The sequence below is a fragment of the Triturus cristatus genome, chromosome 4_1 (genome assembly GCF_964204655.1).
Source record: "Triturus cristatus chromosome 4_1, aTriCri1.1, whole genome shotgun sequence".
NCBI classification, from domain to species: domain Eukaryota; kingdom Metazoa; phylum Chordata; class Amphibia; order Caudata; family Salamandridae; genus Triturus; species Triturus cristatus.
In genome coordinates, this window is record NC_140585.1 from 911,125,654 (window position 1) to 911,269,832 (window position 144,179).

A 144,179-nucleotide genomic window follows, 5' to 3' on the forward strand; every position below is an offset into this window, starting at 1 on the left:
CACGGTGGGAAATTCGTGCTATCTTTAAAACTGTTCACAGACCAGCGCAATGGTAAGTGTAACAACGAATGATGAAACATTTAATCATTTGCATTTGTGCCAACCCAGACTGCCAAATGTCTAGAAGTCTGCAGCTTAAGATGATCTTAGCTGAGAGCACTCCTTTGACATACATCGCATTGCAATCAATGTAAAATTGTGCATCAAAGTTTTGAAAACAATGGCTGTTTAATGCATTTTATTTAATGAAACATACAGAATGTGCTTGTTTTCACAGTATCCTTTCTATAGATTCATACAGGATCAATTCCTGAACCAGTCAGCAGGCCTTCTTTGATGCAACGGCAGGTAAGACCGTCGTTCCAAGGTTACTGTAGCCAAGCATCGACTCATGGTAAAACTTCTGGCTGTAATCTGGTAGCCACTATGGCTGCTTGCTGATGACCCAGCTAGCCTCCGCAATGATGATTTTACATTGGATGTTTTGAAGACAGCAGCATATGCTGTGTGAACACATACAAAGCAATAGCAAAACTCTCGTTAACATGGGATGTGGGGGCGGGGGGTACGAGGAGAAGGAAGATGCCAAGATAATCCTTTAAACACAGAGATAGTCTAAACATAAAAAGCATCCCAAGAACGTGGAAGAGGCTCTCAAAATACACTAAATACTAAGTGGCAAGACAATGAACAGCTGTGTACTTTGCTTCCAGTTCCCCATTTAAGATCTTTCAGGAACCTATTATTGGTGTAAGCTGTATTGCAACAACTGTGCTGTTTGAAGGTGTTTTAGGCACTATAGAAGCGTGCATCCACCTTCACATTACAAGTACTTTCCTCTTAAGGTCAGCCTACTTGCACATTGGAAGTCTTTGGCTGCCCAGTATATGCATTCAATCAAGGTATCTAGGAAATAAGTAAACATATCATAGTCTACCTGAACAAAGGTCTGAAAATAAATGCTTAATATTAGGAAGTGACAAACCCAACGAATGATGTCACCCTCTACCACTCTAATATGCAGTAAACGGAAGACATGTTTTAAATGCTTCATCTCCATCAACTTGTCATTCAAATTTCAGTAGATATAAGCAATTTCTGCAGTTCAGACAGACTGTGTACAGAAGAGCCAGAACGTAGTGGGAAGCCAGTGCCCCCCACTGTAAGTGTTACGAAACTAAAGAGGTATCTGCAATAGCAAAAGCAGCTACAGTATAACCTGGGCCCAGTTGTGCCACTGTGTCTAGCATGGGCTTCAGTGTAGGAAAAAGGCTGCTAACTTGGTGAAATGGTCAACAGTTATTACTATGTTCAAAGGTTCTGTTCCAGGTGAGGTTCTATAGGTTGTCAAGTTTTCTGAGGTAGACAAATTCAGCACACTTAAAAATATAAGGCATTTCATAGAAATGTGTAAACTGTGATTTGCTGGTGAGGAATGCTCATATGTTCATATGTTCATAAAGCTGGCCCGAAGGCTTATTTAGGTGTCTGTGAGGTGACACCAGGGACACTGGAATTATGCAATCCGGTCTGGTTTTCCGCATAATTATGGATCTGCCCCATGAGCCATCAACTGCTGCATACAGTGCAGATTTCAACATAAAAATGTTTGTAGCTCAAACAGCTCATAAGTTACTTAAAATCTGTGATCTCTCTTGTCACATGGTGGAAGGCCCTTCACAAAGGTTGACTGGTCACCTTTCAGTTGCTTATTACTGAATCTGGGTGTTGAACTTGTACTGATTTAGTGAATCCTTGGCCCAGACAGTATTAACATGTGTAAACATGATACATTAATGAAGTAATACTATCACACAATATACATTATGCTGCATAATTTGCCTTTTCTTGCTGCATAATTTGGTTTTCCACTGTCGCATAAATCCAATGGTCCTGGGTGACACTTTTGTACAGACTAAAGACCTTATTCTTAGATGGATGGAAACAAGTTTCTATGTCAGAATATCATTGATAAAACAATTGTATGTCAAACATTGTGTCCAAAATATCGATTACAAATGGTCATCCCATTCCGTGTAGACTTTCTATTATTAACTCCAATGGACTGATATTTTTGTAGATGATTTTTAGGAAACAACATTCTTATCAGACTATATTTAGTCCAAGATACCCTGCAACCGTATCCAGTTACAGGATTTCAGGAACAAAATTTCCCCCATCCACATGCCACTGCCTCATTTAGGGTGTATGGAAACGGAATTATTACTTACCTGTAAGAATTGTTTTGCAGCCTAGACTCTTCTAGATTCACAAAATTGTGCATATTCTGCCATCTAGTGGTTGGAGTCGGAAAGTGCTTTGTATTTTTTTTTTTTGCTTTGGGAGGTTGTGAAACCTGATCCCTCTGGTGAGGCTACAACCCCCCTCGTGTGTGTGCAGGCTCTCAGATTATTTTTTCCCCTTCTGAATTGCAATTCTGGCTGCTTGTTGAATAAGTATAATATTGATTGCTTATAGGGCTGAGAGTGCAGGGACACTTGTCGATTTGTAAAATACGACATTTATATATATTGATATGTACATACCTCTATATACATGTATATGCACACATAGGTATATATATATATATATATATATATATATATATATATATATAGCTAGGTGTGTCCTCTTCCCAGAGGGGGCATCAGTTGATATAATAGGCGATATGCAGCCTAGTTGCTGCATTTTTTTTTTTTTTAAATATATTACGTATGTAATGTTTAAAAAGAGATTATTAGGCTTAGCTATTTTGTAGCCCTTGGAAGTACTTATGTACTATGCTTATGTAGGGACTATGTTTTGAATTCTCCTTTTATTTACTTTGTTATTTATTTATTTCCTTTTTCCTCCTTCACCGGGGAGGAGGGAGGGTTTTATGTGAATCTAGAAGAGTCTAGGCTGCAAAACAATTCTTACAGGTAAGTAATAATTCCGTTTTGCAGCATAGACGTCTTCTAGATTCACAAAATTGTGCATCGATTGCGTAGCGGTATTTTGTAAGTGTGGAGGAGGGAGTGAAGTGTAGTTGATTCCCCTAGGATACTAAAAAAAACACAAATGGTTTTGAGTACCACCTGTTGTTTTGTGAGAGAACAGGAGTTCTTATGTTGTGTGTACCTAGTAGGTATCCATATGGCTTTCCTTTGAGGAAAGCACCCATATATGTCCTCCCCTGTGTATATATATCTGCCTTTGTTTTTAAAATAGTTTAGCTGTGACCAGGCACAAGCCGAATGGATGTTGTATTGAAAATACTTAAATTTTATCGGCCCATTCATCCTCGTATAGGTTAACACCTGACTTGCTCGCTTTAATCTGCGAGTGCTATTTTTATTATTATTATTATTATTTTTTTATCTGGTTTTTTACCAACCACTAGCTCTTGTTTGTTTATTTATTTATGTTTGATGCAATGGGCTGGTTTTTAATGCCCTATGTAGATCTGGCTTAATGGTTTTTTGGGGTGCCTGGCTGATTTACGCGAGTACGTATTTTTTGTTTGATGCTCACCTTGGTAGCAACAGACAACTGTATGGGTATCCTGTTGACCTGTTGAAATTTGTTATTAACCTTTCGTGGTTATGGTCTTGTAGAACATGGACGTTATTACATGCTTATGCGTCCTGTTTATGTCCTCAGGAGACAATGGAGGGTAGAGGAAAGAAAAGGCCTTACCCTATTTTATGCCTTGTGCCATAAACGCACCTTAAGCTATACCAGCTATATATCTAAAATATATATTTATTTTGCTGTAGAAGCATACATATGCGTGTGCCTAAATTCTCTTCCTGAAGAATACTCCACCCATGTGGTATATACCAAAGCTTGACTTGTAGAGGCAAGATGTTGTCATGGACGTCGTTTGGCCCCTGGTTTTAATGAAGGTTACAGCCCTTGAAGTGCATTGTGCACAGTGGGCCTTCTGGCTAACTACCTGCGAATGGTCTCCTAATTTGTATAAGTCTAACTAATGCCTGCTGTTATTGGTATAGATCTCCCTTGTGATTACGCGGAAGGGAGAGATAGAGTAACATTTGAGTGTGATGTGTGCAGACCTTGTGCAGTTTTTATCATGTAGTCAGGAAGCCTGAAGAACTGCGCCCTGTTTTTTTTTTTTGCCCTTATGAATGGTTAATGGTAGTTGTAACGTAAACACAACCTGGTAAGTTGTGTGTTGCCTTTGCCTTTATATATTGTGATGAATAGGAGGCCCTATCCGGCGTGCCCGATGTGAGGAATGTGTTATTATCCCCGTTAACCTGCCTTGCTATATGGTAGGCATATGTTAGAGGTATTGATTAGTTTGTCTTTTGTGTTAATGTGTGTAGGTGCAGCATGTGGTGGTAGGGTGTTACACCCCCCCTCCACCCCACCATATTTGGCGAATTTTATGGTCGCAGCCAACCTCAGTTTCCGGCCATATGGGATACCTCTGGAAGTCGCGGTCAACTCCTCTAGAAGAGTTGCCGGCTCCCTTACGGTGTCCATAAAAGGTTGCGGTCAACCCCAGTTGCCGGCCTTAGTTTTGGACGTCGCTGTTAACTCCCCTTGAAGAGTTGCCGGCTCCCTTATGGTGCGAAGATCAGTCTCCGTGGTAGGAGAAGACTTCCACCATTTGGAATCGCCACACCCATAGAGTGTGAGTGTGAGTGTGAGTGTGAGTGTGAGTGTGAGTGTGAGTGTGAGTGTGAGTGTGAGTGTGAGTGTGAGTGTGTGTGTGTGTGTGTGTGTGTGTGTGTGTGTGTGTGTGTGAGATGAGTGTGGTTGTGAGCTCACCACACCCATAGTGTGTGTGAGATGAGTGTGGTTGTTGCAAGCCCACCCATATCATGGTGATCAGCCCATTTAGTGAAGCCGACTCACCTTTGTCATTGAAGCAAACAAGATGTTGTGCTGCAAGTACATATTGCATTGGTGAATGAAATGCTGTGTAGCGTGCGTAGGTATGTACTTGTACTTTGGGGCTTGAGTCTTGGTGATTGAGACTTAATTACCCTTAAAAGTAACAGTGCGTTTAAAGTATGTATAGTGTCATATTTGCAGCACTGTATCAGAAAATTATGTATGCTGTATATTTTACACAGGCGCCATGCGTTGAGTGTTACTGGTAAGTGGTGTGTACATGCATGCATGCCTACACATATACCCCTACACGCCCAAGTATATATATATATATATATATATATATATATATACACACACACACCCATATATGAAAACCGTCCACACTCCTACACCTTTATGTACCTTTGTATCTATATATATATTTTTTACCTTTGGAGTGTTTTCCTTCTGGATATATACACACATATATATCTCTATACATTGGAAAACCTATATGTATATATATGCGACAATATGCATAGAATGTATACATACATATATATAGATCCCCTCTTTGATGTGCGTTATTATGTGGGGATGTATTCAAATGTTTGAGATGTTTTAAGGGCTTACTGTATATATTTTGGGTGCATACAAATGCAAACCCTGAATCTTTTTGTTTTACTCTGCCCTTTATGGGTGTAATTTTACAAAGTGGAAGGTGTATGGCTCTATGTATTTGTCTACATGTAGGCCCAGCCCCTGCTATTGGTTCTTGATTAACATAGTCTTGCCATGTTAGAGTTTGTAGAGGCTCTGTAGGTAATGGTGCGAAACTGCACGCATTTGTACCTTGTGGTACCTGGCACCTCTGTGATTTTGCCTGTTGCAATGCTGTGCAGCAAGATTGTAAAATCTTTGGAAGTGGCTGTATTCACTGGTAAATGTTTGCATATTACCCGTGTTATTGAGCTATTTATTGCCCTATGTTTTGTAACTGTGTGTGCTACATGTTATATAGCACAAGTTGTTTTATGGGTGTGCGATAAACCGCATCTGTATTTCCTATAGAGTATCCTGACGATATGTGTTATTTTGGTATAATAGACTTCATGTACAAGGTCCCCTACTATTGCAACTTCTTTGAATGTAATGGCTCAGCAGGTAACACTGCACTTGTGCGCATATTAGTACTTAGTGCTATTTTGCAAGCGCCTGCCTGTTTGCGCATGAATGAGGTTTTCATTTATTGAATGCCCTATGCTTTACCGTGAATTATTTGTTCCTCGTCGCTGTGTTAGGTTATCAGCGGCTTTCTGGTAGTGCAATCTTTGAGGCTTATGTACAGCATAGCTGTGAAGCCTGCGTGAAATGCTTTGTCTTGTACTGCTTGTGCGAAAAAGCTTTGCAGTGGATTATTATAGCCAGGTGATTTAGTAACTGCTAAATGTTGCCATATGGTTGCTATATGTGATACAGCATGGTTTCGGGATTTTCAGTGGAAAAATCCCTTACAATAAATTTTGGCCTTTGGGAAGGTGAGGATGAAAAAACGTAATGAAGTGCTTTAATTTATGTATGCCTTTATTGAGAAACTAAAACCCCCTTCGAGGCCCTGTTTAGCAAGGCCGTTCAGGAATGCGCTTCCCGGAGATAAGGCCCTGATTTATGATGTCTAGGAGGTCGACATGAAGGCCTCGTGTTCGGCGGGAACAGGAGAGTTTTATGGCCTTTACAGTGGAATGCTAGAAGCCTCCTTGATGCTATGTGTATCAGGGAGGGGGGACAGGGCCCGTATTGAGAATAAAAAATTAGCTAGCATTCGCGCCAAGAATTTTCGATTCTATTAAGGACACAGAGGCGAGGATTATGCTTCTCTTTCTATTTATTGCTACTCACAGCAGCCAATGAAAACTTTTCTTATGCAAAAACAAACTACATTTCCCATGATGCATACAGCACATCACTTCCTGCAGAGCCCCATAAGAGCCAGTAACACCGGAACCAGTCCTCTTTCTTTGCTCCGAACAAAAAGTCCAATAAGTATAATAAAGTTCAACAACAGCTTCCAACGTGAAAGAAAACCAGACCAGCTGGGAAGAACGTCAATCTGCAAACAGGATTAGTCCATCTTCTTTTCGGATCCTGAAAAAACAGAGATAAACAACCCGCAATTTCTGTATAATCAGAATATATAAACAAACGGGCGGGCAGAAATTACAATACTGTACTTTTACCGGGTGGGATAATCCTCGCCTCCGTGTCCTTAATGGAATTGAAAATTCTTGGCGCGAATGCTAGCTAATTTTTTATTCTATTACAGGACCGGAGGCTTCGTATTATGCTAGTTTAACGCTGATTAAAAACAAGAGAGGATATATCACCCACCGGTTTATAATAAAACTGTTTAAACGTTCATTCAGACGACCAGTCTGCAGAATGCATAATATCTTGCACAGTAGAACCCAACATGAAATGCGCACCAAAGACCTGAGTATCTACACCTGCTTCCTGCATAACATCTTTAAGCCATCTGGCTATGGTAGCCCCAGACACAGGTTTGTATGGTTTCTGCAGAGCAATCAACAATTGTGCCACCCCATCAGGCCTGGTAGACCTGGTACATTCCTCATAAGCCTTGAGGCATTGAACCACACAAAGTTTAGCATTATCAGGAAAAGCATGATAATCCACACTGCGTGACATTGTTTTAGTTCTAGCCGTAATAGAAAATGAAACTCCCTCTGGAGTAAATACTCTACCTGTGATATCCAGAGCTTTGACATCCGAAGAACGTCTACAAGCCGCTAGGCAAAGCAACATGGCCAACTTGGCCGACAACTGTTTCCTAGACAACCTAATGTTGTCGGGCCATCTATTAAAGAGTGAAAGAACCAGCGAGACATCCCACAAAGAAGAGTACTTTGGTTTGGGTGGATTAGCTACTCTGATACCTTTTAGGAGTTTGCAAACTAAAGGGTGCATTCCGACCGGTTTGCCCTCGACCTGAGAATGGCCTGCCGATATGGCGGAACGGAAATTATTAACAGATCTATACGCCAAACCATCCGACGCTTTTTCCGACAGAAAATTCACAATATAGGGTAATCCTGCCCCCACGGGATCCACATGCTGTCCCATGCACCAACGAACCCAGCATCCCCAGGCTGAAGAATATCGCTTCCTGGTAGAGGGGGCCCACGCTTGATAAAGCTCGAAGCTTGTTCTGAAAAACCTGGCATTTGCCAACGCTGCCTGAAAGTCTCCAGGCCATCAGGGACAGATGCCCCGATAAAACCATCGGGTGCGTCTCCCCCTGAGGGCCCTGGAGCATCGTCGAGGACCATGGGATCCTCCTGGGAAAGTCGCAACTCGCCTCCAATAACAGCGGGAACCATGGTTGCGACTTCCACTAGGGAGTCACTAGTATCACCTCTGCTTTCTGGCGCATCACCTGAGTGAACACTCGATGAATGAGAATGAATGGCGGAAACGCGTAATTCAACTTCTGAGTCCACTCCTGCGCAAAGGCATCCGTCGCCAGTGCCAGAGGGTCCGGTCTCCAGCTGAAAACTTCCGTCATTTGACGGTTCAGCCTGGAGGCAAACAGGTCGATCTCGCAGAACCCCCAAATCTACTGCAACCACCGGACCACCCGTGGTAGAAGTTGCCAGTCGCTGAAGTCCCTGAGGTGGCGCGAGTTCCAATCCGCCACCACATTGGATTGCCCCGGAATGTATTCTGCTAGGACTGAGATTTGATGACTCAGACAGTAGTGCCAAAAGGCCTTCGCTATTTTCACCAGCATGGAGGACCTCGTGCCCCCCAGCTTGTTGATATATCGTACCGCCGATATGTTGTCCATCCGGAGAAGGATGCAACATGAGATCTGTCTGGGAGCTAGTGTCCGAATCGCAAACGATCCCGCGAGGAGTTCCAGACAATTTATGTTAAGATTTAACTCTTCTAGGGACCAACGTCCCCCTGTGGAAATATTTCCGCAGCGCGCACCCCAGCCCCAGCGGCTGGCGTCGGATTCTATGACTACCTCCGGCAGAGACCCGCAAATTGCTCTGCCGTTCCACGCCTCCACATGGGCCAACCACCATTGCATCTCGTCCCTCACCTCCGGGGAAGGAGGGACTACGTCCGTGTAAGAAAGACCTTTCTGCAAGTGCTGGATTTTGAGCCGTTGAAGGGCCCTGTAGTGTAGGGGTCCCGGAAATATCGCCTGAATAGACGACGCAAGAAGATCCACTATCCGGGCAATCCCCCTGAGCGAGACCATCTGTTTGGTCAGGAACGAGCGAAGTTCCTTTTTGATATCTCGAAGCTTGGCATTTGGAAGGCTGAGTTGGGACGTCTGAGAATTTATGACGAACCCCAGAAAATCTATCGTCTGCGTGGGACACAGAACCGATTTTGGCTCGTTGATCACGAACCCAAGGTTCTGCAAAATACGGATGGTCATGCGCAAGTGTTGAACCGCTAACTCCTGAGATTGTGCCATGATGAGCATGTCGTCCAGATAGACAATCATGCGAACCCCTTGTTCCCTGAGGTAGGCTACGACCGGCTTCAGAACCTTGGTGAAGCACCATGGTGCTGAGGAAAGTCCAAAAGGAAGGACCAAATATTCGTACCACCGGTTCCGCCATTGAAATTGAAGGAACCTGCGATGGGGACGATATATGGGGACGGACAGGTAAGCGTCGTTCAGGTCCAGACGGACCAACCAGTCCCCCTGTTTCAGTAAGTCTGCAAGCAGATGGATGCCCTCCATCTTGAAGTGTTTGTAAGTCAGAAAGTGATTGAAATCCTTCAAATTGAGTACCAACCTGTAACCACCGCCTTTCTTCTGCACCAGAAAATATTGCTGCAGAAACCGCGAGGGCCCTCGCTGCACAGAGCTATCGCGCGTTTCTGCAGCAATCCTTCTATGTCTGAATCTATGAAAATCGCACTCTAGTCGGGAAAAAACAAGTTGTCTGGGTCGACGAACCTGATAGGGTGTTTGAAAGAATTCCAGATGGAACCCCTGAACTGTCTGTAAAACCCTGGCGTCCTGAGATACTTGAACCCAATTGTGATAAAACTGCTGAATACGTCCCCCCCAATGGAAGCAGAAATAAATCTGGAGCGCTCACCGGAAGACTCGGTGGCCTGGAATCCTCCCAGATAGGATCCTTTGTTAAAGCGCCTTTTGTTGAAGCGCTGCCTGGTGGGGTAGAAGGTGCCACCGCGGGTGGAGTCCCAGTCTCCTCTGCCGCGTCCGAAATCTCCTCGTTGAGGACCTTGAGAGTATTGACGGCCAAACGAGCGTCCCCGGCCTCGTCCGGCCCTGTTGAAAACCCCTGCGTGGAATACCCTTTTTATTCCAGCCTGCGCCTTGTCTAGGGTTGTGAAGGTGCCCACATATTTCGCCACGTCTTTAACGAATCTGTCTCCGAAGAGGTTGCCATCCGCCAAGGGCCCAGGCTCTGCCGCCGCCAACTCCGTAATATTGGAGTCCATGCGCATCAGAATAGACATCCTGCGCTCTGTAGAGATTGCGCAGTTGGCATTCCCCAATAGCGCATAGCATACAGAAGCGTCGCGTGCACAATCACAGCCTCAAAATGCCAAATATCATCACATTAATCATTAAATTAATCAAAAAGGCGGAGCTCTTAACTGTCTGCGTGAGCAGCAAAGAAAGAGGACTGGTTCCGGTGTTACTGGCTCTTATGGGGCTCTGCAGGAAGTGATGTGCTGTATGCATCATGGGAAATGTAGTTTGTTTTTGCATAAGAAAAGTTTTCATTGGCCGCTGTGAGTAGCAATAAATAGAAAGAGAAGCATAATACGAAGCCTCCGGTCCTGTAATAGAATTGTGCTACGTGCAAACCAAAAGATTTGGCTTTGCCGCTAGTTAAAACTGGGTCTCTGGTGCTTTTTATAAATGTTTGTTACGCCCACTAGCTAGATAGTAGGGAATTAAGCATCCTGCTTTGCTGGCAATCGTTTAAAGAGTTTTACATTTTCTCTTTAAGTAAAACTACGCCCTTTACCTTATAAGTGTAGGTCACGATTGAGCTAAGTTCTAGCTGTGTCTGAAAATGAAGTAAAGACTGGGAAATAATCCCTTCCCATGAAGCCTTTTGATTATTTGTGCGTTTGAAATGCAGTGCCAAAACCCTGCATGCGTACCAACACGGTGCTGTAAATACAGACAGGTTCGACCGACTAGTATATATTCCGAATTATTTATTTATTTATTTTAAATCGGCTTACATTTTTAAAGTCCTGCGCTTGTGCGTGGAGCATTTCATCAGTCATGATGCCATCATACATCCTCGTTTGTGGAGGAAGCATTCGCTCTGTGCAGAGCATCCCATTAACAGTCTGGGGACAGTTTTGTAAAAGACAACGAAAAATGGACTTGCCCTGCGGCATGAGGAATAATGTGAGCAGCGCCAAACAAGCTGCTTTGCTCAAGATTGACCCCTCATGCAACTCTGTTATTACCACCTATCTCCTTGGAGTTTCTGGTGGGCCTCCTCTGTTGCATGCGTCTGCTGCTGTCTTTTCACCGAAGTCTTCGGGGCACCTCTGATCTCCATGGCGGAAAAAATAATCTGAGAGCCTGCACACACACGATGGGGGTTGTAGCCTCACCAGAGGGATCAGGTTTCGCAACCACCCAAAGCAACAAAAAAAAAAGAAAATACAAAGCACTTTCCGACTCCAAACACTAGATGGCGGAATATGCACAATTTTGTGAATCTAGAAGAAGTCTATGCTGCAAAAGGTGATGTTTCCGATGGTGGAGTTGCTACTGGCTTTGCCACCATTTTGGCAGTCCAGGAGGTGACTAGACTGACGACAGATAGGCTGCCCAATTAAGGGCGTTCCATTCAATGTCATTCTGATCAGCAATCATTCTGTCTGGGGCTGCTACTGAAACATGGATGTCCCAGACAGAAGAAAAGAAAAAAAAAAAATCATTGTCCCCCATGCACTGGAAGACAACTCCCAGCATGTGTGAGGGAAGGTGATTTTTATGTCCTGTGGATGGGCCTTTATTTTGGGAGTCTTTCCTTCAGAGAAACAAAGGCGACAGAGGTTTTGCCATGCCACGGTTGCTTCTTAGAATTTCTGCAATCAGTTTTTCCCCTGAAGCAGCTACCACAATACAAACACACACAGGAGCTAACTTGAGGGAGTGACAGGGAAATGCCTCTAGATTTAGCAGCCTCGCTCCCTTTGCCACAATGGACAGGACCACCAGACCATATATCAGGCCCCAATTCTTGTCACGGTATACTTCCTAGCTGGCAAAATCTGTTCCACTGCCCTTACAGGAGACATCTTATGCAAGTGATTTCTTCAAAATGGAGTTTGACCACTCCAGCCTTCAGTAATGGTAAACAAAACACTTACTCTTTGCCTGTAAATGTATTATCTGTAAAAATCAAAATAAATGTGGCTCTTGACCACCCACGAAGACCAACGCATGCTATAGTTTGGATTTCAAAGGGGTGTCTGTCTGCTGCTGCTGGAGGAAGTTGTTCAAAGTGTCCCGGTACTCTTCAGGGTGCCTTCGCAGGTGACCTGCATGCTTGGAATTCTTCCAGCCCTTCCCAACCACCTTGATCCCCCGCTTCCGCCATGCCTCAATGAGCTGCGCAACAAGCACGTGGTCACTCAGAGGGTCATCCTCACAGTAGAAGAGGAGAGCTGGGCAGGTCGGCGGGTCCTGCCAGAACACATTGATGGCATCATTGTAGTAGTCAACAGTGTATCTCTTCAGAAGGCTGAAGTACAGCAGGATGCTGCTCTTGACCACTGGTTGCCAATGCGAGGAGATCATTTTAGCCACACCTACAATATATATATAAAAAAAAAGCTATTAGTGCCACTCCATCAAATAGGTCTTGACATTGGAACAGGGCAGTGTATTGAGCTAGAATACATACAGTCCTAGAGGAGAGAAAGAACAACAAAAAAAAGAGTCTCCTTCTAATGGGCTTTACCTGCTTGTCTGCTAAAGACTGCACCAGAGAGCAGAGCCAAACGGGTTAAGCTGAGGTGATTCAAAGTAAGCACCGCCTTCCCCAATTACACTAACCCGCCCCCTGAAGCAGAAAAGTAAAGAGGGAATAAAGAAGCATATTTTCCGAGCATGGCACCAGCAATACATCCAGCCCCCAAACTACAATTTCTCTACAGCATTCTTCCTGGAGAATGTGCTCTGAAAAATGCTGTCCACTCTCTAGTGCCATCACCCCCATTTTTTATAAGGTCTTTCCTCTAAAAGTGCCTGTTGTAAATCCTCAGGGTCCACCAGACCTAGGGAGAGAGTAAAATGCCCCAATTACCATTAATTGCATTACTTGGAGTCTTGTTCTCTCACTTTAACTCATAATAAAAATATGAACCAATCCTGCCTCTTCAGACCAAACACCATGCAAATTCAAAGATACAAGGTCCTTGCCCTCCCGCCACTTCTTCTGTTTGTTTACAAGCACAAACAACTCAGTTGTCCTGGCTCGAAAAAGGAAATGTGCAAAGAAAGTATGAATTAGACCAAGGGAGACGGACTCCGAGTTATCCAATTACCAGGAAGTAATTAGGACATTACACCCCCTTGCCCCTCCCTCACTTCAAATCAATTATTACAATTATGAGGGTTAGAAATAAGCTATCTAGCTGGCAGTGGTTTGCACCCTGCCCAAGTAGGGACCCCTCACTCTAGTCGGGGGAAGGGAGTCACACAGCTAAGATAACCCCTGCTCAACCCCTTCTTGGCTTAGCATGAGCAGTCAGGCTTATCTAAGAGGCAATGCATAAAGCATTTGTGTATACACACAGACTACAAAAGGAGTCCACACCAGTTTTGAACAATAGCCAACATTTATCTGAATAAAACAAGACCAAAATCTGACAGACACAAGTCAAAATATCACTTTTAAAAGATTAAGCATTTAGTCCATAAAAATCAATGCGTTTGTTTTAGCACAAAGTACATTAGATGCGTCAAAAATCAAAGCTGGTGTGAGGTGCAGGGGAGGCGAGGCGCCGGAAAGCAAAGCGATGCAGCAGTTCATTACTACGCAGGGGGAGGTGATTCATGGGTTCATCAATGTGTAGGCAGGGGAGGTGATGCCTCGGTTCCTTACTGGCAGGGGAGGTGATGCGTCTGTTTCCAGACACACTGCCTCGATTCCCTATTGCGGTGCGGTGTCAATGAAGAATCAGCACCCATGTATGATGAGCTGGGTCAATTCCTCAGCCACGAAGCAGGCACTGCATCCCAGTTGGAGCGAATGTCAAGGAGGTCGTCGACACGGAGCCTTAAAACTCATGCTGCAGCAAATCTTCGGACGACTGCGACGGCGAGCTGGGGCTGTGGTGAAAGCTGTGGGCGATGCATCAAGCAGGATATGCTTCGGGGAGGCAGCAGCGATGCATCGATCTTTTGCAGTGATTCAATTAAAACAGATGCTGGGGGTCGATGCGTGAATTTTCTCATTAAGATTACCAGGTAACATTTGTAAGGGCTCATGAACTTGATTTGGCACCACTTGGCAAGTCAGGACTCTCAGCAGAAGAGCCCATGCCCTGGCAGATGAAGTATTTGATGGCCCTGAGACTTCTAAACAGGAGGCACGCCCAGCTCAAGCCCTTGGAGAACCTTGGAAGCAGGATACAGAAAGCAAAGTCCAGTCCTTTCACTCCCAGAACAGAAGCAGCAAGTAAGCACAACACAGCAACAGGCAGAGTGGCAGTCCCTCCTATAGCATCCAGCTCTTCTTCCTGGCAGCATGTCCTCAGTCTAGAAGTGTTCTGATTTTGAGGTCTCAGAGGTCCAATACGTATACCCCTTTCAGCCTTTGAAGTAGGCAAACTTCAAAGGAAAGTCTATGTAATGCAAAAGACCCTGCCTTTCCCTGCCCTGGCTCCAGACATACTACAGGGGGTGGACATTACTTGGTGTGAGGACAGGCACAACCCTATTCAGGTGTCAGTGACAACTCTTCCCACCACTCTAGCTCAGGAAGGCCCATCAGCCTGGTGAGGGACCATCAGGATGTGCAAGGCACACCTCAGCTCCATTTGTGTGACTGTCTAGAGTGACTGCACAATAGCCCGACTGTCAGCCAACCCAGACGTGTATTCTACAAAAAAGGCACAGAATGGTTATGCAAGAAAATGTCCACTTTACAATTCAAAAAACAACTTCACAAAAGATGTATTTAAAATTGGGAGTTCAGAGACCCCAAACTCCAAATCTCTATTGGCTCCCAATGGGAAATTACACCGAAAAGGTATTCCAAGGCAATACCCAGGTTACTCTATGGGAGAGATAGGTCTTGCAATAGTGAAACATGAAATCAGCGGTATTTCACCATTAGGACATGTAAAACACATCAGATGATGTCCTACCTTTTAAATGCACGGCACCCTGCCCATGTGGCTGTCTGTGGCCTACCATAGGGGTGACTTCTATGTAGTAAAAGTGAAGGTTTGGGCCTGGCAAGTGGGTGCACTTCCAAACACCTCTGAGGGTGGAAACCGCCAGATCATTCTCCCACTTCAAAGAGGGTATCTGGAATAAACAGTGGGTCCTCAGATAAAACTATTCAATATACCTCTGGACCTGTGGAACACTCAGAAGGACTTCTGTGCTGCTCTGAAAGGACAACTGCTACTCTGCTCCCCGAGTGAAAAGGACTGGACCTGCATCTTGAACCCAGGACCACCGGAGTGACTTCAAGGTCTAGTTGGCTGGCCTCCTGATCAGAGCCTCAGGGACAGAAAAGCCTCCAACCACCTTGAACCTAGCACCTGGACTCTGTCTGCTATAGGTCCTACACACCATGTGGTGCTATCCCAGTCCTGGACCCCTGGAAGGGGGCCTGAATGTTCTCTGCCAACCCAGCGGCGATCCTGTGGGCAGAACAGATGCAGCATATATCAGCATCAGATCCGTTAAAGCGCAAATCATCTTGACGCCAGACCTCTCATCGTAGCCCACAGCCTCCTTAAAACCAACAGCTGCTGTGCAATGCATCCTTGATGCAGAACTTTGCAGTGCAAGGCCCTCGTAAATGCATTCTTGCCAAACGATGCAGGATTCTGCATTGTAGCCTCAAATAGTTACACTCCCCTCAACCAGTGACCCATTTTCTAACAGGACATCAGCAGGATCTCTTGTCCACTGGATTCCCCTCCATTGCTCCACATGCATGGAGAGAAAGCTTTCGTCCAAGCTACTGCATTCTTTTTTAAATATAGATGAGTGACTGGAATGTGTTGTGAACTCCGGAAAAAGGTGCTTGGGAAGTGTAGGGTGCCAACAACCTACAAGGAGCATAGCCTGCAACTAAGCCATAGAGGAGGCCATTTCCCAGAGTAGATCGTCCCTGATCTCCTAACCAGGACGCTTGGACAGCTGCTTTATAGGCCAATTATATCAATGATCTAATTCACCTGCTCAAAGAGGATGTAGTTGTTTTCCACCTTTCTAGCTGGACCATAGTAAACAAAAACTGAATCCGCTAGTCTAAAAGTAGCAACTCTTTGCAAATGCATCAGGATAGTCATTATCACATAGAGATTACGGAGTCTGAATTCTTCATCTACAGTAGGTGTAAAACTCAGGGAAGAGTACATCCTGCTCCCTATGAAAAGCCAAATTATTCTTCGGCATGAATTATGATACTGACCTAAGGACAACGCTATCTTGAAAAATCCTGAAAAAAAGAAGATGTATGTATGATAAAGCTCCCAATTCACAGTCTCCTAGCAGACATAATCGCTACCAGAAAGAAGGTTTGTGTGTCAAAGTTTTCAAATCCATCGATTCTAAAGGCTCTAATGGGGAATCCTTAAAGGCCTCCAAAACCATCAAGAGATTACAAGATGGTAAAAACTACGAGGGACTAGAAAAAGTTTACCCAACCTCTTAAAGAAGTGAGACACTAATCCATCCATATCAGCAAGGTTCTGCTACAACCTTTTAAATGCCCTGATCTAATAGCAGCCCACTGGATCTTCAATGGGAATATCCTAAATGGACCTGTTCTGAAGAAACTAACATCTGTAACAGATCCACAGTAATGAGATACAGAACTTCTTACTAACACCATGAACTGAACATACTTCAGTGCATAGTAAGTACCTAAGGTAGATATTCTCACATACGCTTAAACAGTAACAGCTAGTCTATCTGGCAAACCACAGTTTCTCAGACTTATCCTCTCAGTTTCCAAGCCGTTAACCTGAGTTTCCTCAAGGACTCTTGTCTCAAGGTTGGAAATAGGAGAGGAGTTGGATTCATAGGCAATCTTCACTCTTCTGCTTCCGTCAGGATCATAAGAAGAGAAAACAAATTGGAGTGGGGCCAAGCTATCAAGATTCGCTCTCACCATCTCCCTCATCACCAAAGGAGAAACGCTTGAATCAGGGGAAAAGAGGGAAAGGTATAAAGAAGATCCTGAAGTCACCAGCATGAAAGAACTTCCATCACCCAAAGCTTTTTCTTCCTTCTGCCCTGAACTGAAAATCTGAACCTTCGTTATGAAATCTACATCAGACGCCCCACAGCATACTATTTTGGAAAAACACCCTCGGATGTAGGGAGAAGTCAACTGAAAATGAAATCTTTTTGCTTAAGTTGTCCACCACTGAGTTGGAGACTCCTGGGATATGAATGGCTGAAATTGCCAAAATCTTCTAATGGCCAGAGAAAAATGTGAGTCGGTTGGGAGATTTGGTTCCTTCCTGCTTGTTGACATATGCTTTTGTTGTTATATTGTACATCCTGACCAGGACTGATTTTAGCTTTTGTCTGCGATGAAAAGGACTTCAGGAGCTGTTGCAGAACTTACAACTCACTCCAATTGGAAGACCTCTGACTTTGATGAAGGGATCAACATTCTTGGACCTGGTGCACTCCCAACCATGCAATCGACCCAGATAGACTGGCCTCCGTTGAAGTCATTACTGGAGTGGGAGGGGAAAGAGGAATTCCCATTAGAAAATTCTATGAGTTTACTTACCTAGTTAAACCTTGTTTTGTCTGATGAGTCAGTGGGATTCTCCTCTTCAAGTTCTATGAACATGGAGACCGATTTGCCAGGATGAACTTCTTAATCTTTTGGAGATGGAACTGGACCGTGAAACCACAAAGACTGTAGCTGCTAAATCTCCAATGATCCATCACATCTTGTTCGCTAACATCAAAAAACTCCTGAATTATTGTCCCCACTTGCTCCAAAGCCTTGGAAGTTCCACTGCAAGCATTTAGTTAACAAAGGTCCCACAAAGGAACCTAAAAAGTACTAACCAGTATTTAAGTAGCTCAATACATATGGTGCAATGAAATTCACTGCCAGAAGGGTTCGCAGAAAATATGGATTGTCTTTCTCAATGTAGGTATGTTTTTAAAGTCTCCCTAAACAGGTAGGTTAAAGGGTCTGAGGGAAAGTTAACGGACCAGAGTGGACAGGTCCCCCTGCTATATCTGCACAAACAAAAAGTCCACGGGTCCAGGGAAATAGGAGAGATAGTGAAACTATGGAAAACTGTATGAGAATACACAACGGGACCACTGTCTATATAGAAAGTCCTCTTAAAGAGGACCTAATCCCATCACTCACCGAAGTGGCATGCTTCATCATGTGGGATCTCCTCTTAACCGCAACCTAGTGTGATTAAGGAGCTACAACTCCCAGCAACTGTCAAAGGAGGAGCTCGCGGATGTTTTAAGATGTACAAGGAGGACTAGATCTCCTAAAGATCAATGAGGTTAATGATATATGTTATAGTGTCAAAAAAGAGTGAAGTTGAAATTGACTAAGAGGAGAAAAAAATATTTAATAGGAGTCTCCAGGTGCCAACATTTAAACAACAGCAGAAGCACGGTCTGAACAAATTGGCGAACGCGCGAATGGCAAAACAAAAAGCGGTCTACATGTTTCAGCCACCTTAGATCGAAACTATGATCATGGCTTTCTTCAGGACCATCATATATAACTACTGCAGCTAATTTGGGTGACTAGAAAGTGAGTACGTGAAAATCACAAAGGCAGAAAGTGAATAACAGTGGAACGATACAACCAACTGTGTACCTGTGTGTTGTATTGTTTATAAACACTACAGGGATACTGGGCAAACTCCTGTTGGAAAAAGAAAGACAAAAAAGAAACATTGTAATCAAAGTGTATAAACCGAACAATATTCCATCCATATCAAATAACAAAAATTATGAACAAGGCCACACTTGGCCATTCTTACCCGTAACAAATCGGGAATACCACCCACCGCTCCTGGTAATAACTCAGGGCGTGAGGCAACGCTCTGTGAAAATAAGAGAAAACAATGCAAACTAATACACTGTGGGTATCTAGTTGGACAGTCGAAATACTCGACAGAAGTACATCTACTTAAATAAAAACAATGGACCAGGAGGTAGTCACTCAATAGAAATTTCCAGAATAACGGTATGTGGTTACTATCTAAGAGCTGCCCAAGTGCCTCAACAAACATTAATCAATAGTGCCAAAGACACCCAGGGACTAAAACAGAAAGGTCTCGTTATGTCCTTTCTAAATGTACCCAATAGTATGGTGTAGAAAGTGCCATTAGCAGTACTTCAACAAGGTGTATAATGTGTTGAATATAAATCTTGAGACTCGCCATAGAAAAAGCATAGAGAGAGCAGCAACTTGTCTCACCAAGAGGCTCACAACCTAACAGGGAGATTCCTCATACTCATGAGAGTTCTGTAAAGCACCTCATCCTAACTAAGCGGCGAGTGCAATGTATAGCACAAAAATAGTTGCAGGCACAGCGCAGCGACCTACCTGTCCATCGTTACCCCGGGATTCCTTCCTGGTTGCTCCGAACGGTAACCGGATCCTTTGGAATGCGGCATTTTGAATCGGTAGACAGATTGTTTACACCTGTGAGCTGACGCTGCCACGTCGGCACGTGTCGTGTCATGATCAATAGGAATCATTGAAGGCCGTGATGACGCGGCCATCGAGACAATTACTCAACGGCCTCATGGGAAATGTAGTCAGGAAGACCAGACTACTACAAATCAATGAATACGCACGGCAAAATATATATGATGCCTATACCGTATTCCAGATAATGTAAAGAGCAGGTGGTCTAAAAATATACATTAATGGTGAATAAATCAGAAATGATGTTCAATACGAGCTGCAACCACTGTCCCTGCCCTCACATATTTCGGCGCCAAAGTAATTTGAATAGCTATGGCACACCTTTGTATCTGTAAAAAACCAGATATATAAACATATCCGAATCAAACTTTGAAAGTAATTTTGAAATAAATTTGAAGCTTGAAAAAACACAAATATAGAGGTGGTTACAGCTGTGTAGTTTAAGGCTCCAAGTAAAGGATAGTCTGTTCTATCACAGACACCAAGATAACATGGGGATAAAAAAGAGAAAATGGACCAGAAGCTGAGTGGTAAAAAAGGCAAATGGACTGCTGCTCTAGATTAAACTGGTGGTGAAACTAATGTTATGGTGGCAATATTGGAATGAGAATTTATGTATTAATAGTTGTGTGGTGCAGATGATTCAAGGTTGAAAGGGAGTTTATGAATATAAGAGAAAGCTTTATTTTAGCCATAAACCACCCCAGAAGGACTAGTGATTTAATCAATCATATTGTGGTTATGTCTGCCAATAGTTATAAATACAGAGAGAATTTTGTGTAAGGATACTCTGTCCACTTTTATAACCTGGGAGGAAATTGATCAGGCAATGTTATCCTTACCCCGGGGTAAAGCAATGGGTCCAGATATGACCCCCCTGGAGTTTTATATTTCTTTTCAGGCCGAATTGCTGGCTCCCTTATTTTCCCTATTTCAGCAAGCATTTAGCAGCATAGTACCGGACTCATGGTCTAAGACAACTATAATAGTCTTCAAAAAGAAAGGGAAGGATGCGTGCGAACCAGCTTCATATCGTCCAATTACATTAATTAATTCAGACAGCAAGATCTTCTCAAAACTCCTTTAGGAAAGGTTGTAGCACCATTAGTCTCACAGCGTCAGCATGGGTTTGTAGCAGGTAGAGGTACCACGGATCACGTCCGCCGAATAATATCCCTTTTGGACTGGGCCCAGGTTTCTGAAGTTCCAATTGGGGTGGCCCTGTTGGATGCCGAGAAGGCATTCGACAGGGTCTCCTGGGAATTTTTATGGGCAGTCCTCTACTGGAAAGGGTTCCCACCATCTTTTATTAAATCTGTGCAAGCTCTGTACACTTGTCCCGTTGCGACAATTCATATTTCTGGGAAGCATTCGGGGGAATTCAAGATATATAGGGGTACCCGGCAGGGTTGCCCTTGTTCCCCTCTTCTTTTTGCTCTTTACATCGAGCCTTTGTTGATTAAGATCAAACATGATTCAGAGATTATTCAAGTTAAGCCTGTGCGAGAATCCATTAAAGTTCTAGCTTATGCAGACGATGTGGCAGTCGTCACAGTGGATGTAGTCAATATGATGAGACGTATTGAAATTCTGACGTCAGAATTTGGTGCCGTGTCCGTCTACAAACTGAATTTACATAAAACACAAGTTCTTTTCACTGGTTCCGATGCTCTATTAGGTGTTAATACAGTCACAGAAGCCACTTATTTGGGGGTTAAAATTGCCTCGAATGTACAAACTATTGTTAACCTAAACTTTGATCCAATCATAATCACATCTAATAAAATGTTAGAAAACTTAGATTACCTACATTTATCCTTATACGGTAGATGTAATGTTATTAAGATGGTGGTTTTTCAGAAACTCCTCTATTTATTCCGCACGATCCTACTTCTGTTACCTAATTCAATCTTCACAAAGATTGAAAGAATGTGTTCTCATTTTATTTGGGGGTACAAGAGGACAAGGAGAGCCTTTAAAAAACTTAGCTTACCAAGGGCGAAGGGGGGGGGGGGGGGGGGGGGGGGACTGAATATCCCTCAATTTCAGTATTATTATTGGGCGGCCATGCTCCAACATATGGGGATTCTGTTCTTTGGTACTCAGGCATATATAGACCCTGCTGTCTCTCCATCTATATATGAGCTTATTGTGGGTCCCGAAACCAGATATATGTTCTCTAAATTTTTTGAGCCCAGTTACTACAAAAGAACCCGCTTTAAGATTTTGGTGGCCGCTGCTGTAGTTTGGTCTAAAATCTATAAAAGTTTCATTCTAAAGGAATATAATCGTTATATCCCTTTAGGAATACAAGTGAAACTCCCCTCAATTTTCTGTGACTACACTATGCGGAGATGGAATACCCAGGGGATCAGAACCATTGGGGACCTCTTCATAGATAAAAAATTGATGTCATTTTTAGAACTCCAAGAGAGGTTTGGGCTGCAACGGACAGACTTCTTTAAACATCTCCAAATCCAAAGTTTCTTAGATAATCTTGATCTAAGAGGGCAGATCAGCTTGAAAAAGAATTTGATTTTGGAATGTATAAAAGGAAGATGTAAGATCTCTCAACTTTTCAAAATAATAACAGCATCCCAACAGGACGACCTTCTTTATTTTGAGCATCGATGGGAGTGGAGGTTAGGGATAGTAGGTGTTGATTTACAATCAGCACTGAACCTAGCCGACGCTGTTATTTTCTCAGGTAGTCTTAAAAGTCAATATTACATGGCCATTTTTGATTTATATTACTCTCCAGCGAAGATAGCTAAGTGGGGAACAAATCGAGGGGTCCTATGCCCTAGATGCACCCTGAGGGCAGCTGATCTGGTGCATATGTTTTATGACTGTCCTGTGCTTACCCCTTTGCTCAATGAGATACAATGTTTTCTGAATTTAGGCCTTGGGGTTTCTGCTGAAATCACTTCTCAATTAGTGTTATTCGGATTTGAGTTTGGAGTAAACATTAGAAATCGCTCAACCCCCGAGAAGGGGTTTTTGTTTTTATGTATGGCTATTCTCCGTTTATGTATCACCTCCCAATGGTTAAGTCCAGACCCACCGTCTTTTTCCACATGGAAGGCTAAACTACTATCTCTGTATAATCTGGAAACAGCTTTGTACAAACGTAAAGCTAGGGGAAAAAAGAAATGTGGGTTTGCACTATGGGCCCCAATAAGGAATTGGGTTTGATTGACCCTTTTTTTTCCCTTTTTTTTTCTTCTTTCTCTTCTGTTTCTATGTACTGTTTATGCAATGTAACGATTATTGTTTTCTGTATGCAACCATGTTGTTATCATCAATGCTGATTCATCAATAAAAAAAAATAAAAAAAAAAAAGAATTTTGTGTACAGCTCCGTAGAAATAAATTAAATTAGAAGAATATTGTTACCAGTCCATATTACGTATGTGTCCATGGCTATGCTTGGCCCACGTGATCAGGTGAAGAGTAGCATTGAAAGATGTCATAACTTATGTGTATATATGTCTTGTGACTATATAATGGAAGTGAAATGAGTAATGGAGCTGTAGAACGTAAAAAAGTGGCGGCATTCATGATCATTCTCTAAAATTAACTTATGTATAAGACTACAATCATTCTAGACCGTTATATTTTACTCAACAGCTGTATAACAGTGCTTAATCATTCAATGACTAAATACATATAAAGATGCTTGTTGTCCGGAAATTATCCATCTGTTAGGAAGAAGTGAAGTTCTCTATCACGATTGAGGGCATTATCTACTGCTCTCAGTTTAATAATCTTGTTTCCCTCATGTTTTCGTAGTATTACAATTCAATTACCACCTCTTGTGCGAGGTTTCGCCTAGGAAATAGCATCAACCTTGAATTGTTTTGTCCCAATGAGGTTGTGGTGCAATTAATAGTTTTTGGACAGAGAATAGTTAAAATCCCTGTTTCTAATGGACTTGGTGTGTTCTTCTATCCTCTCTTTAAGAGGACGGATAGTACTACCAACATAAATATGATTACTTTGGCATACAATCAGATAAACAACATATTTAGTATTTCAACAGTGAAACACTTTTATTGGTATTGTTCTAGAAGGTGGTGTTTTTGAAGTGTGCGAAGGGGGGTGCATTTCAAAAACCACATTCAGTGCGCAATTTGTAAAAAAAGAAAAAAGAAAAAAAAAAGTGCCAGAGCTCTCGTCAGGAGGCCTGTGCAGCTTGTACCACACATTGCCCATGCCATGCTGCAATTGACAGGACCTATACAACTGCTAACCATCACACTCCTACATGTGTGACAATTCGATCTATCTCAGGCCCCCAAAGCTATAAGAATGGCTTGGGCGGCGTATAACAGTAATTTTTAATGTATATTGAATTAATATTTAACTGTTGTTGTGGTCATCTCTAAATGCGGGAAACAGTGCCAACTTGTGGCAGACTGTCACAAGCGCTGGTGTTAAGAATTATGTGCCGGCGTCGAGCACCGAAAACCACTGGCTCAAATTAAGCACGGACCACATTTGTAAAAAAAAAAAACTTTTAGGTAGTTTTGGTAGCCATTAGTGCATTCGATTGTGTTTTGTTTGTCAAGAAAAATGTGGCATATCATGCTTCGTATGGTTCTGCCTCTGGAGTGTTATTTTCTAACTAGGACCATGAACAACATAAAAATGTATTCCCCAATCACAACCTACAATAACTTCCGCGTAAACATGAGCACTTATTTGCCATGGACGATACTTCCTACCAGGTAGCCCCTAAAGAAACATTAATCTCGCACTAATTGTTTTCTCTTAACGAGCATAAATGTGGATAACATGATTCCGACCAGGATTTAATTGATACAACTATGGAAAAACTCTTCAAATCGTAATTCCATTTGATTGCAGCTTTGAAAAAGCCCATAGGACTAAACATGTTAAAACAACTACATATCTTCAACTATAATTTCCATTACGACTTAATTGCTTAATCTGAACTTATCCACATGAGCCTTGAAAAAGTCCATAGCACGAAACATAAGATACACAGGTTTTTACACACTTACTTGATGAAATAGGCCATTTCAACATTAAACCCGATATTCATTGTCTCACAATTCCCAAGGTTGTGCCCATTTGATGAGGCCGATAAAAATGCAGACTCCACATTGAAGAACAGCTGAGAATGTAGCTCTCAAGGCAACCACCTTTTCGGAGTACGTGGCTCAGTCAGAGACTTTCATAAATTGGAAGTTTGTTCGTATACTTGTGGACTACTTGACCACAGCGCTAACTGATCTGAGCGCTTCAATATACTTTGTTTCTCATTGTTCTGGCCAGAAACTATATTTTTACCCTTAACTAGCAGGGTACGTGATATCATGGTAGCATCTGTTCATGGATTAGTGTCTGTTGTAAGAGGGACTAACCCAGTACTGTTGTTTTGATGTGCAGTGAATGCTAAGCCACTGCTACCTTGATCTTAATTTTCAGGATTAATCGAGGTTCTACCTAAAAAAAGCGTCAATGCCATTCCCCTAGGGATAAATATTTTATCTTCCAACAGCCCAAGTAAAAGGGAATGGGCAGAGTTCCTAATAATTTCTTATGTGAAACAAACTCTGCCATCTCATCTTTTCTGATAGATTTCCCTGCTGATATCATTGGGATCTGTGACATAGAAGGAGAAATAATCCGGAGGAGAATCAGTAACAGGTGTCTTAGAACCCTTGGCCAACCTGGGCTTAAGCTTGGATTTAATCAGCCATTGTTTTAGCCACAGTGGACTCAATCAATTCCTGCACCTCCGCATCAGAGCAAGAAGGTTCCCTGAGGGTCCTCTGATTTGCTTCTCCGAGCCGGAATAAGGCCTTCATCCTTGAAAGGATGAAGGCATAGGGCTCCTTTTAGGTCTTTTGCATTCAATCATCACATCCACAATGAATACATTTGCGCCCCGGGTTAAAAACAAGATGTCAGTTCTGGGAAGACCAAACACATATTCGCCCCAATGGCAACTCACACCAACCCTGAAATAAGGATCTCCCAACAATCCATCAGCACACTTAGGCCTTCTACTTTTAAAAATAACAAGGAGTAACATGAGCCTTAAAGGGCCACTTACCCACCTTTATACCGGCCACACAAAGCGAGAGCCCCGCTCTCCCTGTGGAAAATGTGCTGTTGCTAGCAAATCGCGGCTGCTCGCTCACCTCAGAAAGGCACTCCCAACCAAAAAGACCTTAACAGACACTGACACAACCGCCCTTACGTCGTCAGGGATCAGTCGGCTTGCAGTAATTAACACCCGGCTGCCAACTGAGAGGATTACTGCCCTACAGCTCCTCACAGGATTCCTGACGAAGTATGCAGCAGTATCTGACAAGCCACCACAGCACTGCTAGCAGCCACACCCTGGTCCAAAATGAGCAGGAGTGGCGGGTGGGTGGTCTAGTAAATTTTATTTTTGGATTTGGGTGGTGATGGATCTCAAGACAGATTTCCCCCACTGTACACAATAAGGCCTTGTACTTATGGGGACACAGGTTAAGAATTTGGTGCACGCGAGGTGATCCAGACTCAAACGAAACGGTCTCTGGTAACGAGTCAAGTGAATATGTTGCAAATAAACACTTACCTATCGCCATCCTCTCAACACTCCCGATGACCAGGCTGTCGTAAACTTGTCCCTTTATCCTCAGCATGGTCCCCCTGTACTGTTGGCTGTGCTGCCCCATATGCAACAGCATCATGGTGAACGTGTAGGCCCCAATAGAGAAAGCATGCACGTAAAGTGGACGAGAAGAGAATGCCTTCTCATTCTTCAGGAGCTCCACAATCTCTGCAGCATAGGCCATTCCATGACGAGGCCACAGGAAATGCATCACGCTGCTCTCTACCACCAGCACATCAAATCCAGGCTCAAGGTACAGCTGGCAATAGCGAATGATGGCGCTCGACTTAGACCCCAGCCAAGGAAGGAGGAGGAGAAGAGGCCGGGTGGTTTCACTATGTCTGGGAGGTTCTGCTCCCACACTGCTCTTGCTGTAGAGGCTGATGGTGCTGGAAATCTTTTTTACGTCTATGCTTCCGGCAAGAGGCAATGAAGCATCTGTAGTGTACTTCATTTGAAGAAAATGTGGCTGAAATACATTAAGAGAAATATGTGAAGTCACTGAAGTGGAGCGTTCTTCTAGCATATATACACACAGATGAACGTGTTGGGCCCCAGAGTCATGCATGCAGCACATACCAACCTAACCAGTACAATGTTAGTAAGAATTCATTTTACTCATACACTAAATCTATACTCTTTCAGTGTCAAGGTTGCCAATAAACATTTCAAAGTATTTTATATAGAGGTACAGAAATATGTTGACTATCAAAAGGAGACCTCAGTTCAACATACCGGAAACTATTTTAAAGCCGTCCCTATATTAAATCATGCATCATTTTTTGACTGGTAGAATCAGTCTATTCTGGATCAAAGATAACTAACAACTGGCACTTTCCATCTATAAAACTGTTATCAGTTACACCTTCTGCCATTAAGACCAACAGTACAACATTAATAATCCTATTGACAAAGTAAACACCATATGTTGATGGAGTGTCAGCTTGTCCACGATTTATTCTCAGCCTACTATTGAGGACACAATGGTAACTTAAATTAACATTGTGCAAGGACTACTGTTGACCCTCGTGCGATCATTCCTGTCGCTAGGCCCGGGCACACAAGTAGGGTAGCGTTTTTATCAGGACAAGGGGTGGAGGGGCGGGGGAACGCTGGGCTATAGGAAATTTGTGCCTGCCGGATGATCCCATAATGTTCTCACATAGAAATGTGATAAATAATTTTGATATCTCCACAATACGTTTTGGGCCCTTCCCTGTCACGGGCAAGTGCCCATCCACAAACGTGAGGTAGAATTTTTAATCGGGAGACCTGGGAAACAATAGGTGGTAGGACATTTGTGCTGGCCCGGTGATTCCACAACTTTGCCACAGAAAAATATGAGGAAAATAAAACTTTTTAGCTACATTCGAGGTTTGCAGAGGATGCTAGTTAAGAAAAACAATAGCGGATCTATGCATGCCACACATTTCTTGACTCCCCCTGGTGTCTAGTTTTCAGAAATGTCAGGCTTTGGTAGGTTTCCTTAGATGGCCGCCAAGCCCCAGACCAAAAACGCAGGAGCGCCCCTTGCAAAACCAGGTCATTTTGTGATAGACAATTTTGATGTCTCCACAATACGTTTTGGTACCTTCCAGGTTGCCGGCACTTGACCCACACACACACACACACACACAAGTGAGGCATGGTTCTTCTCTGGAGACTTGGGGGATCACTAGGTGGTAGGAAACGTGTGGCTGCCTGCAGATTCCAGGACTTTTCCCCTCACAGAAATTCAAGGAAAATGTGTTTTTAGGCAACATTTGAGTTTTGGGGGAGATTCTGGGTAAACAAACCTGGCGAGAGTCACGCCAGTCACCCTACCCTGGACTCCCCTGGGTATCTAGCTTTCAAAAATGTGCTGGTTAGGTAGGTTTCCTTAGGTCTCGGCTGAGTTAGGCCCAAAATCCAGAGCTACTGACATTACAAAAAACACATTTTTTTGTGGGAAAATGTGATGTGTCTCACAGAAATGCATGGAAAATGTGTTTGATGCAAACCTTGAGCTTTGCAGGGGATTCTGGGTAAAAAAAACCTGGTGAGGGTAATGCAAATCACCCCACCCTAGGCACCCTGGATATCTAGTTTCCAAAAAATGGTTAGGTAGGTTTTGTACCGGCTAAGCAAGGGCCCAAAAACCACAGCTAACCACCATACAAACAAACATGCATTCTCCTGGATGAAATATGATGTTGCCAAGTCACGGTAAGGGGTGTTCTGTTCAGACATAAGGTCCTGCCACACAAGTGGGGTACCATTTTTCTTGGGAGACATGTGGGAATACAGAATAGTAGAACGTTTGTTATTTCCAATTACATCTCAACCTTTGTGCCCTTATGTAACACAGAAGACATTTTACAAAAAGCCCTCTGAAACAATGCCAGTACGGGTACCCATACATTCAGAGATAAATAAACAGCCACTGCTTCTAAACTCAGAAGCTGGTGTACATTTCTGAAATACAGAGGTTATTCTTCATTCCCTTTTTCCATTGTTTATAATTTATCATATGATTTGCTGTAAAGCCGGTACAAAATAAAAACAAGCGTTTTCAACAATAGGTCTCGCAATTGCAAGAGTTTAAGCTATTGGCATTGTAATTTATTGGGTTTGAAAATTAACAAATAAATAAAAGGCAGTGTCATTTAAAATGCCAATAGCTCAAACTCATTAATGCAAGACCAACTGCATTGCAAAGAAGCAGCCGCCATTGTCCCGGGCGGCTGTTAAGTATAAGTGCGCATGGCGTGCTGAATTTTACGGGAAAGCACGTCATGCCTCCAGTAGGACAAAACTCATTAAAGAAAATAATGCTTACAGACTAAATAAAGCACCCAGTGTAACAACAGAATTAAAAGGGCCAGTCCTCATGGGAAGTAACAAATGAAGACAAGGCGGTACTAAGTAGTGACTAACAAGCCTATTAACGAATCAGAAGCCTGCTTTTACAAAGGACAATGACACAAGCCAATGAAAAATATGGGCGGAGATTGGGCGGGGCTTCAAGTCCATACTCGAATACAGCATGCCTCGCAGAGCCACGCACGCGCTGCCCAGCCCAGGCTCGACCTAAAAACACTGCAAGGAGCAGCTCGGTTGTTGGCTCTGGGTAACTTGAATTCTAGAAGAACCTACAACCCCTATATAACCCCACAACCAGAAGGGTCCAGCGGACATAATGTTATATTGATTTTGAAAATCTGCCACAGTAAGAAGTTACAGAAGAAAACAGACACAAATGGTTGTTTTTTCAGCTCTATTTCAATATTTGTTTATTTCAACTGTTACGTTCTATGAGAAAACCTTGAAGGATCTACACAAATGACCACTTGCTAAATTCAGAATTGAGTATAGTCTTCAGAAATGTAAAGGCTTCCGGGATCCACCATGGGTTTCACACCAGTTTCCACCACAAACTGGAAGGAGTTTGAAAGCAGGAAAATAGGAAAAATGGTCTGCCGCCTAGTAAAATGTCAAGACTGTGTTAAAACAAGCATTTGCAATGCAATAGGTCTCGCATTGACGCAAGTTTGAGCTATTGACATTGCAAATCACAATGCCTTTTATTTTTGTTTTCTTTTTAGAAACATAAATAAAAGGCATTGTTATTCACAATGCCAATAGCTTAAACTCGCGTAACTGCGAGACCTTTTGCATTGGAAATGCTTGTTTACAATAGCAGCTACTACGTACTCTGGTCTTCTATGTGGTAGATTTGAAGAGCTGAAACAACCAGAGTCTTCAGTCAGTATGGAGGCAGTAGTTATTGTGCTGTAGTGCCAGGTTTTCACTACTACCCCCAAGGCACTTCACAGTGGCTGATCAATGAGTAATAGTAAACAACGAGCCTTGTCCTCTTTCTGAAATTGCCGACCAATGGCCTTGAGATTGTGGGTCATATGTTGGTACATATTGAATCCTACGAAAGTCTCGTAGACTAAAACACTTACAGCGCTGTTAAGCGTCCTGGAGTGCTACTTCAACAAATAACTACACACTTACACCAGCTTGCGAGTAAAACCTTTTATAAAGCAATCAGTTTTGTTGTTTGTTTTGTCACAGTTGGTTTCCAGTGGGGGTGGCATCCGACTCCCAGAGTCCTCACTAAAAGCGGACAGAATATGCTCTTGATTTTTGCAGGCACAAAGCAGGTAAAACGTTGGGGGAGGGGAGGGGATGTGAGAGAGTTGTACTTGTTTTGTTTAGTTTGAATGGAATGTTTCCCACGGCGGAGGAGGTATTAGTCAAGAACAAGAATGAAAAAGAATGTTGTATTGTCTCACAATCTTCTCCAAGAATCTCTTTGGAATTATCACCGCAGAGTCAGCGCGTGGATGCAACTTTTACATGGCAACACGCGGCGACAGTCTGTCACGCTGAAGCAGCGCGTGCATGTATTGAGATAGCGCGTGTGTGCAACTTTTGAATAACGGCAAGGCAACGCATGCTGACAGCCAGTAACGCCAAAGCAGTGCTTGTATGCAGCTCCTGAAAGCACAAGGTGACAAAGATGCACAGAAACAAAATTATCACCTTTAAGCTGCAAGTGCCCGAGGCACAACCAAACCATGCGCAGTCAAAACACCATGGGTTAAAAGAAATAACGTGGCAAAAGGGTTAAGTGAGGGGAGTGGGTGTCAGGGCATGCCCAGCAAATAAAACCAGCCAAATAGAAAGCAGCTCCACATACTGGCCGGGGAGGAGACCTGGGAGGGCGAGGGCTGCCCGCGCATTCACGGTACATGTAACTTTCACGTGCTCAGTGACGGCGCGTGCGGCCAGTGCAGGCAGCGCCTGTCCCCTTCCGAGGCTCCCGCGGTAAAGGAGCCCCGGCGCCAGAGAGGAAGTGCGGGAGCTGAAGTCGCGGGTCCCAGAAGGGGGCCTGGTGAAGAACGGCAAATAGCAGTGCGGGGCTCCCATGAATAAGGAGAGAGCCCCACGTCGTGCTGCCGGAAGTATAGCGGAGCAGGAGTGCTCCGGAAGCGCGCCGCAGCCAGCCGCCGTTCAGGAGGATACCCCCCCCCCGCAGACCGGGTGAGTGGGGGATTCTCCATTTGTCCAGTGGTTGTGCCAATGAAGGCACAGTGGCAATATTTATTTCCTGAGCGGACCCGCTGTTGCGGGCCGCTCCAACGATGGGGCGAGGTTTAAAAAAAGTGAACGTGAAACTGCATGCTGGCTTGCGAGGACGTAAGGGGGACAGGAGATGTGCAAGCCACGTGGCTGTAAGCACGTACATAGGCTCCGATCCACCAAAAGCCTGCGCGTGCCCATCTCCTATCCCACTTCCGAGGCAAGTCAGCAACAATAGATCTCGCTGGCGACAGCGCTTCGCACTGCGTTCGCCAGGCGAGACCTAAAAATGTGTGTTTGTTTGATTCAAGCCTGCCTGTTCCTGAAAGCTGGGAAGATGGTGATTTTAGCACCGCAAACCCTTGTTTGATACCATATGCAGGGGAAAAAAACAAACCCTTTCTTCTGGAGCACTTTTTTCCCCCCATTGTTCATCCCCAACCACCCCAAAAAATGTAGCTATATTTTGGCTAATTTCTCAGTCCCCTCCAGGGAAATTTAAAAACCATTTAGACTCCCCGGGATGTTGGAAAAAAAGGACCAAATTGGGTGGGATAGCCTATGTGGCCAAAAAGTTATGAAGTCGTAAGTGCAAGCTACCCCAAATTGCCACAAAAAAGCTTTAGCACTGGGAGGGAAAAGCCCTGCAGCGAAGGGGTTAAAGTACTGTGCTGCAAAGCACACAAGCCTGCAGCCCCTAAAAAGTATGCATGCAAAGGGCAGCCTACAAGACGCACCCATTTGCAGTCTGTGCTGAGGCAGGGTTGGGGGACCTGTGCTCCTACAAGGAAATACAAGCACAAGACATACCTAGGCTGTAGCCCCAGTCTTCATGGTAAGCTGCCCCCTTCTGTTGTATTTTACAAGCATCTACATAGTGCTGATCTGAAATCAAATGCTTCACACAACTTGAACCTGCCCCTTCATCTGTGCGCTTTTCCAACGCTGTTCTCTTGAATTGATCTTTTCTAGTGGCAATTTACACACTATACAGCGCTGAATCCATAAAGGAACGATTCATTTTGAAAAACATGCAACGGCAAAGCCAATAGGTCTCGCTCATGCAAAATGCCAATGTCTTTTAGCCATGTTGTGCAGCAACGTGCCTGTGCAGCAACGTGCCTGTGCAGCACGCATACAAGTTATGTTTTTTTTTTTTTTAAAGGACTAAGTCACAGCCAGCTCTGTCTCCATCATAGTGCTTTTTTTATTATTAAGTTGGCATCAGTCGGTACTACTTGATCATTGCTTAGTGCATAATTCCCAAAAGAAAAACCCATATTGGATTATCAAAGATTTTTAAGACCTCAAATTCTGTTATAAGTCCACTGGGTGTCAGCAGTTCATAGCACAAACAGCAGTTCTGACTTAGTGGGCCATGTTTACGCAGGTCCTTTGCACACATAAATGCACCAAGGAGCAGGGCATTGCATCTTTCCTCTGACATACAAGTCGCAATGTAAACAAGCATTGGCATAGCCAATAGGTCTCGCCTTTGGGACCTTATAAGTGTTTAGAGTTATGTATCAATGGGGTAACCCGGTAGACCACTGGACTCGGGTATATGTAGGTACACAGAAATGTAGTCACAGTGGAAACATTTTAAAGGAATAAAAGGCACACATTTGTTAGCAATTCGTACTAATTTGGGACACCACCTATTGTATGCATGTATGACATTGATTTAATCGATTAGGCAAAAATTCAGTCAAAAGGAAGATCAGCAATTCAAATAGACCAAATACATCTCGATGTCAACATATTTAAATATATACAGGTGTAAGAAACGTGATAAGTGCAAGATATTTGGGATAAGTGCAGGACGTTGTGAGGGAGGAAGGTTGTGTATAATAGGAACATCCACAGTTTGTTTAAGAGCCTAACCTGCCATTTAATGGCAACAAAACTTAAATATAACAACACATATATAGAAGGCAGTTGTACAATCACTGACAATCTCCTGTGTTGATCGAAGACAGAAACAAGTCGACGTTTCGACCCCTATTAGAACCAGCGAATTGGTTTGCTTGGAGTCGGGGTCTTCATCAGGACTGAGGGAAGGGAGTGGGCTTACACCTAAGGACAAGGATCAAAATTGTAATATAATAAGGTGTGTCTAAATTAAGCCAATTGTATAGGAAAGCAAAAATTGATTGAAAATTACCAGCGTCAGCAGAATAAATCAGGCTGGAAAAATGGAGGGAGGGCCAAGGAGTGCTCCTGGAGGAAAGAAAGGGAAAGAGACGAGGAGTACTACGGAATTGGAAGTTAAAATCACAGTACGCAACCATGGAACCGAGGTGAAGAATATATACTCACCAAAGGGTGTAGTATTCAAAACCTCGGTGGGTGAAACGGAGGACGGCTGAATTGATCAGCGTGAGCAAAGATACATTTGTGACCAAAGCTGGAAAACAAAGAGAATGTATCTCTATCACTCGGATCAAAATCTAAAACATGACCAAGAACAGCGCATGTTTAACTCAATAGGATTACGTTAATCAGAAATGGCAACATGCGGGAAAACGGACTTCTCCAATTACAAGGAGCATTAAATAATTAAAATCAAACGGAAAGGAAAGTGCGGGCGAGACACCGAAAAGCGGTCTCGAGAGAAAGGATTTCAGCCAGCCAAACATGCTGTAGCGAAGGTGAAGGGAGAAAACCACTCAAGGGCAGCATGGTGTGACATACCTCAAGGGCCGCGTCGGACAGTCTGACAGCTAACCCTGGGCTTTGTCACATGACCACTTAAATACCAAACAGACGCGCGCGCACAAACGGAAGGTCCTTTAAAGTAAGCACTTTAAAGGACCCCATCATGAACCTGTCGAATCATACACTGACCGATGATGAACATCGGATTCTCAGCAAAGGTTTATCATATGTTCCTACGACATACCCCAATAAATTCAATCTTCAAACTGAGCTACACCGTTTTTTTCGGAAAATACGGTTACGTTATTTCTTCTGTCAGTCCCCAATGAGTCCTATTACATCTTGCACTGGCTTACAAACTCCTTCCTCATTTACACCAACTTCTCAAATGGTCTCACATCGGATACTGACTTATGAAAGCACTGTGCTCAAGGAGGCACTGAGAATCTGCTCCATAAGGAAGTATGTTAAACACAATGTCACCTCTGCGGAACGAAAAGCCTTGGATGATTTGAGGAATAACCACTCCATTGTTATCAAACCCGCTGACAAGGGTGGAGCCATTGTACTACAGAATGTGGAAAACTATAAGGAAGAACTCTATTCTCAATTGAATGATGGTATCAGCTATACCAGACTCAATCTAAACCCCACTAAAAGGATTAGTACCATGATCCTTCGAGTAACTCAGGATGGCCTTGCCCAAGGATTCCTCTCAAATCTGGAGTTCCACTTCCTGAATCAGCCGCAACGTCGCATTCCGACCATCTACACCTTACCTAAAGTTCATAAAAACCAGGAAAGGCCACCTGGCCGCCCCATAGTTTCGGGGTGTGGCTCAATTCTTGAGCCTCTTTGCAAATATGTTGATTTTTTCCTGAAACCTTTGGCTGAAAACACTGGTTCATACTTGCGGGACACCATGCAAGTTATCAATCTGGTCGATGGGATGCCCTTTAACCCAGCCACCCAAATTTTAGTGACACTGGACATCGTGTCATTATACACTAGTATTCCTCAACAACACGCTTTGGAGGTGATTTTGAAATATTTGGACACAAGAACACAACCGATGCATGTTCCCTCTGATTTCATCATCCAATTACTTCAAATAGCGATGACACAGAATTTCTTTTTCTTTCAAAATGACTACTTTATGCAAACTAGGCGTCGCTATGGGTGCCAGCTTTGCTCCAGACCTGGCCATTTTGTATATGGATGACTTTGAGCAAACCTTTGTCAGTAACATCTCAAATCCCTTCAGTCAACGGGTCACCTATTGGAAACGTTATATTGATGACGTCCTGATGGTCTGGACAGGCAATGACCAGGAACTCAATGATTTTTTCTGTTGGTTGAATGGAAGATCTGTGGATATTCAGTTCACTATGAATAAGGACAAGTCCACTACTGACTTCCTTGATATCACCATCAAGGCTTTGGATGATTGTCTCTACACGACCCTGTACCGTAAACCTACGGAAAGAAATACCTTATTGAGGTATGGAAGCCATCATCCCAGAGGATTACGCGATAACCTCCCTTTCGGCCAGTTCCTCAGGATCAGGAGGAACAGTACACGGAAAGAGGATTTCTTCACGGAATCAGATAACATCATCTGCAGATTGATTGAACGCGGCTACCCTAGAAGGCTTGTTAAGAGGGCCCGTAAAAGAGCCTGGTACAACCACAGAGACCTCCTTCTTACTCCAAAAATCCGGGCTGATGACCCCAATAGACTGATATGTGTCACTACATTTAACACAAGGAGTAATGATATCCGCCATATTGTCAATAAACATTGGCATTTGGTGTCAGCAGAATTACAGCTTCCTGAACCCCCAATGCATTCCTTCAAGAAAGGCAAAAATGTACGCGATCATGTGGTCAAGTCCCTCTTGGAAACATCTACTAGACCGACCATTGATTCGCTCTGGCAACTTCCCGCTCCTGTGGGCCATGTCAAATGTGGACAGTGCAAAGCTTGCAATCTGACTATTGAAACAAAGACGTTCCAACATAACTGCACGGTGGATTTAAAAACACTCACTAATTGCAACACAAAGAACGTCATTTATGCTATAGTCTGTCCCTGCAATAAGATTTATATAGGCCAGACTACCCAAAAAGTGAAATGCCGGATACTTCAACACTGCAGCAGAATAAGGTGTACCACTTCTGGAGCACCCATGGTCGAACATTTCAAAACATTCAACCATCCCCCTGAATCGATGAAATGGCTGGTAATTGAAGCCATTACACTGGGCGTTAGGGGTGGTGACCTGGGTTCAATCCTCAACATTAGGGAATGTAAATGGATGGACCGTTTTGAATCCGTCCTAAATGGCCTTAATGAACTTGATGCAACGTACGCCCAACTATCCTTACTAAATAATACCTAAGTTTTGAAGTAAGCACAGGATTCACATCAGGTGGATTCCAGGTAGATTTATTACCATCAGAGAAGACAACTTATACAACCACACAGGACAGACTCTAACTGCTAATGAGCTCTCAACACATCATGGAACCTAGAACCCTAGTGATACAATAACACTCCATAATAGAACATGACCACAGATAACATGGACACTACACACCTTCCCCCCCAAAAAAAACACAAAAAAAAAAACTAAAACATAACAAAATCATTCATTTTAACAGGTGGTTTTCTCACCCGAGAACTTTTCCTTGGAACAGATGGAATAGACACTTCAACAGGAGAACTAACAAGTTGGTTCTCAACAGGGACCACATTAGATGTTGCAGAGGAACATTGAGTCAAACAAGGTTCAGCAGCATTCCCAACATTATCCAAAATGTCAATATTTGAAGAAGGAAACACCCCTTCAAACTCAGAATTAGAACCATTCAATGTATCCAGAAAATTTTGAAAGTCCCCATTCTCCTCAGTGTCCAAAGACTCCTTTACTGGAGAAACAGGTGAATGATCACAAAAATCTTTGGATCTAAATATGGATATCCGTCTGAAATTCCATATTTTGCCACCATGTACCCTAACAGCTCTGCTGAAAACCTCAATTACTTTCACCGGGTCCGACCATCTAGACCATCTTTTGTCAATACCACCCAATTTAACACGAACTAAATCACCCACTTTGATTTTACAAACTTTTGAAGAGTTGTTGTTCTTCGTGTTTTGCATCCTATCTTGATATCTTTGAATCCGCTCTCTAAGTATTTTGAAATCCACCATGGGATCAGGACACTTGTTTTTCCTCAACCAACATGGCATAAGCTTTGAGGACGGTTTTCTTCCTCTTAACATCTCAAATGGAGAACAACCTGTAACAGAATGAGGAGACATCCGATATGTGTGCAAAGTGGCCCGTAAAGCCTTCCTCCAATCAATATTACTTTTAATAGCTAGCTGTATAGATTCTTTCACAACCCTATTGAAACGCTCAACCTGGCCATTAGCCATTGGGTTATAGTTAGAAACTCTTTTATGCGTGACCCCGCATTTGTTTAGAAACATTTCAAATTCATGACTGATAAATTGTGGCCCATTATCAGAAACCAATTCAGATGGAACACCTTCTCTACTAAAAATGTTGTCTAAAAATTCTATCACGTGGTTAGAGGTTACTTTATCCACCACCTTGACTTCTGGCCATTTTGAAAAATAATCCACTAAAACCACCGCAAAGACCTGTTTAGCAGAAGGAAAATTCAAAGGCCCGATAATATCAATCCCTAATTTACTCCAGGGACACAGGGAATACTCAATAGGTGAAATCCCCACAGATAAAGGTTTGACCGATTTGTCACTCTTATAACATTGAATACAATCTCTAACCCACCTGTCCACCATGCCATCCATGCTTGGCCACCAATAGAACTCTCTCAAACGACGTTTGGTGGAGGACATTCCCAAATGTCCTTCATGTGACAACTTTACTAACTGTTCTCTGACACTTTGAGGTGGAACAATCTTATCGCCTCTAATTACGAACCCATGCAAAAACATAAGTTCATCATTAACTTTCCAAAACGAACTCAACTCACCACTCAACTTCCTTTCTTCCGGCCATTCTCCTTGTAAATACTTTACAACATTCTGTAAAATGTCATCTTCCGACATTGCCTTAAACCAAGTCTCCTCCGAGATGGCACCCGAACTTACACTTTCCTTCACATCTTCCATAGTATAAGCTACGTCACATTCCTCAGAGGTAATACTTACACCAGAACACTCATCTAAAGACAATCGGGACATGCAATCCGCATGAACATTCAAACGGCCAGGAATATACACAACTGAGCACTGGTATTCCTGCAATTTAGCAGCTAACCTGGCTAACCGAGCAGTCAAAGTTCTACCACCACCAGCCGCTAACATGTTTATCAGAGGTTTATGGTCAGTCCTTAATTGAAACTTTGTCCCCCATAAAAATTGCCTAAAATGCTGAGCAGCCCAGGTACACGCAAGTAATTCCTTTTCAATAGTGGAGTAATTAACCTCCGCTCCTCTTAAAGTTCTTGAGGCATACGAAACAACATACTCCTCCCCAAATTTCTTTTGTAAAAGCACAGCGCCTAAACCACTGTTGCTAGCGTCTACCGCTACCATACATTCCCCACCAATAGTAAAAGGTCTCAAAAACGGAGCCACAGAAATCTCGTTTTTAAGTGTTTCAAAAGCTAACTTTTGCTCACTTCCCCAGATAAATTTAGCGTTTTTCTTCAGTAGATTGCGCAACGGAAACACTTTCGAGGCATAGTTCTTGACAAACTTACTGTAAAATTCCGTTAAACCTAAGAATGACAACAATTGATCTTTAGAAGTAGGAGACGGAGCCTTAGTAATACTAGCTACATGATCCATTTTTGGTTTAATACCCTCTCTTGAAATCTCGTGGCCTAAATATTCCACATTATCTTTTCTGAATTTGCATTTGGAAAGTTTAAGCGTTAAGCCTTTACACTGTATGTTATTCAACACCTTTTTTAGGTTACTAGCATGGTCTTCAAAGTCTTTCCCAAAAATCAGAATATCATCCTGAAAGGCTATGGCACCAGGGAAACCTTCCAGGACATCCTTCATGATTCTCTGAAAGACCGAAGCGGCACTAGCCAAACCAAATGGCATCCTCTTATATTGATACATGCCCTCCGGAGTAATGAAAGCTGTCAAGCATTTGGATTGTTCATGTAACAATCTGGTGGTATGCACTTGCCAAATCAACTGTGGAAAACACACACGCACCAGATAAAGTTGATATCAATTCATGAATGTTGGGTAAAGGATGCCTATCAATCCAAATCTCCATATTTAAGCTACGGAGATCAACACACAACCTAAGATCTCCGTTGCCTTTAAGGGAAAGAACCACCGGAGAAACCCATGGGGATGATTCTAGAGGTTCGATAATATTCCTTGAAACCAGATCCTCCAACATGTTTTTCAAATTATCACGATATGCTAAGGGAACATTACGAACCCTATGTCTTACAGGAATAGCAGAGTCCTTTAATATTATTTTGTGTTTAAAGTTTGCATATTCCCCAAGCTGATCACTGAATACTTTAGGAAACATTTTTTTAATGTCATCCACGCAATCCCCACTGAAAATACTGTATACTGGTGGAGACGCATTGGGATCTAATTTTATGCCCAATTCTTGTTGATGGGGCCACCCAAGTATAGATACCCCTTTGGTTGCTACGTATAATTTCCCTTTAGTTGACTTCCCTTTGAAAGACAGATCTGTCCAAAAATAACCTTCCAATGCAATTTTGTGCCCTGAGTAACTACCAGGTTTAATGTCCGGAGGTAATAATTCTCTGTTCTCCCATAGTTTTATGAATAGATCCTTACCTATAATGGAGTACCACGCACACGAATCTATCATCATCATGACTTCTTTTCCATCTATTAATATGGAACCAGATGGAAACCCTTTACAATTGTTTTCAGAAACACAAGCAATGCAATTAAATTCATTAAACTCTGTTGCAATCTCCTCTTCATCACAGGTAATACAATTGACTTTTTGTTGAGATCTGCATATTTTTCCAAAATGACCTGGCTTTTTACATTTAATACAAATTTTAGTCCATGCTGGGCATCTCTTATAGTTTCCAACATGTTCAAAACTGCCACACCTATAGCAGATCACAGGATTTCTCCTGTTGCTAAATTTATTGTCCTTGAAACTTGGATCTCTTCTAATAAAAACAGAAGGAGTCTTCTTTTGAAAAACCTGAGGCTTCACTACTGAAACTTCAGCTACAGGGTCTTGTGCTTTAACATTGACAATTGAAGGTTGACCTCTGATCTCACTTACAAACTTTTCTGATTGTTCTATGCCTTTAGCGATATTGACCACAGCATTCAAAGAAGATTCAGTACCCAACCATAACCTCTCTTGTATCTTTTTACTTTTGGTTTTCATCATTATTTGGTCTCTAAGCACTTGCTCGTAATTGATGGTATCAAACGCACAAGAACCGGCAAGAGAACGTAAAGCTGACACATAGTTTTCAATGGATTCGTCCTCTTTTTGAGCACGGGAATAAAATTTAAATCTTTCCATCACAATGTTTATTTTCTTCCCGAATCTGGTGCTCATCTTTTTAACTGCTACCTCAAACACATTTACGCCTTCAGTGCTCTCGAGAGGAGGCAAATTATCAAATTCTTTGATCCCTTGACCACCTAAACAATGTCTTAACAAATCCAATTTCCTTTTTGGGGAACAACCTTCCTCCTCTAAAACCTCAACATAGGCTAGAAACATGGGATACCATAAATCCCATTCCATTTTAGGTTCTCCAGCTGTAGGCAAAAAATGTGGTGGTGCCGAAATGTTAGACATTTTAATAAAAACTTTTAGTTGCCTTTACAAAAAAAAAAAAATATATAGGCGTAATTAAACTGAGTAAAACACAGATACCACCATAGTTATTGCTTAGAGTCCTGTTTTTTTTTTTTAAGAATATAATTTGATTGATTGAAGAGGAAAAAGAAGAAAGAAAAAAAAAAAAAATGAAAAATAGAAATGTGAATGAAAATGAGTAACGTGACTTCTCTTTTTTTTTCCTTAAATTAAGCAAAATTGTATAAGTCAGGTAATACTGTTTGCCATACGAGTAAAGTTGCCAATATTAACCACTGTATCCGAAACTAGACCAATCCAAAATGGCGGCTAAAACGCGTGACATCATCACGCTCCCAGCATGCTTTGCTGACTTGGGATCTTCTGTGAGAAGGGAAGCGCGTAAACAAGAGAATGCTGAAGATGGTTCCTGACAAGAACGCTGCATACAGCTCGAGCGGGTGAGTGTGGTTTTTTCAAAATATAACCACGTAACCGCTACGATCTCCCCAGCATACGCACGCCAGTATTTCCATACGCTGAAACTTTCCGATTTTGGTGAAACACTCAGCCGCAGGCGCAATCAAAGCGCAAGACGGTTTCACACACTGCCGCAGGCGCGATCAAAGCGCAAGACGGTTTCACATACTGCCGCAGGCGCGATCAAAGCGCAGACCTCTAAAAAAGTGTCATAGGCACAAGTATCGACCGCTCCAAAACGCCACTTCAATAAACGATTGAACAGCAGTATCAAACAGCCGCAGGTGCAATCAGAAGCACATACCATTTAAACAGCCGCATGTGCATTCATGCACAACCAGAAAAAAAAATACCTTGAACGCGTCTTCACTAGTGAACGCTGTCCTCCTCTGACTCCCAGTCGTCGCCAGTGTGAAGTAAGCACAGGATTCACATCAGGTGGATTCCAGGTAGATTTATTACCATCAGAGAAGACAACTTATACAACCACACAGGACAGACTCTAACTGCTAATGAGCTCTCAACACATCATGGAACCTAGAACCCTAGTGATACAATAACACTCCATAATAGAACATGACCACAGATAACATGGACACTACAAGTTTCATGATGCTGAGTGGTGTACACTCCACACTGTCCTCCTCACATCACAGGCCTCTGCGTTAAGCTCTACTGGTTTTATGAAACTACTTTGTATTATATTCTAACTTTAATTAGTAATGTGATCAATGTGTTTTTTTAAGCCTAATATGTACCAAGTAGGCTTTGTTATATGCCAAATAATACTCCGTATGGTGGTTGATTGGCAACAAATATTTCCCACCAATCTGTACTTATTGCCAAAATTATGCTCGATTGTATGCCTGTTTCATAATTGAGGTTGTCGCCGGACCGCAATCATTTAGAAACCAATCACGGGTATTTTTACCCTTTTTCATTTCCATTGTACGTTCTCTCTTAGAGTTAATCAATGCTGTGAAAATATGATCATCTGTATCGTGGTTATGTACTTAGAACCAGCAACGGGTCCCTGCTTCGAGTTCGCATTTATTTATTTACTTTCGATCTCTTCGAGCCCTTGGCCATACACACCCCTGAGTCTCCACCAATCAGGGCGCAATCCTTCCGTTTGTGCGCGCGCGTCTGTTTGGTATTTAAGTGGTCATGTGACAAAGCCCAGGGTTAGCTGTCAGACTGTCCGATGCGGCCCTTGAGGTATGTCACACCATGCTGCCCTTGAGTGGTTTTCTCCCTTCACCTTCGCTACAGCATGTTTGGCTGGCTGAAATCCTCTCTCGAGAGAACGCTTTTCGGTGTCTCGCCCGCACTTTCCTTTCCGTTTGATTTTAATAATTTAATGCTCCTTGTAATTGGATAAGTCCGTTTTCCCGCATGTTGCCATTTCTGATTAACGTAATCCTATTGAGTTAAACATGCGCTGTTCTTGGTCATGTTTTAGATTTTGATCCGAGTGATAGAGATACATTCTCTTTTTTTTTCCAGCTTTGGTCACAAATGGATCTTTTCTCACGCTGATCAATTCAGCCGTCCTCAGTTTCACCCACCGAGGTTTTGAATACTACACCCTTTGGTGAGTATATATTCTTCACCTCGGTTCCATGGTTGCGTACTGTGATTTTAACTTCCAATTCCGTAGTACTCCTCGTCTCTTTCCCTTTCTTTCCTCCAGGAGCACTCCTTGGCCCTCCCTCCATTTTTCCAGCCTGATTTATTCTGCTGACGCTGGTAATTTTCAATCAATTTTTGCTTTCCTATACAATTGGCTTAATTTAGACACACCTTATTATATTACAATTTTGATCCTTGTCCTTAGGTGTAAGCCCACTCCCTTCCCTCGGTCCTGATGAAGACCCCGACTCCAAGCAAACCAATTCGCTGGTTCTAATATGGGTCGAAACGTCGACTTGTTTCTGTCTTCGATCAACACAGGAGATTGTCAGTGATTGTACAACTGCCTTCTATATATGTGTTGGTATATTTAAGTTTTGTTGCCATTAAATGGAAGGTTAGGCTCTTAAACAAACTGTGGATGTTCCTATTATACACAACCTTCCTCCCTCACAACGTCCTGCACTTATCCCAAATATCTTGCACTTATCACGTTTCTTACACCTGTATCAGGGGTGGGGGAATCATATCGCCCGAACCAAGTTGTTTTTAACGGTGGGCAAGAAGATTTAATGTCTATTTTGTCCCACGGACAAGTAGACATTAAATCACGTAAATGAAACAGTCTGTGGGCACTCTGGGGCTCACAGCCAATCAGAGAAGCATGCCGGGAGCATTTGGAGGCTTCTGATTGGCTAGCAGCCCATACCTGGGCTCTGAACCGTGATTGGCTGAGGGAGTGAAACGTCACTCAGTCTCAGCAAGCAGGAGTTTGTGGCCGCCGCGAGGCAATACATTAAGGTAAAATAAGCACTACCATAATGCCCGCCATAGCACTTGTAGAGTGTTCAAAAGAGTTATATTTTGCTCAGCTTGCAGATCGCTCCGTAATTAGAATAGAACTGGTGCGCCTGCTGTGAGAGACCGTGTGTAACCTTGTGGTTCCAGAAAGCGCGGGCTCTCATCCCTGCTATTGGAGCGTGAGACTGAGCATAAATCGTGGGGGCGCTGAAGTAGAGGGCACAGTAAAGTGGCGCCGCAGTACCGGGGGATCCGAAAAAAGAGGAAACTCGACCCGGCCTGGCCAAGGACCTGTGGGCCTGGGAGAGACTGCCGATCGATCGAGCCGGAGACAACAGAGTATTGGAAACAAGCTGCAGACCGAATTCACTGTCCTTTACCACAGCCACGCTAACTTCAACTTACTCCGCATACTGTGGCACTATCAAGCGCCCCTAACCATCCAAGGGATCAGCAAATAAGATGACATTCTGCCCCCACTTGTTTACACGAGGCCCCCGTTATGCCGCAGGACCCTGCCGCCACCTCTACCTAGTCCTCCTGTCTCATGGGCACCCAGAGATCACTCCTGCCGCTGGCTTCCTATCCTCGTTGCTTCGGGGTTGAGTGAGCGAAAGCAGACTGCGGGGTTTTGGAGGGGCTGTGGCCGAGGCGCTAGCAGACCACTATAAACTTAAGTGGTTTCCACTTACAGAGAAGCCCGCCAAAGAAGCCGGATAACGCTGCATTTGCATCAACCACGGTAAGGTGGGGAGTCGGATCGGCCTTACCAGCCAACAGCTCTTCACGCTGCTGCCCCCGTCTTATTGGTTCAGGTAGGACGGTTACATCTGTGTGCTTTGAGTCTGCAGTCCTACCCCCTGTCCCCCCAACCCCCTCTTCCACCTACCTTCCCGTTACTGACCTGTAAGAAGATGATGATGTGGCGCACGAGCCTGTCCGAAAGCTACATGTTGACTGCAGCTACCTAACGCCTCCATGCTTGTGTGCACGCCAGGGGGTGGGGTGGGGCCGTCACCTATATTCTAAAGAGCATGTCACTGGAATAGAGCAACAACACCCAAAAGGAAGTGAGGACGGGGGAGTGTGGGGGGGGGGGGAAGGAGTGTGTCTAGCTTGAAGCTAAATTAACCTGATGCCTTTGGTTAATGTAAGGGAAGAGGGCGAAGTAGCAGGGTGGATATTGCACTTGAAAGATTATCGGGTTTCAAGCCTGGCCTGACCATGAACCCACTGAGTCCCTATTATTGGGGCCCAGTCACTGCCTGATTATTACGGCTTGTGACCTTTTACCAAATCCTCCCAGCACTACGCTGCCTCTGTTTGTAGGGTTAATATATAGCTGAGCAGCACTTTCGGCCTTGCATTTCAACTTCACTGTGCCCCGGTCCACCCCGCCCCCCCATCTCCCCCCCCCCCGTTTTGTTCTGTTGACAACATATCAGGAACGAGTGTCTTTGTTGCCCATGCTGTTCGGCGTCAGTGCCCTAGCTCCAGGAACCCCAGAATTCAGTTAATTCCACACCTGAAGTACCAACAGATGTGACCAACCGCCGCTATTGTAGCCGTGCTGTAAGTCGTGCCAACTGCGCCCGTTTCCATTGCTATGCAGAGAGCTGATTAGAACTCCCTTTCACACCAGATGTTTGACACAGAATTGCAATACTGGACAATTTCCCTCACAAATGGGCGATATCTTTCCCATTTGTGTGAGAAAATGTTCAATTGGCCGGTGCCTAGTATTTTAGTGTGTATAATTAAGCCCGTTGTACGCTTTTCTTTTAAGCTGCCGCGGCGCTGCAGTTTCTTTCTTGAGCTGCCACTGCCATGCTTGCTTAATTGCTAACTTTAACTGTAAAAGGACACTGGATAATTAATAGGTAAAGAGGTTGTCCAGATTATACCACATTGGTAAAGCGGGGACGTGAGCTTGGATTAGAAGGCGCATTTTGGGACTCTACAACCAAATGTCCCTCTGCATAACATTTGATTTACAGTGCAGCTGCGCCATGTGGAACAGTCCTTGTGTAAATGTAACTGGCGCTCATGTAAAGCGCTCCAATACCTTCAGGTCGAGTTGGCGCTATATAAACCCGCAAACCCGCAAAAAAAAAATGCCATTCTTTATTAGCACTCAAGGTCTTATGCAAGTGTATTCAGGCCATATTAAAATTCACATTGATCCATAGGGTGAAGAAAAAGAATGTCCTGCATTTTTTATTTAAGCACCAAACGCCACTTTAAAGTGCGTGCGCATGACCTACAGTGCAAGTGGCTGTGGGCACATGCCATCTGCTCGGAGCATGGATACCCCTTGAGAAGCAAGACATTCTTTCCCTCCTTTATTGTGCCCCAAGGTGAGAGAACCGCACAGGGGGTCTGCATGAGGGACAATTCTGCAAGCCTCACCGCCCACGGGTTTTTCCACAATATCTGCACACAGCAGCAGAAAAGGCAAAACTTGACCAGGGCGAGAACAGACAGCGCAATGGCTCTATTTCCATTTCAAAAGGTTGAAGCTGTGTTTTTCCTCACCTTCTTATCTGTAACTCAGTGGTGTGGTGAACCTTCCCCCACCCCCTCGCTCTGTCAGCTGGAAGAGGGAGTGAGGGCTGCTACTGGGCCCCACTTAGCCTGTCAACCTCAAAATAAAGAGCAATGAATTCTACAGTGTGTGAAGTGGAGTGAAGTGCTTGTGTGCCCCAAATAAATGAAATGTTAGGGGGGCCAAAGTTAGCTTCTAAGGGTAGAGCAGAACTACATAGTGGAGCAGGAACTCACTGCTACTTGTTTGCAACTTCTCACTCTAGCCGAGATCTGACTTGCTGCCTTGAGGCATTCTCATTGTTCAGACATCTTTGACTTGTGTTTGATTAAAAATAATCATTAAAACTGCTTTATTCATCAGAATAACGTATCCCTGTCCAGTAGACTAGTCAAGTCTTAAAATGACTTGACTAGTGAAATGGTGGTGAGGAAGATATGAAGGGTGCCATTAAAGAAGAAGAGAAAATGCTGATTTCACTTAGCAGCAGTACAACAATCTGGTGGTTTGTTCAGTTGGTATTGTATGCTAGTTTATACACATATGCAGAGCTCTGCCAATGAACACAACTAGATCACTCTGACTGTGCTTGTGTGAAACAGGGGGGCCTCCATTTAATACTCATAGTTTGTGAAAGAGAACCTGGCTAGTTAAAAATGGGCTTCCATGCTTAAATTGTGTGATCTTAGGCAAATATTTTATTTCACCAAAACTTAAACTTTCTTTTCATAATCAAGAGAAGCACTTTGAAATGCATGCGTTCAGTAAACGAGCTGTACAAAAACCTGTTTTTGAATTAATATAGACTACAATGTTGCTCTATATTCTGGTCACATACAGTGTTCACATCTGCCGTGCCTCTTGGTTCACTAATGGGCACTGTCATCAGTGCGGTAAATCGCCCATTCTTCAAGAATGTCAAGACTGATGGCACGGGCAAATCGATCACGAGGGTTCCGTTGTCTCCTTCTACAGACAGATACATACTTTAGTGAGATTCTAGATCCTTGACAGGGCATGAAACATGCTTCTGTCTGTCTGTAGGCAAGCCAAAGCGTGTTCATTTTTAATCATTAAATACATATTTTCAAAACATTTACCCCCTCATTCCGTAGGTGCATGCAATTATGGCGATGCATACACTTGCACACATCCTCATACATTGTGTGAGCCTAGGAAATGGGTCCAGTCATCATTATGGCCGTTTGCTTTTCCTCTTATTTTCACGATGCTACACGGCATCAGCCAAAAGCTTTTTGCGCATGATGCACTGCATGGGCAAAAGCACTGGCAAAACCAATAGGTCAGAAAAGCAAGATCTTTCTTGGATCAGTAAATTAAAAAAACATGGCACTGGAGTCATTCTGCTCGTATGCTTTCTGATGCATGAACATGATCATCACGCATGCATGTGTAAGTGGTGTGAGTGACATGCGATTGCGTCATCACTGCATTTTAGGTCTGGCTTTAGCCAAGACCTTTTGATTTTATCTAAAATAATATATATAATATTACTTAAAGGGCTTTCGGCCACCTCTTTTCACCCATTGGTCTGCTGTTGTCATTCCCATTTTGCTTCCGGCCACAACAGCATATAGCACGGGGCAATGGATCAGCATAATTAAAGCCTCTGGTTAAAGTCGCTTTGTGTGGCTGCAGTGCATTTTTCTCTTTCACAAGGTGCCCAGATCTGCACACAAGGAGTTCCCTTAGTACCAATGTTGGCCGATGTGATCGTAGGACACATTAGACGTGAGCCCATGGCATATTTCAGTTTTATCAGTTCCTATCTTCTTACAACGCTGTTGTAAATTCCGTTTGAAGTAGACTGATGCTATTTCAAGGTTTGGATAAATGGGATAATATTGCTTGTCAAGTTTTTCTTAGCATTATTATTGCAAAGCATTTAATGGTTTACCAATATTAATAAAACAAAAATATATTACGTTTCTCTGTCAGCCCTTACGTTTGATGTGTGGACAGGAGTAGGTGGGACAAGTGGATTTTACAGGACATGTAGATCTCAGTGGCATTTTGTCCCTTGGACAAGTAGATTATTTTGAAAATTCCACACCCCTGCTGTATATATTTAAATATGTTGACATCGAGATGTATTTGGTCTATTTGAATTGCTGATCTTCCTTTTGACTGAATTTTTGCCTAATCGATTAAATCAATGTCATACATGCATACAATAGGTGGTGTCCCAAATTTGTACGAATTGCTAACAAATGTGTGCCTTTTATTCCTTTAAAATGTTTCCACTGTGACTACATTTCTGTGTACCTTATAAGTGTTTAGCCATGCAACAGCTGCGTAACTAAATACTTATAAGGTCCCTAAAGCGAGACCTATTGGCTATGCAAAGCAGCCGTGCGGCCGAGAAAGTGATCGCGATCAAACATCAAAGCGGCCGTGTGGCCGAAAGTGAAAGTAATCGCGGTAAACGCGGCGCGCGCTCCCGCGCACATGCACTGTAGCTCTAGGCTGGCCTGGTAGCACTTTTTGGAGCCCTCTCAATAAGTCTCGCCAGACCAGCGCATGCGCTGGGTCAGGCGAGACCTAAAAAGTACAGTGAACTTCAGTATTTGCATTGCAGTTTAGTATGTCACATAGCATTTCTCTAGACGGCAGAGCAAAATCAAAATCCATAAAAAAAATTTAAAAAAATAAGCTTCTCCTCTCCTTGAAAAATCCTCAAGAGGTCCTCCATGTCTTTTTTCTACGACTGGAAAAAACAATTTCACAGAGAAAGGACCTATGTTGAATCAGTGCCCATTTACTAGCAGGAATGAATGCGCTTTGGGGATCTCTGGTCCTGAAGCAGGCTACTTGAAAACAAGGTCTAAACCAGATGCACTGTGTCTACAACATGACTGAACTGGATTACAAAACGTCAGGATTATAAATTAAATCATGAATGCATAATATTCATGAAAGTGAACAGGTAGCCACAGATACGAAAGATGTTTGTCAAATGACAAGAACATTTTAAAGTAAAAAGGAGGGTCGTTAGATGATAAATTAAATAGATTTTTAAATATTTTGTATTCTCAAAATAATCATGTGTAATAACCAGAAAAAGTAATTTTTCAGTTAACTTGTTTTTACAGAATTTTTAAATTGATCAAACATACATTGTTCATCAGCATACCAGGGGTCTCTCAAGCAAGATGGGTTGAGGAATATATAAGAGAACAGTTCTGTTAATGCTCAATGTGCAAAAATGAATTGTTCCAGTTAAGATCTGAACTGGATGATGGTTGCGGTTCTTCTAGGACGCATACTGATTGGTGGATGGGTGGGTAAGTAGGTGCATAATAGAAACAAAAGTGTTTCACAAGTGCGTGTATCAGGTCAATTTCAGCCAGCTTATGTTCAGTTCTATGTCTCAGGCATCAGCGGTGGCTCTTCTGCTAAGGCGGAGGAGAGTCGCCCCACTGAGTTCAAAGGAAAAATAAAGTATTAACGCAACGTTAATACGTTAAGTTATTATCATTTTATTTTTTGTATGTAGCCAGAGCAAGGTTAGGGCTAGTTGAGGCTTGGCTGTCCTTGCAGCGAGGAGGAGTGGTTCCTGCTCCATAACCATAAGTGTACATGACGGTTTGGCCGGCTGTCTTGGGCCAGCCAAACCATCATGCACACTTAGCCTGTTCTCCACCTGGCCGTATTGCAAGGTAGGGTGGGGAACATACACAGGCTCCCACTCCCTGTCTGAGCATCAAATCAGGGCACTCAGACCAATTGCTGCTGTCATGCTAGTGACAGCAGTATCATGATTGGCTAGGGGAGGCATGTGTGCTTCCTGGAGACTACAGAAGAGGACGGAGGAGAGGCGGTGACCGGCAGATAAGTGAGCTTTTCTTTATTTTTTTGCAAGGTAAGCTTTTCTTTATTTTTTTGTAAGGCCATTTTTTTACATCGTAGGTAAATCGTTTGAAATGGAATGGCACCATGTCAGACATGACTCAACATCCCACACCAGAATAGACACTATGATTGAATAGCAGATAGGACACCACGAATTGTCTCCCTCAGGAAGAACAGCAGCACAACCAAGAACATAAAAGAACACAAGAAATAGGACACCTAATGGCCAAATCAAAAGAACACAACTTATTTGACTTTTAATACAAAAATAAAACTTAAGAAGAAATGAACGTAAAATAGAAACTTATGAACCACACACAGGTACAGTACAAAAAACAAGCTCAAAACTAAAACACCACCATGCACAACTTCACTTAGGGCAAATGGCAACACACACACCACTTGACACAAGGAACTCAACTGCACATCCACGCAGGGTACACACAACAAAAAAGAACCTTAGTACCAATAATCTGCATGGGTATCACACTCAGTTGATTATGCACTCTCCAAGCAAACTGCACACAGGAGTACAACCCAGAGGAGTACGCACGCTCAATGCATGGGCCTTCAACCCAGTGAAGTATTTACTCTCCACACAGATAGGGCATGGGATTAAAATCCAGTGAAGTATGCACACTCCATGCAAAAGCACACGGCCAGTGGGCTATACATCCTCTCCACAGACTGCACACAGGACCTCCAGCTCCCCACCTTTAAGATCAACACCAATGTTGTAATGGAAGTGTTCCAGCCGGGGCAAACATCTACTGAACCACTCCCACCCTTCAATAAGGCACTGACAGATGCCCTGTTGGGGGCTTGAGTCAAACCTTGCTCTTTGCCCTCAAATCCCACTTCCTACCCCCAAGATTGCGAGACGGTACTGCCCTGCCCTGGGCAATCCTGCATTTTTAGGTCTCGCCTGCGAATGCAGCGCATGCGCTGCTTCGCCTCAGCGAGATCTATTGTCGTTGCTTCTGTGTCTGGGGCCTGTGGAAGCGGGGTTGGTGTCCGCCCTGTCGGCATTAGGACCCGGCCACCCGGACTGGAGATTTTGCTCGCGCACGGCGTCTCTAGTAAGGTCTCCCCTCCACCAGTGTTAACTCATAGCTATGCGCGAGTGCATATATGTATTGTACTTACAATCCAGAAAGCCATCATCCGTGTCTCGCAGCTGTGCACCTCGGTTTTAACAGAAATTCCTCTTTCACACTCCCACTCTGTTGCATACCTTGTAGCTGGAAATTTCACGTCATTTACTGCAGCAGCACTGCAGGTTTCCAAAGCACAGGTTCTCATGCTGAATCAGTTATGGTCATTGTGCTATTCTTCACTTTTTACAACAATGAACCTCCTAGTGGCTATTTTAACTGAAGGCACACAGACAAACTACCGTGGCCTTTTTTTTTTTTTTTTTAACTATGCTGAATTAACTAAGGGGGATTAACCAATTCTGTTTTTGTTAAAGACACAAGGATATCAAATTGGTCGAAACCGCAAGTAGAAAAAAAAATATCAGGATGTTTTTCAATAACATTACAAACTTTACATTTGCCGTTTCTAGGCGCTGTAAAAACACTGGTCATTGTTATCCAATTAGCAGGACTTATTACACAATCCCTGTTATTTCTGAAGCAACACAATGAAACCCTCTCGGAGGCCCACACACCGTCATCCATTTTTACCGGCCGGAAAGCTGGCTAACCCAGTGCAAGCGTAGGAGCCAACACAAGCGCTCACGCCACTTGCACCAGCGCAACCATTTATCCACGCATGTCCTGTGCGTAAGCGCCGCTCACCTCCCATGCTGCACGCGGTGCAGTCTTTAAGAAACAAATGCAAAAACAACAGTTGATGGACAGAATGCAGAACAATGTCATACATTCACCCCAGTACAGAGATCTGGGCCTAAATCCATAGTTTTTTTGCTCACCGTGCCAGTTTGAACCCAGCCATATGCAAATCAGTCTTGACCCTTTCCTCATGGGAACATTCCAGCCCCAACTGCCAAGCCAGGTCCTCCCTGGACTGGAACCAAGCCTCCTAGGACCGGTTTCGGGGTTTCACCCCTCTTCAGCCAGGATAGCTTGATTCCAGTGGCATGGAGAGCACGGGACTCACGTCTGAGCATTCCCGTCCCACTCGGGGTGACAAATGCAAAAACAACAGTTGATGGTCCTAGAATGCTTGTTTCCAGTCCAGGGAGGACCTGGCTTGGCAGTTCGGGCTGGACTGTTCACATGAGGCACAGGGTCAAGACTGATTTGCATATGGTCAGGTCTAAACTGGGGTGGCATGGTGAGCAAAAGAATGATGGATTTAACCCAGATCTCTTGACTGGGGGAGAATGTTTTGATTTGTTCTGCATTCCGTCCATCAATTGTGTGTCTTTTGTCTTTAAGAAACATTCACTGCTAATGGAAACGCTACAAAATCATTTAACGTAAAGCGTGATTCACCTCTCTTCACCACTGTCAGGTCATGCGGAGTAGAGTGCCGCATAACGCGACACTAAAATCAGTTTAATGGCACCCATAGAGTGCTTGAAGGCGGCCTGAAGGTCTGCTGGAAACGCCCGCAGCCGGCTCGATGAATGCAATTTCAAGTCCTTGCAGGACTAGGGACCCGGGCGACGCGATGAGTGGAATGAATATGAGAAAAGTAGAAGTATTTAATTCTAGCTTAGGTAAAATGTTTGAGGGCAAGGAGCAGCAGTCTGAAGAAGCTCAACATGTGAGGGCTGGGAGGAGTTATGTCTTTAATATCGGGTGAAAGAGATTATAGCATGGCAAGGCCCAAGACACCCCTATTAATACATTTTAAAAAGCCCTCCTGATTTAAATTTCGTGTGTTTTATTTACCTGTTCCCTTTTGCTGAACTAATACCGCAATAACCTAAACGCGCAGGGATCCCGCCCTTGCACACAATTTTCCTTCCTACGCACAGCGGCTAGCCTGGCCTTCGCGCTTGCGTATCACCCACCCCTACGATATATATTTTTAACCCGTGTGTCATTTTCAAATCCATCAGTCTGAACACAGCCATAGGAAACAGAAACAGAGCCGGGGCGTTCCCTTTCGTGAATTCTTTCTCTGCTCCCATTGGTGATCTGTTGCCTTCTTATGTTATTCAGTACTACAGCCTGCCTTGGGATAAGCCCGCCCCCTGGTTTAACCATGCATGGTCTGTGCCGAGGAAACAAACAAGCATTTGCAATGCAATAAGTCTTGCAGTTACAGGAGTCTGAGCTATTGACACTGCAAATAACAATGCCTTTAATTTTTGTTTTCGGTTTAAAAACATAAATAAAAGGCATTGTCATTTACAATGCCAATAGCTTAAACTTGCCTAACTGCGAGACCAATTGCATTGCAAATGCTTGTTCTCTCAGCATTGATCCGCTAAAAGATTGGTGGTTTCAGCGCTTCACACCAAAACGTCCTGTCGGGTGAGAACAGCAGGGGGCAGCATCTATATTCACGAAATACCGATTGAAGGTGCACTCACTCAGCAATAACATACACACTAAACAGCTGCTTTTCCAGTAGGCCACCAAAAAAAATTTTAAAGAAAAATTCCACGGGCCCACACTTAACACTGAAAATGTACCTCAAAGTACTGCCCAGCTGTCATTTTGTGAGGACACCGCACCATACTTTTCTTTCAGTTCATCAGTCGCTTCACTGTACACAACCACATAAGCTCCCTATACCACAGTGCCGCTCACCTTAACCACACGGTATGGACGACACTTATGATCCTAGAAGGAAATGGGCCGGGCCTTCCAAATCCAAAACTAACATCTGCTGCAACTTCTCAGCTCTCCTGGATCAGGACTCCTATCGCAGCCTGGGGACCTCCAGCTCTGAATTAGAAGCCCTTCCTGTAGCACTCAGTTGTTGACCAAGTATCTGGGATACCTTTCTTAATGAGCACTTCGCCCTAACGGTTACTACTGCTACACGCCCATCATACAGCTGCTCCGCTCTTCTTTGGGGTTCTGGATTTTGTGGAACTGGAGGAGTTCCTTCGTCAGCTTGGCCATTTGTGGATCTTCACTTTGGTGTACTTTAATCACCTTTAGTTTTAGCTTCTCACTGCTGCATTGTTAAGATGCACGCTGGTAGGAAGACCCGAGAGGCAGGTAGGTAGAGGAACAGGTACTTTATTCAGGAACCGGTTACAAATAAGGGAGTCCCAAAAGGAGTTAGGATGTAACCAGCTCAGTCCCCAGACAGAAAATCCAACTGACCAGGAGAGAACACTCACACTAATGATATCACACATTCCACATGACTAACAACTTGCCACGCCAGGCTACAACAAAAGACAGGATGCCATAGTTTCCTGGTCATCTGAGCTTTGACATAGGAATAAAAAAAAGGACAGTATCAGAGGCAAACGTGGCTTCAACATAGACTGCCTTTCGTTGCATGTCGCATATTAAACCCACACTTATTGGCTTGGCCATTGCTTGTTTAAGGACAAGAGGCATCCTAGCTGGCACTGGGCATCTCAGGCCATTTACTGGCCTGGTCTTCACTCCCTCACAGTCTTATCATTGGCCAGGAGATAGGAAGTGGTATAGATGACTCAGCATTGTGGCGAGAAGGAGAAGAGCCACCTTCACAGTGTGGGCAGACCAGTCTCAGAAGAACCAAAAACATGCTCAGTGGAGAAGGGGGGAAACACGAGAGAGATAAAGAAAGAGAGAAAAGGAGAGGGAAAGATTCGCCATGACACTTCATAAATCTGAGTTTGCAAGGAAATACTAGAAGAACCACGGAAGTGCGGAGTACACCCACCTTAAGCTCTTGAGACGTACATGAAAAGACCACAGACTGCAGAAACTGCAACCCTTTGGGGTTCTCAGATACAGTTCCAGGTACCCTCACCCATACATATTGGTGGTTCGTGTAATGTGCCTTAAAAAACATAATAAAAAATACCCAAGTTGCACCTTACTCAAACCCAGCAGGCTTTCTTTCTTGGTATGCCTGGAGTGTGCGCCCTTTTGAATGAAGAAAAACAGCAGATTTAACTCGAATGGACTGATGAGGTCTGATGAAAGGGTTGCGTTTGTGCACCAGGGTTATCTTGGAAAGTCTACCTAAGAACTACGGGAGTACTACATATGTCCTCATCTCACCATTCACTTCCACCATGTCAGGTATAGTATCTTACATATACTTATGATCTTTTTCGATTGATTTCTATATAGGCTTCAGTGCGGGAAGTGGGAAGAGAGTTAGCCATCTCCAAGTTCCTTTTGGAGAATGTGACTGCACTGCAGGGCTGCGCTTCACTAGTTTCTGTGCAGAGGCTGTATCTGCATGCAAGGCTGTGCTTAACGGCGGTGAAGTAATAATAGTAGTAAGAATAAGCATAAGAATTGGAATGTATTTTTATATAGTGCTTCATGCAGCACTTCTGCCATTTCCAACAGTTGTGAATAATTAATACCCAAGTTGTGGTAGAGGAACAGTGTTACTATACCCCAGACCGGGCTGTTTATCACCCCTGTTAAGTGCAGAGGTGCTGTTTTCCAACAGTGTGTAGGTTTTTTACCTCCCTATGGTTCAGAGGAGATTTTCGTTAGGTCACAACCAAAAGTTGAAGTTGGTGGGATCTACTGAAAATTACTTTCCCACACTATTCTAAATGAGGTAGTAAGCACTATATAAATAAAAACAGCAAAAAAATTCATTGTTTTTGTTTAAAAAATAAAAAAAAGTTCCTGAATGGTGAATATTGCTGTTGAACTACCTCAGTCTGAAAGGATAGGAGGGGGGCACCTAATATGAACAAGCATTGGCATAGCCAATAGGTCTCGCCTTTGGGACCTTAAAAGTGTTTAGCCATGCAACAGTTGCATAACTAAATACTTAAAAGGTCCCAAAAGCGAGACCTATTGGCTATGCAAAGCGGGCGTGCGGCCGCGAAAGTAAAAGTGATCGCGTAGTTCCAGGCTGGCCTGGTAGCACTTTTTGGAGCCCTCTCAATAAGTCTCGCCACACCAGCGCATGCGCTGGGTCAGGCGAGACCTAAAAAGGACAGAGAGCTAGAGAAGAGGAAAAGTTCTCTGCATGATGGGCCAGATGTATCAAGCTGTTTTCCGGTCGCAAAAAGGCCCGATTCACAGAATCGGGCAGTTTGTCACCGGAAAAATGCATTTTTGTTTGTACGATTCCCAAATTGCAATTTGGTAACATGTTAGCGAATTCGCAATTTGGAATTGTGAATGCATACCGATTCGGTATTGGGAAGGGGCTTATTTAGGGCATCCTTTCCTAATACCGAATCGCAGTGGTATGCAAGTATGTTGAGCGACCGAAATGTGGTCTCTAAACATTCACATTGTACCACCTATTTCAAGTAGGTGGTAACCCATTTGGAAATGTGAAGGAGTCCCCAAAGGACCCCTTCCCCTTAGTGAATGTTCGTAAAAACACTTTAAGAGCCGGCAGTGGTACCATGTACTACTGCCTGCTCTTAAAAAATGAAAAGAAAACTTCATTTTTCTTTTTTAAAAGCATCCCATTTTCCATTATGAAAAACAGGCTGAATTTGTTTTAAAAAGATTGCTTTATTCAAAAGCAATCTCAAACATGGTGGTCTGGTGATCCCCAGCAGGCCACCATCACTGTGATTTCACAGATTCCTAATGGGTCGTAAAAATGCGACCTTCAGGTAGGTCGATATGCAACCCACTAGGAATCGCTAAATGAAACTCCGAGTTTCCTACATCACAGAGAATCGCAATTAGGTAATGATATTCTCAATGTTGATACATCTGGCTCGATGCCTGCTACCTGAAAAATGTAAATGTATGCATTTGGTTTATCAGCAATTCTAAAGGCTGCTTGGGAGCCAGTAGGCTTAAATGATTGCATCATTAGAAACTTCACGGTAAGGGGGATGTATCTATTTGAGAGATATTGAAATGTGTTACCAGTTCAGGAATGAAGAGCCATAAAAAAAAAAAAAGTTTACACTGTGTACACTTTGATGGCAAATAACAAAAAATAACTGAAAGCTCTGTAAGCACTTAACATCGAATATTTTTGCACATTTTGTAGCAGCCTACTTTACACAGTGCGATTTAGATATTTTAAAATAATTTACAAATTCACAGTGCATACTTCGCCGCCTCAGACCATATAGCACCAAAAATATACGTTACTAATAACCAGTGCACCAACTAGAATTCAAATCAGTGACCCTTTGATTACACCCACAAACATCTTAAGTGACTGCATTAACAAACTGAGCCTACTGGAATAATGCATTTCCCAAAAAATTAGTTTAACTTGCATTTTTTAATTTAAGGAATATGGATTATCTTTTACATGCAGGTGAAAGGCCAACAAAATAGTTAGAGATTTTATTTTTCATCTCACCTCTGACCTCGCCCTCACTGACAGCGCCCCCACTGGTCTCAGGATCACAGTTGTCAAACATTTTTTATGGACTTCTACCAGGGCCGGCCTTGGATGGTTTGACTGGTGTCACTGCACTGGGCAATGACCTCAGGGGGATGCTGTGTTTAGCAATAAATTACAATTTAAAATCACCTTCTGCAGAGTTCCTTATGTGCCCAGCTTACAGGCAGCAATACAAATGTGAACTCCTGTGACTAATTTTCCTGGTAGAGGGAGAGGTTGGAGTTTTGTCTAGTGGCAGTTTTGTCTTGGCATAAAAGTAGCACAGAGGGATAATATGCCTTCTGGAAAGAACATATCTGTATTTTATGTGGATAGCGGATTGGATTAGTAAAGCCAGCCTTTACCAGCGCTTTAAAACCAATGGAATGTATTTAAGAGAAGGGTTATTGAGGGATGAGGGGCCCTTTTGCCAGGTGGTAGTGAGGGATTCAGAGGACGAGGTCATAGCGGGGGCGCCCAAAAAGATTATCGCACAGCCCGAACTTCTACTGCTGGTCATTGCACTACAGTGCTTACATGGAGCGGTTGTTTCCAGTGCTGGCCACATGCGCTTAATTGTCAACACCAGCATCTTTGATAGTCTTTCACATGCTGCCACTGTTTGTCTAAATTAAAGATGAACACAACAACATTTGTTTACTAATTCAGTATACATTACAAATTACAAATACCTGCCGCCCAAGTTATGCTTATATATTTGGGTGCCTGGAATAGTCTGAATTATCAGTCTTGTAGGGTGTGATGGTTAGTAGTTGTGTTGGTTCTGTCATTGGCGGCACTGGCAGGGGGTGGTGCAAGCTGGAGTGGCCGCCTGACAAGGGCCGTGGCCCATAGTATTTTACAGATTAATCTGGTGTACTGAAGTCAAGTTGGTTTCACCTCAGGGTAATGCAGATATGGTGGGACTGCACTCGGCTCAATCACACCATATATGGTGTATTGTGCAACTCCTATGTAGCTGCAAAGGGATCTACCCTTTGGCGCAATAATCATCCAGAGCAGTTTCCACTCCTACCACTGGTCAAAGTCTGGATTTCTCTAAAACGGTGAAACGCCGAGGTCAGAGGGTTTCTTGCAGCAATAACCTATCCAGGAAGCTGTCCCAAGGTCACTGAGAGCCCTTTATTTCTTATAACATCACTTCCATGTGTTGGCGGACACATAGAAAGCACACCTCATCTGTTCACGGCTTGCTGGAGCTTTAATCATTAACTTTTATGGTCATGTTTGGGTTGACTGCGGAATTATCACTACAAACCAGAAAATGAATTGTTTGAAATAGGTACCTCTATTTTCAGTGCTGTAAAATTCAGTTCCACTTACCCCATTGATAACTTAGATTGGAATATAAAGGCTAAACCCCTTTTAAGGCCAAGCCTGGGCAGCGCATGTGCTGCTCTGCGAGGCATGCTGTATTGAAGTATGGATTTGAAACCCCGCCCACTCTCCGCCCATATTTGTCATTGGCTTGTGTCATTCTCATTCGTAAATGCTGGCTTCAGATTAGTTTATAAACTTGTTTTAGTACCGCCTTGTCTTAATTTGTAACCTCCCATGAGGACTGGCCCTTTTGCTACACGGTACATCTTATTTAGTCTGTAAGCACAATTTTCTTTAATGTGTTTCTCCAACTGCAGGCACTATATGCTTTCCTGCAACGTTCAGCGCGCCATGCACGCTTTCATGGGGCGCTTTTACAACAAAAAAAAGTTCTGGGGTAAAAGCGCCACAGACGGCGCTTTCACTTTAATAGCGACCACGGACCTTTCTTTAGACACTGCTCGTCTAAAGAAAGTGGCTTGGCCTCTATCAACAGGATTGCGTATATTAACGCAATTGCCTATTGCATTGCAAATGCTTGTCCCACACCTGGCTTGTGCAAGAGACTTCGCCCAGTGGCTCATTTTCAGGGTTTGGTTCCTGGAGAACTCACTTCTAGTCCTCATTAAACCAAACTCTGTGTCTGGGCTTACAGCTTCAGTGATCACACAAAAAAGGGGGGGGGGGGACTAGGAGCAAAGTTGGAAAGCATGAGGTCCAGTACCCATGCTCCTCTAGAGTTAAATGTACAAACTGGGGGGTAGCTGTTCCTAAAAAAATGGGAAGTGGAGGAGAGAGAGAGAAAAGCCAGTAATGGGTAACTGAGACCACCCAATTCAAAGTCAATATGGGAGGTCAAAAAAGGGGGAATTACTCCTTAAGTATTTAGTGCCCTCACACACCCTTGCAGGTGTCATGCTTCATCATGAGGCGTAGCTCCTCGTGGGGGTGGCGCTGCAGTCCCTCACGGGCCCTGCAAGAGGGTCTTTAGCAGAGATCTTTTAGGAGTCGCCGCAGTTGTGCATGGGGGTGTGTGGGCCTAAACAGGTGAGGTAAGTGAATGTTAAAATGACTAAATGGAACCCTGAAACTGAGTTTTATTAACGGGTCCAGATAGACGGTTAAAAACGTAGTGAATCCTGGAGCTCCTCTTTGGAAAAAATGTAGAGGGCAGACGTGTAACTCACCGCTGCTCTCAGGATGGGTGCTGTGGTGTCAACGAAGTACATCTAGAACATGTTTCGTGCTCAGTGGTGGTCCATAAGGGATCCTATAGCGCTTTGTCAGGACTGATTAAGGAGATAAGAGTGTAGTGATGTCAGAAAAAGATAACTAATTGAAAAGAGCTGACCGAGCTGGGGAGTCTTCACGTACAAGTGCCTGGCCAAGTCAGTAGTTAGTGATGCTAACAGCCTCCAGTGTCGCTCACTACCAAACAGGACCTAAGAATTCACATTCTCCTCTTCCACTTCTATTAATGTACATTTGTCGGAACAGATGCATATATTTCCGCTCAGTTCCATGGATGCTGGTCCAAGAAATACATGTGCTTTTCACTTCTTTAGTTAACAACTGTACAGTACATTATTTTTAGTTTGTATCCGAGCATCCATTTGCAATGGCTTCTTTAGTGCTGTGCATATCACGTTTTCGGTATACTCACCAAATAGGATTTAGTTCTAGGCGCCAACAAATTGGAAATACATGCAGATATCGTTCAAACATTTCAAGAAAACACCTGGTTCATGAATCACTGCAAAATATGGTTTCCTCTTCTCCTATGAATCATGACCCACAGAAAGGGATAGGCCGGCTCTGAGTGTGGAGGAGAGGTGTGATTCAGAAATCAGGGAACAAGACCAACTCTGTGTCTCTACTGGAAACAGAGATATTTTTCAGGGAACAAAAAAGTATTGGTGCACCAGCGACTTAAAAAGTGAGCTCCAAAGGAAATCCCAGATCAGCACCGACCCGGGCTATAGGACCTATAGGGGGCAAGAAAAAGAGCATAAGACGTCTGCGATTCTCAGAAGCAACATCTATGAGTAAATGAGAAAGAGCGAGAGAGACAAGAGGAACTGGACCCCGGCCACATGTGAGTCTTCCGTGAGTGCAAGCAAAGAGGAGTAGCAAGCACAAGAAAAATAGAATCAGAAGATAAACCTCTTCAGAGCCAGACTTCTCTAAAAAAAAAAAAAAAAACACCTATTCCATGTACAAGATTATGGAATTGGCTACCGTTTCACCAAGACTTTATCTCTGAAAGAACCACAAGACATTAAATGAAATAAAGTTGAAGGTCAAAACGCCACGCTACAAATACTCACGTGCACCTATCTGTATCACACGGAAATGCAACAATTCACTCAGTTTTACTGAGGTCTGTCTGGACTCATAAATCTGGGTCTATCACTATTCTAACTGACCATATGGAGGACAGGCAGAGGACTGCAAGGTGCGCCCCCACTGTGGAACACCACTCAAAGACAACTCGGGACATACACCATATTTTCATTACCTAACCCAACAGATCGCAAGATGTATCCATTCTAATACTCTCCCCATCGAAGGTAGCCCCACCGCGGGGACAAACATCGAAATCACATCCTGGCAAGCCTCTGGGCCTCAGGAATTCCACATGCCTGGTATTCAATCCCTATATAGGGACCCCCCTTAGGTGAACCCACCACCATCGGCCAGCCAGAAAAATCACTAAGAAGCTACGTAGTTGAAGATCCTGTGCTGTACAAACATCTAAAATAACAAAACCTACTTAGATGTTAAATATGCGAATGATGTTTACAGAGCAGGTTTTTCAAGAATATGACCCATTTCAGGAGACGCGCCTCAACAACATAATGCTCTGGATTGTCAGGCACCACCTTTTACTAATTACCTAAAAAATAAAAATCGTGAGACTCAGAAAAACAACAAGGGAGTTGGTACGTTTAGATTTCTCATCGGTCTTGGTTTTCACCTCCTTCTCAGCAGTGACATAAAACACCCGGCTTAGACGGGATCTCCAGTGGCTGACCGAGGAATCTTGCTCGTTCAGTTCTGGGTTGAAGAATGTTAGACCCAGCAACCTCTTCAGCCATCCGCCACCCCCACCCCAGTCCAAGCTCATCATATTACACACGCACATGGGCCATTTTTAGAAAGTCAGATTAGTCGGGAAAACAGAAAAGCCACCAGACACTGAAAACAATCTCTTTGCACAGTTGTCATAATTAGCAAAGCTTCACAGCAGTGGTGTCCAATGTCAGGCACGGGAAGGGCCGGATCCAGGAGCAGGTTTTCAGTATAACCACGATGCAAATGAAAGTCACCAAGATCACTGAATGTTAATGAATTTAATGTGGCTATCCTGAAAACCTGGCACGGTTCTGGGCTTTTAGGACCTAAAATGGACACCCCTGCTTAGCTGTGTTTAATGCTGCTAACCAAACGACTGCCGTTTAATGAGAACCTTTCACACACTAACCGCATGACTCACAACGTTTGTTTTCGGTGACTCGAACTCAACAAGCATAAATGATGTTCTATCTTTGTTCAGAGACATACTTTGACATATTTGAAGCGATGGCCTCTTGTGCAAAAGACACTAATCTGCTGATACGGAAAGTTGAACTCACACGTTATATGATGCAACCAAACAGAAATGATTCAACATGGATCAAAACTTCTTGAATAGGACAATGGTCTGAGGCCGTTCACCTCTAATGCAATGAGCAATTTGTATACTCACTCCCTTTTCAAACGGTTGCTAGAATTGTTGCCTACGATTATGAATTTGGTGACTATTTGTACCATTGCAGTGTCCCTTCACTTCCTTCTTTCCTGATGATGACCTTTCATTGACTTACAAGGTCGAAACGCCATTGACATGTGCAGGCAAATTTGCCATTAGCTACAATATTCCACTTGCTGCTTGGAACTAGCAATTCCTTTTTCCATCTGATCCTTGTAGCTGGTGTTTTTTATGCACACTTTCTTGTATAAATGAATTTGGTGTTTTTTTCCAACACACGTCATTGTGTGTTTACTTTGAGCACTGTACTATTGCTGCGTTTGTAATAAATGTATTCACACATGTATAAATAGGTTGTGATGTTTGGATATAGTATTATTCATAAATTCTTATATGAAGGAGTCCTTAGTGAACCATTTTTTTCCAATACCAATATTTCTTTATTTCGGTATTTCACCATAAAAGAACAAGCCACAAATAGATACCAGCAGATAAAAATTTAAGAGGAATAAAAACAATTCAAAGATATTACACTGTTAAAAAAAGACAATAAAATCAGGCACAATCAAATCCATGATCTTGCATCTTGAGGAAGTTTCTCCTGACCCACCACATGGAGCTTAAAAAACGTGAAACTGCAAAGACTATATAAGAATCTGTGTTATATTTTAAGATTCTAAATGCTTCCCTGCAATGTGTAGTGCCCAGGTTTTTGCACAGCTGAAGCAGCCATCTACGTCTTGCTGTTTGATAGCCCGGGCAAAAAAAGAAGACGTGGACTTCGGTCTCATCACACAAATTACATGCCGGACACCCACTTGTACTTCCATTTTTTTCCTAGATATGATTTACCCAGAGTTAACTGGGCATAACGGATTACTCTTGCATTATCCAAGCCTTAATATGTTATAACGTTTTTTAAAAATACATTGTGTGTGTCGTCCTTTTGGGAAAAGGGCTCCTGAACTCACTAATAATTAACATCTTACAGTGTCTGACAGCAATGGTCGCTATTGATTATCTTCAATCAAGTCGTGGGAGATGCATCCCTCACAGTTTTTTTTCCTGCTGATTCTGGTAAGTTGCTTTGAACATGTGCTCGCCATTTGGGGTGGGGGTGGAAACTTGTGGATGTCGAATAGCGTCACATTTACAGCGTCAACCTGCTACCAGGGTCTGCAGCCTTCTGTTTTAAAGGGACTGAATTTCTGCCCGGTTGCCAGTGTCTGGGACCTCAGTTTTAATGACAGTGTGGTTGCAGTCTGTTCAGGTGTTCGGAACTCTGGCAAAGAAGTGCGAAGGTGGAACCCCATGAGGCGGCCAGATCCGGTACCATAGTAATAACAGGGATGTGTGTTGTATTCCTGCTTCTGTGAAGTAACAGATAGGAAGGTAAGCAGGGGGCAGTTCACTACTAAGTGTCCAATAGACTATATGAAAGAAAATAAGCAATGCACACACCTCAAGCGGAGTATCTCTGCAAATGTGGACCAGAGTTTTGACCATTTCCACGGTCTCGAATCAATGTTGTGCAATTCAATGAGCACTTACCAGTCACAGTTTTCTTTCTCAGATTGCAGGGGAAGTTGAAGGTGAAGCAGGAATGGAGCATGGCTGCCTAGGTTTTAGATTGCTGTGTGACATTTTCATAATTTCAGTGTAATTATTTCAACGACAGTGACATTACAACGACTAGGAGTTACACTTTCTCGCAAGCAAAATCAGGCTATTAAGAGGAGGGAAGCAAATAAATATCAGAAATTACACCCATTCCAGCAAGGCGAAACTCTTATAAGATCTTAAAATTACTGCAAAGCACCAAAACTGGAAGTGCACTAACCTAGTACTTGCAAGCCGCCGCAGACAGCATCATGGGCATTGGCAAGGCTCAGGTGTGTGAGGCGCACACATTACAGTCAGGTAGGATGCTGTTTATTTCAAAGACAGTACTGCTTAATCAACCCTAATAAAAATGATTACGGAGGAGTGTAGCTGAGTGGTGTCCGCCCCCAGTTGGCATGCCACTACCAGCCCACCCCGCAGCACCAGATCATACCAGCAGGCTGCAGCTGTCACAGAGCTACTACAAACACCACGCTCTTAAGTGGCATAGCTGCCGTCCATGCTGAAATTGGACCGGCATGATTACCGCTGCCCTCATCACCAGAACCACGTATTAAGTTGGGCCGGGCTCGCTCTGCTAGGCAGGCACGAGGAGAGGTTCTGGGGAGGCTGTATCCACTGGTGACTGTTTCCCAGGGCTCAGCTTCCAGCTTGTGTATGTGTAGGCCGCACTAACCTGCGGTAGCCCTGTGTGCAGGGGGTGTTTCCAAGCATGGAAGCGGGGGTTAGAGTGTAGGGTATTCTCTGCTGTGGGGGAAAGATTCCAGGTGTGGACATTTGTGCGTCACAGCGGGTCCCTTACTTCCAGTGTCACTGCAGATCACTGCTGTTTATCTTCTGTGAAGCGCCGTCGGGGCAGCATGCCACTTGCGGGGTTAGGTGTTTAGAGTAGACACCCTTATCCCCTGAGGCACCCATTACCTGACTGCTTGCAGGGTGGCTTGTGGATAATCCCCAACTTGTTCTCCTGGCCTGCTCTGTGGGGATACAAGCCCAAACCGCACAGGCCCGCCAATGTGTGAAGAGAGTGAGGCTCTCGATATTAGCCATTGACCATATTTTCAACACTGACTGCGATGTGCCATCACGTAATGAGTGTCACACTGAGTCACATAGTGAACCTGAATGCATTGCCGGTGTCGGGGGAAGTGAATAAACTTTGCTACATTGTAGCCGCCCTCTGCTCCAAGCCTGCCTTAGCCAGCTGGCAGCCACCCCCAAGCCTACGCAAGCAGTGCGGACCGCACGCTGCAACCTGGCTTTCAGTTTCTAACAGTGCACTTATCAGCGCTCTGGCTTGATACTAAGGTCCTATGAATGTAAGGCTTTCTATTTCAGTGTGGTGAAATGAGTTAGTCTAACTTCTGATGCGTGGCACTTGGTAGATCTGGTTTAGGTGCAGCATGGTGGGCTAGAGCATTTGAAGAGGCAGATGCAGAGGCTAAAAGAGATGAAGTCTTACAACATTTTGACCCCTTAAAGAGCTGCGATACTCCAAGTATGATTGGTCGGAACTGTACCCTTATCTGGGTTAATAGTAAACCAGAAATTCAGGCATTGGGCCCCTGCCTTTTTACACTGTGGCATGTCATCCTTGTTCTTCAGAGTTGCAGCTTGCACAGATGGGGTGCAAGGGGACCTCCCAACCATAAATCATTTATTGCCATGTTTGCAATGTTTCTGGTTACATGGCGCCCAAGTATCTATCCCCCAGACGTGGACCCACAGCCCACCCCAGCTCAGTACGGAAGGACCATGAGCACTGTTTCGATGTGTACAGGTGCAGTGGGATAGATTTCTCACAAACTAGCTCTTCATCTACCAGAAAGCACAGGAAGACGGCACAGTGCATGCACCCTGGTGCTCCTACATGGCAATCATTCTACAGCTAATAGATGAATGTGTTAACAGGAGGAACAGCAGATGCCAGTTGTGCCCTATGAGTTTGACAGACCCAAGTAGAGCCCTTTATAACATAACTACCTGCCCGGATGAACAGTTTCACTCTATATCACGGACAGATTTCATACCCTTCTGTTCAGGTTTTACTACTCAATGGCAATTCTTTACCAGTGTGTGTGTGGCATCAGCATGCAGTATTGTTTAGCTTAGACCGCAACACCCAGAAATAAACCAACACCTGGCTGTGAATCAACACCAAGATGCTATCAAAGAAAAGAGTACACATGGCACAGCCAAAGGGTCAGGGACTTTCTTTACTGAAGAAGAGAGGTCTGTGGCAGTGAGCAAAGTCCAACGACGAGACAGCCATCAAGCGTCTGAAGGAGAGAACATATTGCTGCCCTTGTTCTCAGGAAACTTTGTCAAGTGTAGAAGTGCTCCCGCCAATGCCAGCAGCATCTCGTGATGAGTGAGAAGGTTTTGCACAATTACTATCCAGAATAAGAAACATGCTCAAACCGAGGGAAAGAAGGATTCCAGTTCAGACCGTGTTAGTATAGCCCTGCTAAGTGCCATGCACTACAGGTTAGACCAGTGGTTCCCAAACAGTGCGCGGTGGCTCCCTGGGGAGCCGTCAAACCTAGCCTGGAGAGCCATGCACCAAGCACTTTAATGCATTTAATGTTGAAGGGTAGGTTGGCTTCAGTTAAACTAATTAGACTTAAACGCATGATGTTGATGATTTGTAAGTGACATGCCTAAAGCTGTAAACATAGTGCTTAATTGATGGCATGTTGATGGAGATGACCTCCATATTTCACTGGATACCCATGCTCCAACACTCCCAAAGTAAGCGGAAGATGTCTGATTTATTTTGTTACTGGTTATTAGTTTCATTTTTTTCCTAATGCATTTTACACCAATGCAAGTTATCAGGAAAGTACAGTTGTCCTGTTTATTAAACACACTAAGTATTATTTAGTATTGACATTTGTACTTGAATCATAGGTACTTCCAGTGTACATTTCCTTCAGTAAACACACATTTTCAGACAGGCCTGCTCTTTCCTTGAGCACAGGAAAGTAAAACACCATGTACAGCATAATGCCAAGAAAGAGGGACGTTTAAAATAAAAAGAAATTAAAAAAAACAAAAAAAAACACACCTGAAGAATTTATTTTACTTGCATTGATTTGGAGGCAATTTTAGGGAGGAGACAGCAAAAATAAAGCTGTATGTGCTTTTTAAAATAGGGAGTCACCCTGCTGAGACAGTTGTGTTGGCACATATGACATGGGTAGAAATGGAAGTACATGCAAATATTCTTCAAGCACAGAAACACTTTGGTAATGGGGCCAACATGCACAGGGGTGCTATCAAGCACAGTAAGTGGGATAAAAAAAAAGTTTGAGGGGGTAAGTTAAGTCAATAAACTTTATTCGGATTAATAATAATCCTTAAAAGCACACGATACAATTAGCATTACAAAAAACAACAAGCCATACAAACTTTAAGACATAGTTAATCGGGCACGAACCACTGTTTTTAAAAAGGAGCTCATACGAAAAACAAGTTCATGATCGTCCAGGGTCAAAATCATCGAAAATGCAAGGTCCAGGCTGATTGGTTTCAGTTTTTTAAAATACGGGGTTAAAAACCATTTAATATAAAATTTGCAGAAGAATAAAAAGTGTAAAATTGTTTGATCACTCCGACAATCACAAGGGCATGGCTCGGTGAATTGATCGTTATAGTTCCTTAGCGGAAAGCTAAGAGCATATTTGATAGTGCCTGCCCTAAGACGGAATATAAGGCCACGCTCCCAGTGACTCATGGGAAGAGTTAGATAACTAGGTATAGGATAAGTTAAAAGATTACGAGCTAGATATCTAGAGACATTAGGTTTCATAGACTCTCTCGTGGCCCTTTCGTCACTGAACAACATATAAAGTGCTTGTTTAAGTTCAGACTTGGGTGGTAACTTGGTAGTTGTAGGTTTTAAGAAAACATTTTGAAAATTCACACTGCGAAGGGCACTCAGTACCCCTGAGAGCCAAGGAATGGCCATGCCTTTATCACAACGTAAACAATCCTCAATAATATCCCTGGTCAATTTGGCGGCAGGGTTTTTCCAGATCGCCAGCCAAAAAAGAGCAGGGCGGGCACAAATAAAGTCCCCTATAAAATGCAATCCCAATTCCTTATGGCATATGTAGTGTGGGGAGGAAATGGGGGCACAGAGGAGTTTCCTGCCAAATCTATTTTCCTCAGCAAGTATGTGTGAGCATCTAGCAGTTCCCCAGACCTCAGCTCCGTATGTGGCAACCGGAACGCATTGGGCTTTATATATTTTTAGGGTAGCAGCCAGCGCCCCGGTCTTTTTGGGGCGGGGGAGGCTCAAGATTGAGTTAATGGCCTTTGGGAACTTACCCCTGGAGTGGGCAATATGGAGGGTACTCTAAAAAAGTGATGGGCAAAGAAGTGTAACTAGGAATATTTTATTAGAGGCGCCGCCTTAGTAATATGAAACCCCCTGCATATACGATTAGAATACCTTCTTCAGCTTCATCCCAATTATTTTCAGGGAGAAAAACGCAAGTACTCAAAGGGCCGGGCTTACATACGGAAAAAGTAACAGTGGAGAGCCATGGGCAATGGACAATCAGTCAAAGGAGCCACGGGTCAAAAAAGATGGTGAACCACTGGGTTAGACCAACGCATTGCTACTGAATCCTCTCATTACCACAGGGTCTTATATTTGTCATGCATAGTCAGGCAATAGCTGATAGCGCGTTCATTCACTATTGCAGTCAAATCTAGGGTAGAAGAGGACATCCGTTCTGCTTGGCCTCCTGGCTGACTGCAACACTCCTGTATGCCTTTGCTATCACATACTCAGCAATCACTGAACAGTGTCACACGGCCTTTGAGAGGATTTCCCACATCCGCTCGCCAGAGAGTAGCACGTGACCACTAATAGAGAGTGCCCCTACTTCACGAGCTCAGCGGAATGAGCTCAAACCTAACTAGGAATGTGCTCTGCGGTATCCCAGTTCATGGAAAAGCATGTGGTGCAGTCTCTTGTGCTCAGATAAGATGGTCTACGACTGTCTAGTGCAGCACATGGAACAACAAGACTGAGCAGTGCGCTCTTCAAGTCCGCACGGGTGGGAAGCAGCAACAACTGTTGGTACAAGGATGTGAAAGCCATCAGCTGTATAAAGGGGCTATGGTCTAGTGCTAGTAGAGGACTCTTCAAACACAGCTCGTGTTGGAGTACAAAGCTGGTCAGGCCTACCTCTAGAGAGCCACATGGTTTCAGGGGCCGGTGGAGAACTGAGAGAAACCCAAGTACAAAGAGGCTGGGTGCCAGGGCTTTGTTACATGGCATACAAAAACCCATTTGTCACATGTGCACAGAGCACGATTTGCACAATTGGACTTCCCAAACAGGAAATCTGACAGGCTCAAGCAACACTTAAGGTGCACTGATAGGATCCCTCACCCAAAGACAAGTTCTAGATTTCAAACATATAAATAATTCTGAACCAAGACTTCTCAGGAACATGCATCTTTGGGGTCATGGCCTACATTGGGTCATTATCATCACTATTACTGCTTTTATTTGTTACCAGAAGCAAGGCTGGCAGTAACTGCACCTCTTTTACTGCCAGCCTTGCTTCTCGTAACCAAGGTCTAGAAGTACAAAGTGCGAGTATACGCACCGTTTGCAGGTTTTCAAAATACATAAATAAAAGGCATTGCCATTTACACTGCCAATAGCTCAAACTCTCGCAAATGCAAGACCTATTGCATTGCAAATGCTTGTTAAGTTTTGGTGCCGCAGCTTAATTTTTCTTATTTTGTTATTGCCCAATTCTTGCTACCAAGAACAGTCTGAGTGACAGCTTAATACAAGATGAGTTTACACACAACTCAAGAAGGGCTGTTCCGCACAACAGGCTCAAGGATTGCATGAGATAAAGTGAGATCACAAGGAGGACTGCTCTCCAAGACAGTCTAGAAAACAGCACAATACAGAAAGAGAGCCCACCTCAAGGTAATACTGCTCCCCAGGACAGGCTTAGAGACACTTTGACGCAGTCTGTGATTTTTTAGCAACTCAAGGAGAGATTGCCTCCAGATTGGGGATAAAGACTGCACAAGTTAGTTACATCACTGGTCCAAGATGTTCATTTCCAGTCCAGTTTAGGAAAGAGCACAATATAGCAGGAGATCACATTTGAAGGAGAGACTGCCGCCCATAGGCTCACAGACTGCACAATATAGAGGGACACCATTTCATAACACATGGAGAGGCCGCTTCCCAGGACAGGCTCAAGAGACCACACAATGCAAACAGATATAACCATAGGGGTGACAGCTATTAATAACATGCTGGGGGACTGTATGAAACAGACACCGCAGCTCAAGAACAGACTTCTCCCTACAACAAGTGCAGGGATTGCACAATACAGAGATCACACAACACAGACACCGTTTCCTGGAGCAGTCAAAGTGACATGCACAATGGGGAGTGCAATCAATGAGACGCTGTTTCCCAGGACTTTCTACTGGCTTTACAATACAGGTCAAAACAAGACTTCAGCTCCTCTTGGCTTTCTGTATTCTAGGTTGATTTAAAGGACCATTAAGTGCAGTCTTTCCCAGCCCCTCATCAATAACAATCAAGTTTTGGCGGACAGCGGCCCAAATGCAGGTTTATCCCCTGGGGGTATTGGGGGGAATGGAGGTGCGGTCTAGATGACTGTGCTTCTTGGGCTACATCTGGTAAAGGATGTAGCCCAAACCAAAGCAGAGGCGCAACTAGAAGCAAATTTCGGGGGGGGGGGGGGGGGGGGAGGAAGAAGTGGGGCTAAGAAAAGATTTCGGGGGGGGGGGGCTGAAACTTTAAGCAATAGGCAGAGTGGAGCTGCAGGGGCTCTTAGAAGGGGTGAAACAGCAAGGCCTCATTAACATGCCATTTTAGAGCTGCCATCCACAATTTCATGGTAGGTGTACACTGTGGCAGCCCTTAGCGCAGAAAAAGATTTGTTCTAGCATTTTCTTAGTGCTCGTAGGTTTGTCATTAATCATCCATAAACTTATTAGAAAAAAGGCATGGTCCAAAAACGGTCAGCTGGACCACGTCGTGGGACTCGACATCATATGGCACAAGAAGGTTCAGGGAGGCCTTGCCATGGAGATCGCAGGAGCGGAGTTCTGCATCCTTGGATCGGGGACACCACGAGTAACGTCCGCATTGACTGAGATGCCAAGAGGGGATGTACGGTACCTCGGGGTGTTCATGAAGGTAGCCCTATGTAGGAAAACAGGTGCTCCAAGGTGTGGCTGGTATGGGACACGGTCTGAAGAGGGCCGCATGGCAAGAGGAGGTTGAATTGGATTACGGAGGTCACAGCTTCAAGGAAGGCGAGATTATTAAAGTGGAGAGGCCATGAGTGTCGGGACAGCCAAGGGGACACATGGCTAACATGTGGGGGCGTTTCAGTCTAATCCCACCTCTAGTGCGGTTTTACAGGTTCAATGGACGGCAATAGGGTAGCCAACTGACTTGCAAGGGGAGCAGAGGAAACTTCCACTGGGAAGGTGGCAGGCTTCAGAGAGGGTGGCAACCTTATGGCCAGGTAGGAGCACATACACAACCAAAGTGGCAGGGACAGGAATGGTGTCACCGGGAGTGGATGCTGTGGGCGAGTGTGAATTAGAAAAGGTGCAATTACAAAAGGGTAGATAAATTAGGGACACTGGGGTGGGGACAGATGTGCAGAGGCGATGGACGGAGGCACCACAAAAGACGGAGGTTGCATGTGAGGAAGGAAATAAGAACAAGGGGTCGACGCCAAGGCTAGTGAGTGTTACAATCCCAACAGGTAGGGGTGTAGGGGGAAAAGCAAGGGGATAACAGAAAGGAAGATGATGCAGAAGGAGAGTAAGGAACTCAAGATACGAAAACTCCCCTATATGGGGGTCACTAAGCTACTGGGGGCACATCTGATATTGTCCAAGGAGAAAATCTGGAATGCTCAAAAGAGGAGTATGAGCTGACAAGACACCCACGTGTGCCCATGACTGTGGAAAATTGGACAGCTGCGTTTCTCAAATATGCCAGTGTATATGGTAAGAAATACCCGGAGAAGAGTGTAGCATTATTCAAATATATAGATGTCATATGCAAGGCCCTAATATAATTTGGTGGTAATGCCTGGGCCTAGTAGGATGACGAATTTCAGGCACGTATGGCCTGGGATCCCAAAGCAAACAGAGAGGGGGGGGGGGGGGGGGTGAGATGGATACGGACCTCCAGTAAGAGGCCAGTTGGGATTTCAACAAAGGTCTGTGTATGAGGAAGTATTGCAGATTCAGACATGAATGGTCAAAGTGCTAAGAGAAGCACGCCCTTGTACAGTGCTACGGGAACGTTGGTGACACATAAGGGACCCAGTCTGGTGGCAACTCACAATGGCAACAAAATTCAAGGAAAGTCAGGGGCACACAATGCAGGGTGCTTCAGAGGAGATAGAGGGGGGTAGGGGCCTAACGGGAAAAGCTCATACACCAGTTAAGTTGGACAGGCTTGCATTTTGGTTGGGCTCTTACTCCAACATGGAAGATGCCGGTCTTCTGCTGTAAGGTTTCATATGGGGATTCAGGTTGAGATATAAGGGATAGGCCCGGGGCAGAAATTTTAGGTCAGTTCAAACACCTCCACACGTAGTGTAGGAGAAGTTATGGAATGAAGTGCAGGAAGGGAAAATGGCTGGTCCATTTGACACACGGCCAATGGAGGCCTTGATAGTCTCTCCGATAGGAGTAGTGCATAAAAAGGAGAAAGGATATTCAGACATATTCAACACCCGTCATGGCCGACAGGTCAATCAATAAATGATCTCATAGGGGAGGGTTTGGCACCTGTGTCTTAATCCTCGGTAAATGTGGTTATGGCCATGATCGAACAAGCAGGGTCAGGATCTCACATGGCAAAGTGTGACATTAAATCAGCATTTTGCTTACTACCCGTACACCCAGCTGATTTTTAGTTGCTAGGTATTCAATTTTAAGGGTCTGGTATGTTGAGAAGGCTCTCCCAATGGGGTGCTCTATTCACTGTGCTCTTTTTGAGCATTTCAGCACTTTCCTGCACTGACCTTTCAAGCAGTGTATGAGACATGTCAAGGTGACACACGATCTTGATGATTTTTTCATGGTCACAGGTTCTGGTTTTGCGGACTGCCAGCGGATGCTGGTACGTTTTCAGGAGCTCATGGAGGATGTGGAGGTTCAACTGGCACCAGAAAAAGTGGTAGGACTGGTGACAAGCATTTACTTTCACGGAATTGAGCTGGATTCAGAGGCGATGGTGGTTAGCCTTCAATTGGAGAAAAAGGTGGGGGTGCAAGCTCTGTAGGACATGATGCTAGCACAAACTAAAGTCGAGGTACAGGTGCTCCTGGGACACCTGAATTTTGCATGTAGGGTAGTACGGGCTGGCAGAACCTTTTCCAGACGATTGGGTTTAGAACTTACGGAGTTGTCCCTCCGGCACCATCATGTCAGGTTGTCTGGAGTGGGGGTGGGGGGGGGGGGGGGGGGGGGGGGGGTGAAGAAGGATTTACGGATGTGGCATTTCTTTCTGGGATCTTTTGATGGCATCCCAATTAATGCACAGCAGGATTTTGACTGGGATGTTCAGCTCTACTTTGATGCCTCAGGTGCAAGAGGCTTTGGTTCGTACTGGAACGGTCGCTAGTGTGCGAAGGAATGGCTGTACTGCTGGAAACAAGGGGGTGAAGTATAGCTTTTCTAAGTTTGCGGGTGGGTTGTTAGAACACAGGAAGGTACTTTTTAGGTCTCGCCTGACCCAGCGCTTGCGCTGGTCTGGCGAGACTTTAAGTAAGGGCTTCAAAAAATGCTACCGACTGGCCACAGCTTGCAGTGGATGTGCGCGGGCGCGCGCTTGAGCAGAGGCGCCATATGGCATGATTACTGCTGAGCGCACACCACTCGCGTGCTTCCCCTGCGACCGCTTTCGCTTTGGCCCCGCGGCTAATGCTTGTTGTGCAAGTCTTGTGTCTAGTGGGACTATTCGGAGTCGGCATGTGCTTAGTTTAAGCTAGCCCTCCGTGGAGTTCTTTCTCCTTTGTGAGCTCTGTGTGAGAGTCCGCGGTGAAATTCCCCCAAGAATCCTCCGTGTGAGTCGTTAAAAAAGGCACACATGCATTTACACAGCCTCTTATGCACACAGGTCGGTTTAAGCATCAGGGTTTGAGCATACATCTGTATTTGCATACGCACTTTTTATTCCTCCACTATCTGACGCCCAATGCACTCGCTGCCTTGCTCATCAGTACATCAGTTCGCCACAGACACGGACTAGGATTTGCCACTCCAAATTAAATGTACACCCCCCCCATTAGTAGTCGCACCTTTCTTCCCTGCGTTTTGTGTTTTTTAATGTACTCCTTTTTGCAAATAAGGAGTCTGCATTTTTTTTATTACAGGTGTTAGACCTGTCAGCCCTTTGGGTGGTCCCTCCTCATCATTATTTGTTTTGTCCCACTTTTGCCTCAAACCCTGTTAGAATTTTTCCTTTTTGGGAACCACCAGACTTTTTAGTGTTGATGCAGATTCAGGGAGCCATTTTATCTACCCCTGGAACTTCTGTCTGAGGGCCTGGAGCACAAAATGGTGGCCACCTGTGACATCACCAGACCCACTGGAACCTACCAGCACCTTCCAGAACATTCCAGAACCCTGTGACAGTTGGAGGCGGTTTAGAATGTTGGGAAGCTAAGACAGAGAGTTGGCAGTTGGAGCTGGCAGTTGGCACCTGACTGGTTAAGAGAGAGCAGCAGAAACCTGAAGGAGGAAGGAGTGAGGCAGCAGGGGTGGAAACTTGTGCCTGGAGTGGGGTCCATAAACCCACCCTTGATACTAGTCCCTACTGACTGAGCCCAGCCTGGAGCCCTGTGTGGGAAGAAGCAAGAAAAACCATCTTAAGGACCTGGACAGCAGGAACAGGCCTTAGAAGCAAAGAACAGCAAAGTCCTGACCTGATTATTGGTTTTCCTGGAGTCCGACGTCGAGAAGCCTAGAGACCCGGAGCCCGAGGTGGAGAAGCGGCGCTGACTGGAAAAGCAGACGTCGTACCCGGAGCCGCCAGAGGTCGAGAGAGGGCGCCGACGGAGGTCGTAAAGAGTACCAGAGGTCGAGGAGGAAGTCACCCGAGGTCGAGTGAGCGGCGTCGACGGGGGAGTGAAGTCCGCCCTCCGGAGTCGCCGGAGACCGAGGTGAAGCGTGCCAGAGGTCGGGAGTGGAGGTCGCACTCCGGAGTCGCCGGAACCTGAGGAGAGGAGCACCGGAGGTCGGGAGTGGGGATCGCACTCCGGAGCCGCCGGAAGACGACATCGAGCCAAGGCCGGCCGATGTCATCGAACCTGAGACCGCCATCGGACCGGAGCCGCCCGAAGTCGACATCGAGCCAAGACTGCCCGACGTCATCGAACCGGAGGTCGAGATCGAGCCGAGGCCGCCGACATCGAACCGGAACCGCCTCACGGCGTCGACACGACTCCAGCGGCGTCGGAGCTTCAGAAAAAGGGCAGTAAGTGGAATAGAGGGCGCCTAAGGCCCTGTGGAATCCTGAGAGACTACCCTAGGGGCTAGAGAGGTGCTGGAACCAGCTTGATTGTGCCAGGGGTGAGCTGAGACTAATTCAGAGGGGTTGTGTAAAGTGAGGGAGCCAGGTCTCTAGAATTCCCCCCCTTGATCTACCTCAGTTTAGACCTCAGCCTTGTCCAAGCCAGGGAGTAGACACCCTCAAGCCATCCATCTAACCACGAGCTGTGACTGGGCCAAATCAGCCCATAGAAATCTAAATGTGATCTGATTCTATAAGTGTCACTGTCAGCTTTTAATTATTTATTGAGAGCACTGTATTTATTGTATTTAACCTATCTATTGCTTCACTGTATTTATTGTTCCACAGTATTTGTCGCACAGTATTTATTGGCTTGCAGTATTTATTGCCTCATAATATTTAATTGCCTGTATGTAATGCACTTCTATTTATGCCTTAATTATTTATGATCTCCCCTATTTATTGAATCATTAAGACAGTATTTATTTGACGTACCCTTCCACAGAAAAAGCCTTGTATAAGGTGATTGTGTTATTATTTATTTAATCAGTAACTAAGAGAAAAAGAAGATAAATTTTTACGGTGTAGAGTCGTTTTTGGAACGGATGCACGCATGGTTATTGTATGGGTATGACGTATGCTTAGCACGGTGCTTGATTCCTGACCACTCGAGCCAAGCTACCACTGTGTATGTCTGGAGAGACCCCGTTACCACCACCCTTTCCGGTGTGGGAGTGGAGTAATTTCCAACATAATTGGTGTTCAGTGGTGGGATAGAGCTGTGCCTACGTATACTCAACAATAACTGTGGGTAGTCCATAGGCCTACACCGGGAGTTTTCTCAAAGCGGCCTTCCCAATTGTGAGTTTTTGTTTTTCCAAATTTACTCTGGTGGTGGGAGGAGGTATTATATAAGGTACCCCCCTGCATAGTTACTGCAAATAACTGTCCTCTGACCTGAGTGGGCAAGATGGAGTTTGTACTGGAGAATTTAGAAACGTACACTGTGGCCCAACTCAGGGAGTTTTGTCAGCGGGAGGGGGTGTATTGTCCCCCAGGAGCAAAAAAGGGTGCACTCCAAACCAGCTTAAGGGCTTGGGGGGAGGCACGCCGAGAAAGCAAGGCTGAGGAGGAGGACAGGGATAGAGAGCCCGACAGTGAGGGAGCTGGTATGTACCAACCTGAGGTGGGGAACCTGTTAGCGGGGCCCAGGACACTTTCCAGGAAGGGCAGCAGTGCCTCTAGCGGTGGCTTGTCTGAAGTGGAGTTAACAGACCGGAGGGAGAAAAGACAGCTCACATGGGACTTAGCAAGGCTGGAGAAAGAGAAGGAGGAACAGAGGATGGCTCATGAGATAAGGCTGAAAGAGATAGATCTTCAGATCCTGAGAATCGGGGCACACCCTGTACCTAACGGTGGCAGCGAAGAACAAGAGTACACCAGGGAACCCAAACCCTACCTGCCAAAGGACATAGTAGCTAGCTATGGGGTGGGTGACGATATCGCCAAGTGGCTAGCGGCCTATGAGGTCTCGTTAAGGGCCCATGGGGTTCCAGAGAAGTACTGGGGAGGGGGATTGTACAAGTACATGCCTCCAGCTGGTAGGGATGCAGTATTGGCCCTCGAGGAGGATGAGCAGACCCACTACCCCACCATGAAACTGGCGCTCATAAGAAAGTTTGGACTAACACCCGAAAAGTACAGACAGAAGTTCAGGGGTAGTCACAAACTGGGCAGAATTGGGTGGACTTCCTGGACTATGCAAAGAAGGCACTAGAGGGTTGGATTCAGGGCAGTGAAGTGAGGAACTACGAGGGGTTGTTTGATCTAGTACTGAAGGAACACCTGCTCGAGAAATGTTTCCCTGAACTGCGTCAACACCTGGTGGATAGCAAGCTGACCAGTCCCCGGAAGCTTGCTGAGGAGGCGGACATTTGGGCTAGTACCCGGGTGTCCACAAGGGGGACTGGAGGGGATACTCAAAAGGCCGGACAGGGCGCCCCTCAGAAGAAAGAGGGAGGGGAAAAGAAAAAGGAGTTCTCCAAAGCCCCCCAAAATAATTTCCAAGGAAAGGGAACAGGATACACCCCTAGGGCTAACCCACCCAGAAACCCTAATCCTGGCCAGAGTCAGCAGCCAAGGGTTGTCCATTGCTACGAGTGCGGTGGCGTTGGACACTATAAGGGAGATCCGAAGTGCCTGAAACGACCACCCCCTCCCATTGGAGGAAAGACCCCCGGAGTAGCTAGTGCAGTGCTCGGGGAGGAGATGCCCTTAACTAAGGGAAGGGAGTGGGCGGGTGTCACTTTAGTGTCCCTGGGAGAACGGGAGATGGTTCCTAAGATCCAGGTGCCCGCAAATACCGTAAAGTATGGGCAGTGGGTCACCATCAACGGCCAAAGAGGGGAGGCTCTGAGAGACACAGGAGCCAGTATGACTAGTCAACTGGTGTCTCCAGAGCAGGTAATTCCCGATGTACTCCACCCAGCCGCGATGGCTGACGGCAGAACAGGCCACTATCCAGTGGCCGAGGTTCCCTTTGAATGGGGGGGGGTTGCAGGTTCACTTCGAGTTGCCGTAAGCCCTGCCGTGCCAGTCGATTGTCTACTGGGGAATGACATGGAGCACAATGCTTGGAAGGAGGTGGAATACCGGACTCATACTGAGATGCTGGGTACACCTGACTGGGCCTGTGTGAGCACAGGGTCCGCGACTACCCGGAGAGGGAGTTCGTTTCGGCTGGAGCCTGGAACAAAGGCCCAGCCAGCTGCCAGTCAAGGGAAGAACCGAGGACAGGAGGAGCCTGCCTCGGCGTCCACACCCCGTAGGACGGATAGGCCACCGGAGGTGGTGGACCAGGAGTCTGCGGTGGGGGACGTTACCAAACTGGAGGACCTACCCATCCCGGCCGGGTGGCACGTGGAGGGAGGCCCGTCCAGGGAGGAATTCTGCCAGGGCCAGAGGGAGTGCCCTACCCTTGAGGGGCTAAGGCGTCAGGCCCAAGCCCAGGCAGCAGGGAACGTTGAAGGGAACTACAGTGTTTACTGGGAGGATGACCTCCTCTACAGTGAACCCAAGGCACCCCTACACGGATCGTCACGAGCCTTGGTAGTCCCTCAACGTTATCGAGCCTTCCTTTTGGAGTTGGCTCACGAGATCCCATTGGCAGGACACCTGGGGCAAGACAAGACCTTCGCCCGTCTTGTCCCACACTTTTATTGGCCTCAAATGAAAGTGTCGTCCGATACCTACTGCCGGACATGTGTGTCTTGCCAAGCCAGTGGGAAAACAGGGGTGAAGCTGAAAGCTCCCCTGGAACCACTTCCTGTCGTTAGCACCCCCTTTGAAAGGGTGGGCATCGACATTGTGGGTCCGTTAGATCCGCCAACGTCAGCTGGTCACAGGTTTATCCTGGTTCTGGTGGATCATGCCACACGGTACCCAGAGGCAATACCTCGGAGGACCATAACAGCACCTGTTGTGGCTAGGGCCCTGATGGGAATCTTTACCCGAGTGGGTTTTCCCAAGGAAGTTGTGTCCGACAGGGGGACCAACTTCATGTCAGCGTACATGCGGGCGATGTGGAAGGAGTGTGGAGTGACCTACCGGTTCACAACTCCTTACCACCCCCAGACCAATGGTCTGGTGGAGAGGTTTAACAAAACCTTGAAAGGCATGATCAGAAGTCTGCCTGAAAGCCTGCGGAGGAAATGGGACGTCCTCCTACCCGGTCTACTCTTTTCTTACAGGGAAGTGCCACAGAAGGGAGTGGGCTTCAGCCCCTTCGAGCTTCTGTATGGGCACCCTGTACGTGGACCTCTCAACCTGGTGAGAGACGGATGGGAAAGAACTCCCAGAAAGCTTCCCCAGGATGTGGTGAGCTACATGCTGGCCTTCCGGAGCCAAATGGCTAAGTTGTGGAAGCAAGCTTCTGACAACTTGGAAGCCAGCCAAGCAGTGATGAAGGCGTGGTATGACCACAATGCTCACCCGGTGGAGTTGGAGCCTGGCCAGAAGGTGTGGGTGATCGAACCAGGAGAGCTTAGCGCCCTCCAGGATCGCTGGTCAGGACCCTTTGAGATGTTGGAGAAGAAGGGTAAGGCTACTTACTTGGTGGATCTTAAAACCCCTCGTCAGCCCCTACGGGTGCTGCACGCCAACCGCCTCAAACCCCACCATGAGAGGCCCGAAGTCATCTTGATGATGGTGACTGACGGAGCAGAGGACGCGGAAAGCGAGCCTCTCCCAGATTTGTTTGCGTCTCAAGAGAAGGATGGGTCGGTGGAGGGAGTGATTCTCTCCCCATCTCTAACTCCTGAACAGCAGGAGGACTGCCGCCAGGTCCTGGGACAGTACTCTTCGTTGTTCTCCCTTGTCCCGGGTAGGACTCACCTGTGCGTCCATGACGTGGACACAGGAGACAGCCCACCTGTGAAGTCCAAGATCTACCGGATGTCAGACAAGGTGAAGGCCAGCATTAACAGTGAAGTCACTAAGATGCTGGAGCTAGGAGTGATCGAACCTTCTAGCAGCCCCTGGTCCAGTCCGGTGGTACTAGTACCAAAAGCTGCACCACCGGGTGCCCAACCGGAACTGAGGTCCTGTGTGGACTACCGGGGACTGAATTCAGTGACCAAAACTGATGCTCATCCGATCCCTAGGGCGGATGAATTGATTGACCGGCTGGGAGCTGCCCAATATCTAAGTACCTTTGACCTTACTTCTGGGTATTGGCAGATCTCTTTGACTGATGGAGCAAGGGAAAGGTCAGCCTTCTCCACGCCTAATGGCCACTACCAGTTCTGTGTGATGCCCTTTGGGCTCAAGAACGCACCTGCCACGTTTCAGCGCCTGGTAAACCAGATCCTCACCGGAATGGAGAGTTTCTCTGCTGCTTATCTGGATGACATAGCCGTCTTCAGTAACAGTTGGGAGGATCACTTGCGTCACCTGCAAGCTGTTCTCCAGGCCCTGAGACAAGCTGGATTGACGATCAAGGCCAGCAAGTGCCAGATCGGGCAGGGGTCGGTAGTGTACCTTGGACACTTGGTGGGTAGGGGAGCGGTGCAACCCCTCCAGGCGAAGATCGAGGCCATCATGGCCTGGGAACCCCCCAAGACACAGACTGAGGTCCGAGCTTTTCTGGGCCTCACGGGATATTACTGCCGCTTCGTGAAGGGGTACGGTACCATTGTAGCCCCCCTCACGGAGCTCACGTCCAAGAAACAACCTCGACGGGTAGTCTGGACGGAGGCTTGTCAGCAGGCCTTTGTGAGACTGAAGAAAGCCATGTGCGAGGCCCCGGTCTTAAGGGCCCCAGACTTTTCCAAGGAGTTAATTGTCCAGACGGATGCATCAGAACATGGCATTGGGGCAGTGTTATCGCAACTCAATGAAGAGGGTCTGGATCAACCCGTGGTCTTCCTATCCCGGAGACTACTTCCCAGGGAACAGAAGTGGAGTGCAATAGAGCGTGAAGCCTTTGCAGTGGTATGGGCTCTGAAGAAGTTGCGGCCATACCTGTTTGGCTCGCACTTCCTGGTTCAGACCGACCACAGACCCCTTTGTTGGCTGATGCAAATGAAGGGGGAGAATCCCAAGTTGTTGAGGTGGTCTATTTCTCTACAGGGAATGGACTTTCAGGTGGAACATCGGCCTGGAGTGGACCACGCCAATGCAGACGGTCTCTCAAGGTATTTCCGCCTTAGTGATGAGAACTCCCAAGGGGTTGGGTAGCTCTCCCCACTTTCAGCTGGGGGGGAACGCGTGTTAGACCTGTCAGCCCTTTGGGTGGTCCCTCCTCATCATTATTTGTTTTGTCCCACTTTTGCCTCAAACCCTGTTAGAATTTTTCCTTTTTGGGAACCACCAGACTTTTTAGTGTTGATGCAGATTCAGGGAGCCATTTTATCTACCCCTGGAACTTCTGTCTGAGGGCCTGGAGCACAAAATGGTGGCCACCTGTGACATCACCAGACCCACTGGAACCTACCAGCACCTTCCAGAACATTCCAGAACCCTGTGACAGTTGGAGGCGGTTTAGAATGTTGGGAAGCTAAGACAGAGAGTTGGCAGTTGGAGCTGGCAGTTGGCACCTGACTGGTGAAGAGAGAGCAGCAGAAACCTGAAGGAGTGAGGCAGCAGGGGTGGAAACTTGTGCCTGGAGTGGGGTCCATAAACCCACCCTTGATACTAGTCCCTACTGACTGAGCCCAGCCTGGAGCCCTGTGTGGGAAGAAGCAAGAAAAACCATCTTAAGGACCTGGACAGCAGGAACAGGCCTTAGAAGCAAAGAACAGCAAAGTCCTGACCTGATTATTGGTTTTCCTGGAGTCCGACGTCGAGAAGCCTAGAGACCCGGAGCCCGAGGTGGAGAAGCAGCGCTGACTGGAAAAGCAGACGTCGTACCCGGAGCCGCCAGAGGTCGAGAGAGGGCGCCGACGGAGGTCGTAGAGAGTACCAGAGGTCGAGGAGGAAGTCACCCGAGGTCGAGTGAGCGGCGTCGACGGGGGAGTGAAGTCCGCCCTCCGGAGTCGCCGGAGACCGAGGTGAAGCGTGCCGGAGGTCGGGAGTGGAGGTCGCACTCCGGAGTCGCCGGAACCTGAGGAGAGGAGCACCGGAGGTCAGGAGTGAGGTCGCACTCCGGAGTCGCCGGAACCTGAGGAGAGGAGCACCGGAGGTCGGGAGTGGGGATCGCACTCCGGAGCCGCCGGAAGACGACATCGAGCCAAGGCCGGCCGACGTCATCGAACCTGAGACCGCCATCGGACCGGAGCCGCCCGAAGTCGACATCGAGCCAAGACTGCCCGACGTCATCGAACCGGAGGTAGAGATCGAGCAGAGGCCGCCGACATCGAACCGGAACCGCCTACCGGCGTCGTCAAGAACTGACATTGCGCCGAGGCCGCCGACATCGAACCGGAACCGCCTCACGGCGTCGACACGACTCCAGCGGCGTCGGAGCTTCAGAAAAAGGGCAGTAAGTGGAATAGAGGGCGCCTAAGGCCCTGTGGAATCCTGAGAGACTACCCTAGGGGCTAGAGAGGTGCTGGAACCAGCTTGATTGTGCCAGGGGTGAGCTGAGACTAATTCAGAGGGGTTGTGTAGAGTGAGGGAGCCAGGTCTCTAGAATTCCCCCCCTTGATCTACCTCAATTTAGGCCTCAGCCTTGTCCAAGCCAGGGAGTAGACACCCTCAAGCCATCCATCTAACCACGAGCTGTGACTGGGCCAAATCAGCCCATAGAAATCTAAATGTGATCTGATTCTATAAGTGTCACTGTCAGCTTTTAATTATTTATTGAGAGCACTGTATTTAACCTATCTATTGCTTCACTGTATTTATTGTTCCACAGTATTTATTGGCTTGCAGTATTTATTGCCTCATAATATTTAATTGCCTGTATGTAATGCACTTATATTTATGCCTTAATTATTTATGATCTCCCCTATTTATTGAATCATTAAGACAGTATTTATTTGACGTACCCTTCCACAGAAAAAGCCTTGTATATGGTGATTGTGTTATTATTTATTTAATCAGTAACTAAGAGAAAAAGAAGATAAACAGAGATATTTTCATAATTTTTACGGTGTAGAGTCGTTTTTGGAACGGATGCACGCATGGTTATTGTATGGGTATGACGTATGCTTAGCACGGTGCTTGATTCCTGACCACTCGAGCCAAGCTACCACTGTGTATGTCTGGAGAGACCCCGTTACCACCACCCTTTCCGGTGTGGGAGTTGAGTATTTTCTAACAACAGGTTACATATCAACGGTTGATTGCTGCCTTCTGTAACGAGGGAGATATTGAGGGTGCCAGGTACAACACAAAACCAGGCACATATTTGTCAAGAGATCCACTGTTGGTGTGAATTATGCAATATTAATTTAGATGCAACACTTTCTATCTATTTTTCTGTGTAGATTTTAACAGTAGTAGTTCTAGAAAAGAGATAAACGAAAAAAGTTAATGCAACCCTACTGTCCATTTTGTAATCTGTGCAGCACTTGCCACGTTTGGAAGACTTCACCCTTTCATTGTACTCCTGACTTTGATCACACCCACACTTGCAATACAGATGTTTAATGTTCATCAAGCAGTCACCAGTATTTTTGTATATTGTTATTATTGACCCATCACTTGTTTTGTAAATGTTCTATATTTTTATAGGCATCCAACTAAAGTGGTCAGTCAGTATTGTCTTTTATCTTGCAGCACAATTCTTGTATTCATGAAGAGCCAAGATCTTCCAATCACCGAGGCAGTTTTCAATACATTAGTTACCGGACATGCAAAATCGGGGTAATGACGCATATACATTATATATATTTTTTTTATGTAAAAGCACTGCAGATTTGATCTATTAGATAGCACAGATAGCAGTTTTTCTTCAGTGGAAATAATTAAATTCAATTTGAACATAACTGAGAAGAGACTTAGTACTACGATTAAACGGCTTATGGGACAAATCAAGCATGTTATGAATTTCTGGTTGCGTTCTAGAGTATCTTTAACAAGGAGTTAATAACGACTGTTAAGAGTTTCGAATGAAAGTATTAGTAAAGAGAAGTTTAGATGTAAAATGAAAGTCGGTCATTGACATAATATGTCAATCAGGTAGATATCCCTCATGTTTTAAGTTTCATACCATATTAATAATTCATGTGAAATGTAAAATATTCTCTCAAGTCTGTTTTAGGAGCATTAAAGATCAAATAAAAAACTGATTAACAATGCTCAATGTCATTGCATAAATGGTAGGACGGAACAAGATTTCACCAGGCTTCTTAATAGATTTACTAAACATAACCTCTGTGAATTGTTATGCGTCTAGATGCAGAGAAAGCTTTCAGTAGTGTTGTGTGAGATGATCGGTTTCTGCCGATTGAATAAATAAACGTTGGTGCAAAGCTAGTATTTAGTGTAAACATTTTAGATGTCAGTCCTGAAGCTGGAGTTCATATAATATAAAGTTATCATCTATATTTCACTTTGGAAGAGGTACAAAACAAGTCTGCTTCTGCTACGATTTACTTTTCAGTGTCAGAGGTTTTATGAAAAGATGAGAATTATAGTGGTCTCTCACTATTTTGAAGAGAATATAAGGTCATTATCCATGGTGACTTCAAGAACTATTGAACAGATATGTCCAGATCCTTTAATGCTTACCTGGACATATCTGTTCATTAATCACTTTGGCATATTTTCAAGCTATCAAGCCAGTCATCAGAAAACTAAAGAAATAAGCTTTAATAAACAGAGATGATCGAGCCAGATAATGGACTGGCAATGAAAGTGTTACAACAAACAAATGATGGACGGAATGCTGACAATGCAGACATTCTCCCCCAGTCAATTGTTGTTTTTGCATTTGTCACCCCGAGTGGGAAGGGTATGCTCAGACGTGAGTCCCTTGCTCTCCATGCCACTGGAATCAAGCTATCCTGGCTGACGAGGGCTGAAAGCCCGAAACCGGTCCTAGGATGCTTGTTTCCAGTCCAGGGAGGACCTGGCTTGGCAGTTCGGGCTGGACTGTTCCCATGGGGCACAGGGTCAAGACTGATTTGCATATGGCTGGGTTCAAACTGGAACGGCATGGTGAGCAAAAAAACGATGGATTTAGGCCCAGATCTCTGTACTGGGGTGAATGTATGACATTGTTCTGCATTCTGTCCATCAATTGTTGTTTTTGCATCTGGCAATGAAAGTGACCATAAATTTGTTTTGGTATAGTCATCCATTGAAAATCTCTCACTTCTCCTGAAGCCAATCAACCAATTCACAGTGGGTATGAATAGGCTTTACGTTGTAAAATGTGATGTAAAGTGAAGAATTAACATCCTAAAATGAATATCCTGCTAAGAGCTATATATGTAGTAAGTAGTCTGTGTCTTAATAAATCCAAAAAGTTTATGGACATTGAAAAATGAATCAGAAAATTAATGTAGCAGGGGAAGAAACTACATATTAATTGCAGAATTGTTGTGGCAATTAAAGGATGTCTCGGTATGCCTGACATAAATTACTGTAGAGGTCCAATACTGGCGCAAACTAGTTTTTTGTTTATTTGTACTAAAGAAGAAACACCAAAGTGGGTTATGTTAGTAAATAATGTACCTGGAATACGAAACATAGTGTTGCTCATTATGTCAAATACATTGGGCAAGATGAATCTGTCAGATGGCTTACTTTTGACTTGGAAAGTTTGAGAAGTACAGGTAAAAGCGTATTTTAGGTTTCAATCATATTATTAGAATTTTAAAAAGTACAATAATACAAGGAGACCATATCCACCCACCAAGCCTGCCTTCTCACCTTCCCTCCCATGAACTTCCTAGTTCACGTCTTTATCTCTAGTCGCTTCCTAGCACAGATTCCCTTACGCTCAAAAGGATGCCTTCCTAAGACTGTTTAGTGTTGGCTTAATTGCCGCTGTTTGGGCTTATCTTCGTTATCCATCAGGTCACCTAAATTTTGTTTTCTAAAAGGCTTAACACCTTCAGTATCTTCGGGTATGTCAGTCCCCTGTAGTCTTTTTAAGATAGGTAAGCACTAAACCCCAACTTTTATTGAATTTGTTCCAAATACAGGGTGCCATAAGCCATTTTCTCATAACTTAAGAGTTGTCACAGCATCTGCACTAAGAGTTCTGTTGTTCAGAACCATGTATTTTTCCCCACAGTGCTGATGTAATAGCTTTGTCACAAACAGTAACAAGCATTGGCATAGCCAATAGGTCTCGCATTTGGGATCTTATAAATGTTTAGCCATGCAACAGTTGGTGTTGTTAAACCAAGGATATTCTGCTGCATAACTAAATACTTATAAGGTCCCAAAAGCGAGACCTATTGGCTATGCCAATGCTTGTTAGAATAGATAATATGGCTGTGGTACAAGTAGTTAAAAGGCAGTCTGCAAAGGACACTCAGGTTCCCAATTGCTGAGGGCGTTTGTTCTTGAATGTTTGCAGCAGGATATTTTGTTTACAGTCAGGCATGTACCAGGAATGGACAATGACATTGCGGATGCTTTGTCTCGTTTGCAGTGGGAGAGGTTCCATGGATTGGCCACGGAGGTGGACAGGGAGTGCGGACAATGACATGGCAGATGCTTTGTCTCGTTCGCAGTGGGAGAAGTTCCATGGATTGGCCACGGAGGTGGACCGGGACAACACTTGAATGCTACCAGAGTTATGGACAGTGGGAGACACAAGATGTTTCAACCGGTAGTAGGGTCCATGGTTGTGTCCACCTGTAAGACATATGACCTGGCATGGGGCAAATTAGTGGACTCAGGAACTTGTCACCATTCAGGGGAATAGGAGAGAGTAGAAGATGTGGCGAAATTATATTAAGGTTGAAAGAGAGAGATTTATCTAGAGTCATGATTGCAGGGAAACTGGTGGCCATCGCCTTCATGGGGAAACGGTTATGGTTTACAATGCCAATAGTTCAAACTCTCATAAATGCGAGACCTATTGCATTGCAAATGCTTCTCTACTTACACATGAATCTTGTAATGTTTGACAGCTCTGTTGTAGCTTATCTGTGGGCCGAGGGCCAGGCATGCTATCTCACTGTAATAAACGACTGCTTGTTTTATTTGAGCTGTTAAATTAGACTATGCACACTTACCACCAGCATCAGCCTGAACAATATGGTGATCGTTGAGGTTTCTGTGCAGGCGGGCATCTAAGAAACGCCGGAGGGAGCCGAACAAGAACCAGTTGCACTTTAAACATGCCCGATCAACCGTTTGAAGATTCCATCTGGTTTGGAAGTCTGCCTTTTTCCTCTAGGCGATTCACACAGATATAAAAATACTCTCTTTTAGTACAAATATGATCATGGATCCTAATTTGAGGCAGAATTGCTGATACACAAGATTGGAAATGTTGACATTCTACTGCAAACTGAAGCTATTTGTGATGGATCTGATGCGTTGCAGTATGAAGACCGGCATCCTGCAGATCGATGGTTGCCATGATTTCACCTGGGAGGATCATGGATATTATTCTCTGCAGTAATAAATATTTGAATGGATCACTTGTACCTGTGTAACCAGAGTCACGTATGGTGGTCCTCTTTTATAAAAAAACCCCATTCACGTACATAGGTGGTCGGGTGGTATATCTTGATTATCCGCCTATTTTTAACGTGACAGCATCATCATTGGGTTTTGTTGTGGGTATGCTATCCTCCACCTGGAGGTAGACCAACTGGTAATACAGCAGTGATCAGAGATGAAAAAGTGCTAAAGTGAAGCGAGTTAAAATTCCCTACTCCTCCATTTAAGAAAAGTCTTTAATCATTTGGAGATGTGGAAAGGTAAAAACAAGGTGCTGCGTATGTAGATCAAGTTACTAATCTTACGCACCGATTAGTCCATGAGAGCGGTCAACATGTTTCAGCCCTATATATGCCCAGCCGGGTCGGGCAGCTTGCTTCAGGACCTATGAGTGACTATAGTAGCAATATTTTTGCAACTAGAATAAGTGGGTCAATGACTTCCCACTCTTCGCTGGTCGTTATCAGGTCAACTTATAACTGTATATCTGTATAACTGTATATCCCTATTGCGGGCCTCCTCGGGGGACCGGCAAACTTTCCAAACCTGTCGGAAGCTCAATTCTTGACTTGTGCTCGCTCTGAACACGGTGCCCTGGGGTACGATTGACCCGATAACGACCAGAGAAGAGTGGTAAGTCATTGATCCACTTATTCTAGTTGCAAAAATATTGCTACTATATTCACTCATAGGTCCTGAGGAAAGCCCCCAGACCCGGCTGGGAATATATGGGGCTGAAACATGTTGACCGCTCTCATGGACTAATCGGTGCGTAAGATTAGTAACTTGATCTACATACGCACCATCTTGTTTTGACCTTTTCACACCTACACACGATTAAAGACTTTTCTTAAATGGAGGAGTAAGGAATTTTAACTCACTTCACTATCTCTGATCACTACTGTATTACCATTTGGTCTACCTCCAGGTGGAGGATAGCATACCCACAACAAAACCCAATGATGATGCTGACAAGTTAAAAATAGGCAGATAATCAAGATATACCGGCCAACCACCTATGTACGTGAATGAGGGTTTTTATAAAAGAGGGCCACCATACAGGACCCTGGTTTCACAGGTACAAGTGATGCATTCTCTTTTTGATTATTGTTTACCGCAAGGATCTCAGCTTCTCTCTCCCCCCTCTGATCTAATACTATTATTCTTTGCAGACAATTAATCTTGAAATGAGATGCACAAGCCCAGCTGTTGACATTCTTCACATCCAGTGCTGGATGGTAGTCTCTAGTGAGCTTGTCACCTAGAAACAGAGTAGAATAGATGCCCCTTTCCTCTTCTTCCACTGGCACATGAATCTCTGCTTTTTTTCTGTATGAAAGCCTTGTCACTTTCAGCCTGAGCCTTATCCATGTTTCTGGGAACAGGAGTAGGAATGTACCTCAAACTTGGAGGCGCTAGACAAAGTCTAGAATACAGCCTACTCGAACCACCTTCAACACCCAACGGTCTAAGACTTCTGCTTTCCATTAAGCTACAAAGCCTTGGGTACACCTGCCCACTGGATCTCCTACCTCCACCATCCTGCAGTAGTCAGGGATGCTGCTCTTTATTGTGAATAAAACATGTTTGGGGCGCACTATTCTTCTTACATTTTCTGGGTTAAAAATAGTTTCTCCCGAAGGACTTGCAATATTTGCAGACATTCTTGCTTGATTCCCAACCACCAGAGAAGGAAGAACCAGAGCGCATATGTGCCATTTGTAATTTATGCTTTTTTGGACACGGCCCTTTTAAAGACCCCCAACTTTTACATCCCACTTAAAGCATTGCAAACCAGCACTTTGACAAGATCATTCGTAAATGTACAGTCGTAGCCCCAAATCTTATGTATACGGCACTGACACAGAAATTGCGGTTACTATATGCGACAAAACAATAAATATAGCCAGTTACCCATTTACGGACAGACACCGAGTTCCACGCTACTCACCCTGCCACTGCTGCAGTTCAGTGCTCGCAAGAGATTTACCACACCCGGGTTCTGGGGCCCCATACATCCCCGGGGTGTCCTCGGCAACAAGCCTGCCATCCCCCGGCCCCAAACCGCCCACGCAAGCCGAGAGATCATATGTAACGTCCAAGCACAACCCCGGAACGAGCATGGGAACTACACTGCGTGTTTGTGCACGAGACGGGAAGGATAAAGGAAGCCAGGGCGAGGAAGAGGAAGGTGACGCCCTGCAGGCCCCTCCCAATGCCCACCCACTCAGAGAGAGGGTGGGACGTAGGACTGCTGCCTGCGGAGAGTCAAAATGTAAAAGAGTCAAAGTGTAAAGCAGCAACCATTCAGATGTCCGAGGTCTGACCCCTGTATTGCACCCTCGTCACGGTATTTTCAAATCACATTAGTATGTTTTAAGCCGTTCCGCCTGCTTAGGATAAGGAAAGCGTAGCCTATTGTCACGGTTATTTGACCAACCACAACATTAGAGAAGCCACTTGAGCTCACTTTACAGAGAGAAACCCTCCTCCTATTTTTATTTATTTTATTTTAAGCGTTTTTATATAGCGCGGACTTTACCCGAAGGTGTCAGAGCGCTTCACAATAGGAACAGTAATGATACATGAGGAGAAAATTACAAGTGACATGTTACCAGTGGCGCAACTAGAGCCAAATTTCGGGGGGGGGGCTGAGCAAAAATTTCGGGGGGGGGGGCTGAACTTTAAACAATAGGCAGAGTGGAGCTGCAGGGGCACTTAGAAGGGGTGAGCAATATGCAGAGTGGAGCTGCAGGGGCGCATAGAAGGGGTGAAACAACAGCAAGGCCTCATTAACATGCAAATGGTCTTTTAAAGACCTGTGAAGTGCTCGGGTGCGGCTGCTTTTTTTGCCCGGGAAGGTGTCTCATCCCGGGCTGCCACACACGACGGGGGGGGCTGAAGCCCTGTGAGTCCAATGGGTGTTGCGCGCCTGCATGTTACAAAAGCAAACGTTACACGAGGCAATAGTGGCAATAGTGCATGTATCAAGAGAGCAAAGGATACGACACAAGAGGAACAAGCATTTACAATGGCACTAATTTTATCAACCTAAGATGGATACAAGGCTGAGTGGACTCGGTAGTATTTGAACCTGTGACCATAAGGTTTAACACAGGCCCTTTGCGTGGCCACATTAGTCCACTGAGCCACCAGACCAGAAAAACGAGGATTGGCAATGCCAAAGGCCTTGGCAAGCTAGCAATATTTTAATTTTTTTCAAGAATGAGAAATAGACAAGAAACATGTAAAAGTAATAAAAAACAGTGCAGTCTAAAAGTGATGTGTATATGTTTGCCATAAAAAAGTGAGTAGAAAATGGCCCATCGCATTAACAAGTAAAATAAAAACATGAAACGATAGAAGAAATTAAAGCAGAGGTTAGCCTATCAACCCTCGTGTTGAAGTGGACTACTTTTTACGTGGATGGATACATGTGAAAAAGTAAATACTGTCACTCGCAGTGAAAGCGGATAAAAGCTGAAGTGGGCTGACCCACTGGGATGTAGTGTGAGGAAGCAAAATGTGAATATAATTATGTATATATTTGTAATACGATATTTTGGGAAAACATGAGACTGACGAGACAAAGAAGTCTCTATGGCAGACCTAAAAAGCTAGACACTACTGGAGAAGTGTGGCTCAATGGTTAGAGCGGCAGACCCTGATGCAGAGGTCTGGCGCGGGACCAGGGTTCAATTCCCTGCCTCGGCAGGTCTTGGGCTCAAAATTCCACGGACCTGATAAATCCACAATGCTAAGGATTCCTGGCCTCCAACTTGGGGGTGCCCAGGAGTGGACACCTCACAGGGAAACCCAGGATGGGTTCCACAGCGGTATTCGTACAAGTGCCTTGAGACCCTTGGGGATGAGTAGTGCGCTATACAAGTATCCATTTACATAATACAAGGAGAAAGATTTTATCACTATGGTACTGCAGTGAGGGGCATATGGAAGTGCCTGCTGGTCCTTTTCTGCCTTCAGTTTTTGCTTTTACTAGATTATTAACTAGCCTATCATGCTATAGTGACAGAGAGACACCTTTTTACCTGGTCTAGGTCTGTCACAATGGCTGCCAAGAGTTACCGTGCCATATTCTCCCACCTCGCCGCCAAGACATGGAACACCCTCCCACTGAGCCTACGACAGACCCAAGACCTGCTGACCTTCAGGAGGACACTCAAGACCTGTCTGTTCGATCAGTAGCGCCCCCCCTCCCCCAGCGCCTTGAGAACCTCGCGGGTATGTAGTGCGCTTTACAAATGACTGATTGATTGATTGATTGATTGATATTGTGATACCATTGCTTTATTCCTAGCTTTTAACCAATGGCACATTGGACTTTTCCCCTTTGTAAGTATTGTCTTTAAAGTCCAAGCTTGCACAGTTCAGTCCTTATCTGCTGCCAGTTTCAATGTGTGTCTGTGCCAATGTTCACAGGGAGCTGGCATGATTGCATGCCAACAGTGCACTGACCATGCCCACGCGGAACTTTCCCCATGACTTATATAAGAAGAAAACACTTTAAAATGTGTTCTCAAGTTGCCGCAATAACCCCTGTATGATAAGTAGTGTAAACAAAGACAGAAAGAGCATGTTAACAAAGAATGCAGACAATTTTTCTCTGGCAAAGGTGACAACCCTATGCCACATGATGCACCATCAGACAAGCTTGCCTTAGTCATCCATTGTTGGGATTGTTGAGCCATTAATTACAGTGCTTTTTGGCATTTCAATAAATTTATGTTTAAAGAAAATGACAAATAAAGGGGAATAATGATTTTGTAGTGAGCGCGTGGAAGTCCGGGAAGGCAGTATCTCCTTAGGCAAAAAGTCCTGACTGAATGAACACGCCAGGAGACTTGTGCATGCGTCATTACTTATTTTCACGAAAATTCACCACTGTGGGTGGGTTCGGGCAGTGCTGTTTTCAGTCAGTAGCAGTACACGGCTACCTGTGCACTTTCACTGTTCCCATCACAAGTCCTGGCAGGCAGACCATGTTGAACTGGATGAAAAACAACAGGCTCGCTGCAAGGCACCTGGTGATCGGACAGCTACATGTATGTGACCGGTCACTCCATGGAACTAAAATTGTTATTAGGAATGAGGCCCATTTGCATGTTCCAAAGTGACCGGTGCTGCTTTTGTGTTTCCAAACACAGAATATCCCTCTGCCCAGGTGTCTAGCACGTCTGCGCCTCTCTCGGAGGTGTAATGTTGGGCACTAGGCCCGCATGCTGGGTGAAAGTACTCACACAGGACACTTAGTTGGGGTAGTGGGAATGGCCACGAGCACGTGCGCTCGGCCCTTTTATTGACCGCGTCACCTGACCCAGTGACGTCGGTGGTGGGTGGGTGTATAGTGTATTACATACAGGTTAGAACACTAGAACGTGTCCATGCACGGACACTACATCCCTTCCAATTTTAATGACGAAAACCCAAAGTCAAAATTCAACCTGTGGGAGAAAGAAAGATATACACAGATGTAATACAGTGACCAAACTTCTGCAGAGTCTCTTAAGCCTCAGCTGCTTGGAGTCACAGACGACGTCCTTCCTGCTGCGGAGACCAACAGTTCACTGTGGCACCAGCCATGGGTGCTCGATGGATCCTGTCTGTTGACGGCTCTGCCTTGAAGTTGTCCTCACAGTCTATTCTTCGCTTTACTTCCATGGCGACAAACGCAGTCGGAGTTCTTGTGGTTCACCGCTAGATGTTCCCGTTCATCTTTCAGTCCTGTCCTCTTCTTCATCGGTGGCATGTGTTCTGTTTGGCAAAAGACGGGTTGTTTGCAAGACACCCCTCTCACCAGGATGCCCCTCTCGCAGGTGTTCCCCTGCCACGGGATATCCCTGAGGCCCTCTTCATCAGATCTGTCCTGGGTTGAGTGTCCTGTATCGTGTTACTCCCATGCCGATAAGTGCGGGTGCGGAGGAGACGACAAGTCTCACCTCAGATTCCGCAGTCAGACCTGGAGGGTAGCTGTTGGCTCCTGTCTTCGCGCGCGATGTCTTCATCCTCCTGGGACCTTTGCTGAAGGGCGGCTGATGACCATCTCTCGTCGCGGGGATGCTCTCTCACTGGCATCCCTGAGGCCTCTGCCCCTGAGTCACCACGGCTGGGTTGTCCAGTGTCCGTGTGACCCCAAAGGTGGATGTTCCGAATGGTCCGGCCTGCTCACCTCTGCAGATCCCAGGTGTGCTGAAAGCATCGTCAAGCAGATGGTCTTCTCTCCGTGCCACGGGTGTTCTCAGGACTCGCTCTCCATGTTCTGGCACTTGTCGCCTTCCTTATCTTCGAGGTGTGAGTAGTCATGCCACACTCCTCTCTCTTTCCTCGATTCTAATCTCCGTGAGGGTGTCGAGTCACTCTGACTTCTCCTCCCACTCTTAACAGTGGCCAACGTGCCACGGATCTATTTCCTTCTTCTCCTCTTGCAGTGGCAACCGTGCCACTCAGATCTCTTCTTTCTTCTTTTCTTGTAGTGGCAACCGTGCCACTCCGATCTCTTCTTTCTTCTTTTCTTGTAGTGGCAAACGTGCCACTCAGATCTCTTTCTTCTTCATTTCTTTTAGTGGCGGACGTGCCACTCTGATATCTTCATCCCTTCGCTTCACGACCTACTCTGGACCGTTTCTGTTCTCCTTTTGGTCTGGCCAGGCTTCTCCATGCAGCACGCGCACTCTGCACGTGTTCCCCCTGGTCTTGTCCTCGTCCGAGGACACTCTCTCCATCTTCCTCAGCATTCCGAGTTAGGGTCGTGACCTTCTCTTCGTCTTCTCCTTTTCACCAACCTACTTTGGTTGTTGAAGTTCGTGGGGCCATACTCTTGGTCCTCTTCGCTCTTGAACTTCTCGTACCACTTGACGGTCCATTCTGCCGATCTCTGGCAGGATACCTTCGGTCTTTTCGTCAGACCTCTTGTTCCGTAGTTTCACTGACCCGTGCGTCGGTCACCTCCTTTTGCAACCCCTGGCGGGTTGGCTTTGTGGTGCGACCATTTGGCTGGTCGGCTTGGCCTTTGTGGTGCGACCATCTGGCTGGTCGGCTTCACGAGGTGCGTCACGTCGTGTGACTCCCTGTGTTCACGAGGTGCGCCACATCGTGTGACTACCTGTGTTTGCTGCCTTGTCAGGCGCTGGTGCGTGCTACTCTTCGTACCATCGTTGTACATCTTCGGTGTAGCGTTGCTCCTTGTACCGTGTGATCTCTTGATGTGGTGGCTTCTTGGCGCCACTGGGTGTGCCTCTGCATCCTTGCCCGTCCGTGTCGGATACTTGCTGCGCCCATCTTCTTCAGTGTAGTTCCTCTCTTGTAGGCGCTGCTGTGTACCTTCCGCGTCCGGGGTACATCTGCGCTGAGTCCTTTGGCTCTCTCGAGGGTTCACTCCACTTGATGCGGCGACAGCGCGATCCTTGCTGGGGTGGATGTGGCTTGACCCTTTTTCTTCTTCCTTGTCCTGCGGGTTACTGTCGCTGTATCCCGTTACCTGCGGGTTACTTGCTTCCTGCGCTTCTGTCGCGTTCCTGCACTTCTGGCGCGTTCCTGCACCGTACCTCTTCAGTGATGTATCGCCACCGTCGCCTAGCCGCGTTCCAGTGCGCTCACCATCGCGCATCAGTCAGACCTTGCGGTACGTGCCTTGCTGCCTCTTCTCTAGCCTTTCTATTCTTTTTCCCTGCAGCTGGTGCAATACTGCTCTCCGGCCACTAGATGGCAGTGCAGGGTATGCTTTTCACTCCATTCAGCAGCAACCTTCTCTGCTGCTAACCTTTTCTTCCTTGTCCTTGTTCTCTTTCACTTTCAGGCTTCACCAGGGCTGTGAAGGCGAGCTGGAGCCACAGCAGAACGTTTGGCAGCAGGACACAGGGCTTGACAGCAGGTAAGTCTTCTACATTTTTTTTTTCTTCAGAGGCAGGAGGGCACAGGCATTGTCAGGGAGCTGCTCTGAGGATCAGGCATCACTCTGCGTGTGCGGATTGGGGGAGAACTGCTCCAGGGTCACGCTGGGTTTCCCCGACACATTCGGGACTTTTGTGGGGCATGGTGGCATCGCGCACACAGCTTGCCCGCGGCAGCTTCCTGCAGTCCTCGCGCGGCAGGAAAGGGGGGGGGGGGGGGGGGGGGGGGGGGGGGTACGGGCATTGGATCATGAGGCGGACCGCCTCGTTGTCTTCCCGGCACGCCCGCAGCTCCGCTTTCGCTGGTGCTGTTCTCCCCACGCTCCTCCCGCCCGCGGCAGCCTCACTTGGCTCGCATACTGCGCGGGCGGTGGGCGGAGGAGACAGGGGTCGCTACACAGTGCTGTGGCTGCGGGTGGACTCCGCTCATACTTTTATGGTAGTTCCGCCCCCTCCTTGGGCTCTCCACACGCCCTCCAGCCAGTCGGGCATACAGCGCTTCTTGTGGACGGCGTGGCCTCACTACGGGTCGACCGCCGATGCGGGGTGGCACCCGCTGGCTTCACTCTTCTTTCGCCTCGCTGCTGCCGGCTCACTGGTGACGTGCCGCGCGGGGTGAGGGGAGGTCCGGGCTACGCTGGGTAGAGGTAGTCTTTTGTTCCCCCCCCAAGCTAGACTTTCGTAGCAGCCCCCGCCATTGCCCATGCAGGGTTCGCCTCACGCCCGGTGTCTGCTCCAGCGACTCTCACCTCGGGGTAGCTCACAGCGACGGCCGGCGTCTTAGCAGTTCGGCCCGCTCGCCTTACGCTTCGGCCATCGCGGGGTGATAACTTCATGCTGCATGACACCGCCGCTGTCTCTTCGGTGCAGGGTGAGCTCCCGCTGCAGCCTCCTTACGTTTGGGGCACTCGGTCGCGGGCGATGCGGGTGGACACCGCTCGACTCGCACTTCACCCCAGGGGGCACAGTGGCAGGCTCGACGGGGTCGGGGTGGGCACCCGACTTCCTCGCCTTCACTTTGGGGCGGTGTGTACGCCCGCAGGTCTTCGCGGCGGTGCGGGGTGGACTCCCGGTCACCGCTCACGCCCGGGGCGATCAGGCGCTGTTCGTGCCTGCTGGGGGTTTACACGCAGGCAGCTCTCTCCCCCTCTCCATCAGCTGGGCTGCTGCACGCTGGGGCACAGCACCCTCGTCGCCAGTGTAATGTTGGGCACTAGGCCCGCATGCTGGGTGAAAGGACTCACACAGGACACTTAGTTGGGGTAGTGGGAATGGCCACGAGCACGTGCGCTCGGCCCTTTTATTGACCGCGTCACCTGACCCAGTGACGTCGGTGGTGGGTGGGTGTATAATGTATTACATACAGGTTAGAACACTAGAACGTGTCCATGCACGGACACTACAGGAGGCCTCATTCCGTTGTGAAGAGGTGACAATCCTTTGCTAGGCCCTGCAGACAAACAGACAGGGCGGTAAACAAGCCTGAAAGCTTCCCCTCCCCTCCCTGGGGCTACGGCTACCTGGAGAGACAGATAAACTCCCTGATAAGAAGCCTGCTGGGAAAGGGCGGGGGTCTGAGGCTGGTGAAATTCTATTGTATGGCATTGGCCCTTGAAAGGAAGCTTAGGTTTCTCCTGTTTTTGGGAACATTTGGGGCCATGAAAGTCTCAAGGGAAAGGGGAGCCCCCCCTTGCTGTTTCTACAACAACCCTCAGCATTACTGAAAGTCCAGTTTCTCTCAAGATAATGTGTCTACACTGGAGCGCGGTTCCTTGCTACGTGTGCATTTAGCTGAGTCGCCTCTAGGCGCATGGAACGAGTGGAGTGGGGGGTAGATTTGGTGCCAGAGTAAGAGCCCCAGCCCCAGGGCCCTCTGGAGCATCGCCCACCTCACACACGCATTGTGCTATGAAGTTTTCTATGAATTATTCTGCCCCCTATAACAACTCCCGTAGCAGCGAGAAGCTGCGCGAGGAAAAGCCCAGGTGAAGGTTTCGCGTTTCTTTAAGCAGTAATTAACAAATGTTGCTGTCATTGGGCTAAGTACGACTGGTGAATGCTATTTAATGGCTGCGCGGGGGTGTTTTAAGTTTCTATTGAGAAGTTTAATGTTTGCCTAATGATGTAAGCTGAGATATGTAAACATTGATAATGTGTCACAACCGGATGCTGTATAAAACATTTCTAATTTGTGCCCCTCGCCACTCCTCCTTTCATCCATGGCTGGTTGGCCTAGCTCACATACTCGAGGACACCCCATGCCCCATCAGACGTCGTTCAGTACACCCCTCCCCCCTCCTACGGCACCCACCCTCCCTGGCACTCACCCTCCCTGGCACTTAGCGGTTCCGATCATGTCAAGCAATAAATATAACTGGAGAGGCAGAACCAGAAATATATATATATAAAACAATGTGTATCCCTTTCTACACACCCCGATGGCTGTTTTCTGCGTCCTCTGAGAGAACAACACGCCCTCCACTTCACACACCAGGAGACCTGTGATCTCCCGCCAGGGCCTGGCCTCTGTCAACAAGGCTTGATAGCTACGACATCTGTACTGGGGTGGGGGCTTCAGTACCGCCCCCACCATCAAGGTCCCAGAATACACATTCTCACCATCAGTCAACGATTTTATATATTTTTCGTATTATTTCTGTTCCCCCCACCCCCCATTTTATGCTTTTTGAAGTGTGACTTCGGTTGCTGTTTTCCAATATTAAAATCATAACGTTTAGACATATTTCTCTCTAATTCTAATCCTCAATTAAAGAGAGTCGCGCTACTCCCAGCATTTAAAGCACTACCCTCTGACAGTGGCTTTTACAACCTGAACTAAGGCGCGACGTCAGCTCGGTAGGCGCTATACAACAGCACATGTGCTCGTAAAACAAACCACAGAAAAACATCACCCCGGAAAAAAACAGTTTGGGTGAAATGCTCAATTAAGTAAACGTGAAATGTAATGTAGGGAAGAACTAAAGCGCTAACATGGTCCATCGCTTGGCATTCATTTCTACATCAAGCCGTCAAATCATTGCTGTGTTTCTACGCGCATCCAGGCATTAACCCATTGCTGTTCATTCATTCATGTACCCATTCACTCGCCAACCACACTGTCCATCGCAGTAGGCGCTGACCATTTTTTGGCAGTAGGATCCGCTCTATTATTCAAATACACCACTAACAAGCCGATTCGGTGATAAAAAAGCGATCGCTATTGTTAAAAAAAGCCACACGCCCGCAAGTGGTGCACGCGCCGCTGCGAGCCATATGTTTTCAGTTATCGCGCCCGTGTCTGGGCACGATAATTGAAAAAATATGGGCTTTGGTGCGTGTAACAGACACCAATAGGCCATGGGCGGAGCAATGCGCCCGCCTTTGGCCTGTTGCGTGCTCTGTTTTAAAAAAAACACACACGCAAAGCCCAATAGCGGAACCCAAATCGTGTGCGATTCCAGGGTCCGTTTTGGAACCCTCCACAAAAGGGCTCTCGCCTGCGCGAGCAGTGCTACGCACTGCATCGCTCGGGGCAAGCCCTAAAAAGTGACATGTGTGCATGTTACAAAAGCGTATAAAGTACAAGTAGAGGTATAATACTGCAATAAATGGCAGACACTCAAAACACAAGAACAAACGTTACGTTACATGAGGCAATGGTGGCAATTGTGCATGTATCAATGAGAGCCGCTCCGCCGATGAACACTTTAAATTAAGTACTAATTAAGGAGTGTGTAGGAAACTGCGTTTTTGATGTTATCGTTTATATTTATAATTAGTCAGATTGTTAAGATTATCAAGAATGACATGAAGTCACAGGCATTTTTGTGATACATTTGATACATTTAAAAGTATAATATTGGGCATAACGCTTGTGATGAGGTCATCCCCTTTTCGGCCATTTTTAGGGCTCGCGTCTGCGTTGCAGTGTGTAACACTGCTCGCGCAGCGCGAGCCCTCTTGTGAGAGGGTTCTGAAAGCTGCTCACACGCTCGTGTGTGTGATCAGGATTTCGATGCCCGCCATTGGCTTTAGCGGTTTTATTTTTTAAAAAGGCACGCGATTGGGCAAAGGCGGGCGCATGTCCCGCCTTTGCAACGTTCATTCCCGACAGTGGCCAGCACGTGCAGCAGCACACGTTCGCCTCGCTGCCGCGCCCCCTTCCCCGCTCCTCTGTGGTGCGCGCGCACCACTACTTTCGATTCCCGGCCCTACACCACTGTTTTTATTGAGATTACTCTTTCGTGAGCAATTCTAGGATATCAGCTAAAATGTAAAGAAACCTATTTACACGCGTCTGCTTACGCAAACATTTTAATGAAACCCCCCTTGCTTATTAATGTGGCCCACACCGTCGCCCACTTCAAGCCTCAACTGTCGCCGTTCCAACCTAACCAACTATCTAAGAACCAGTCCAGGCCACCCCTCCACGCCCCTCCGGCTACTTTTACCTGCTGAGGGCGTTTATTCAATCTCTGCAGCTCGCAGCCGCCTCCCTGCAGCTCGCGATAATTTAATTAAGGGGAAAAATAAAACACACGCTGACTGGACTAATAATAACAAAATACCCAGCAGGCTGTTTCCTTTATCCGTGGTCTTGACGCAGCGCCCGCCAGTACAGAGTCGGCGCATTGATAAGGTGTGGTAATCTCTGCTTAAGCACACAAAATTAAACTTCCCAGTAAAATATATGCATCTGCTCACAGTGGCTCGATTCCCGATTACTGACGGATTCTCTCTTTTCTCCCCTTCTATGCTGCTCGTCTGATATGTATCTCCCCGGCACAAACCTCAGCAAATAAGTGTTTTTTCTGTGGAGTGGCCCTTTTAAGGCAGCTCTGGATGGCGGTACTCTGTAATGGCGGAGATAAGGTTGGCACAGCACGCCTGCCGTGCCCGGTCCCTCAATTATGACGTTGTTTTGTGGTCGTGTTGTTAGCCCGGCGGCAGTCAAGCTTTGGCAGCCACACAGTATGGCTGGCAGGGGTCAGGGGGCAAGAACATGTCTGAATGTTGCCCCTTCATACATGGAAGGCGGACAGAGGTGGGAGCGTTTCAGGTAATTACAAAGCAAGGGACGATTACTGCAGTACTGTGACACAGCATCAGTACTGTGACACACTTTGGGGACATGAGACAAACCGATGTCATTCAATCTAACTCCGGAATTTCATACTGGGACAAATAACAAAGACGACCCAAGTAACTGCAATGCCTAAATACACTGTATGTTGTCTGTCTCTTTGTTTCCATGGTTCTTGACATTTACCCTGAACGCTCACCACACTCTTATTTTTCTCTTTATTTTGTGCTCTGCTCCATGTTCTGACTCTATTCTCTCCACACCTATCACTGTTTTCTCTCCCTTCATGCATGCTTGGTCCAATATTAAGTCTAAATGGCTCTCTGTGCATCAGCTTGCTTTCTCTGCCTCATGGGTGACATCCGGGCATGGAGGCGAATTCTGAGTAGACAGCATAAAATTCCTGGGCAACGGGTCAAAATTCAGGACAAAAGGTCAATTTTCAGACACATCTGGGGAAGACACGTAATATTTAGTAAGTAAATAAACGCCCTGTCACTCATTTGTCTACTTCTTATTTGTGTCCCAGCTTATCAATCTTATTTAGGTTTGTCCCTCCTATGGAGCATAGCCTCTCTACCATCTCTTTTGATCAGCTGGATTGCCAAAAGAAAAAGCATTTGCAATGCAATAGGTCTCGCATTTACAAGAGTTTGAGCTATTGGCATTTAAAAAAATACAATGCCTTTTATTAATGTGTTTTGAAAACCTGCAAGCGGTGCGTAAGCACACACTTTGTACTTCTAGTCATTGCTTATGAGAAGCAAGGCTGGCAGTAACTGCGCCTCTTTTACTGCCAGCCTTGCTTCTCGTAAGCAAGAACTATAAGCCCAAAGTGCGTGTTTACGCACCACTTGCAGCTTTTCAAAACATAAATAAAAGGCATTGTCATTTACAATGCTAATAGCTCAAACTCTTGTAAATGCGAGACCTATTGCATTGCAAATTCTTGTTATTATTTATTTCTATTTTAAGTATGTTGAGAAGGACCACTAGCCTATTTAGACAGTCTAGTGGTATGGTAACAACAGAACAACTCAAAATTTGTGCAGCTATTGCACATGGTGGACACTTCACTTATTTCTGGGTTCTGGAGCTTATTTTTCATCATCAGGCTTAGACGCAGAACAAGAGGGAGAAAGGCAGAAAAATGAGACAAGCATTGGCATAGCCAATAGGTCTTGCCTTTGGGACCTTATAAGTGTTTTGCCATGCAACGGTTGATGTTGTTGCACCAAGGATATTGTGCTGCATAACTAAATACTTATAAGGTACCAAAAGCGAGACCTATTGGCTATGCCAATGCTTGTTTAATGTTTCTCCTGCAGTGTCTTGTGACTCATTTCCTTGCTTCTTATTCAACGGATTGCCTTTTTAAGTCTCGACATGACAGCTATTGTGAGATGTATTATTTTCTAAACAGTGGGCTCAGAGGCCGCCCATTGGTTGGCTCATTGTCAGACTTATTTGCTTGTCTCTTATTTGTGCACTCGTATAGGCTTTCTTCCTGTTCGTGTGTTTGTCTCTTGCTTGGCACATGGATGTATATACTTGTGTCCTTTCACTGCTCAATTTTTTAAGCACTACTTTTTTCTTTGTGTTTAAGCACTCTAAGAGAGTCCATGTTTTTCAGCTGTCTCTCTCGTTTAGTACTCCCCCCTCTGTGTTCCTTTCACACTCCATCCTTCAATTGTATGTGAAGCTTGCCTTCACCCGCGAGCCCCTTCTTTCTTTATCCATATTTCTTGTCCCCATCTGCCTTCCTTCTGTCTTTTGTGTTGCTTGCCCCCACCTTCTCCAACCCCCCTCCTTCCGTTGTCTGTGTTGCTTGCCCTCACCTGTCCTCCCTCCTCCATGTTGTTTACTTCACCTGCTCCCACTCTCCCTCCTTCCATTTTCTTTCCCCACATGCCCTTGTTTTGTTTTGTTTGCTCCCACCGTCCCCAATCATCCCTTCTTCTGTTGTCAATGTTGCTTACCCCCTCCCACCCTCCCTCCTTCTTGTGTCCATGTTGCTTGCCCATCCGCCCTCCCTCCTTCCTTTGTCTTTGATGCCTGCGCCCACCTGCCCTTCCTCCCTCTTTTGTATGTGTTGCTAGCGCCCACCTGGCCTCCCTTTCTCCATATTACATGCCCCCTCCCTTTGTTGTCTGCTACCCACCCTCCATTGTCAATGTTGCCTCTCCCTCCGCTGTCTGTGTTGCACCCATAATAGCCATTAAAAAAAAGCAATATACCGCTGACACTGATGTCCTCACCATAGCAATGTTTCCCCACACGCTCCATGTTGACCACCCCACCTCTCCTCCTTGTTGCCTCCTCCCACTTCTGTCTGTGTTGACTCCCACACAGTAATAAAAAAGTGCACTGTAACACGCTCAGCACTGACCACGTCACAGTACTTTTTCCCCAAACCCTCCATTGTCCATATTGCCTCCCACTCTGCCCTACCTCCCTCCTTGGCGGGATAAATATAAGTGCATTACATACAGGCAATTAAATATTATGAGGCAATAAATACTGCAAGCCAATAAATACTGTGCGACAATAAATACTGTGGAACAATAAATACAGTGAAGCAATAGATAGGTTAAATACAATAAATACAGTGCTCTCAATAAATAATTAAAAGCTGACAGTGACACTTATAGAATCAGATCACATTTAGATTTCTATGGGCTGATTTGGCCCAGTCACAGCTCGTGGTTAGATGGATGGCTTGAGGGTGTCTACTCCCTGGCTTGGACAAGGCTGAGGCCTAAATTGAGGTAGATCAAGGGGGGGAATTCTAGAGACCTGGCTCCCTCACTCTACACAACCCCTCTGAATTAGTCTCAGCTCACCCCTGGCACAATCAAGCTGGTTCCAGCACCTCTCTAGCCCCTAGGGTAGTCTCTCAGGATTCCACAGGGCCTTAGGCGCCCTCTATTCCACTTACTGCCCTTTTTCTGAAGCTCCGACGCCGCTGGAGTCGTGTCGACGCCGTGAGGCGGTTCCGGTTCGATGTCGGCGGCCTCGGCGCAATGTCAGTTCTTGACGACGCCGGTAGGCGGTTCCGGTTCGATGTCGGCGGCCTCGGCTCGATCTCGTCCTCCGGTTCGATGACGTCGGGCAGGCTTGGCTCGATGTCGACTTCAGGCGGCTCCGGTCCGATGGCGACCTCAGGTTCGATGACGTCGGCCGGCCTTGGCTCGATGTCGACTTCCGGCGGCTCCGGAGTGCGACCTCCACTCCCGACCTCCGGTGCTCCTCTCCTCAGGTTCCGGCGACTCCGGAGTGCGACCTCCACTCCCGACCTCCGGTGCTCCTCTCCTCAGGTTCCGGCGACTCCGGAGTGCGATCTCCACTCCCGACCTCCGGCACGCTTCACCTCGGTCTCCGGCGACTCCGGAGGGCGGACTTCACTCCCCCGTCGACGCCGCTCACTCGACCTCGGGTGACTTCCTCCTCGACCTCTGGTACTCTCTACGACCTCCGTCGGCGCCCTCTCTCGACCTCTGGCGGCTCCGGGTACGACGTCTGCTTTTCCAGTCAGCGCCGCTTCTCCACCTCGGGCTCCGGGTCTCTAGGCTTCTCGACGTCGGACTCCAGGAAAACCAATAATCAGGTCAGGACTTTGCTGTTCTTTGCTTCTAAGGCCTGTTCCTGCTGTCCAGGTCCTTAAGATGGTTTTTCTTGCTTCTTCCCACACAGGGCTCCAGGCTGGGCTCAGTCAGTAGGAACTAGTATCAAGGGTGGGTTTATGGACCCCACTCCAGGCACAAGTTTCCACCCCTGCTGCCTCACTCCTTCCTCCTTCAGGTTTCTGCTGCTCTCTCTTCACCAGTCAGGTGCCAACTGCCAGCTCCAACTGCCAACTCTCTGTCTTAGCTTCCCAACATTCTAAACCGCCTCCAACTGTCACAGGGTTCTGGAATGTTCTGGAAGGTGCTGGTAGGTTCCAGTGGGTCTGGTGATGTCACAGGTGGCCACCATTTTGTGCTCCAGGCCCTCAGACAGAAGTTCCAGGGGTAGATAAAATGGCTCCCTGAATCTGCATCAACACTAAAAAGTCTGGTGGTTCCCAAAAAGGAAACATTCTAACAGGGTTTGAGGCAAAAGTGGGACAAAACAAATAATGATGAGGAGGGACCACCCAAAGGGCTGACAGGTCTAACAAAAACTATTTGCAGTGCTTAAGCAACAACATGACCTAGCAGACTCCGAATATTTTTGCTGCGTGCAAGTATGACACTCACTCCGTTCGCTCTTCCCAGCGGGGTCCTCTCCTCCTGGTACTTCTCCCCTAGAGGACAGAATACTTGATGGCCATATACCAGAAAAAGCCCTCTTCCTAATATATAAAAAACTGATAAATAACATGGAAAACCCCCTCCACGCATTACGGGAAAAATGGGTGAGCGACGGTATCGAAATGGATGATGAGGAGTGGCAGGGGGCGGTTTCTTCCCCGAGAATAGTCGCTATTCTTGTGCGCTTGCGATTGATCCAGCTTTAAATCCTATCAGGTTCTACGTGACTGGACCCCAACTGTTACATATGGTGATGCCTGGGGGGGGGGACTGCAGGAGGGGATGCACGCAACTTGGCACTTTTATGCACATCATATGGGAATGCGCCTACATCATACCCTACTGGGGGAGAATACATGAAATAATCTGCGAGGTACTGGCAATTTCACTCTGCCGGGAGGCGCGTAGATGCCTCCTCAACATATGGGATCCCACTGATTTAAATGGTCACCAAACGCAATGGGTCACCCTGGGGCTCACAGTAGCCAAAAGAAATATTGCGAAGCTCTGGGGAGCTGGGCACGCACCTAAGATTGATGATTGGAAGAAAGACCTCGATTGGCGCATGTACAGGAAGAAGACAGTCTGCTTGGCCCGTGGTTGCCCCCGAAAAAGGTCCAAAATTTGGGACCCATGGAATGCATATCGGAATGATATTTGTAGCCCACCCCGGAGAAGTGACATTGATGATGCCCTGACCCCATAACTTCCAATGAAAAAGTCTTGTTTGATTAATGATCACTGTTTGTCCCCACTGTAAATGTATCAGCCAATTCTCAGTACTGTATGTAAATGTCAATGATTGTTAATAAAAAGATTTATTAAAAAAAAAAAATCTAGCAGCATTAGTCCCAAATCTTTGGGTAGTCATACAAAAAGAGGCATTTCCTTACAGTACCTAAGAGTGAACAAGGCTTAGAAAACCTCTAAAGAAATTACCCTATACATGGGAAAAAAATAAGCAATTCAAAACAAGGAAACATCAAGCACAAAACACTAGCCATATGTAACCTAGAAAGAACAAACAAGGGACTGGAGTGCAAGAGATTTTGGACAAGAAAAAGACGGAATTTTATCTTTATTTTATATAGTAACTAGTGCTGATAATTCCTAGCATTTAATGTACACACAAGCCATCTAGTATTATCATGCCACATAGAAATAAATGGTACTTCCTGTAAGAAGATAGTCCTTGTCATAAAGACTGCCAAACACTAGATGTGCTCATAGCTAACCAATATACTTAATGTATTTTCCAAAATCAAAAGGCGGTGTATATGTAGGCTTCTCTTACCAAATGGCCAAGCAATATGTACAACACGTCTTGCAGTGCCTGCAACTTTTTGGGCGAGCATGGTCCATCACTCAGCACTCACTAGTCCCATTCATCATGGAATCTGTGATGGTCATGGAGTGTAACTGTACTGACCTGAATCAACAGTCAAGACCATAGAACCTAAAATCTTTGCATTGACCTGGATCCGGACCCTGGAGTTGGAAGCTTTTAACACCATCTGCCTCTTAGTATTACTGGACAGGGTAAAAAAGGCTGGTGTGCTCAACTTCGCATTGCAATTGATTGAGTCTTTTCTCTGCAACAGAAAACAGATTGTGACAATCCTCCAATTTTAGATCATCCTTTCAAGGTGCAAATTCTGAGATCCCACAGCATTTGGATCTAGCCTCTTCCTTCTGTCGTCCATCAATTCTGGGTACAAAGACTAAATGGCACAGAAAATCGGAGCACATTCCCATTCCTGCTGGCAGAGCTCAAATTGTCTAACGTCTGCCATTATGTTTTTGGAATTCAGGTCACCAGTAGAGGTCCACCCAAGGATCAACAAGTACCCCTCTCTTCTTTATTGTAAACCTGTCCCCACTTCCTTCCTGTCCTAGTTAAATCCATCAGAGCTTGCCTGCTACAGCTATGCCAATAATAAAACTCAATGTGCATATACAGTTTAGTAATTCAACTCTCAACAACTTTTATAGGATAGACAGCATAACAGACAGCCAGAATTCCTTTATTGTTTCTGAGACATGAACGCTCAACATAATATCCAAGATCACAGTTAGCTAAAGCTGCATCCTGGAAGTTAATATAAGGTTAGGGTAAGAGGGCTGTCGTCAGAATGCAATCAAGGGACATGGGTAAAAAAGAAGCTGAGATCTATACAGGACCTTGTACTAATGTTATAAAGCAAGAGGTAGCAATTATATTTCGCATATTGACAATCTGGACATGGAACGGTGTTGAGTGTTATACTGGTCAATGACAATGTGGCAACAGCATGGTGTACAGCCACCCTGAGAGGTGATATTAACACAAGGTTTTCAGATGTTTTAACTATATTGGCAGCTGTGGTCACACCAGGCTGACATGGAAACAACTGCTGTCATGTTATTGAAGGTAAATTAATAGTAAGCAATACTTTTATTTTTGTCTCTATGATCTTGTACTAACAGTCCCAAAGCAAACCCCTTCCTTTTTTGTCAGTTGAACGTGAAAGGTTTGTAATAATCAGGCAAACCTAGTATGAGTCGTACAATGCTTGTTTGAGAGATACAAATTCCTTTTCCCCTCTTTAGACCAAGACAAGCATTGAAAGATGTCTTTCTTAACAAATTCTTGCACTGGTTTGGCAGTGCTAGCATAACCCAAACTCACTGCTTGTACTACCCTGACATCCACAAAAAGGTTCATACCTGGGAGACTGTAACAGGTCAGAGTAGCTCACAGATAGGTGACTAACCCCTGCTGTCAGGATACTTCCAGTGCCATCTCTATCTCTGTCTCCCAACGTCACTCCCAAGACACTCAAGCCACCACCAGTGCCCGAAACTCAGTCATGAATCAATCACAGAAATGCCACCATCAGTGCGTGAAACTCAGCCATGGATAAATCACAGAAATGCCACCATCAGTGCCTGAAAATCAGTAATGGAGCGATCGCAGAAAGTCTGGAATACTCCCAGCCCCAATTGTTCAATGCGAACATTTCATAAGTCCCCAATACTTCCTTAAGAAGGCTCCATGTAACCCTCTTGATTAAGCGTTTGACTGCTCATGAGATTCATCTTGGTCTAAACTCTTGTGAGAAGTAAAAATCTCAGCACCCATTTTGGAAGTGGTTGATATAAAAACCACACCAACAACTGTTATGTTATGTGTAATGTCTCTCTCATACTGACCCCAACTTAACATCTGGCTTGCAACTAGGCCTTAGGAGTATCTCTATATGGATGAACCAACACCATCTGAAACATAATGGTGACAAAACCGAGTTCTTAATCCTGGGAAAGGATAAGGACCTCTGGGGCCCCCTACAGCCTGCCGAGATGGGTGCCCTCCCGCGGCCTTCTAGCCATGTTCGGAACCTGGGTGTCTATATTGATGACTCTCTGTCTTGGCATCACCAAGCCGTCAGGGTCGCGGCCACATGTTTTACCATCTTGAAATGGGTTCGAAAAATAATTTGGATGCTACCTATAGCCACCCAAAAAACAGTGGTCCATGCCCTTATAACCTCACGATTGGACTACGGTAATGTCCTTCTGTTAGGTGCCAACAAGGCTGTGACCCGCAGACTGCAGTTAGTGCAGAACTCTGCAGTTAGACTACTATGCAGAGTTCCCAGAGCTTCTCATATCTCTGGCTATCTCCATGATCTTCACTGGCTCAGAGTGGAAAACCGCATAAAGTTCAAAGATCTGAGCTTTATGTTCAAGATTAAATGGGGTTCAGCACCACCTTAACTGCATTCTCTCGTCTGCCCCTATATCCCCACACGCCATCTCCGATCTTCAACTCTTGAAAAATTCACGGTTCCACATTTTAAACTCGCCAGGATGGGTGGTAGGTCCTTCTCTTATCTCGGCCCCACCCTCTGGAATATTCTCCCTCCTGTTATGTGCAAAGAAACCAATTACACTTGCTTCTGCAGATCCATTAAGACCTGGCTGTTCAGCCAGTAATTCCACTATTGCTTCTACTATTCCGTACTCAGTTCGTCCAGGCGCCAGGAAACCCTTGTTGGGTAGCTGTTGCGCCCTACAAATTCAACTATAAATATTTAAATAAATAAGGTAGATTGGTAGAGCGCTGCTTGCCATCTGTGAGGGTACCCAGGCACTGGCATGGACTGTACCATCACTTTGTTTGGAAAGCGATTGAGGAGAGACTGTTAGTGTACCTGGGCAGCATTGTTTTTGGATTCCATATCAGTCATCGGAGGATCTAGCCTTAGTGTCCAGATCATCATTGATATTACTCGATGTACTCGAAAAAGAAAAAGAGAACACAAGGTCAAAGGTTTGTGAACTTTTGAAACGTGCAATTGGAAGCAGGAGAAACACACATTTTCTACTCAGTGATCAAGAAAACGGTCTCAGAAAAAGCAATAAACATTGCAGAAAAGAAGACATTAATCTCATGAGCGTAAATATTCTTTGAGTGAGCAGATCTACATTCTTTCAGATGTATCAGAGCTCCGACACACATAATTACAGTATCTCTGAGAAGTATCAGAACCTGGATTAAGGACTGGAGAGGATACGTTAAAAGATTGTGGAGCAAATCAATCTTTACGATGTGAGAATTGCGATTCTCCTATTACCATGACAAGAGAATCTGGATTTCATTAAAGACACGGAGGCTAACATTATGCATATTTCTTTTAATGTAACTCCAAGCAGCCACTTGAAAGCATTACATCGCAAAGTGAAAATGTTCCAGAACAGAACATTAAGATCATACAATAGCCATGAGCACAGAACAGTCTTCCTCTTTTAAATGTGGTGAAATAGGAAATAGTTTTAAAAAAATGTTCTTTTTAAAAAAAACTTTTTCTCTCTTTTTTTTAATTTTTTGCTCTTCTTCTTAAAACCAGTAGGAATGAAGAAACAAGGAAGATTCAGGAAGACCAAACTTTGGATGGTAAATCAATTATGAAGAGTTAGGTGAAATGAAGAGAGGTATAAGTACTCCATTGGAATGAGAGGAAGAAAAATGTAATAAAGACAAGCAATAAAACTCTATACATCAAAATGTTATTTAAATAAACCATTTACAGACTCTTAGATATGAATTATATACCATCTAATAAACAGAATAAAACTTAACCATCCATGGAAGGGGATGGGTGGGATTAGCCTCCGTGTCTTTAATGAAATACAGATTCTCTTGTCATGGTAATAGGAGAATTTCAATTTCATTACAAGACCGGAGGCTACCATTATGCATGTTGGTAGCTTTGTAAGACTACATCAGACATATGTTCAATTGGTTTGCAGTAATGTTGTGCAAAGTGCTTGCATTAGATCAGTCAGCCGCCTTGAGAATGTCATCTAACTTACTTCCAGACCAGAAGGAATTACTGGCCATAGCACCTCTGAGGGAGTGGGCTTGGAATTTCTTTAAGTCAATGCCAGCTAGATTCATTATGGGTTTAACTCATCTAGCTATAGAAACAGAAGTTATAGCTTTGAAAGGTTTGACGCAGGATATAAGTAATTGATTCACACGATGAGCACGAAAACCATTAATTCTGCAATCGTACTCCTTTATGCAATCTACAACACAAAGTTTTTTGCATAGGTCAAAACGTGGATAGAAAATTGAATCTGATATGGTTTTAGTTCTTCTAATTATCTCAAATTTAACTCCAAACATATTGTAAGATCTATTTGTGACTTCAAGAGCTTTGACATCAGGAACCCTTCGGCAAGAGAATAAGCACAACAAGGTTGCAAGTTTAATAGAAAGACTTTTCCTATCTAGTTGTCTGTTATCTGGCCAATTTGTGAAAAGGTCTAAAATTACTTTGACGTGCCACAGGGATTTGTATTTAGCTTTAGGGGGTCTCCTTAGTCTGATACTTTTCAAGACTCTACAAACAATAACATTCTTACCTACCGTTTTTCCATTGACTAGAGCATGACCTGCAGAAAGAGCTGACCTATAACAATTGAGCGTCTCCAGGCACCAACGTACCCATTTTCTCCAAATGTTGTTATACCTATAGTGCATGCGTCTCCGAGGAGAGTTGCAGCTGTTGACAAAAGTTCAGCCATTTCTTTGGATTTCCTGACACTTCCCAGGCAAAAAGGTTCAAATTCCCGGTCTGCACTAGGGGGTGATCTCCTCCATCTGCGTCTGTTAGAAGTTCCGTCTCGGCTGGAATTAAAAAGGGAATGTTGCAAGCTAACTCCAGCGTGGTAGGTAACCACGCCTGAGATGGCCAAAAGGGGATTATTAGCACTAGAGAGCATAGATCTTGTCTCACCTTCTGTAGGACTCTCTGAATCATGGCGAAAGGTGGGAATGCGTATGCGTGGATTTCTTTCTAACATTGGAGAAAGGCGTTTACTGCTAGAGCGCCCGCATCTGGCATCCAGCTGAAGTATGTCTCTAACTGGAAGGTCAGTCTGTTCGCCAACAGGTCTACCTCTAAGGGGCCCAAAATTTGATTGAGAATTTTGAAGACGTTTTTGTTGCGTTTCCAATCACTGTGATCTAATAGGAATATGGAGTTCCAATCTGCGGACATGTTTATCTTCCCTGGGAGGTTTTCTGCTTTCAGAGCAATCTTGTGCTCTAGGCAAAACAGCCAGAGTTTCTTGGCTAAATTCGAGAGATCTGCTGATTTTGTCCCCCCTAGATGATTGATATAGGCCACTGCTGACATGTTGGCCATCTACAGAATGACTGACCTCCCTTGAAGGGAGTGTTTGAAGCTCATCAGTGCATACAAACCTGCAATCAGTTCTAGGTCGTTTATGTGATGAGAATTCTCTCCATGAGACCATACGCCACCTGTGTTCTGATCGAGAAGAGAAGCATCCCAGCCATGAAGGCTCGCATCTGATTCCAGGACGAATTCTGGAGCTGACCCAAATATTGCTTTGCCATTCCAGGCATCTAAATTCTCCAGCCACCAAGTCAGTTCTGATTTGGCATCGTGATCTAGGCTTATCCGATCTCCGTATCAAAGGCCAGATCTTAGAGCTCTCGCTTTTACCCTTTGAAGAGCTCAGTAATTCAGAGGGCCCGGGCAGATGGCTTGAATAGAAGATGAAAGGAGGCCCAGGAGCCTGGCCAATTCCCTTAGTGTTAGGGTTTCTTGTTTCAAAACAAACCTGATTTCCTTGCTAATTTTGTTTATTTGCTTTGAGGGTAGTAAAAGGAGACATTTTGTTGCGTCTGCGGTAAACCCCAGAAACTCCAGGGTTCTGGAGGGAGTTAGTTTCGATTTCTCTTTGTTTATAATGAAACCTAAGCTCTCTATGAGATCCATAACTACCTTCTGGTTTTGTAAGATTTGTGTATGATGTTGGGACATAACGAGAATGTCGTCCAAATAAATAACTAGTCGAATCCCTCTTTCCCGTAGGAGTGAGGCGATAGTTCTCATAACTTTGGTTAAGCACCAGGGGGCAGATGATAGTCCGAAAGGTGGAGCCAGAAATTGGAACAGATGGTTGTTCCAAACAAACTGAAGGAAGGACTGATGTTCTTTCGCCATCGGGATGGTAAAGTAGTCATCTTTTAAATCTAGTTTGACTAACCAGTCTCCCTCCAATAACAAATCTCTCAGGAGGTGTATGCCCTCCATCTTGAAGAATGTGTTTAGTTCCCTGAGATTTATAACTTGTTTCCACTCTTTGTCCTTTTTCTGGACGAGGAAGAGTGTACTTACAAACCTCTTTGATTCCCATGGTACCTCTATGATTGCCCCTTTCTGAAGCATGGAGGCTATTTCCTCCGTCACTATTGTTTGTTATTCCTTTTTCACTGGTAAGACTCTCAGGTGTGATGTTTGTGTAGGAATTTCTACAAAATCTATCTTGAAACCTTGGACAGTTTCCAGTACCCATGGATCTTGAGTGATCTTTTCCCAATTGTGATAGAAGAATAAAAGTCTGCCTCCCACCTTTTGAGGGGAAGAAGAAGGAAGAGGGTGTAAGGTACTCACTCTGGAAGTTGGTGTTGCTGGGTAAACCATGTGATCTGAATCCTCTGTTACGTGAGCCTCTCCCTCTCTGGGGATAGAATTGGGGAGGGTTGGATGGTTGGAAACCTCTTCCCAAACCTCTGAATCATGCATAGGGTGTTGGTTTGAAGGGGCGTAGGAAAGGCCCCTTCTTCCGGCCCACCCAAAAAGGTTAGGGTTGAAGACACCTCTCATATTGAGTTGTGCTTTGTCGAGTGCAGTGAATGTTGACACGTATTTGCTAAGCGTTTTGATCATATCTTCGCTGAAGAGTAAACCTTTAGGATTTTGGGAAGTTTCTTTGTCTGCTATATCACTCAGTTTCAGGTTTATTTTGGTAAGCACTACCCTTCTTCTCTCAGCGTTCAGGCTGGCATTAGCATCTCCCAGAAGGACCTTAGCTCTCTGGCTCCATCCTCTGATAAGCTCTGTATCGAGAATTGGCCCATTAATATGGCTTTCTTCAGTCATGTCCATAATCCTGGCTAGAGGACCCAGGACGTCAAGAAGACGGTCTTGACAGGCCTTAAGGCAGTGTTCTTCAATCTGTGGGGCGCGCCGCCATCCCAGGAGGGGCGCGCACTCCACCCTAAAAGCTTACCTTCGTTGTTTTCTTTTTCGTCTGTCCCACGTCGCAAGTTATCACCCATTTCAAATGGGGATTTTTGATTGGATAAAGCCGAAGCAGCAGGCAATCAGCACGTAGGAACGTCACCAGTGACGTTCCGCCAATGAGGGGGCCAGCAGCTGAGATTGCAGGAAGTGCAGCGAAATTTGCAGGCATAAACCTCCTGCATTCCACTTTTGCTGCCTTTTACTTCCTATGAATGTTCTCCTACCTTTTACCGTCGCCTCGCTATGAAGGACTGCTAAAATCTGCACAGGTAAGAGGGCTTTTTCAAAGTCTCGGGGTGGGGGGGCGTTGTGGATGTTGGGATGATATTTGGCCATGACCCCGTAACGGAGGGTTGGAGGGAGGGGAAATCGATGGGGCACGACGTGCCCATGCTTCTGGAATTTCACAGGGTTAATTCCTACAGCTGAAATGCTTCAGCTGCAGTGGGTGGCAAGGGGTCTTCTCTGCTAAAATCGAAGGTGAACGATTTGGTTTTAGCAGAAGAAACTCCACTGCCTCCCACTGCAGCTGAAGCATTTCAGCTGTAGGAAAGTAACCCCGTCCTGGGAGGATGTAACTTTCAGGTATCCTCCAGTGAAAGTGCTTGGCCGGATATGTTTGGGATTTAACCCACTTCCCGCCCTCTGTTTACCGATTATTAAACGTGTCATATGGTTTTAAATTTTCTCCCGTTTACGGGCGGTTCATTAAAACACTGCAGGATTGTATTTGCAAGTGTGGTTTATGGCACTTATTTAAAAGGTTGCAGGACTCTTTTTAATAGAATGGTCACGTAGCACGTTTTATTTTTATTTTTTCACGTACATTACTACTATGTTTTGTGCCTATATAGGCAATGTAACCTAGGCAATTTGAATATTGGTATGTTGATGCGCTTCTGCTTACACAGTGACCATCTGCTCTCTCTGAACATTCGCTGACCTCTCTGGACGCACACCGCCCTCTTTGCTTAAACACTGACCACCTATCCTCTTATCTCCCGTGAACACTAACTGTTCTTTCTGCTCATACAAAGCTCTCTCATGCTCACCATCCTTTCAACTAACACGCTGTTCACACTCGGATTCTCTGCTCCCTGCTCCCTCTAACATTGACTGCTTTTCTGATCACTGTCCCCTCTGAAAACTCAGCACCTTCATTGCTCCCGGTTTCTTCTGCTCACGCGTTGATCCTTCTACTCACACACTGCCTCCTCTGCTCCCTGCCTCTTCTAGTCCCACCCTGCTCACTCATAGATACATCGCATTCTAATTCAGAGAATCGGGATTTGAAATCTGTTGATGGTAAAGTCCACTTAGTTGGAAATTCAGCCAGAATGACAGCGTACATTTAGATGGTTGGCAGCCTTTTTGGATTTAAGTGTGGGATACCCTCTAGAAGTAGAACACTACTTTTCAAACACTCGTTTGTGGATATCCGCACATCTCTTGCCCAGGAAATACTTGCAGTTTTACATCAATGATGGACCTTTCCGGGGTGGAAATGAGGCGCTCCTGTATTTAATAGAAGTGTAGATGGAGAAATGGTAATTGTCAAACTGCCAGTCCTCATGGCATTTGCACTTTCTGGAAAATCTGTATGAGTTAAGTAAGTATGCGTTATTACCACCTTTTAAAGGAGGGTATCCTGAATGTGTTTGGTGGAATTCAAACTTTGTGACCTGCAGATCAGTACATAGTTCAGTGGCATGCTTTCAGCTCACTGATCTATCACGAATGCTCCGACTGTATTTCCCTGGATCAGCTCCCACATTTTAGTCGTTTCTATATTTTGATTGGTAAGTTATTTTTGCCTTGCTTGAGTGAAAATTCCTTGTTTAAATATAATGTGTCGCATGCATCTGTATGTACTCTAGGCCTTTGACACTGAATGCTTTTATGAATGGGACACTTCACTTCAAACTTGGCCCTTGTGATTAAGGGCACAGCTTAAAAACACCTAAGCTAAAAACCTGTGCTAAGCATGTTGTGCCGCACGACTGGAATTTTGCTGTTTCTGTCATTAAATCCAGATATATAATACATCAAGTAACATTACACTTACAACAAGCCTGAACTATTGACTTTGTCAATGGTTGTTAGTTGCAGCCTGTACCTATGTGCCATCTTATGTGTGGGTGTTCGAAATTCATAATGCATAACTTGTATAACAAGCATTGGCATAGCCAATAGGTCTCGCATTTGGAACCTTATAAGTGTTTAGCCATGCAAGAGTTGGTGTTGTTGCACCAAGGATATTCTGCTGCATAACTTAATACTTATACGGTCCAAAAAGCGAGACCTATTGGCTATGCCAATGCTTGTTCAAAGTCTGTGGGGGGAAGAGGGCATGTTGGGCAGAGGTTGGGCTGTAACAGAGGAGGGAAGGGAAATCGATCGGGCATGACGTGCCCATGCTTATGCAATTTCACAGTGTTAAATTCTTACAGCTGAAATGCTTCAGCTGCAGTAGGAGGCAAGGAATCTCCTCTGCTAAAACCAAAAGCATGTCCTTTCACTTTCGGTTTTAGCAGAGGAGACTCCCTGCCTCCCACTGCAGCTGAAGCATTTCAGCTGTAGGAATTTAACCCTGTCCTGGGAGGATTAGCTTTTCCCAGAAAGGAGAAAAAGTTTATTTTAGAATTATACAGGCAGTATGTATTGGCTTCCTAAACTGTATTGCACTCGCAATTATATAGTGCTTTTTTTGCTTACTGTGAGTGCTGAAGTACTTTTGGGGGTTATGAGATATTCCTAGTCTTTTGTTTTCAGAGGTACCTTTAGGGCAGCAGTCCCTGGGCCTGCACAGAGAAGCTAAACTACACTATTTCAAACCAGTTTGTAAATATTTGAGGAATGTTCAACTTTCTCTAAAATATTCCCGTACTGGAGTTCAAATATTACATAGGCCTCCCAGGCAATTGTGTGGAATGTTGCACTTGGGCTGCATTTAAAAGAGCACAGCAGGCAAGCTGGAAAATACGTAGTTTCTTTTAGAATTATACAGGCAGGCAGCAACACTTACAGGGCTAGAAGGTCTTCATGCCAAAAAAAAAATGCCAGCTATGTGTTGTATATATACCCTGCAAATTGCTTGTCTTGGCACTAAATACGGGTTATAAATAAAGTATGTGTTCATTTGTAATGTGACTTTTCTGTCTTTGTTCCCTTTCAGTCATGTATCTTTCAGGCAGCCCCAGAAGGACAATTTCAAGTGCTTTCTATTTATATTTGCTGTTCGAAGTATGCATAGATAAGTGCTGAAAGTACAGCTTTAGGTGACTGCTTATTTTTGTACCGCCTGAGACATCAAAATAAGGAGCTGGCAACTCTTATCATAAAACTGGAAGTTTGTTGCAGGATCACCACGTTATTTATTTCCTCCACCCTCGATCCCTGGTTAATGCCATAATAGAAATAGTTTAACTTATATGTGAATTCCTACGCCGCCGTCAATAACATGCTGACATACTTCAAGTGTCTGGGAATGCACCCTACATTCAGACAACACACCCTTCACTTTCACGTTCACCCTGCACACAGCGATCACAATGCCCTCACACTGTTCCCCATGCACTCACACTAGTCACCCGCTCACCCTGCACTCACAGTGATCACTCTGCACTCACAATGCACTTGCGCTGTTCACCCTGTACCTCACCCTGCAGTCACACAAACACACTACTCACCCTGCACTCCTGTGACACTTCACTCACCTGTCCCCCTCACTGCTCACTCTGCAATCTCACTTTAAGAAGCCTATCACTAACCATACATTATTTTGTCCCACTCTACACTTACATCCGCACCCACATTCATATGGTCACCTCACTCACCCTGCAGTCAGTCCTCTTACCCTACTCTCTCACTGTCGCATGGCTCACCGTGCACTCACATGGGCACTCCTGCCACCCACACAGTGCAGAGGGTTAATGTGCCTGCTACAAAGACATGTACTATGCAGATGAAAGAACTGAGTGTGTGTAAACTAGGAGTAGCGCTAGAAATAAATGAAATGTTTGTCAGATGAGGTGCACTGTTGGTGAGCGGTAGTGAGGGAATTCATGGAGAAGGAGGAAATGGTGGAGGGGGCACCAAAAAAGACTGTTGCACTGTGTGCAACCAGTGCTAGGGCCGGCTCTGTCTGGGAGTGTTAACCCCCTCCCCTGAAGTTCGGGTATAGTTGCGCCCCTGCCCACAAGTATGGTCATGTCGTGCTCCATCAAGGTTTTCGTCCCAACTTACAAAAGGACACATTTACATGCACTGCAATCCAGCCTTTCAGGGGGCACCTTGATAGAGACAGCTCTGTTTTTGCCCTGATGACCAGGAATAATTCCTAAACAGATTCTTGTAAATACAGTTTTTTTTCCTCCATTTCTTTTTAATGTGGGTGATGTGAAAGAGTCTATTAATTTTTGCAGAGAAATGTGTTTGTTTCATGCAACAACCATAACGGGTCCTCGCATACGAGAAATTGGAGGATATCACAGCTATTATTCACTGTAAAATTAGTGGGCGGCTGCTGTGTTACAAGGGTGAAAAAGCACATCACTATCTCTGAATATTAGATGTAAACACTTTTAGAATTTCGACCATAGTGTCTGTGCACTGTTAGTAGACTGTATAAAGAGGGTATGGCAGAGCTAAAAGTGAATCATAAACTCAAAGCTGTTCTGAGCAGGGGGCCCCAAAATAGATTTGGCCCTGGGCCCCCAAAATCCTTAACATGTCCCTGTCACCACAAAGTCTGTCAGACAACATTGCTCTGAAGTAAAATAGGCAACATCGTGAATTTTTTATTAGTTCTATTTATTTAACCATAAGCCTGATGTGCCCTAAACCCCCAAAGCTTCAGGCAAGCACCTTATCGTACCACTAAGGAATTCTCAATGAGGTGTGTGTTCAGTGCCCTCTCTGTGGACTTTGACGTTTGTCTTCAAATCCCTAACTGGTTGGTGGGCAATTATCCCATTAACTATGCCTAAAACGTTTGTTAATGATTTCTAGAAAATAATTGTTCCTCGTGTACCAGCTCTGAGCTACGGAGTGCTCAAACTCTGATAACACTGTCTCCCTTACAGACACTCAGACGTTTACATGGGTACACATTCTGTCAAACAAACACATAATAGTGCATGTGTGCACACACACACACACAGCTATCATTAGCAGCCTTGAAAATGCTATAGAAGTTAGAGATTCAAAGCATCATATACACACATTATTGTATTTAGCGTGATTCCACTATGAAGATTGATTTGGGCTGAAAAAGCATACTTAAAATTCAAATTTCTGTCATTTTTAGGCTTTGTTTGCATATAATGCTAACTCTTCATAGCTACCTGGGTGTGTAGGACGTTTGAGGTCTTTAAAATCGAACCGGAGAGAGTATGATTTATACTCAGAGCTGCTGACTTGGTAACTGGGGAGTCGAGTTTGAATCCTGGCCTTGGCGCTACATCCCGTGATCTAAGACAAAATAATGTAATTTATCCGTGCGTAATGTAATAAATATGACCCTGTGTAATGCAACTGGTGTTCATTTAAAGTGTTAAAGTGCCCGGGAACTGCGTTTACACAATGTAAAACTGTTAAAAGAGATTATTTTGAAAGAAATTATTGACACTCATTTTTCCCAATATACCAAGGTGGTGTCTTAACCAATGGAGTCTTAGCTTTGGCATTGGAAAGATTTATATTTTTAATACAAATTTTACAAAAGGTACAGAGTGGCGGTACGGAGTATCCCAGGAGCCCTCCTTGTTCTGTTCCAGATGCCATTCAGCTGCACATGTTGTATCAACCCTTTTTGATGCAGTAGAATAAGTTATTTTTTCCCAGTGCTTTTTTTGCCCTGGTCTTCCATCTGTAATTTTGCAATGGTCTATGAGCAAAGGCCAGGGCTCCATGAAAATTATGCGGCCATACTTAAACAGTCCAAAAACCACAATTAAGACCTCTGAAGTTGAGAATCAGAGGCAGTGCAAGTTTCTCACAGTGCCTGTCACTGGGTCCTAAATGTTCCAAATGCATGCTCATCCAATCCTGCACTTCTCTGCAGAGTGCACATTACATTAGACACATGTGCCAGTTGTGATTCTGTGCGAAAGTGCAAAAAGGAACTGCACAGGTGTTGAAATATTAACATGGCACAAGTAAAAGAACCGTTGTGCTTACAGGAGGGTGGGTGTATTGTGTATGGGGAATATTGAAGTGAAGGAGCTGCAAGGAAGTACATGCAAGATCAATGTAACAAACTGTAAAGAATGGAAAGCTAATGTGGCCCTGCCAGAAATCAAATTCTTAACTTGCCAGCCATCAGGACTTCAACTAATAACTTGCAGATCATTGCGTATTTTATTTGCCCTTAAGATAAGGCAGCAAGTAACTTCTAGGCATGTCATTCACTCCCTTGCCCATCACTATGATTCTGATCTCAGGAGCTTTCATGGTGTCTCATGCATAACAAACTGAGAACATGCAAGTCATATTTCTCAAACATTTTCTCTTTATTGCAAGGGAAAAAGCTACTTGATCGCTAGGCCGAGGAATCCTGTTCAAGCAGAAGAAACATCTGAGGAAGTGAATAAGAAGGTACGCATTTGTTTTTGAGTGATTGGTGAAGGGGCAGTGCTGAAGTTTGCCCTCACTAATCTTTGAACAAGTAACTTGCAGAGCCTCATCGGTGGTATACAGCATAAACATAATGCAGCAATTTTTGGGAGCACCTACTTAAAGCCTGGATGAGCTGTAATTACTTTTTATCCACTTACCACAGAATGATTCTTTTATCCAAATGTATTTTATTTTATTTAAAACATAAGAAGATTTTAAACTACAAAGTAAAAAAAATCTGCTGTACCTCATGCAGCTGTACAATTGCAGCATGTACTATTCATTAACATGCAGCTTCAAATTTTGTATCTTAGGTTAAGCAAGCATTTGACATGGATCGTTTTCTGCTCCCAAAAGATGGTAGAGTGCTCAAGCGAAAGGCTGAAACAGAAACCGATGGAGAGAGAAAAGCTGCAAAAACAAGGAAATATGATTCCTCCTATTTGGATATTGGTTTCACCTGCGTTGTTGTTAGTGGAGAAAGTAGACCACAGTGTGTGGTTTGTGGCGTGATCTTAGCTAACGACAGCTTGAAGCCAACCAAACTAAGGCGTCACTTTGAAACAAAACATGGGCCTCTAGCAGGAAAAAGCAGCGATTTCTTTTTTGCCAGGAAGTTGCAAGAGATATCTCAGCAGAAAGAAGCGGTGAAACATGTGGCAAATACTCCTGCAAATGCATTAAAAGCATCATACCAAGTAGCATACCACATTGCCAAAAACAAAAGGCCCTTTGTAAGTGGAGAAAAGGTGATTCTCCCAGCATTGCTAGACGTAGCTAGGACAATGCTTGGTGAAAAAGCAGCAGAGAAGTTCAAAAGTATACCCATCTCAGACACAACAATTTGCCGCCACATCTCTGACATGTCACAAAATATCCAGGGACAGCTCATAGCTCGGTTGAAATCAAGTTTGTTTGCTCTGCAGCTGGATGAAGCAACTGATGTGTCAAAGTATGCCCATTTAATTGCTTATGTTCGTTACTGTTATGAAATGCTAGTATTAGAAGATGTTTTATTTTGCAAGCCAATCAAGGGGCGGGCAACAGGATCCGATTTGTTTGCCATTATCAATGACTTCCTGAATATCCATGGCTTAAAATGGGAAAATTGTGTTGGAAGCTGCACAGATGGTGCTCCTTCAATGTGTGGTGCTAGGGCTGGCCTAAAAGCTAATGTATTGAAAGTGGCTCCACGTATTCTGTGGACCCACTGTATGATACACCGGGAAGCCCTTGCTGTTCGAAACATGGACAGCGAACTAGAGGATGTGCTGAATTCTGCTATAAAAATAGTACATTTTATAAAGACCCATCCCACAAGAGCTCGTCTATTTCCAATTTTATGAGCATGATGGCTTGCTGTTTCATACAGAAGTGCGGTGGTTATCCCGGGGGAAAGTGCTGTCTCGCATCTTTGAATTAAGGTTTTATTTTGCAAGCCAATCAAGGGGCGGGCAACAGGATCCGATTTGTTTGCCATTATCAATGACTTCCTGAATATCCATGGCTTAAAATGGGAAAATTGTGTTGGAAGCTGCACAGATGGTGCTCCTTCAATGTGTGGTGCTAGGGCTGGCCTAAAAGCTAACGTATTGAAAGTGGCTCCACGTATTCTGTGGACCCACTGTATGATACACCGGGAAGCCCTTGGTGTTCGAAACATGGACAGCGAACTAGAGGATGTGCTGAATTCTGCTATAAAAATAGTAAATTTTATAAAGACCCATCCCACAAGAGCTCGTCTATTTCCAATTTTATGAGCATGATGGCTTGCTGTTTCATACAGAAGTGCGGTGGTTATCCCGGGGGAAAGTGCTGTCTCCCATCTTTGAATTAAGGAAGTTTCTTCTGTGTTTGGACCCCTGCAAAGCAGAACAACTATGCAAACCCCGCTGGCTTGTGCTTCTAGCATACCTTGCTGACATTTTTGAGAAGTTAAATTCCCTGAATCTATCTCTGCAAGGAGCTGACATGACATATTTTACCATGAATAAAAGAATAACTGCATTCAAGAAGAAGCTTGATTTATTGAGAAGACTAGTTGAAGATGGCCTGTTTGAGCAGTTGCCATGTTTAGCAGATGCTCTTGCGGACACTGAATATGAACATCCAAGTGTTGCTGAGATAATAAAAAATCACCTGACTTCTCTCAGGGACAGTTTGCAAAAGTATTTTCCTGAGGACAACGATTACTTCAATGACTGGGTTTCTCAACCATTTCTGGCAGAGGTAGCAAGCCATCTCCTGATTCGTATGCAGGAAGAACTGATTGATCTCCAAAGTGACCGCACTCTGCAGATGCATTTCAGCAAAGTCTCACTGGGAGAGTTTTGGCTGAAAATGTCAGCAGAATATTCAGCTTTGAGAGAAACTGCTATCAAAACTCTCTTGCCTCTCAGCTCGTCCTATTTATGTTTGATTGGGTTCTCAGCACTTGCGGTATTAAAGACTAAGTACCGTTCAAGACTGGATGTGGAGCACAACCTGAAGATGGCAGTAGCAAAAATCCATCCACAGATTGACCGTCTCTGTGGCGAAAAACAGGCACACCCGTCACATCAATGTTGGTGTTATTATCAATCTGTCATGTGTAAAACAAAGGATCCTAGTAAAAACAATTTACGCACATTTTACTTGGCTGTACAATAACATTTATAGCACATAAGTCTTGTACAAAACAATACGTTTCTTTACCAGGTCATTATTAATCAGTAAAATGTGATTATTACAAAGGCTTACAGTCAGCACTAAAACTTGTTGTTTCAATAAAGCAGCAGAGACTGGGTCGATCTCTGTCCAAATTAAGGGCATGGTGGGTACTCTGGTATGCAAAGGTTTAATACTGATCTTTACAGGCTTGATAGTTAAAATGCAGTCTACATCATTAATCATGTTAGGACCATAAAGTAGAACGCGCTTGATCAAGCATATCAGATGTTGATTGTGGAGAAAGTTTCATAGTATGATCAGTTTTGCATGGATCCTTATTTTCACACATAACAGCTAGCACAGCATTTTCATTTTGATGTGGACATACAGATACAATAGGCGCCATCACTAGTGCAAAACGCAGTACAATTCCATTTGCACGGAAAGGTCCCTCCCCAGGAGATTGGCAGGTGAGGTAGGGCCTATGAAAAAAGTGTGTTGGTCCTTGATTGGCCCAGAGAGATAGACACAGGAGCAACAATGTAGTGAGCAAAACGTGTGTTAGAAATGCTGACACCGTCAATTGTTTGGCCTAATAGTAGGTAGTGGTTCTGAGGACTGCTGTCTGGTCAGTCCCCCTCCAACCTCCACCTGTTGTCTTCCAAAACGGGAAACATTTTCCTTTTAAAAAACAGCACATGTGCCATTAATGGACATGGACTGATTGAAAAAACTGGTTCTCATTTTGGAATGCAGATTCAGGAGTGGATGCCTCTTGTCCCTTGCAGGGCATCATCCCTGTATTTGCGGCCAATCCTAGAAGGTTGCAACTTGCAACCCGCCTAATTAGCATTCATTAGGTAGGACATTTTTAAACCCACTGTGGCTGGACATTTTTGTGATTTCACATTTTGTTTGCAAATCCAGTGGTGTACAAGTTGTATATCCTGTTTTATGAACAGGGATTCGTACACCATAAACCCATTGAGGCATATCTTACTAAACCACAGATAGCAAAAAAACTTTCAAGCTACTCTCACACTTGTGATCTCCAATTTAGACTTTGCCAACAGGCTTTAACTAAGGACTCTGTACTTCCTTATACAGAAACTACAGTGAATCTAGAATGCAGCAGCAAAACCTGTCCTCAGCCTACACCTCGAGAAACACTCGAGTCCAGTCATTAAAAGCCATTCACTAGCTACTGTCAATTAGTTAAATAGGCACTTGCAATGCGATAGGTCTTGCATTTGCGAGAGTTTGAGCTATTGGCATTGTGAATGACAATGCCTTTTATTTACGTGTTTTGAAAACCTGCAAGCAGTCCATAAACACGCACTTTGTGCTTATAGCCCTTGCTTACCAGATGAAGCAAGGTTGTCAGTAACTGCGCCTCTTTTACTGCCGTGCTTGCTTCTTGTAAGAAAGGACTAGAAGTACAATGTGTGTGGTTACGCACCACTTGCAGGTTTTCAAAACACATAAATAAAAGGCATTGTCATTTTCAATCCACTAGCTCGAACTCTCGCAAATGCAAGACTTATTGCATTGCAAGTGGTTGTTTAACTAATTGACACGGATCCTGCTTGTATTCTTCAGTTTACCACCAGGTGGGAGCATTGTGCTGTAAGTACTAAAATAAATAACAATAAATTAGAGTCATGGAATTATTGCCGAAGTCATCGCGTGAGATATACAGATGTGTAAAGTGTACCTTTCCGTGTAAACATTCACACACAAATACACACGCACATGTTTCCCGGAAGACACATACCCCCTATTTTCCAGCTATTTCTGCTGTTTCTAGTCGCTCTAGAATAGTAGTGTATGTTTTCCTTTCTACATGGAAATTAGTTTGCGATCTAAACAGCTACTGTGTTAAAATATATTCCTGGACAATTCAGTTCAATTCATTTGTAGTTGACTAATGCGGTTTTAAACATGGTTCTGCACATTTAAAATGCATTTCCACAAAAAATAAGCATTGGCATAGCCAATAGGTTTGGGACCTTAGAAGTGTTTAGGCATGCAACAGTTGCATAACTAAATACTTATAAGGTCCCAAAAGCGAGACCTATTGGCTATGAAAGTGTTCGCGATCGCGATCAAACATCAAAGCGGCCGTGAAAGTGAAAGTAATCGCGGTAAAGCGCGGCGCGCGCCCGCGCACATGCACTGTAGCTCTAGGCTGGCCTGGTAGCAGTTTTTAGGTCTCGCCTGACCCAGCGCATGCGCTGGTCTGGCGAGACTTATTAAGAGGGCTCCAAAAAGTGCTACCAGGCCAGCCTAGAGCTACAGTGCATGTGCGCGGACGCGCGCGCAAAGCTTTACCGCGATTACCTTCGGTTTCGCGGCCGCTTTGATGTTTAATCGCGATCACTTTCACTTTCGTGGCCGCAGGGCCGCTTTGCATTGCCAATAGGTCTCGCTTTTGGGATCTTATAAGTATTTAGTTATTCAACTGTTGCATGGCTAAACACTTATAAGGTCCCAAAGGCGAGACCTATTGGCTATGTCAATGCTTGTTGGAGCCCTCTCAATAAGTGTCGCCAGACCAGCGCATGCGCTGGGTCAGGCGAGAACTAAACATGAATACACATCACCTGTACTGGTAGTAAATGGAGGCTCATTAGCTGCTTAAATTCTCCTGTCGCTGAACCATTTTCGCTTAAAAAAAATGTCTGGAAGAAAAATAGCCCCCTTGTCAACAGTTACCAACAGAAATATAAGTTTGTCATATGTAGTTTCAGATCAAGCCGAAACCAACAGCGTTGTGCCGCGCTGCGCAGGAATACAACACGCGTTTAACATTGTAACTCAATTGGGCACAAACATTTATAAGAAATAAAATAACTATTGGTAGCGTTTGTAGTACTAAGAAGAACTGTAGAAAGAAGTTGGCATCTCACTAATGTAGGTCGACATTGGGTCTCACTTTTGTATCTGTCACTTATTTCGACTCTCTCTGCCCTGTACCAGAGTAAACCTAACATCCCCATGTTAGATGTTCAGAGAATTCAACCGCTTAGATGGTACATAGACTGAAATGTTTACTCATTTGTCTCTCTATTTGAGTGACACTGACCACATTTTAAAGTTATTTGGCTGAATGTTTTATTTGGCTGACTCTATGGGCCTTGCTCTCAAAGGTAAAGTTACGCTGTAGCGTAAGCTTCAATTGTTTTGCGATTCAGAAATAGAATTTACGTGTAGTATCTTTACGACTGCGGCTTCTCTGCACTCATAGAAGAGACTCCGTACATTGAAATATAGGACATCTTTTTATGTGCAGTCTCTGTCGCGAGTGTGGGAACTCTGATAGGTGCTGAAAAATGACTAGTAGGGCAATTAACAAAGAAGAAACACTTCTCGTACAATGCACCAGAAGGTGCCCAGAAGTGATTTCAAAGGAAAAATGGGTACTATTGAAAAGGAAATTTTAATGAAAAAAGTAATTTATAGTACCAAATGGAGAGTAGATATATACCCTACATTCTTCAAATGAACTGTGGAAAGGGATGTAGAAGCAATACATGACACCTCCTGTCACAACAAATATACTCACATTGTGGGAGAAAGCATTGTTTCCATCATTTGTGTTTCCCAAAAATATGTTCTGCATGGAGTCCAAGAACCATATATTTTTGAGAGGGGTCATTCGAATATTCAGATAATATATAATTGGATATTAGAATTAGATAATATTTTAGATATATTCGTTAAGATATTAGATAATAATATTGATATTAAAACAGTGGCAATCAAGCATAACGCAGTGGTATAAACCATCCTAGGACATAGCAACTATATATTTAGGCCCAGATTTACTAATGCTTTGTGCCGAGTTAGTGTAAAAACCCTGCACAAAGTGTTAGGGTGGGATGTACTATCAAATGCAAACAAGGAATTGCTTTGGAAAGTATCCCAAAGTAAGTAATCCTGTGCTATGCTTTACTTTGCGCTACGTCTATGCTCTATAGAATGCAAACACCCTTGAATTTCGGTGCAAATGTGTGCATTGGTGCAGGGCAGCCAAACGTGCACCAGCACTGAGATGGGAAGGGTCATGCGAGCCTTATGTGCAAGTATGTCCACATCAATATTACTGCTGTCATGAAACCACACCGTTCCATTTTTGTGTTGAGCAAGTGTGTTGCAATGGGTAAAAACTGGATTAAAAGGAATCTGGAGGTAGTCGAACCAATAGATCAATCCGTTGAGTGATAGAGGAGGTCTTTAGCAATGATCAAGTCAAATATAGACACTTTAGAGGTTGTGAGTTGTTGAACAAGTAGCTAAAGATCATTGTCCTGAACAAATGTGGATTGCAGGTGGTATTAAGTTGACTATGTTCAAGGGGGTAGAGAATCCTTTCTCCTGCTCCCAACTGGAGCCAGCGAGGATGCAATGTCATCTACGGCAGTCCTCCACCGTGAGTCAGGAGGCAGTTCCCTCCCAGCGTGGGTCCAACCCGCAAATCGTAGCCTCAGTCTTTCCTTCAGGCGAAAGCCTGATCGGTGCTCAGAAGAATCCTCACTCATCGCACACGGAGTTCTCACAGTAGGGCTGCCCACTGGACCTTGCTCCCTTCAACACTCTTGTCTTCTTCAGAAGGCACACTGGCCTTGTCAAGCAGGCAGGCACTGGTGCTCCAGGGCAGGTGTTCTTGGTTTGCCTGTGTGACGTCCCCTCACCCAGTAGGTGACTAGAAGGCCTGGGCCCCAAGCCCTGGTCACAGGCAGAAGTCTTGCAGAGCTTCCCCTTCTCATACAGCCCATCTGACTGCTTGGCAGATGACAAATATTTGAGGACTCCACCTCCCCCCCCTTCTTATAGTCTATTTCCGGACCACAAATGTAATTCAGGGCATGGGTCTTTGAAATTTTATGTTGGGGTTCTGCTTCTTTTGAAGTGTGCACTTCTCGTTTTCATCTTTCTCCATGAAAGAGGTCTGTCACAGCAGACACGACTCTGAAGCTGATTGTCCACAACATAATTCATGGGAGTGACCAGAGTTTTGATCTGGGTGTCAGCCAGAGTGATATGTGCATCAAAATTAATCCTTTAATGCGCATATCACTCTGGCTGACAACAAGTCCTACTCTTTATGATTCTCTTATCAAACCCACCTCCCTTCCTAAGATATGTCAAGGCATCTTCCTTGTGATCTATCATTGAATCAAAGTCCAGTCTTTCGAGATGTAAATGGAGAATCTTCATTCCATTCGGTGTGTCCCCACCCAGCTCACAGGAATGCAGCAATACACAAAACTGTCTGGGGGATTCCTCTCCTCCTCTTGCATTTACCACTCAGGTCTGGGGTTCCCAGAATGGAACCCAGGGTCCTCCATACAATGTACCATTGCAGGCATACTCACTCAGTGTACATTCTAAGCACACTATCTGTTCAGCACAACTACCACTATGCATTGTACCCTCACATGTACACATGCCTTCAGCAAACACGCTCAGTCTGCATACTCTGTTCAGCACTGAAGCTTTTCTATCTTTAACCAGGGTGAATTATTTCAAAACACACACACTGCTGCACACACACGCACTGTATGCACTGTACAACTCTTCACCCTTCATGTATTGTACTTCACACAAGCACACATACACCCAGCACATGCGGTCCCTGCGCACGCACTGCACAGCACTACAGCTCTCATGTAATATATTCCTCTAAATCCATGCATATACCCAGCCCATGTACTAACCACACGTGCACCTCACGTTATTGCTCTTCCTAGACACACTTACAAGTAATGTAGAGTCACTTCTCCTGTACTAAGCAGCACTCTACATCTACCTGATATCTGCCAAGCAGTGAGCTACTGGAACTTTTAAAAAGATAAGTGAGCCTGTAGACCTCACTCCAGTGACACAGGGTAAGAAGGTCCTGTTCACTACTACTGATCATTACACTTTATGCTGCCACCACCACACTCATGCTGCTTAACTCTTGGTGAAGGAGGCAGCCTTCCACCACTTTGAGTGAAGTACTTTGGGCATCCCTCTTGGTCCAACAAGACTGCAATCCATGAGACTGGCCTCTGTGGTGATGCATACGCGTGATTCGCGTTTGCCTATGGTAAAAAAAATCAGTATTAGGGATCTAGACAACAGTACAGTTGGGCAATCAGGGCAGGGGTACAGGTCTTTACCATGCAGAGGACTTTTCTGTCTCAACAGATGCACATCCAAGATCAGAACACCACAAACCCACTCCTAAACTGGAGAGGTTGGGTGGTCAGATCAGTAAAACCAGCGGGAAAGTCTGTCAGCAGTCCCGTGGCTCAATCCAGGTCTGTGTTCCACTACAAAGTCTAACCCATGCAAAGAAATAGACCATCTCAATAAATGGGGATTCTCTCCCTTCATAGCCTTTAAATATTTCAGTGAAATATGATCTGTTTGCCCACAAACTTAGTGCCAGACAAATATGGGCAAATTTAGGCAGGGGCCACACTAAGGCAAATCACTCCTTCTCAATAGCCACCCAGTTCTGCTCTCTTGGTACTAATCTCCTACTAATAAAGGCTACTGGACACCAGGGCCGGACTGGCCGTAGCGGGCACGAGGCAATCCCCCGGTGCGCCGCACGCGTGGGGGCCGGTTTTGAGCCCCTGGGGGCCGTTTTTGTTATAGAGCCATTTTTGCAGCATAGCTGCAAAATCGGCCCTGTAACAAAATCGGCCGAAAACCGGTCCTGGCAAAGAGGTCGGCGGCACCCCCAACCCCCGAGGGGGGTGGGGAAGGGGCGGCCGAGCACTTTGCCAGGGCCGGTTTTGGTTCCCAGTCCGGCCCTGCTGGACACCTCTACCTTTGTCATCCACCTAACACCGCTCTACCTCCATTGTCAGAGGCATCCATTGGTACAATGAAAAGCTGACTGTAGTCTGGCACTTTCAATACTGGTGCAGTGCCTAGTGCCTTCTTCAGTTTTTCAAATGCCTTTTGAAACTCTACAGTCCATATTACCTTCCTGGGCTACTTCCTAGAGGTCAAAGCAGTCAATGGAGCAACTATACTTCCCTAGTTGGCTACATTGTTTCGATAAAACCCGGTGAGTCCTAAAGAGGCCCTCACCTCATTCTGGGCAGTACGTACCTCCCACTCCATCACAGACTGAATCTTGGCATCTAACAGGCGAATCTTCCCGTTATCCACCTCAAGCCCAACGTAGACTACAGAGGACTGCCCCATCTGACACTTAGGTGCCTTGATGGTCAGTTTCGGTTCCTGTATCCTTGCCAAGACCTGTCCAAGGTGCCACAAGTGCTCCTTCCATGAATTGCTGAACATCGCAGTATAATCCAAGTGGGCCACACAAAACTCCTCCAACCCTGCAAGAACATGGTTCACCAGGCATTTAAAAGTAAAGTGGCTGGCGCATTCTACAATCCAAAGGGCATCACTTTAAACTGATACAGACCCTCTGGTATAGAAAATGTATTCTTCTCCTCAGCATTTGGTGCCGAAGTGATCTGCCAATAACCACTGGTCAGGCCCAACGTGAGTAAGTGCTTTGCAGCACCTTAGTGATCCACAAGCTCATCCGCTCTGGGAATTGGATGGGCGTCAATCTCAGTTACCTTAGTAAAGGCTCAGCAGTCCACACAAAGCTGCAAGTCGGTAGACCCATGCTTCAGTACTAACCCTGGGCATAGTTTGTGTAGTAGCGCTTCGCGGAGCTACGCGAAGTGCACTTCACACTATGCAAGCTACTCGTAGCTACGCGAACTGCGTAGTGCACTGTGCAAAATGCTGTTCGTTCTGATTACACAGTGCAGGATGCATGTCTGCACAGTGCAATCATTGCAAACTGCATCTTACACAGTGCAAGCAGTCGTTTTCTGCCGCTCGAGTAGATTTGTACTCGAGCGGCAGCTTTCTCAACGCGGACTGGTAGCTTCTCATCGCGAGCGGTTTGAGCATACGCGACCACTCGCAATGCGAAACCTGACCTCCCCGCGTTGAGAATCTCGCCGGGAGGTTTATTTTCCACGCTCGCGATTGGCAACTTGATATTGCTGACCGCGAACGAGGAAAAAGTCTCGCCGGGATAATATTTTGCTTGCTCGCGGTCGCCAACTTGACATTGAGGACCGCGAGCAAGCAAAAAATGCCCGCTACACGTTTTTGCACTGTGCTACGTGCAATTCGCGTAGCGCGTAGTTGCGCAAGTTACTTGAGCGTAGTCCTAGGCCTAGGGTTATTCAGTACTAGAACCACAGGACTTAGACCAAGGACTACTAATCTCTCAATGACTCCCAGGTCCAACATTTTGGCAGCATCTACCATAATGATGCATCTCTGAACCTAGTCAGACATTGTGTACATCCTGCCCTTCACTGGCAGATTATCACCTGTGTCTCTGTCATGCACACAAACAGGTCTAAATCCCGGTGTCAGCAAGGAGAGGTTGACAATCAGTCTGAAACACCTTTCACCACTCTCTGCTGCTCAGGCATTAGCTCAGGGGCTATCTGAACCCCTTCCACAGTGCCATCATTCATGTCACTATGCAGTACGCCAGGAACAGGCTCACAGTCTTCATCGACTTCCTCTGCCATAGCCATGACATTCACTGTGTAGTGTCTCCTGCGGTAAGGTTTCAGCCTGTTCACATGGACACCCTTTTGGGTTCCCTCGTGGTACCTGTATCTCCAAGTAGTTTACCTCAGACAGTTTCTGAACTACCTTGTATGACCCACACCATTTGTCCTTCAAAACCCTGAGACAAATGAGCTTCAGCACCAACTCCTCCTCACCTTCTTGATACCCAGTCAACGTAGCTTTCTAGTCATACCATTACTTCATCAGAGCTTGGATAGCCCAAAGGTTTTCCTTTGCCTGACTCATGTACTGCACTCTGTATTAACTTCCTGAGGGCAATCCCATAGTCCACACATCCTTCTGTGGAGACTCTGATGTTCCCTCCCATCCTTCTCTTACTAAGACAAGTAGGCCTCACACTGGGTGTCCATGCAAAAGTTCAAAGGGACTGATTCCTACTTCTTCTGCAGAATCTCTTGCTAGGCAAAAAAGAAACATGGCAGAAGAGGATCCCACATCCTACTGAGCTTTTCTGGCAGGGTTGCCATCATGCTTTTTAGTGTTGTGTTTAACTACTCCACCAAACCATTGGTTTGTGGGTGTTATGACGTGGAGAAATTGTATATTACACCAGCGTGCCCCCACATCTCTCTTATATAGGAAGAGATGAAGTTGGTTCCCCTGTCGGAAATTACCATCCTTAAAAATCACTAGAAGAGCTCTTGCTAGTACCTTTTGAAGTCTTGCTCCTCAGGGATACAGCTTCAGGGTACGTGGCAACATGTTCCACCACGACCAAGATATACATGTTACCTCATTGTGAGGGGGTGTCAAAAGGACCAACAATGTCTATTCCCCCCGCTCAAAAGGAACACCTACAACTGGTAGAGGCACTAATGGTGCCTTTGCTTTCCTCCTGTCTTACTGCACTTCTGGCAAGCTGGATAGGTTCCACAGAACCTCTCTGTGTCTCTGCACATCCCTTGGCAGTAGAAGGGTCCAAGTTATCCGGGGTTTTTCTAATACCTACATGTCCTGTTAAGGGCACTTCATTGGGCCAGTAACAACAGGAGGTTCATCTGCACTAATGGAACCACTAGCCTCTTGCTAGTACTTGGCTCAGGATTTACTAATTCACTATATGGTACAACATCATCCCAGCCAACATAGCGTTTCCCAACCACTGCTTTGCTGACCTGATTCTGGGATCCTTCTGAAGTTGCTTAACCTCTTCAGTGCCCATGACGAGATAGTCTCGTCATGGAGCACGGTTGCGCTGTGCCCATGACGAGACTATCTCGTCATGAACCCCACCCACTAATACAACGCCCGGCACAGGAGGGGGAAAGGGCGTGGCACTGAAGGGGTTAAGCAGAGGGCAATCCTGTTGCTTGCGGAAATCTTTCTTGGCTGCCCCCCCCAGTAGCTAACAAACCGTGCAGCTCTGGAAGTGACCTAGACTCCAGCACACGATCTGCTTCAGGAACCTTATCCTCCTCTCCTTCTGAGGCAGAAGTGATGACCTCCATGGCCACTGACTTCCCAGAGTCTACTCTTTCCTGCAAACTAACTTGCCCTGGTCACTGCAAATCGGAGATGATCCCAGCCTCAATCTGAGACTGACGTGCAGCCTGTACTCTGGTCAACGCAGCTGACGATGTCCAAGTCATAAAGGCTTTTGGTCCTGGCACCAATGCAGGGGCTATCATATTATTGCTAGGAGACATCCAGCTCCTTGCTTTTCCCTTACCTCTACATCAATCATGGCCGCCTTGCCATTGACCTCAATCTCAACCCTGGCAAGCGGATACCCCAGGCCCTCACCCCTGGCTTCCAATTATGTATCCTTGGCTCCAGAGGGTATCTCCTCAGGCTTAAGGTGCCTCCTCTCAACCATAGTGCTGAAGGCTTCAGTATTCCTCAGGGCAGGCCCTTTCCTGCCACTGATACTAACTCCCTGTACAATGCCCATTATATTATGAGGGATGTGCTTCAGAGCATCTGGGCCCCTCTCCCAAATGTCCATAGCTACTAGGTTGAGGGCAATAGGTCCTTCTTGGGTACCTTCACCCACATGTAACATGCTTGTTATCATGGGTAGTGCTATGTCAAGTTCCTTCTCTTGCAATCTCTCTTGTAATGTCCCACCTTGTGGCACGCAAAACAAGTCACCACCTTGGCTTGGCTTCCTTGCCTTCCCATCTCATGATACTCTTTCCTGGACACACTATTACCATTCCCATGTTTCCGGGGCCCTAATCAAGTCCCATGAGAATTACCCTGGGCCTTACCCTCTAGTTTGTAACCAGACTGTGGAGCATTCCGGTCCCCCTATGGCTTAGAACCATGCTGTTCCAGCCCTTTGTGAACTCTGTTGGCCAACCACTTATCAGGTAACACTGTAAGTTTTGTTGGCTCCCTCTCTGTCACCATCAACTGATTAAGGGACTAAAAACCCTTGGCATCCATCCTTCTTACCCACTCATTCCAATCACGCAAAACATCATGAATTCAAGTCTCAAACATCCACTCTCTTTCAGTCACAGAATCTCTCCAGGTATTGAGCTGGCTTAAGCCCAAACCTCCTGAGAGCCTCCTTTATTCACGCATAGACCATCTGGTTTGCCATAGGCATCCACACAATGATGGCAGTCCTTTCTAAAGTCATGCGCCCCATTGAGACAACAGCCTTTAACACCTCATTTAAAGGCCTCTGCTTTACAAGCAACCTCAAAACTCACAAACTATTCCAAAATATTCTGACCTTCCACATACACATGTACAAGATCTTTTGAAACCGTGGCCAAAGCCTGGCCTGAACTGGAAGTAGAGTCACATATTGTTTTTTTTGGGCTGAAAATATTTAACCTTCTCAAAGAAAAGGGTCACATCCAACTTTGGAGATATATCAAACAACAGAGCCACACCGGTCAGAGCAAGGAAAACGGGGTGGCAGCCTCCGAGTGGGTCAAACACGCAAAGCAACTGTATACAACACAGCAGAACACAACAGATACACAAACACAACAAATTCCCCCAATAACCCATAAAGATGGCAAAATACCTGTTATCACCAAGGTCGCGATAACCAACCCGATTTAAAAAAATGAGGTGAGATGGTGCGCCGGGTCCCAATGGAGTCCCAGCAGCAGTGCTTAAAGCATCTCACGGATTCTGGGTGGATAAGTTAACACCACGTTTTAAGTACGCATTTGCCACCTCTTCCGTTCCATCCTCGTGGAAAGGCTCAATACTCTTTCCAATTCAGAAAAAGGGGGACCGCACGAAACCTGAAAATTATCGGCTTGTCGCTCTATTAGATATAGAAGCAAAAGCATATGCCAGATTACTGTTGAAGGAACTAGAAACCTGGGCAAAAGTTCATAACATCCTTCCTTTCTTCCAATCTGGTTTCAGGCCCCAAAGCTCCACCATAGACAACATCCTAGTACTGGGACATTTGTCACTACATGCGACCCAGCCATCACAACTACCTTTGTTTTGCTGCTTTGTGGATTACAGTGCAGCTTTTGACCGAGTCGACCGCAGGAAGCTATGGGAAAAACGTAACAACTGGGGCATTCCTCAAAAGCTGTTAAAGGCAATAATTGCCCTTTATGAGGGGACCTGGGTGCATATTAAAACCAGACAAACGTCCGTAACATCTAAGGTTCCAACCAACAATGGCCTCCAACAAGGGTGCGTTCTTTCCCCTTTTCTTTTTAATATCTATACAGCCGATCTGGGGAAAGCCCTGGAGGGGGCAAATCTACTAACACCAGGCTGGGGAACGTGCGGCTCCAAATTCTCCAATATGCTGATGACATTGTTATTATAGATCACACTAGGACAGGCCTACAGAAAGCCTTAAAAGCGCTGCACAGATTTAATCACAAGAACAATCTCTTGGTGAATCAGGAGAAGACCAGGATAATAATCTTTGGGAAGCACCATCGAAAGAAGACAGCTCAATGGCGCCTAGGTGACCTGAAAATCAGAACTTGCAAAAGCTATCATTATTTGGGTCTCAGGCTATCGGAAGGGGCCAAACCCTCAGCCCATCTGAAATATTTAAGAAGTAAGAGGGCCGGTATTATCTGTAGCCTGAGAAATCTCAATTGAAGACTACACAGCCAGACTGTAGAACCTAGCTTGAAAGTCTTAAAAGCAAAAGTAGTGCCCTCCCTTAACTACGGCCACCTAGTCTTCCCTGGTGCCCTCACTAAGTTCCTTATGAGCCACCAAATCTCTGTATACAAGAAGGTACTAGGCATCCCACGACAGGCCAGGAAAGCAAGAGTAAGGCTGGAGCTGGGACTTACCCGTCCGGACATTACCTGCTTAAGGGACATTTTAAAATATTACATTAGCACCTTGTGAGCTCCAGCAAGATCTCTGAAAACGCAAATTAAAACAATCTTTGAAGAAGGTGGATCCCCATGGCAGGTGCAGTTGACAGCAGCCACAAAATTGTTAGAAATAGATGTGCAAAATTTGCACAACTTAAACATTCCAGTTGCTGCATGGAAAAGATCAGTGAATAGACAGGACAAGAAAATATCCCATGAAGGAGATCTGGATAGCTTACACCATCAATCCAATCTCTCATCACTGGACACCTCCTACATAGTGGGAAAACCACAGCCTTATTTCGAGCAAGCTTTGACAGTCCCGACCCGGAAAAAAATCACCTACATGAGACTTCTTGCATTGCCCATTGTGGACTTCAACCAAGCTTGGGCCCGGCAGGACAATTTAGCCGCATGTCGATTTTGTAATTACCATCGTGAATCCTGGCTCCATCTGCTGTGCTGTTGCCCTAAGTTAGCCAGTGAGAGGCACCGACTGGTTCTTCCTATCTGCAGAGCCCATGGTCTTGTACGATGCAGAGAAGTCTCAGACTTGTGTTTCTCTGCTAAAACAGCTCAAACAGTCGTGCGGCTGGGGACATTTACAGAATCAATCCGAGCCGCACTGACGCAGAAAATAGAGTTACTAAAAGAAACCAGTCGGCTAGCAAGCAAAAGAGACTTTGAAGAATTCCCCTTTAAGTCTAATGCATTTGCACTTTACAGTCAGTTTTGATATCAGTTTTAAGGTTTTACGCCCTACCAGTTTGTAATAACATGCGTAGGATTTTAACTCTTCTCTTTTTAATAATGATAGTATATTGTAACGATTTTAAGTAATTGAACAATAAAGCTTAATACTCGGTACTCGATATCCCAGATGCAGTTGTCATTGCTGCCATCCTAAGTTTCTCTCGCTCTTTCCTTTTTTTCTGTTTCTTCTCCCACTCTCTCCATTTCTCCTCCCTTTCTCTATGTTTCCCCTCTCCCTCTCTCTCTCTCTCTTGCAATCTCTTTTCCCAGACCTACTCCTCCTGTCTCTCCCTCCTCCTTGCCTCTTGTTCCCCATGAGATAGTCTTTGCTTCTCCTTCTCAAACTCTCTGGCATTTTCATCTTCTTCAGCCTTAGCTTTCTGAAATGCCCACTGCAAGCTCAGCGTCTCAGCTAGACTCAACCCTCCAAAGTGGTTTACTTCTGAAACTGAGGATAGTGGTACCCTGGAAATTCGAGGTGGTGAGCACACCTGAGATATTAGAGAAACTAAAGGTGGTGAGTGTCTTGGTAAACACCGGAAAAGGAATTAAAGGACACACTCGGTGTGTCTGGACTATATTTGCGGTAAGGGAATCCTAGAGCCAGAGTCCACCGCGTTCTCTTCCTAGGTTCCTACCTTCATCTGATCTATGAACATGGTGCTAAGGTCAATTCCCTAACCTGTAATCTCAATTGCCAATGTGTGACGCCTTTGTGTGTACAAGAAAAAAACCTGACTTACTGCAGTACTGATGCATATTGAAAATGTACAGTGCCGCCTTTGTATCTTTGGCTCCTAAACGTTAGGCGCCCCACCACTTGCTAGCCATTGTCAGAACACCTTTAAGAGGGCCACAGGGCCAACAGGTACTACTGGGCCCAACAGTGATGATTGAGGCCTTTTATTCCTGATGTCCCAGAGCCTGACCTACTATGGATCCTGCTCAACTGGGCCAAGTCCCCTTCTGCACTTGATTGCCAGTGTTAGCTGTGTTTGAGTAGTCAAGGCTCCCTTGGACGGGATGTAGATACAAGTGCAAAAGTACGACCAATGTACTAATGTCCAGCCAAATACTTCCTTTTATATGCAAAAGTGGTATTTAATTTCTAGCTTTACACAGGCAATGAAATGAGACATTCCAATGGAACAACACAATTCCCTTGAGGTTGGAGCTCTAGGAGTTGTCAGGTGAATCCCTGTTCCACCCTACTTCGTGTAACATGCTCAGGGTCATTCCCAAGTCATTTGTGGCCGCATCAGGGATTGCAGACTTTTAGGCCATAGTAAAGAGGTCTCCCTTCGGACTTTTTAGAAATGTAGGCAAAAGTGTCTAGGGTGCCGCAACACCATTGGTAGCGAATTCCCCATGGGGTCCAAGTGGCCCAGTTCTTGTCTTACCTGCTCTCGCAGCACAGAAGAGTTCAGTGATGCAGTAGGCGCCTTCAAATGCGCAACCACGAGTCCTGCTCAGTTTGGAGAGCTCAAGCTGCTTGCGGCCCGCACGCTAGCACCTGGAGTTGCAGACGAGCAGTGCCGAAGGTCTCTCAGATGCCGGAGCAGTTCCCAACTCACAAAGAAGTGGTAAGTTAACTTTGTTCAGTGGATGTAGAAAATCCTTTCTTCAGCTCCCAAATGGAGCCAGCAAGAATGAAATGTTGTCCAAGGCATCTCCGGCAGTCCTCCACGAGGACAGTTCCCTTACAGCAACGGTCCAACCCACAAGTCATAGCCTCGATCTCTCCTTTGAGTGGTGTCCCAAATCCTTTGGCAACATTGATACTGGCAGCCCATCCTGGCTCTTAGGGTTCCTGTGGTATGTGGTGATACGGGTGCAGGCTCTTCCAGCTGCAGTGCCCTGGCCTGGACAGTCACAAGTCTTTGCACTCTTGGAAATTATACTTTACAGATGCCCTTTATGGCATACGGGGCCACCTCAAGAGTGGCAATTCAGGTATAGCAAGATTCGCACAATGCTCAACACACAACTCAGTCTACGCCAGCCCCTCCTAATATACGGTGGCTATCGAAAGCAATCCTGCACAAGAGCATCAGCCCGCTCAGTGCTCAGGAAGTCCTCACAGTAGGGCTGTCCACCGGTCCTTGCTCCCTCCAATGCTCTCCTCTTCCTCACAGAGCACACTGGTTTTGGCAAGCAGGCAGGCAGGCACTGGTGTTTCAGGCTCCGGAGTAGGTGGTCTTGGTTTCCCTGGGTGATATCCCCTCACCCAGCAGGGAGACTAGCAGGCCTTGGCACCCAGTTCTGGTCACAGGCAGAAGTCTTGCAGCGTGTCCTCTTCTCTTATAGCCTGTCTGGCTGCTGGGCAGATGACAAATTTTTGGGAACTTAACCTTCCCTTCTTATAGTCTTTTCCTGGACATCAAATGTAATTTAGGGTATGGGTCGTCAAGGTTTTATGTTGGGGTTCTGCTTCTTTTGAAATGGGCACTTATCATCTTCCTTCAAGAAAGAGGCCTTTCACAGCAGGCATGACTCCAAAGCTGAATGCCCACAACATAATACATGGGAGTGACCAGAGTTTACACCTGGATGTCAGCCACTGTGACGTGCATTAAAGGATTAATTCCAGACCCCCAGTCCTATTCTTTATGATCATCAGCGTCATCTCCCTTCCTGATACATGTCCAGGCTCCTTCTTTGTGATCTTTCATTGAATCAAAGAGCAGTCTTTTTAGATGTAAAGAGAGTCTCTTCCTTCCCTCCAGTGTGTCCTCACCCAGCTCACAGGAATACAGTAATACACAAATCTGTCTGATAGGATTCCTCTCCTCCTCTTGTCTTTACCAGTCATGTCTGGGCTTCCCAAAGTGGAACCCAGGGTCCTCCATACAATGTACCATTGCAGGCACATTCACTCAGTGTACATTCATAGCACACTTTCTGTTCTACACTAATACCCCCATGCAGTGTACCCTCACATGTACACGTGCCTTCAGCACACACACTCAGTCTGTGCATACAGTTCACCACTGAGGCTTTTTTATCTTTAACCAAAGTGTGTTATTTCAAAATGCATGCACTGCCAGCAAACATACCAACTGTGTGCACACTGCAAAACTTTTCACCCTTCATGTATTGTACATCACGCTGAGCACACACTACACAGCAAAATCTCTCATGTAATGTAAGCCTCTCTCAGGCATACATACACCCAGCACATGTACTAACCACCCATGTACTGCACAGTACTGCTCTATTTGTACTGTACTCTTCCTAAACACACATAAAACTAAGGCAGACTCACTACTCCTGCAGTATGCAGCACTCCACATCTACCTGACGTAGGCTAAAGGCGAGTCAAGCACAACAGCAGCGGAACTTTTAAAAAGGTGAGAACGGTATGCTGCCACCACTGTGCTGCTTAACTCTTGGTGAAGGCGGTAACCTTCTACCACTATGAGGGTAGCGCTTTGGGCGTCCCCTCTGATCCAACAAGACCACAATTCGTTAGACAGGCCTATGTCATGGTGCACACGTCTGATCAGTGTTTACCTATGAAAAATAAATCTGCATAGGGTTCCAGACAATAGTACAGTTGGGCACTTGGGGTAGGTGTACCATGAAGAGGACTTTTCCATCCCAACAGAAGAGGTGTCAAAAGTGCTACTCCTGTCTACTCCTGACTAACCTTAAAAGTTGGAACTTTTCACCAAAAAGTGCCAGAAGAACCAACAGAATACTGGGACCTACCTGCCAGCCGATCTGCCCAAGGTGCATCACCAGTCTTCGCAGTTGCTACATTCTTCTCCAATGCAGCAAATCCTGTTCAGCGAGACCTCTTAGCTATGGTATCTGGTCTTGTGGAGCCCTCTGTGGTTGCAGCTTGCAGCTTTGGTCCACTGGAGGTTTTCGAATTTCAAACAGTTGCCTAAGTCCAAAGGTAAAAATCTTCACCAGGTACGATGGCCTTGTGCACCTGGAAATCTGGCTTCTCCCTCTCTGAGCTTTTTCCTGCAATCATCGATGACTTCACCAAGACTTTGTCCAGTAGCTCTCCAATGACGACGACAACTCATCGGATACAGCCTGCTTACTTGCTCCGCCGAATTGGACTTTTTCTCAGAATTTCTTCTAAGTCCAGAGATAAATCAAGACCAGGTCCACTGTACCTCATGTAGCCGAAACACACACACTCCATGGCCGTTGGCCTTAACTTTTGCCTTTGTCTCGCGCAACCAGATACCCACAATTGACGCATTGATCTTTTAGGCCCTATTTTTCACTAAAACTTTAATATTTCATAACTTCAGTTCTACTGATTGGATTTTTTGAGTTGGTGTCATTTCATTTATTAAAGTGTATACTATTTTTCTGATTTGGTTTGGGATTTTTCTTGTGTTGTGTTTTTGCTTTATTACTGTTTTTGTGCGGCATAAATACTTTACATAGTGCCTTTAAGTTAAGCTTGACTGTTTTTGTGCCAAGCTACCCGAGGGTTAAGCACAGGTTAATTTTTTTATTTTTGTGGTTTACCCTGGCAAGTATTGTGGTTGTTACTTGAGTAGGGTTTCCACCCCCTCAATCAATAACGCAATTTCTTACAGAGGTCAATTGTGAGAAATTTGTAATTCTGGCTACCTGTCAATCTGTGAACTTGCCCTTTCTAATGACTGTATCTGACACAAACAAGTTGCTGCGCAGCCTCTGAAATGGACCTGTTGGCGCTGGATATCAGCCCAGATTTGCCCAAAACCAACCCTCACTTGTCAACTCCCGGGGAATTGCTCTCTTGCCAGACTGACCAGTCCGGGCCCGATGGAAAAAAGAGATTAAAGGAGGTGCTTGGTATGTAATGAGCTGTTCCTAAGGTAAGATTTAAGAATATACGCCACCCTGAGCGAAGCTGCTCAGAGAACACTGGGTGGATTGGGTGATGATAAACTCTTGGCGGAGCTCAAGCAGCTCTTGTTTTGGAAAAGGTTCCAGTTTTCAGCTCAAAGCAAATACTGTGCATCAAGAGCACACAAGCTATTCTGGATGCCCCAGACTGTCATTGACCCTTTCTGAGCTATGGGCTTACCCGCTGACGTGCCAATCAGCGTAGAAACATGGACCGCTTGCTGCAGTAACACAAACATATTACCAAGGATTGGGGAAGCTGTGCAATGCAAATTAAGATCATGAATAGAGGCAGCTGCGTCCCAGAAGTATGATGAAGACAAGCCTTCCCAGGAGGGATGTGTACTGAGAGAAAAGGACGCACATTCTTCTGTGGTATGTTGCTCCTCAAATCACAGCTTTGTAGCAGTTTGTTACAACAAGAATCAATGTAAGTCTTGAGAAAAATACCCCATTGCACATTACAACACATTAATGTCAGTAATGATCTTTGTATTTAATTTTAATATTTTGTTTTGGTATAGCACTCCGCATGGTTGCGTGGCCTTCTCAAAGTGCTTTGGGACCGGCAAGGGTTACACAGTCAAGAAGGTCGTCTGTAAGAAAATTGTTTGTTTCTGGAAGCCATGGAGATGAAGAAAAGACTTATAAGAAAGGTCTGCTTCAAAAGAAGAGGTAAGAAGTGGGGGCTTCCAGGGGAACCTTGTAGGGGTTCTGCACCTATGGCATTTGGTTCACCCCAGCTGGGTGCAGATTGTATTTGTGTACCCAGCCATAGCCTTCTCAGTAACGAGAAAGACACCGTTAGCTTGGTGAAATAGAGTGACTTCCAATTCCGTAGGCCTTGGCATTGCAAGCAGCATCTTGAAGTAGACCGTACAAGAATATAGTTCCATGAGAGCAGAATGGGGACTAAGTAAAGGGTTCTGAGAATATGTACGTCCATGCATCCCCCTTTGTGAACAAATGGGTGAAGGACCTGTTCAATGCTTATCAGACCTGAACTAGGATCTATTAGTTAGCTGGTCCCTTGCACGTGGTTACTATTCCTGAAGAGTTATAGGGGCACATGCATCAACCTAAATACTGGTTGCAAAGGGGCCGATTCTGCGAATTGGCCCCTTTGCGATCGGTATTTAGGCAATTGGGATGCATCAACCCAAAACCCATTCGCAATATAGGCAATCGCAAATTTTGCAATTACCTAAATTGCGAATGCTTTTACGGAATCACAAATTGCGGTTCCCTATTTGGGATGCATCAAGCCTTTCCTAAATACGACTTCGCATTTAGGAAACGCTAATTACCATCAACAGCAAGTTGATGGTAATTTGCAAAAACTTAGAAAAGTTCACAAAAGTGCATTTTTCAAAGTGCCATGTGTGCCCACATGCCAAATTTGTGGGTGCAGCAGGCTGGCCTTTAAGGCCCCCTAGCACCCTTCAAATTGCATTTGCAATTTGCGAGTACCTATATGGTACTCGCAAATTTCGAATTACTTCCCATTCATTCCTATGGGCCTTCTAGGCCCATAGGAATGAATCGGAAGGCATTTCTTAATAGCGAGTCACAGTTTGCGAGTCAAATTCAAAATAAGCTTTATTTGGTTAGTATACAACCATAAAAGCATTCTAAAAAAAAAAACATCAAATATTAATACATTTATCATAAATCATCACAATGGGATATAAATAATTTATCACGGTGAGAAATAATAACATTCATGTAAGGTTCAATTACAAGCTAGGTTATCATTATACATAAAGTGCTAAGTGCATTTTGAGGAGAAGACCATATTTATCTTTGAAGACAAAAAAAGAAAACTTTCGCCTAGGAATTTAAAACACTAGTTATGCTAAGAACATTATCATTTCCGTAGACTAAAATCATTTCATTTCCCTGCCCGATTCATTTACTACATTCCATATCGTCTCCTAATACCCAGTGCTACTTTAATGAAACTCATCATTGCAGAACAAACGGTAGAATTTTCCAATAGTTGCAAACACTCATATCCCTCTAGGTATGTACATGGAGAGATATTTTTTAGGATTTGTCTCAAAAATCTCCTTCTCGGATCATCATAGAGTGTGCAAAAGAGTGCAAGGTGCATAGTGCTCTGGGGAGTACTATTATCACAGGGACAGAAGCTAAGGGTTTCCACCCACCCGGTTTGTGTAGGAAAAGCAAGCAAAAAGTGCAATGTGCCAAGGCGAAATCTGGTTAAATAAAATCTGAAAATTTGTAGAAAAGGCTAGATAATACTGCTTGTTAGAAAAAAAGGCACATTTCGGGCCAGGCGCCTCTTGCTGAAAATGTTTCACGTGTGCCCAGTCTCCGTATTGCTTCTTGATTATGCCTTTGGCATTTACGGGGATATTTTTCGGATTTTAATAAAACT

At 45.1% G+C, this 144,179-nt stretch overlaps 2 protein-coding genes and 1 pseudogene across 3 annotated transcripts; 2 read left to right on the top strand and 1 right to left on the bottom strand.

Annotated features, from left to right (window-relative positions):
* Nucleotides 1-10,643: 10,643 nt before the first annotated feature.
* LOC146855783 (transmembrane protein 53-like) lies at nt 10,644-90,259 on the bottom strand. Of its 2 annotated transcripts, XM_085653693.1 has the most exons (4): nt 90,051-90,176; nt 87,667-87,826; nt 26,382-26,886; nt 10,645-12,690 (listed from the first exon to the last, which is right to left on the bottom strand). In XM_085653693.1, exons 2-4 carry the CDS (start codon nt 87,721-87,723, stop codon nt 12,326-12,328), a joined length of 927 nt encoding a protein of 308 aa, XP_085509819.1. In that variant the 5' UTR covers nt 87,724-87,826; nt 90,051-90,176; the 3' UTR covers nt 10,645-12,325. The 2 variants fall into 2 exon arrangements, with proteins under 2 accessions (XP_085509818.1, XP_085509819.1); XM_085653692.1 differs by lacking the exon at nt 87,667-87,826 and having other exon boundaries at nt 10,644-12,690; nt 90,051-90,259.
* LOC146855784 (protein BTG2 pseudogene) lies at nt 44,406-44,874 on the top strand (annotated as a pseudogene).
* Nucleotides 90,260-114,202: 23,943 nt separating the features above from the next.
* On the top strand, nt 114,203-123,167 carry LOC146855785 (zinc finger BED domain-containing protein 5-like). Its single transcript, XM_085650656.1, has 2 exons — nt 114,203-114,256; nt 120,920-123,167. Exon 2 carries the CDS (start codon nt 120,938-120,940, stop codon nt 121,949-121,951), a length of 1,014 nt encoding a protein of 337 aa, XP_085506782.1. The 5' UTR covers nt 114,203-114,256; nt 120,920-120,937; the 3' UTR covers nt 121,952-123,167.
* Nucleotides 123,168-144,179: the final 21,012 nt, after the last annotated feature.

What these genes read in the sequence shown, in the direction of transcription:
- LOC146855785 (XM_085650656.1), top strand. Translation starts at nt 120,938, where the DNA reads ATGGATCGTTTTCTGCTCCCAAAAGATGGTAGAGTGCTCAAGCGAAAG.
- LOC146855783 (XM_085653692.1), bottom strand. Translation starts at nt 90,188, where the DNA reads ATGATCTCTCGGCTTGCGTGGGCGGTTTGGGGCCGGGGGATGGCAGGC. An exon ending in TGAACTGCAGCAGTGGCAGG is followed by an intron (nt 26,887 to 90,050) that starts GTGAGTAGCGTG and finishes AATGTATTTCAG; the next exon opens with CCACATTTTCTTCAAATGAA. An exon ending in TGTTGAGAGGATGGCGATAG is followed by an intron (nt 12,691 to 26,381) that starts GTAAGTGTTTAT and finishes TATATATTGTAG; the next exon opens with GTGTGGCTAAAATGATCTCC.